Source organism: Ascidiella aspersa, chromosome 3, assembly GCF_963924565.1.
Source record: "Ascidiella aspersa chromosome 3, kaAscAspe10.2, whole genome shotgun sequence".
In the NCBI taxonomy this organism is placed as follows: domain Eukaryota; kingdom Metazoa; phylum Chordata; class Ascidiacea; order Phlebobranchia; family Ascidiidae; genus Ascidiella; species Ascidiella aspersa.
In genome coordinates, this window is record NC_139449.1 from 1,773,174 (window position 1) to 1,892,283 (window position 119,110).

The window sequence follows — 119,110 nt, forward strand, 5'->3', positions numbered from 1 at the left end:
TGTTTATTTACGGACCATCAGTCAACTGAATTGAAAATGCGAAGCATATGATATTTGAAGCAGAATGTAGAGCACGGGCAATGCACTCTGCAATTTCATAAATTAGTGAGTTTTTATTTAATCTCGGTTACTGTTTTTTGCTTCGCAAAACAGCTATATTGACAACGCCAACGTAATTATAATCCAATAACACCCGACAAAGACGATCTTCGTGTAGTATTGCAGGTAGCGAAAAACGTGCTTGTAATTTAGCGTGGTCCCGTACAAGGATCTACCAAAATCAATCACATATATTTCACGGTCTTGGTTTAGTTTTTTTGCCTAAACGTTAATAAGCCGTTTTTAATTATGATGTCAATAAAAATCACTAATTTATGACGTCATAAACGTCAGACGGACAAAAAGGGAAATAATTCCTTAAGTTGAAAATTCGGGACCGCCCCTTTATGGATTTCTGGATACGCCCCTGTTAACAATGTAGCAATTCTAATTTCACAAATCTGGTGTAAATGTCTTAATAATGCACAGGCTTGGAAAGAATCCACACGCTAACATATGGAAAGCAATGTCGGCTTCGCATTGATTTGTACGATTTCAACAATACACACAGATACGCAGATTCCCGGTAAGTTAGTAAAATACCCTAAACATAGTTGATTGTACCGGTATGCTTGAAAAGTGCTACTATGAAAATATGAATTGACTACTTTTTCATTCAACATGAAATGTATAACATTGGACTTTATCTTTGTTTTTACCACAAAGTTTTTTCCAGTTCATTCTCTGTTGGGAACGAGGCTGGCAACTACACACTGCTGGTAGCTGGGTACAGTGGTACAGCTGGTGACAGTTTGAGGTTACACAACGGAATGCAGTTTTCCACCAAAGACCGAGACCACGACCCAAGGTAAGTCGGTACCATTGATTTTATATCGCGTTTCCAAAATGACACGAAAATAAAAAAGTTAAAAAAGTTGAAGCGTATTAACACACAAAAATAGTTTGGTCCAAGTGTTTTCATTTCTCGTTTAACTACATGTTTGTTACATTTTGCGATTTTACACTGTTTTATAACTCCTACTTTTCATTGAGGAAGTTGCTTTTAACAAACTAGGTTCTCAAATTTAGGTTGGTACGCTTCAATAATGAATCTTGTTGTTGTTTAGATCCAAGAATTGCGCCAGAAAGTACGAGGGAGCTGGAGGAAGGGGATAAAGGAAAAATGTATATATATCGGTTATCATGATAAAACACAAAGAATCGGACGTGTCTAGTAAGCAGAGCCCCAAACAACCAGATCTTCAATTTGCCGCGCTATATTAATTTTATTTAAACTATAAAGCCTTTGCGCTATTTTCAATATTTATTTTTGAACGTATAGCGATTGAGTTATGTCATTAAAGCGAATGTTTTTCAAGTCTTAAAATATTTGAATTTAATAAATGAGATTTAAATAATTAAATACGCTGTAAACGTACAACAAAAGAAAGCTTTACCTTCGTGAACGCCAATACACTCTAAGCCAGAAGATACGCTTAAATAGAACCAATAGAACATTGATCTGTTAAGCTGTACATAATTAGAGTTTGTGTATGCTCCTATGTTTTTTTTCCTACTTGTGCATGGGCTTTGATATTCTTCTTTGTGTTTTAAAATGTTTTATGTTTTTACGAACCCTGTCATCGTCCTCTGTTACGACCAGCATGAGTCGTTTGCCCTTGAAGTCGAGACGCGGGCCAGAAGAACAAGACGATCTTCTCGTCACCCTCAAAAACAAACACCCCGGTCGGGGTCTGACCCAGGCTGTAGTTGTTGCCGTCCTTGCCCTAAAATAAATAAAAAAAGTTAATCAAAAAAAAATTACGAAAAAATATTAATTGAATTAAAAAAAAATGACTTCAAAAAAAATTACCATATTTCTTTGTTTAAAACAAATTATATAACAGTTGATAAAAAAAAATAATTAAAAAAGGATTAACAAAAAAATATTACTTAAATTATAAAAAAATACGTAAATAAAAAAAAATTAATTAAAAAAATTACCAAATTACTAAATGTTTAAAAAAACTTATAAAACAGTTGATAAAAGTCTAAAACAAACAAGAGTTTAGTTTCTAAAAGGAAGCAATGTAGCACAATAATGAATGCCATTTAATGAACCTCATTACTTTCAACGTTGGCTGTAAAGTGTGATATGCAAATAATTATATATATTGTTGAATGATGATTTGCAATTTTCAGTTATAAAATTGCAGAAAAATACCTTAATAATGAATCTAAAGGCACAGCTCTGCATAATTTTTGTAAATTCTTTATTTTGGTTGTTGAACAAAAATAAAGTGAAAATTTTAATATTAATTTTTTAACTTGAAATGAAAAAAAGATATCAAATAAATAAAAATTTACAACAACAAGCTATAAAAATCATCAATACGAAAAGTGTATATCACCTTGACTTGGTGCATATCTACTCCATACATTTCCCTCCATTTTGCGATGTTCAGAAAGTTCAACTCTGCGTCGGCAGGAGTTTGTCCTCTAGAAAAGCATTTAAACATGCATAAGTATTCTATTCTGGAAGCGTCACCTGACAAATAGTGATGACTGGCATGTTTGTACACTTTGACATTTTGTGTTTGTAAGCCAATCAATTGAAGGAAGTGGACTGTTGCATGAACAGGATTGAACAGTGTTTTGTCTTGGGTTTAGGAGAATTGAACAGATAAATAATGTGAAGAATGCAATTGCTAGAAAAAATAAGCAAAAATTCTAAATAAATAGAAAAATATAAATATTTGTACAGAAATAATGTGAAAAATTTTGAACAGATAAATAATGTACAATTTCATCATATTCACAGTACAGTAAAAGATAAACTCTAAATAAATAGGAAAAAACAAATATTTTTTTTAGTCTAATCAGCTATACAGGGTTGCCACACAATTTTATGAATAAATAATTCAAATTTGTTTAAAGGATTTTTAAAACACTTAGGCTGGGCCAAAAAAAAATCAAAGACTAGTCAAAAACTTTTGAAATAACAAAGGTTTATCATAGACTTTTCAATATTTAAATCTATTTAAAGACATTGGAAGGCTATGTCGCAACCCTGCTATAACAAGAATGACAACAAAATGTATTATAGACAATTTTCTCAAAATGTTAAGTTCACCAAATACATTTTATCAACGGAATACAGCACTTAATAATGTACAGCATTTTTTGAAGTTCCTCATTGCTCAGTTTTTCAACAATTACAAATTCATGTGACTATGAGATCATTGTTTGTCCTGTGTGGAATGTATGATGTCATAATTAAAGGGAAAGTTGACCACAGTTGAGAAAATTTCAGAAGTCACATGGTTTTAAAACTAACATCACAACATTAAAATATTGAGAAAGGCTATAAAAATACCATTAAAGGGTACATGTAGTGTGGTAAAAATAAAATAAATGAAATTGTTTCAAAACGTATTTGGTAAATTTTAACAACAATTAGTTAAAAGCAAAGTTGGGAGTAATAATGCTGACATAGCAAGTTTAAGTAAAACCTTAAATTTTAGAACCAAGGCTAGCTAGATTCATACCCAAAAACACCAAAACAGACATAACCAGAAAAACTATATTCAAAAAGTAATAAAATGAAAAAAGTGAAATGCATAATGCTTACTTGCACTTTTTATATGCTTTGATGGAATCCAGTTCAAACTGTTCTGTCTGGTTTGGAACGAATCGGAACTCGGAGATGAAGTAAGGGTTGTGTACCTCAGGGTCGTAATCACCAAGTTCGGCTGCCGAATATTTGACAACGATGTGTTTAACACGACAGTCGTTTGCACAAAGCCAATTAAACAAGCATGACAGCGTGGGGACGAGATTTCTTATTGCGTAGGTAGAGCGAAACATATTAGTCAGTAAATATTTTAAATCTAATGAGAACGGTTGTCGCTTTTTCATTAGAGTTAAGAAACTGAATATATAATTCTAAAATTTGTGTACTTGATTATTGTAGGTCATAATGTATGATCTTGCCTATTACAATCACAGGAATCTTGTCATACATATAGTACATTAATCACATTAGTTAATGTAAATATTTTGAATCTTATTAGAAGGGTTGTCACGTTTTTGAACAGTTAAGAAACTGAATATATACATTTAAATTCCATGTACTTAATTATTGTAGGTTTAATGCAATGATCTTGCATCTCATTATCAATGGAATTTTCAAATATTTATAATCTAAAACAAACCATTATAAAAAATCACAGTCTTTCTTTATAACAAACTATTTACAGATAACTTGAAAAGATCCGTTAAGTATTAAAGCTACTAAATTACTAAATCTAAAATATATTGGTTAGATTAAAAAAATAAAAAAAAACATTTTATGCAAAAAGTAGCCCAAACTATTGAAACCATGTTATTAAAATTTGAAAAAGATAAAAACTACTTAAACAAAAAAAATATATATATTTAAGCAAAGTAAAATGCTACTTACATTGTAAAGCATACCCTGCCAATTGGACTGCAACGACAAACGGACAGGAAAGTTTGTCTTGTAAAATGTCCTTCTTCAATTGCAAAAAGAACTGGTATCTAAATTGAAAACAAAAACAAACATGTAATAACACTGCTGTTGTAACTGCAGCAATTGTTTGTACACTTATGTTTAAAAGGCAAATATGGTTAAAAAAGTTGTATTTTCTCTGGTCAATCCAACCCAAAATACCTTGTTGCTTGTGGCACCACTAAAATTAAAATATGAAGTTAGTAAATTACTTAGTGTATATGACTTTGTTGGGTTATCCAACTGGTGTAAAGAATGCAAAACTTTAAAAATATTGCCGTTTTTGACTAATATAAATAAAAAAATAGTACCAACCATGTTAACGTCGTTGCCTGAGTTGTTTTATTTGCGCTTACCAGCGGAAAAACCTAATTAAATTTATTCTAACAAAAAAAATACGTCATGCATGCGCATGCAAATAACTGTCCTGACTCGTATTAGAGAAGGTCAGGCGCTCCTTCAGTTATGAACGTACAAATTAATAAAAAAAAACGGTCTTTAAATACCGCTTACCACAACGCAAATTATTTGGGTTAGAATGCGGGTTAGCGTTTGGGTAAGGGTGGGTCAAGGGTTATTATTAATAATAAACATAATAATACTTGACACACCCTCACCCAAACGCAAACCCGCACCTTAACACAAACAATATGCGTTGTGGTATGCGGTATTTCTTTCTTTTGTTGTTTTTTTGCATAAAAAAAAACCTTTCCACGTACATAAGTGAAAGAACGCCCATAAACGAGCTTAATTAAACGTTTGGAGCTAAAATAAAAATACAAACCTCAAAATGACGTAATTTTATGTATAATTTTTTCGTCGGGATCCCGGGATTCCCGGGAAGTTTTATTTTTTAATCCCGTTTCCCGGGAGTGAAAAAATCCGGGAAAAAGAGGAACCCTAATACGTACATTATTCGATGCATCTTTTTGTGACATAACTTTCTACTTTGGGTTTAGCATGTAATGGAATTTAATACTGGCCAATAAATCGCTGAAAGCGGACGCATGTTCCGTCCTTGTATGGATAGCCTGTCAAACAAGGCATGGAGTCCGTCAAAACTGTTTTGCGGTCAAAGCATGAAAAATAGCCAAACTTACTCTAAAAAAGGCCAAAAAAAGCCAAATCTAATACAAAATCTAACAAGCCTATGTTTTTCCTTAAAGAAAAAAAGCCAATAAATGGTCATGCTGGTACATTGAATTTATCTTTTTGTGGCAAATTTTCTTAATTTTTTTCTCTTTTTGGAATTTTTTCTTAGCAATTTTTCTCTTTTTGTGATATTTTTTGGACTTTTTTCTCTTTTTGTGTTAGTTTGATCTCTTCATAACATAACACCCATGACATTTTTGGAATATAACAAAAAAAGCCAAATTTCATTTGGATTTTTTTTTTTAAATAAATCCAAAAAGGTTAAAAAAAGCCAAAATTTTCAAATTTGTCTTTAAAAAATCCTAACTGGCAACCCTGGGTCAGAGCAGGTTTTGTAACCTACCGAGACATGTTTTGCGGTCAGTGAAAGCAGGTTTTGCTTCCTACCGAGACATGTTTTGGTTCTACCAAACATGTTCTGCGTCCTACGAAAACATGTTTTGCGGCCGGTAAAAGCAGGTTTCACGTCCCGCTAGAACAGGATTTCGGTTGTTTGGGCATGAAAAAACAGATTGAGTTCTTTCTATTTATTTGAGTGCATGTCTGTTCTGTAGCGCAGTTTTTCATTCGTGGTTGTTGCAGTAACATATTATGGCTTGAAAATAATATTGTAAGTAGATTTGTAAGACGAGCCTTGGTAGTTTAGAACGTTTGTGTTGTGTTATGTTAAGGTATTGTCTGTAAGTAATTTTTGCTCAAATAATCGTTTGTGGTGTGGTAACTTTCAACTCTTTCATCTAATAAATTGGTTCATTGGGTTAATTGTGTGGTCTGTGGTACAAGCTCTTTTATCAAGTTAAGGTAATACCCGAAGTTAAGAACTCAATTACGGCTTTAACCAGGGATTTAATTGTTTTCCAATAAGTAATTTAAAGAGCCGTAACAGTATGTTTGATTTAAACCTAACCTGTTTTAGGTAAATTTAACCAGTGAGCATTAAAAAAACAGGTCAATGCTTCAACTCTGTCAGAAAAACAGTTAATTAACAGCATCAAGGGTTTAATATTGTCTTTTTTGTAATTTAATGAATTAGAGCAAAATAAGACTAATTCTAATTTTATTCAATTTTTATATTGACTTTGTGCTTTAATTCTAGTTCTAATCTAATTCGGATTTTACCAAAAATGTTACTTCTTCCAACAGCATTTTTAATCTCTCAGTCGAAATAAAGAATTTAAATTATTACTTTTGGTCGAAACCACTAGTATGTAATTTTTACAGTCTGAAAAAGCTATGCCAAACCTAAAATAGCACAGAAAAATTTACCAGTTACATTCTGATGAGAATAAATTACGATTTAAACTAAATTGATTGTGAATAATTAAATCCAATTCTTCAAATTCTAGTTTATATAATTTTTCAAAGATTCACTGAATCTAATCTAACTTGAGAAAAAATTAAATAATTTAATTACATCTGTTTTTTAAAGTACTGCATTAGTGTGCTGGTGTAGTCAGCCACATGTTTTTGATGTTTTACTGGCCACCGGTCGAACACAAATAAGTTATTCTTTCGGGTTTATTCAAAATACTTGGTTATATTTTTTGTCATTTGAAAAAGACATAAAACTATTAAAATGCCAAACAAAATTAAAATGCAATTTATTTAAAAAAATGTTGTGTAAATATTGAAATACAACGTCAAAATAATTGCAGAAAATTTGAAAAAAGATCTAGTTATCGTAATAGGAAATGGAATAATTGCAAATCAAAACTAGGCCTGGTGGTTAATTCTGCAAGCTTGTGTATAACATATATTGCTCTAATGAAGACATAATACAATTAAATGTCGTTAAATATAACCCAAAACTAAATGTTTTTGAAAAAATTTAACTGAAGGACATTGTCAAAGTTCTTACTATTTAGTTTCTTTTCAAATTGTAGACGATTTAATTGCATTTTTAATCAATTAATTTTATAATTTGACAAATTTTGACCTAATGTGTAAATTTTGACTTTTTTATGACTTTTTTCACAAGTCAAAAAATAATCGCCTACAATGTGCAACTTGCTACGAAATGATTGAGTAGTGAGGTAGAATGCAGCTGCTCCAAAGCTAACTCAAAGCACTGTTTAAGTATAGAACAAAATATGATTAATTTGTGAAAATATTATTTTTTGATTAATAGAAAAATGTGACGTTTCGCTGTTTTTGGAACACTATATACGGATCTGTTCATAAGTTTAATGGTGAAAATAAGGGCACAAATAGACGTAAAAAGCAACATGCTTTATTGTTGAAACGTTTCGGCAAAATGCTCATGCCTTCATATTCATATCACTGATTCATATAACTAATAATGACATGAGCATTAGCCGAAATAAACCATGTCGCTTTTTACGTCTATTTTGGCCGTTATTTCCACCATTAAGAATATGTTTTGTTGTTATATTTAAATCCTGCAGAGTTAAAGTTAAAGAGTTAAAAATAAAAATAAGAAATACAATAATGCTTTACTGGAAAATTTCTTCTAGCTTAAATATTTTTATTTCTTTCTCATTTTTTTAATTCTGGTTAGTTGATCCTTCATACGAAAATGAGGCTAAAAGTGTTAAAAAGTCTTGCTTGGAAATGAAATTTCAAATAAATTCCCGAACCCGAAAATGTGTCTAAAAGCCACACATGCGACAGATTGCGCAGGTGCGTGCGAGTTAGCGGCTGTGTCGGGCAAATGAACGTGTTTGAGTGGCTTGAAAGTGCCGCTTAACGACATACCCTTTTAATACTTGCTTCGAGAAAGTTTTTCACTTTTTTGGCTTTTAACTATAGGTCGAGGAATGCTGAATTTGACACAGAGCAGCTGGTTTGTGACGTAAATGTATAAATTGTCATTAAAATTGCAAGCGTTTTGATAACCATTGTTGCGTTAACCAGAGTTTAACCTTTTATGGGCATAAATATCAGTCCAATTTTTTCGCGTACTGAAAACATTTTTTTCCAATTTTTAAATGTACATGAAAAATACGTTTTCAATTTTTCCACTTGGATTATAAAATTTTTTGTCCATTTTTTCACATATCTTTTATTATAATTTATTTCCAATATTTTCACGTACGTTCAAAAAAAATTTCCCATTTTTCACATACATTAAAAATTCCGAATATTTTTCGCGTACAATAATTAAACCAAAATAAGTGTGATCCGGACAAACAAGAAATTAACTCGAATCCAGATCAAAAGAAGGATTACAAAATCCGTTGTAATCCTCAAAGTTGAGTTTCAACAAACGGAAATAAGTAAGGCTGGGTTCAAACCAGGGACTTGGGTTTAGGCTTTTTGATTCAGCGCATTCTCTGCTAATCTGGGTGGCGTTGACAGACTTGAACGGCGCGAGTTTTGGCTTTAGAGGGGTGTGGGGATGCAGACCAGGTGACGAAAGAAATCTATTTAAACCCCGGAATGTCACGACTCACACATAAAACAATTTGCCTGCTAAAAGTTTCGCTTTTGGTATATTTTAGTCAAGAAATTGCTCATAACCGGACGAGTTTACACAAAACTAATAGCTTAACGTGTAATTTTTAAGACTTTGAGTTGAATTTTTATTTATTTAAAATGACTCAAGTTATTTTACATAAGACTTTACTTACAGTAGACTAGAGTTATATTACGAATGACTTGACTGGGACTTAATTCATTCTAAAATGATTAGTTAACAACCCTGGTAATTAAATAATCAAATACACCGTCAGCTTAAATCAGTGTTTCTTAACCTTTTTTACTTGGGGGCGCACCTAGAGACATATGAAAACGTGGCGGCGCACCTTGCGAGCGAAGCGAGTGCGAAATTTTTGAGGTGTACCGGCATTTGTTTTAAATTGCCTGCAATTTTTCATTATTTAGGCGTTTTAGTTGCAAATCTTTAAATGGACTCCAGCCTTGAGCCCAAAATTGGAACAACATCAACTTCGGAATAAAAGACAGTTAGGAATAAGGCGTAAATAGGACTAATACCTAATAGTCGTAATAATGACAAAATCGGAATCCTTGACCTAAATGGCCAAAATAAGGCCTATACAACCTTTTGTGTAATCCCAAATTCAACCCATAACTATTTCTAACTCTCCTAATATTTTCTACCCTAACCAAATCGCTAACATCACCAATAAGCCAAAACAGATGCAAAAAAATCCGTGGCCAAAATAGCGGCGCCCAAATGTCGACAGCAAACGGCCTTCCATGGCGCACCGGTAGAGAAGCGCTGGCTTAAATGCATGTTCGCGGCGAATATTTGCAAGCCTTAACTAAATGTAAACAGGCTTTGAAAATGTACCTTTTTACGGGCTTGGTAATGATGATTAACTTGATTTTTTGTGCCTGGTTTTCGGCATGAACGCGTCGAAATGCGGTTTTGTTTGTTCGGCTTAACTATACCAACAAAGCCTAAAGTTTTGCGGTGTTGGGCTTGGGCGAGCCACCAAAAAACAGCTTAAATAATTTATAAAAAACTTATTAAGAGAAAATACAAAAAACAGTAAAAAAAAAAGAAAAATTATTGAAAAAAATTAAAAAAAATCAAAAAACTGTCATTCTTAGCGAAACATCGCTTTACCAATCCATTCGTTTAAGAGCAAAAATTAAAGCTTTCAGGCATCCGTATAGAAGCAGCTTATTGCGCCCCCTATTGTTCATCAAGGGGGTGCTCAAATTCCGCGTGTTCACCCTGCGTGAAAATAAAAAAAAAAACAATCCCCTCAAAACGGGGTCTCGCGAGACCCAGGAGCAAAGACACAAGGGTCTATTTTCTCCCCTCCCCTATGGTGTTATCGTCTAGCTTGCGTGGAACCCGTCCTATGCACGGGTCGTTGGTTGAGGCGTATAGCGTTAAACAACACAGCAGGCCTGTGCCGTGTTTTTTGCGCCCTATATAGGAGTGGAGTCTTTGCAAGTCAAGTATTTAACCTCGCCTTTCCTGAAAGGTTGCACTGAGAAACACGAAAACGACGCTAATGAACCTGGTATTAGGGTGTCCCTGGGAGACTGCTAAAACCATAACATGTCGCGTCGCTTAGGAATTCTGCATTATTCAGATTACCTTTGGGCATAATGGTTGGAGGCGTAGTAAGAATATCAAAGCCCATATACAGAAGTGGGTAGCGTTTTGCCAAAATGATACCCACTTCTGTATGGGCTTTCATATTTGTATTATTCGAATTACCCTTTTGGACAAAAATGTATTTGAGACCAACACACGGGCTTTTGTAGCAATTTCGATAAAATATAAAGTAAAAAAATCCAAAACGTTATCTTTTAAACTGACATACAAATTTGAAAAATTTATCAAATATTTTGGCTTTTAAATTATTTTTTGAAAATAATTTATTTTTTATATTTTATTGAAGTTGTTCTTTCACGACATTGCTAAGCCTTTAGCAACCATTGAAAAGCATATAGTGCTTAAACGGGTTTCGTCCTAAAAAATAATTAATTTACGGTTGAAAATGGCATATTAATCGGCCAATATACGTTATATTTATATAATTCTTAAAATTACTGTTTTCGCATCTTTTCAATGCTTAATTGTGTGTAATTTCGCCGGCGAAAACTTCCCACAAAAAATGCATTGGTAATCGGATCTCCGACCATGGCAGGTGTTCTGGCCTTCTCGCAATCGACCCGAAAACATAGACCAAAAACAAAGTCGACACTTGATCTCTTTTCATTTATGTTTTCACCCCGAACGAGTTGTTGTACAGTGTTTTTACGCGAAACATGTAGAACCGTTTTAGTAGGATTTGTAATGCTTTTAAATTTGCGCTCGCCGATTGTTTAACGAATTTCAACCATGCTTTTGGAAATTTTATTTATGTTTTTTTTGAAACAATTTTATGAAAAGAGTTATTCTAAACGTTCCAAATGCTACGTACTTCTGTATGGGCTTTGATATTCTTATTACGTCTTACTACAACCTCCAACCATTATGCTCCAAAGTTTATGAAAATTGTTTAACTTTTTTTTGAAATAGTTTTATAAAAGTAACCTGACAGTGTGTTGGGAAAACGGGTTCGGCTCGTGTAAAAATAACTCTCGTTTGACGCAATGTACCATCTGTAGGGCCCGACTGTTGGTTTTAATTTTGTTTAGGTCTTGGCGACCCGAAAAATATCCTAAAAGCCAGCTGTGGGTAATCCTACACCTCTAAATTTGCCGGTCAACCATAGGTCGCCGTACCAGTAAAAACTACAAGTTGCAAATCTATTTGTTCTCCCGGTATTTTTAAGTCGAAATTTACACTTCATAAAATTTATTTTTTTAACGAATTTTTTTCTTTTTAATTTCAACTTTAAACCGCTTTTCACTTTCAACTTTTTTTTAAAAACAACATTTTTTCGTTTTAATTTTAATTTAACCAGCGGAGGAAAAAATAGCTTTACTCTAAAACGGCTTATCTCTCTCTAATCTTGCCAAATTTCAAATTAGACTGGTAATAGCTGGTACATCATGTTTCAACATTCCAAACAAAAGTCCATCAGGAGCGTACGACAATCCGGCCATTGCGAGCACTTAAGACTTCCGTTTGGTACAAAAAGGCCTTTGAACTTTTTGCAATCGAACAGGGTAATGTTAAACGCAAACACTTTCAACCCCCAAGGTTTTACTTTTAACGCACCGCATTACGTTACTCTTCTTGTAAGCGATTTTGGTCTTCGAAAGGGTAGAATTTTTTAAGCTGAGGAGAATTTCCCGTTTGAATTTCGCCCACAAACACAGCTTGCCTGTCGGACCTTTATTTCGAGTGCTTTTTACTCGAGTCAGCCTACACCTGCGTGTTAGCGGGCGCATTATTTCCAATTAATCGTTTCCGCTGCTTCGAAACTGTACGCTTGGTAAAACACTGTCTTTACTCACTTTAAAAACAAAAACAAAAATGAAATAGTATAATAACTGAAATTTAATAAAGAATATTGTTCGAAACGTTCAAAATGATACCCCACTTCTGTATGGGTTATGATAATCATTCTATGTCTAACTACAATCTCGAACTTTATCGTAAGATTTGGTTAAAACGTTTAAAATGATACCCACTTCTGTATGGGTTATGATAATCATTCTATGTCTAACTACAATCTCGAACTTTATCGTAAGATTTGGTTAAAACGTTCAAAATTATACCCCACTTCTGTATGGGTTATGATAATCATTCTATGTCTAACTACAATCTCGAACTTTATCGTAAGATTTGGTTAAAACGTTCAAAATTATACCCCACTTCTGTATGGAATTTTAAATTCTTACTACTTTCTAGTATAATTACGATATGTAAAAATTTAAGCTTAAAATGACTTTTTACGTTGAAACAGTTTGTGTTTGGTTTAATTTTTGGTATCGATTCGGTTTTGCCTCCCCACAATATCCGAAAAAAAGAGCCTGGCATGGATTTCGGTGTACTATTAATACTTAAGCCGTAATCGTTGGTCAAAAAGCAGCTTCAGATGGGCCAGATCATAGTTGTTGAACACATATATGTGTGTGCATCTTTCATAGGTGTATAGGGTATGAACTTGTATCTCCCTGCATAGCAATGGTACAAATCGCCGTATACAAGGTGTCAAACATGGAGATGCCCAGCCGCGTCTTGTTTATTTCAAACGGTGCGTAAGGCGATATGACTAGGGTGTGACTAAGTACATTGGCGTTTTTTCGCCTACCTAAACTGTTGATGGTTCATGCTCAAAAAACGGGAAAAGCAACTAGCCATAGGCAGGTAATCTCGTTGCACTTATTTTACAAACAAATGATGAAAAAACAACCCTTGCCGTGAACCTGTATGCCTGCTTAAGCTTGTACACATGGGCGTTTAAGGGTGTTTTGAAGATTACCTTTACGGGTCTCGGGGGATTGAGAATACGCTGGGAGCTAATACGAGAAATTCACCCAATCGCCAAGCGAAACAAAAAAGCTTTAAATAAAGTGTTGGACCATAATGGCTGGATGTTGTAGTTTGATGATAAAACTGATTAAATATTTTTTGAAATTTATGCCAAAATGTGATACCTACTTTTGTATGGGCTTTGACAATTGTTCTAATTGTAGGTTAAGTTCAATAAAATACCACAAAAAAACAACCAATAGTAAGAAAGCGAATAAAGAAATATTCTACGTCTAACTAAAATAATGAAATAGTTTTAACTCTTTCGTTATTTTTTAATAGAAAGAAATGTTCACCACTGGGTGTTAGAATAAAAAAGCTGGCATGTCTTTACAAACGTGTATTTTTCTAGTTATATGGGCCGAAAATTTATTTTTTTATATGGTTTGTTATGGTTTGCTATGGTTTGCTATGGTTTGCTATAGTTTGCTATGGTTTGCTATGGTTTGCTATGGTTTGCTATAGTTTGCTATGGTTTGCTATGGTTTGCTATGGTTTGCTATGGTTTGCTATGGTTTGCTATGGTTTGCTATGGTTTGCCATGGTTTGCTATGGTTTGCTATGGTTTGCTATGGTTTGCTATGGTTTGCTATGGTTCGCTATGGTTTGCTATGGTTTGCTATAGTTTGCTTGACATGTTTCAGACCGAATTTTGTCCGAAGATTTATAGAAAAAGTACACATCGTAGAACCTTCAAATTTTCAGACATGGCGTAGAGTGGTATGTAGGTGCTTTGTAGAAGTCTATGAGGCTGCACCCCAGGGGCCTTTGCTTGGGGGGCAAAAATGAAAATATTGCGTTTTAGCTCCCTTTAGCTGACGACTGCCATCTAGCAGCAGAAAAACTTTCATACAGAATTCGTTAATAGTCGCTTGCTTTGTCCAGCTTGTGAAGTGACGAAGCGACGCCTGCTGCGGTCTATTGTCCCGCGCGTGAGACTTTCATTGTGACTCGTCCAAAACTGGACACGTGCGACTTGTATTTTAAAAAAGAGGCTTCTCTTTAGCAAAATTGCTTAATGGTCTTGCAAAACAACATATTTTACTGCCGCAAATTTAAATGCGAAATCTGGGCAATAATGTGTTAAAATGAGCGCACTTTTTGAACTGCTTTCAAAAATGTGCGCACTTTTTTTCACAATGTGCGTCAAAATGCTTTTAAAATGTGCGCACATTTTTAAGTTACGTCAGAGTTGGGAATAGAGTTCAGTTAGAATTTAGAGTTTTTTGTACAATAGTTAAAACGACAGTTATTGGATGTTTGCTGTCAAATTATTTTTGCTTGTTTTAGACTCCAAACCATTCGTCAAATATTTGTTCTTAATCGTGATAATTCGGGATGAAATGGACGAAATGCTTTTCAATGGGTTTGACTTTATATCAAGTTACGTTAAAACTAAAATATACTCAATACTCGGTTTAAACTTGTTAGCAGTACAATTTAATTGGGTTAAATCGCATATAAGTACAGGTATAGTTATATTTTGTCATTTAACCATAGGTTTGTGATATTACATCCTTCTTTCTATTATATATGAACCCCAATCTCAGACGGGAGTCTAATATTTTTGTTTGGGGCCATGACAATTTTTTAGCGATGACATCACAAAGTTATACGTCATAACGTGACGTCACAAGTTACATCGATTCGTGACGTCACAAAGTTACAAGTAGCCGGGACGTCATAAAAGTAGCGTAAAAAACACCTCACAGTTCGCTTATTTTTTTGGTTGGTGAGGTTTTACTTTCAATACAAAAAATAAATATACTCTAAAAAAATGTTATCGGTTAACAAAGCGAAAAAACGGCTTAAAATCGTTAAAGTTGCACAAACTTTTATTTTCAAGTTTGCGATGAGTCACAGGATTTTGGGGTGGAAGCCTTTTATAAAAATGGACCAAGGCTCACTAGAAATGTAATTCCTATTGCCCCCCCACCCCCTTTGGATCCACCCAATCCCCAACCTCCCCATAAATTCCCCAATTCCACCCATAGTTCGCAGTTTATTCAGATGTTTTCTACCTACCATAAAAAGCCAATCAATTTGCAAGTGAATTCCATTATGCAAAGTCGCAATGCAAGCAGTGAAGCGTGACAGACTTTTTTGCCAGACGAAAAAAAAGATTTCCAGACACTTCTTGAAGTTTTGAAAAAAGCTTTCTTGAAATAGCGTTTATTGCTGGAAATGCTTAAATAACATCACAGGTATGCTTTCTAGAAATGTGCGAAAGAAAGTCAAGGGCACTGGTCTAGAATCCTACCATAATTAATTAATAAACGCGCAATATTTGGGTTAGGTTGCTAGTTAGCGTTGGCTGATTTTAACATTTTCCATGTAAGGATCAACTTCTCCTAAATTTAAATATAAAAGCACAATCGTTTATTTAACATTTTAATAGAATCCCTCGCAATCAACCCAACAAAACAACACGAATATAAATAACGAAGTTTTCGGGACATTTTTGATTAGCCTATAAAAAATGACAAAATGCATGAAACTTGGAAATGTAACGCTTTCTAATTATTCAAACCCTGCCTTGACTTCCAATTTCCGGTGTTCTCAGGTGACTTCCGGTGACCAAAAGTAAAATTAAAGTGTTCAAAAGTGTCCTGAAGTGCACAAAGTGTCTTTGGGTGAAAAAAATGGTTTGGTAAGTTATTGGAAGTTAAGATAAAAATGCCTTGCCCTGCAATGGTTTGCTTTGGCTTGCGTTGGTTTGCTTTGGGTTGTGTTGATCAGATTTGTTTGTTTTGATTGTTTTGGTTGATTTGGTTTGATTAGGATTTGTTTTGTTTCGCCAGGAAAACAAAATGCTGGTTAAGTTTATTACAATCTGTCTCTCCTTCCTTGTGATTTGTGACGCAAACCGATGCAGTTACGTCACAGTTCCTGTTTGTGACAATGACGTCACAATATCACCAGGGTCCCTGGGTGCGCCACGTGGAGCCAAGGGCGACCAAGGTCCTGCTGGTAAACTTGGGCCCAGGGGAATACCCGGATTTAGGGGCTTAAAAGGCGAAAAGGGTGAAGTTGCTCAGAGTGATGAAGGCGCTTTGCAAGAAATGTGGGAGAAAGTGAGAGGTAACTTGGTTTTACATCGCATGTGTGGGCTGCTGTTTAAAGCAACACAATGATTAAATAACATAAAACCTAGAGGTATTGCATCTTTATAATTTAATGATGTGAAGGTTGTGCTCTAGGCTTTATGCTGTAGGAAGCCATGTGGCTTGTAATGCGGTGTTTGTTTAAGTTATTTTCCAAACCAATGTAAATGTAAACAACAACAAACTTTTCAGAGTTGGAAAGGATTGTGACGTCACTTAACTGGAGGACAACAATTCTCATCGAAGACGGATGGACGGTAATAGGCCAACAACGCATTAACAACGCATTTGCAAAAAACTGGCATTGATTTGAATTGCATTTTGTAAGCTTTTATATAATTGTTGGTTAAATTCAGGTATTTAGATTTTTTTGCTAAAAAGGGCGCACCAACTAGGGATGTCCGATAATATCGGATCGTAGCCGATTCCCTAACTCCGGCCAACAATTGAATCCACTGAATTTTATATTTTTAGTCGCCAACAAAAACCCTGCAAAGTTATCACCAAACCAGATTTCTACCAATTCTTGTTTTGCAGGTTTTCCAGCGAAGGTTTAACGGGAGTGTGGATTTCTATCGCAACTGGACCGAATACAAAAACGGATTCGGAGACTTTTCAGGCGAATTTTGGCTTGGTATGTGAACAGCTTAAGTGCAAAAAAAGTTTTCAAATTACTTTCGTACAACTGCCAAATTTAGCAGTTTAAAGTACGACATTAATCAAATGTAGCCAGAATCTTACACTACATCACACACATTTAAGAAAAGAACTTGTAAAACCATATACGCACTGTACGCAATTGTCGATTACACAACTTATGTTAAAAGTCTTATTAATGCACAGGCTTGGAAAGAATCCACACGCTAACATCTGGCAAGCAATGTCGGCTTCGCATTGATTTGTACGATTTCAACGATGCCCATGCATACGCAGAATACAGGTGAGTTAGTAAAATTCCAAAACATATTATTCTGTATGTTTAGCAAGTGCAAATACCGAAAATATTAATCGACTGCTTTCCCCATTTAATATGAAATGTACAACATTAGACTTTTTTTGATTTTACAACGTTATTTTTTTTCCAGTTCATTCTCTGTTGGGAACTCGGCTAGCAACTACACACTGCTGGAAGCTGGGTACAGTGGTACAGCTGGTGACAGTTTGGATTATCAAAACGGAACGCAGTTTTCAACCAAAGACCGAGACCACGACAGAAGGTAAGTCGATGTTTGCGTTTTATGTTTGCAAGAAGAATTAAAAATTATGAAAATAAAAAAGGAAAAAATAATTGATGCATTTTTTTGCAACAACTCAATCTACATAACTATCATTCGACCACCTTACAAAGCGCATTAACACATAAAATAGTTGGGTCCAAATGTTATCGTTTTTTATTTAGCAAATTTTGATAAATTTTTATTATTGCTACTTTGCATTGGGGAAGTCACTTTAACAAGAGCTCAAATTTAAGTTACCATGATAAGATGCTCTGTATTTACTTAAACGTTGCTTAATTCCCAATATTAAGTTACAATTTTATGGATAATTGCTTTAACGATAGCATCCTGTTGTTTAGTGCCAGTACAAATTGCGCCAGCAAGTACCACGGAGCTTGGTGGTTCAGGAGTTGCCACCGCTCGCACTTGAATGGGGAGTGGGCAAGAACATCGAGCGGAGGTAGCCAGAAAATCATCTGGTACAATTGGAATGGATGGCAGCCATTGAAAGCTACTACCATGAAACTGAGATGCGATTGATCCGCTTATAATTGCTCGCAACTTGTACATACATTTCATGCATCGTGAAACTAAAAATTATTTCCTATCAGTCACCTTAGTTTTGCGCAAAAAATCGAGTTTCGCAATAAAATATACAAACATAGGGCATTTTAGATCTTCAATTTTTGATTTTTTTAGACAATAATCTATTTCTGTAAATAAAACCTACGGTAATTTGTTTGGACATTCACCCAGGACTCGATTTGGATCCAACAATTGTATATTTCTCTATTTAATTATTGCAAACTCTTACGTCACGACACTTTGCTTATAACTGGATCGCTTATAAAATACATGACATCATACCTTTACTTGTTTGAAGTTTATAAAGTAACTAAATTTTCGGTCAATTTGTCGTTTGTTATGTTAGCAATTAAATATAGCTTATATAAAACGGGAATTAAAGGAACAATAATTATTTAGAAAAAACGAAACGTTTTTATTTGTGAAAAAAGGTTTATTGATATAAAAACTAATTTATCGAGCAAATTAACTATGATGACAACCCAGCTGAAGAAATAAAGTTTGTATTTTAATTGAACTGTCCATGCGTAACTTCCACGAAAAAAGGCAAAACATCATTAAATTGTCGGTTGATACTTAAACGTCCATTGTGAGGTTCCAAATCCAAGAATTATTGGAACGCTTCCTATTGGCTGAAATTTGATGACGTCACAGATAACATGTTAAATGTAACAGACGATCAGCTGAGCGGCCGCCGGCCGTACTAGGTGACTAGGTCGTAAATTTATTTTTCTTACAAGAGAAAAATACCAGACGAGTTGGTATTTGAACATTTTTGCCGCTGGTCTAGAATCCTACCACAACGCACATTATTTGGGTTAGGGTGCGAGTTAGAGTTTTGGGTTAGGATGAGTAAATATAACAATACTTGACCCAACCTCACCCAAACGCTAACTCGCACCCTAACCCAAATATTGTGCGTTGATTTAATAGTTGTGGTAGGATTTTAGACCAGAGCCATTTTTTTAATATTTAATAGGACACATCAAACGGGTGCAGTGCTGACCACCTCCGCGAAAATTGTTTAGCCAAAAGCCCATATATTGTCCATAAAAGCATACTGCTGCTTATTTCAATTATATTTCACTAATATTATGCAAGTATGAAACATGATATCTTAGTTTAGATAACATTCTTTTACATTACCTTGGATATTCTAAATACAACTCTTTTCACAAAAATGTACTGGTTACTTTAAATGTGAACATAGCTTACATACAAAGTGATCATACTTTCTTTATTAAACAAGTATTACTAACAATAGATAATGGGCGTAGATTGAAAAGAAACAGAAAAATTCGCACAACATTTCATAGAATAAATAGTCGTTGCAAATGATTTTAAACTTTGCATACACATTCTCCACCTTTTGGAAATTTGCAATTGATATTATTAAAAGAACACTTTAATATTTGAAATAATTCATGTAACTGGATGTAAGACTAGCAATTGGCAAGGCTAGCAACATCTAGCCATAATAAGCTTGCACTCAAGATCTTGGCTCAACAAGAACCGATACTTTGCCAACTTAGCTACACAGCTACATCGGAACAAGAGATATACAACTATACCACTTTGCCTGCTGCATTCTGTTGTATCTCCAAATTCATTGAAGAAGATCTAAAAGGCTATTCATAAGCATGTAGAACCTAGTGGTAATAACATCAGAAATGCCTATCAAATAAAGACAAAAATAGAACATTGCAGTGTTATGAATAAGTCATTTAAGTCGCAGTCATGTCATTTGTAAAATAACTTAAGTTGAAATCAAATCTTTTAAAATATAACATGTCAAGTCCAGGGCTGCGAAGTCGGTTAAAAAAAAAACGAGTCCGACTTCGGCAAAAAAAATAAGCCCGAGTCCCGAGTCCCGAGTCCCGAGTCCCGAGTCCCGAGTCCCGAGTCCCGAGTCCCGAGTCCCGAGTCCCGAGTCCCGAGTCCCGAGTCCCGAGTCCCGAGTCCCGAGTCCCGAGTCCCGAGTCCCGAGTCCCGAGTCCGACTTCGACTCCGCAGCCCTGGTCAAGTCCCAGACAAGTCAATTCAACACCGTAAAGTTGAAATTAAATTCATAATATTACAAAAGAAATAATATACAAGAACGTCCTAGTTAAGTTTATAAAAAATTAATAAAATCTAGGTTAATCTTTTTTAGCAAGTTTTTCATATTTACAATTATTAACATGTCAATAGAAACTACTAATTTCATCAAAATGAAATTTTAAACGAGCATCATTACAGTGCTATAATTCATGATTTGTTAGTTGTGACTTAAACGCTTCACTTTTCTTGACATTATATGAATATAAGCTTTTATAAAAAAGAAACCTGTATAGCTTCAGGTAATGCGTCCACACTTCTGTCTTGAATAGTTAAATTATTCATAATGATCAGCGTCTTTAGTTTGCCTGATTTAGGCATTTTTATGAACAAAAATAGGCATAATAGAGCATCAAGTTCGCAGACTCCTCTGGTTTAAGTTGGCAAACTTGTATTAAATAAATTAAACTTAAATACCACAGTAACATGTTAATATACTTTTATTTTTATGAGAATGAGATGTATGTGCATTGTGCACACAACTTATGATGCGAACTTTAGTGTTTTGTGCATAACATGTCACAGCACAATGTCAGTTATGCAGATTTAATTACTTGTACAATTTATATACACATTCTTTATTCAATATTATCTTTACTTTTCCTTTTCCTAAAATGTCACTCATATGGACCAACAATTAGATCAAGTTTTATCAATAAAATCTACTAAATTGATATTCTGAATTTGAAACTACCATTTTATAATAAGAGGTATTCTACTTCAAACATCGCATCCTTTTTAATCAGGCACTTTTTTACAGGCATAGAGTAACTTACCATTTAGGATAGTGGTACCCACACTCTTAGGCTTATGGCACAAACACAAAATTAAAAAATAGATTTTAGCATGTTTACTAGCAAGGATGTACATTAGGGCTAATTTATCAGTTAAATAGTGCCTATAAATATGCTGGGTATCCTAAACTTTTTCAAAATTATGCATTTAGTCTAAGTACAACTGGTTATTCGCTCGGCTATGCACACACCTTTTATTTTCATTTATTTTCATGACTTTTCCTCGAATCTGTTCGAATTACCTTGTTAGCCGGGTAAATAGCTTCAGGAAGTATATATTAGGAGTATAATGTATATTGGAGATTTGCCCGGCTCACTGGTAATTCAAATAAACCTATTAGAAATATTACATTGATTTGAGTTAGGGTTGGGGTTAGCACTAATTTCGGGTGGTGGTAATATGAAATTTATTTTTTAGAGGTTGCATTGTTTCCAGCATTTCAGGATTTATAATCCATTTAAATTACTTTGTTAGCCGGGTAAATAGCCTCTGGAAATGCCATAGGTTTTTTTCCCCGGCTTACTCAGGTACGCAATGCCATACGCCCATTGGTGATCGCCGTTTTGTAGTGGCAAGCTTGTATTCTGTAAGCTGCGTGTTCTGATGACCGACACCAGTTGCCACGGGGGCGACAGGCCAACACAAAACACGCGAAAAAGGCAAATGCGAACACGTACATAGAAAGGCACACAAGACACGCTATGCTTAACATGCTGCAGGGGCTACAGTTTCCTTATTTTTTGTGCTGGTTATTTGCTTTGCAAGAAACATTAGTTTAAGTATCTGAACAATTGCTAGATGTGTTCATAGCTGTGACTTACACCTTCTGAAGACGTCATATAGCAGGGGTGGGAAAATGTATTCAATGGAAGAGCCATTTGCAATAAATACAAGTACTAGAGAACCTTAAAATTAATTCAATACAAAAACGGTAAATAATGTAAGTTTATGTTTTTATCATTATCAGTATTTTGTTTGAATGGCTAATCTCTTAAACCTTGGCAATGAAATTGCGTTGATTTGCTGTCTCGGATTCTATGTCCAGTGTTACGTCATAAACGAAATGCTGGCCTAAATAAAGAAAATAAAAAAGAGAAAACGGTACTATTGGTAGCCTTTACGATTTTTATGGCAATTTTACGATTCGCTAAAAGAGCCACAAAAAACATGCCGCGAGCCGCAGTTTGCCCACCCCTGTCATATAGTACAACAAGTAACTAGATGACGTTGGAATTACTTTTACAAGGATTTTGTTGCAAGAAACACTAGCTGAAGAAACGCACTGTTGAATTCTTGTCTGTCTCCGTTTGCTTCCAAAAGGAAAATTACCTTTGAAACAGCATACCTGATTTAGAAATATATTTTAACGCGAAAAAAGAATGGAAATTAATTCAAATGATAGTTTTAAAGTTTATCGTACAACATGGATGACAAAAATGTGATTACATAATATTGTATCATAATAAAGTTGACTTTTTTCTATTTGGACATTTACATATAGTTTGTCGTGTGTTGACGGCGATTGTAAATATTACTATATTGATGTTTTGTTAAGAATTTTTAGTTTGCCGCAAGCTAAAAAAGTTTGAGAACCACTGACCTAGACTGATTGCAACCGTTATATCTTAAAACGTTTATAGTTCTAAAAATTGCGTACTTTGCAAAAGCGAATCAGACATTAATAGATTGTGAACCTCTTAAGAAAAATCAAACCTGGCCATTGTATTTTGCACTTTATTATTTAATTTTTTTTTTAAAACAGCCAAGATTATGCTAGGAAAACTGGGCGATGATTAGATGGATAAAAATTTAAATCATTTCACCACAGTTGTTAAACACACATTTGTGTGTGTATCGTTCATTGAATACGTGTTTTAAATTCAAAAACAAACTCTGATAGATTTAAGCAATCTCGCGTGCATGTAATCTTTCCGTCAAGGCTTTACCCAATGCCACACACACTGATCTTGTCGTATGCCCGGATGCTTTTCAATTTCCCGAGCTTGTATGTACAACTCGACCCAGGCTTGTTTCCGGCAATGCATTCATGTTTATTTACTGACCATCAGTCAACTGAATTGAAAATGCGAAGCATATGATATTTGACAGCAGAATGTAAAGCACGGGCAATGCACTCTGCAATTTCATAAATTAGTGAGTTTTTATTTAAACTCGGTTACTGCTTTTTGCTTCGCAAAACAGCTATATTGACAACGCCAACGTAATTATAATCCAATAACACCCGACAAAGACGATCTTCGTTTAGCATTGCAAGTAGCGAGAAACGTGCTTGGAATTTAGCGTAGTCCCGTACAAGGATCTACCAAAATCAATCACATATATTTTACGGTCTTGGTTTAGTTTTTTTGCCTGAACGTTAATAGGCCGTTTTTAATTGTTTGTTTTAATTATGACGTTAAAAAAAAACTAATTTATGACGTCATTAACGTCACTATTCTATGACGTCATAAACGTCAGACGGAATAAAGGGGAATAATTCCGTAAGTTGAAAATTCGGGACCGCCCCTTTATGGATTTCTGGATACGCCCCTGTTAACAATGTAGCAATTCTAATTTCACAAATCTGGTGTTAATGTCTTATTAATGCACAGGCTTGGAAAGAATCCACACGCTAACATATGGAAAGCAATGTCGGCTTCGCATTGATTTGTACGATTTCAACAATACACACAGATACGCAGATTACAGGTAAGTTAGTAAAATATCCAAAACATAATTTGCTGTACCGGTATGTTTAAAAAGTGCAATTACCTAGATGCATATAATAATTAACTACTTTCCTCATTTGATATGAAATGTACAGCATTGGACTTTATCTTTGTTTTTGCATCGATGCTTTTTCCAGTTCATTCTCTGTTGGGTACGAAGCTGGCAACTACACACTGCTGGTAGCTGGGTACAGTGGTACAGCTGGTGACAGTTTGAGGTTACACAACGGAATGCAGTTTTCAACCAAAGACCGAGACCACGACGGAAGGTAAGTCGGTATCATTGATTTTATATCGCGTTTCCAAAACGACACAAAAATAAAAAAGTAAAAAAAGTCGTAGCGCATTAACACATAAAAATAGTTTGGTCCAAATGTTTTTGTTTCTCGTTTAACAACATTTTTGTTAAATTTTGCGATTTTACACTTTTTTATAACTCCTACTTTTCATTGAGGAAGTTGCTTTGAACAAACTAGGTTCTCAAATTTAGGTTGCTATTCTTCAATAATGAATCTTGTTGTTGTTTAGATCCAAGAATTGCGCCAGAAAGTACGAGGGAGCTTGGTGATTTAATCGATGCCACGACTCGCACTTGAATGGAAGGTGGGCAAGAACATCGAGCGGACGCTCCATGAACATCGTCTGGCGCCATTGGAAGGGGCATGACGTTCCCTTGAAATCTACTACCATGAAACTGAGATGCGATTGATCGGCTTGTAATTGCTCGCAACTTGTACATACAGCCCATGCGGGGATAAAAGAAAAATGTATAAATATCGGTTATCATGATAAAACACAAAGAATCGGACGTGTCTAGTAAGCAGAGCCCCAAACAACCAGATCTTCTGTTTGCCGCGCTATATTAATTTTATTTAAACTATAAAGCCTAGTTGCGCTATTTTCAACGTATATTAGTTATGTCATTGAAGCGAAAGCAATGTGTTTTACGTCTTATTTGAAATTAATAAATGAGAATATTTGAATTTAATAAATGATATTTAAATAATTAAATACGCTGTAAACGTACAACTAAAGAAAACTTTACATTCATCTGAATACCAATACACTCTAAGCCAGAAGATACGCTTAAATAGAACCAATAGAACATTGATCTGTTAAACCAGTGGTTCTCAAACTTTTTCAGAAAAATTGCGCAACGGTCCCTCAGCAACTTTTTAAATTGCTCACGGTCCCTTAAAAATATACACAAAATAACATTTGTTTTTAATGGTATAAATGGGACGGGTAAACTTGCTTCTGTGCTATCAGCTCGGCTATGTTAACCTCTAACGAATCACTTTTTTGTGTGAAGCAATCACGAACAGTTTTAAAACCGTGACCGTACAGCTCACATTGACAGCGCAGCAAGCTGTAATAACTCTCATTAGCACAATGCAATACTATGACGTCACAATGGACAATTCAACTCAAAATGTACAATAACGTGAATGATCAACTAATCAGCTTGCTTTGGAAAAGTAAGTTTCCTGAATTTTTTTTGCACAAGAGGTTTTCTTCTTCAGGAGCGTCTCGTTGTAGATTTTTTGTTGGGTGCTTCGCGGTCCCAGAAAATTGTCTCGCGGACCCCAAAAGGACCGCGGACCCCAGTTTGAGAACCACTGTGTTAAGTTGTACATAATTTGAGTTTGTGTATGCTACTATGTATTTTGCTCGTGAGTTACCATCTATTATCGTTGCCCACATGTTTTGCCGTTCTGGCGTTATTCATAACAGATACGTTTTATACCAGGGGTGACCAACACGCGGCTCGCGAGCCGAATGCGGCTCTTCACCCAGTTATATGCGGCTCTTACGTTCATGTTGCACTTATGATTTTTTAGATTGTTTCGATTTCTCTTGGCTACGTACTTAATGATGTTAAAGTTCGAAATAATGCTTTCATAAAGGCTGCACTACTACTGTTACTCTATTAGTTAATATTCAAAAATATTAAAACATTTTACCCAAAAACATTTATTACATAACAGCTTGAAACAATATGTAGTATAAATCGTCCACAAACGGAAGTAATTTAACGCAGTAAAGTTTCGGGCGCAGAGTAAAGATATCTCATAGAATACTTATGTAGTAACTTACGTTCTGTTAAATTTAGAGTGCACTTTTTAAAAGCATACAGTTAAAAGTAGAACATACATGAACAAATTTTGGTAAAAAATGACCTAATAACGCATATTATATTGGTATAAGACTAACACAATAAGTATTCTATATTTCTTCTTCACCCGGAAATATTACTCAGTAAAAAGCTGTTTCTACAAGGTGATTCCCCTTATTTTGTTCTATAAATAAACAAAGTAGAGTTTCTCAAAATTGAAGTTTAAATTTTGATATCTTCAGATATGTTAGATATTGTCTCTTTCATTATTTAATTCGTTATTCGCTGGTTTTCAATAACATCATGTCGAATAAAACCAGGATTCAGGGTTATCTTGTCAAGAACAAAATCAGCGAACTGTTTGAGGTTTGTTCAACTTTAACATAAACATTTTTGCCGCTTGTTAAGAATCCTACCACAACTCACATTATTTGGGTTAGGGTGCGGGTTTGGGTTTTGGGTTAGGGTCAAGTATTATTATTAAACAATGAATATAATAGTACTTGACCTATCCTCACCCAAACGCTAACTCGCACCCTAACCCAAATATTGCCAAATTATTTTTTTAATTTTAAACTAAATGCCAATTTTTATAAAACTATCTCAATATATCTGATATTTTTTTGTAATATTTCCTATGTTTTACAATAATTAGGTACAATAAGGTCAATTCAAAATTTTATATCCATCCTAGCCTGCAATGGTCAATTTTACAGTCATGTGGCCCTTTATAAAAAACGTTTGATGACTCTTAACTAGTCTAAACTAATCAATATATAATATTTTTGCTTTCTTGTTTTCTTTACTGAGTTAAAAAACAGAGTCAAAATTTTATGTTTTCAATTTGTTATACTGTTTTCCAAATTTGTTGTTTTTGCAAATTTCTCAACTAAAATATGGTTTATAAAAGTTTTTAATTTATTGAAACACATTTCAAATTACCAGGTTGCTCAGCTTGTGATATTGTGTTACATATAGAAAAAATGAATATTTTTTCAGGAAATGATGGCAAAGTTGGTTCACGATCTTCCAGCAAATCCAGTTCTCTACCTTTCTGAATTATTACAAAAGAAGGCGCAACTAAAGAAAAAGGTTTAGTTTTTACTAAAGTCATAAAATTGTCACAAAAGGCCAAAAAAATCTGCGTGGCCGTGCACACCTAAGGTCTAAAGTGCACCCACTTGTTTATCTAATAAAAACATAGGTGTATATGAGATTCTTTGGGTGCAGGTTGGCCCGAACTGCATAATATGATCGCCAAAAGATTTGCGCTACAATTTTTTTTGGCTAAAATCCTATCCTATAATAGGACAATATTATATACTTAAAAAAAGGTCGTTTTTTCGCGAATTCACTCAAACGGCAATGAAATGACGTCACTGACTCAGTTTAAAAAAAAATCATGTGCTATAATTTCCACAGTGGTCTTTTAAATAACCAGCGATTTATTTGCATTGATTTTGCACATCTTAATGAAATTTTGTTTGTGCACGGCCGAAAATGAGAGATGAAAATAAGTTCAAAATTGCTTGTTAACATATGGAATGTGTGCATCTTTGATTTTTTAGGGTAAAGTTTCATTTTGTTAAAACCAATTGCAGATGCACTTGCCATACTTTTCACACTGGTGTACAAATTAAATTGTTATGCCCCAGATTAAGCAGTTGTTTTGATTTCTAGTTGTTGGACACCAAACCTCTGTTTGCCCAAACAACTCCAGTCTACAGCAAGTCGAGCACTACAAACTTATGGAGCAGTGCAGGTGAAGTTTTAAAGTTTATACACAAATAGCACAATGTATAAACCATAGCTTGGTGAATGCATTTTTTTTTGTAGTGAAATATTAGTTTAAAACAATTTTTTAATGCACACAGTTTAAGTAAGTTGGAAATCAAAATAATTTGTTTTAAATGCAATTAAGTTTAGAAAATTGTTATAAAAAAGCTAGACCAGCTTTCACTACTTTAAATGCATTTAATTGCAAAAACATTTAACTTGCGAATATGAAGCTATTCTAAATGCAAATTAGGTCTGGAAAAAATTATAACAAGCTAAAACAGCTTAATTGAAACAAGAGTTTGAATACAAAACATATTTTTTATTACAATTTTCATAGATAGCATTGTTTGCAGAAACAAAATGATTGAAATTAACTTTGAGAATAATTTGTAATATACGGAATAAACAGTTTTATAGCCTTAACTTAAAATTAAGTTTAATTTGCAAACATTTTAAAGCTATTTATTGTAAATTCACATTATTGGCGTTGTTTGCAGAAAACAAAGAAGCGTCTCCTGTAAAGCAAAACAGTCCCATAAAAGGGGAAACACCTCCATCTTCTGCCACAAAAAGCCGACATTACAACAAACCGTGGCTGACAAACTCAAGCAAGAAACCGAAAGGTGCAGTCCCCAAATGTTTAAAAGTTTTAATTTTGTTTAATTAAGTTAAAGTTATAACTCATTCCTTTTGAATGTTGTCTGAGTTAAACATAAATGCAGAAGTAACCGATTAGGTTATGTTTTATGTATATCCAATTTCTATCCAAATGCTTATGAAGCTTTAAATGATTGAGAGTTAAAACTCTTTCCTTTTGAATATGAACAAAAAACAGCCCCTCTGGTAATGTTCCTAGAGGAGTTGTTTTTTAATTTATATTACTATGCCTGGTAGCAACAGTTTATATATTCTATTTGAATGCTGTCTGAGTGAAACATGAATGCAGAATTAACCTGTTTGGTTAAGCTTCAAGTAACCGATACGCTTATAGGAAGGAAGTATTTTATTTTTCTTATTAAAAACATTTATATGGTCCCTGATTATCACTGTTGAAATGACGTAAGCTTAGGAAAAAGTAAGTCATTGTGTCAAAAAACTTGGTTAAAAAACAGTTGTTTTTACTTAATGTTTTATAATAAACTTAGGTTAAATGTTTCAATTTTTGCATGTAAAACAATTTGCTTGCTATATGTTATTTAAGAAATTGGTCATAAACAGAAGAGTTTACCCATTTTAATTGTTTATCATTTCACTTTTGAGATCAACTGAGATCCAGCCCTTCTGAAGCTGATTTTTGACCAACAATTTCAGCTTATCTATCATAGCACACCGAAAGCCATCGCAGACTTGCCGAATGGGATATGTAATTGTGTAACATTTTTCAGACTTGGCTCAGAGCATGCCGGCAAGAGGCTTCACTGGCGATAAAACTTTAAAGTCATCGCAAGATTTAAGCCGGTCAATGAACGCTGGTGGAGACACAGTGGTTGATGGAGCAAGGGTATTTGATATTCTAATTTATTATTTAAGTATAAGGTGCTTTATGCGTTATGTTGCTTGAAAATGAACACCAAAGCCAAATAGAAAAGGTTGAGTAAACCGCTATCTTAAAAAAAAACATTTTAAAGCACTTGTAAAATCATCAGTACATATCAAAACAGATTTTAGGGATGACATCGATTCAACCCATAGTTGGGTTTGATACTCATTTTCAAGCTATTAAAGGTTTCTTTTCTAAAATATTTGTTAGTTTTTTTGTAATTAAATTTGAACCTAATCTAATTTATTATTTAAGGATAAGGTACAGTATGTATAAATCTGTAGTGAAGCTTGAAAATGAATGTCGAAGCCAAAAGGTCAGTAAATTTACATCATCTTAAAAAAAGACGTTTCAATACGCACTTGTATCATCATTAGTTTATATTCAAACGTCTTTCTAAGATGATGTTGATTTACTCTTATTTAGCTCGACATTCATTTTTAAGCTATTTAAGGTTTCCTTTCTGGAAGATTTTTTTTTGTTATTAAATTTGAACCCATTCTATAAATGTTCCTGATCTGTTTTTATAATATTTTTGTGTAAACCTCACAATTAAAAAATCTGCTAAGGTTAAAATAGGCTTTTCTGGCTAAGACTAGAACCAACGATGTCAAATTTACATAAATAAAAAAAATTAACTAGTTTATTCTTTGATAGGATGTTGATTTACGCCTAGTTTATGCTAAGCCCAAAATATTTGGCGAAATGCCCGAACAAGAAGAAAATGAAGATGCTGAACTTTCCGCGGCGAAAGGTGAGTCATCGGCTTGAAACTTTATCTTCAGCATTTCGTTGTATGTTTAAACAAACCACTTTCATGTATAAAATGATATAAAAAAACTTTATGCATTTATTTTTTTTTATAAATTATATTTTACTTTAAATGGCCTTTTTTATATTTATATTTTTAATAAGTAGATTCTACTTTGACCTTTTTATATTTGTATTGTTATTAAGTATATTTTATTTGGCCTTTCGCAACAATATTATGGAATTATAAGTAAGCCAACTTTTAATGAATTAGTTATAATTGGCTTCTTAGCAGCTTCGAAGGGCTAGATCTCAGTTATTAACACACATATATGTGAATGTTTCATTGAATTAGTTATACTTGGTACTACTATTTTTTGACCGAAAAAATTAAAGTTTTGACAAATTTTAACCTAAAAAAATGTTTTTGATAAATTTTGGCCTGTTTGTAATACATTCATTTGAACAATGTATTGTTGTAAGTAATGCCTTAGTGTCTTGGCATCAACAGTGACTGGTTTTTAGTGTTGTACTGACTTCCGGTGGAACACAAATCAGTCACTTATTTTGGGTTACGTAAAACTCTTGAAAATACTTAGTTGATATTTTTTGCATATTAAAAGCAAACAGCAGCAAAAAAGTAACAAAGACCCCATATTATCAAAATAAAAAATTGGATAAATGCAAATAACAAACAAGGCAAACCAATTTTGTTAAATGGACTTTAGATGAAAAGGAGAAAAAAGACAAAAAATCAAAAAAGAAGAAAAAAGCTAAAACTCAAGAGGAAATGAAGGAAAAAAGAAAGAAAAAGTTAAGGTTGGTGTTAAACAACAAAATAGAGGTTAACCATTCAAATTCAATTATTAACTTTTTTGGTTAATTTCATTTAGAATTATTTTGTGAATTTAATTTCAATTTTTTTTTTACATTGATTTTGAATTTTTATGTGAATTTGATTATTTTTCCAGTAAATTTACTTCGGTGGCGACCAGTTGTAAAATTATGTTTTATTTTTTGTAGAAAAATGTTAGATTCTAATAAGAACGACTCAGCTGCAAAAGACGAAAATGACAACGATATTATTGAAAGTGAAGATGAAGCGATTGAAATCTGCGAAGATCTTGATGACCTCAGAGAAGAAGGAGTCAAGGTGACAATTTAGGGAGTTGCAAATTGCAGGTGTAGAGCTTCAGAAAATTAATCATGAATACTAATTCGATGTAAAGAAGAGTTAACATAGAAATTAGGGCTTTAAAATAGCGAAAAATAATCCGTCATTAACAAAAAACATGTTGTAAACTTCGAACAATATATATATATATTGTGTTCCGTATTTAAAATCCATGATTTTTAGGTAATCTCATCTATGTCCAAGTGCAAGTAAAACTGAACCCAAAAAATGGATTTATGACGACAAATTTATTGCAAGAATGAAATTGTTATGCTAATGCAATCTATAAATGTTTTTTCACTTTTATTTTAAAACATGTAACAAGATCCAAGCTCAACTATGCCTTAAAAATGTATTTATTTATTCATAAAACAAAAGTATTTAGTTTAAACAGTAACTTTTATGTTTATGCTTTGTATGAGTAAAATCTTGAAACCTGAAAAGGCACTTCTATCCAACAAAACTAAACTTTTTGATATTTTTACTGCAACCCTCTTGCCTGTTAATATTTAATTTCCATTATGCTTTGTATTAGAGCTTGCCTGTCTGTGTATATTTAATTATCGCAATGCTTTTCATGTGCAAACATTTTGCTGACTGGAAACATTCAATTCTGTTTTTAGAATCCACCCAGAACAGGGGTTCACACTTCTTCGAACTCAAGCAAACGCAAGGAAGAAATAGAGCTCGTGCTCAATATGTCAAAGTAAGCAATTATTATGATGATGTTACTTTTTTTCATAAAAAAAGGACTTTTTTAGAAAAAGAGACATAAAACATAAAATAATTTCTTAAAATTTTAAAGCGATATATATTTCGCCTTATGAACAGGCATCCTCAGTTTTTGTGCAAAAACAATCATGTACAAAATGCTGAAAAAATATATGCCTGGTTTTGTGAACTGTCTGATTATCATCTGATGCGAAACTTTCTTTTACTTTTATTTCTCATTCGAAATTGTTCAGCCTATTCAATGAAACATGTGTACATACTTATATATGTATGTTAACAACTGAAATCTAGTCCTTCTGAAGCTGCTTTTTGACCAACGATTACGACTTGCGTATAATTAGTACACTGAAAGCCATTGCAGACTCACAAAATCTGTTGATCTATGATGCAAGCAGGGCAGGCTAGAAAAACAACTGGCCTGCAGTGAGGTTCGAACTCACGACCTCCGGTCAAGCCGGGACCGTCGCTCTACCAACTGAGCTACACAGGCTCCGAAGGAACAAGTCTAGGAGCAACCATAAGCATCCTGTTCGTAAAACTAGCCTGCAGTGAGGTTCGAACTCACGACCCCCGGTCAAGCCGGGGCCGTCGCCCTACCAACTGAGATGCGGCTCAGAGGACTGAGGAGCGAGTCGAGAAACAACCATACGCCAATGTGTTTTAGCTTATTAACCTAATATGCTGTTTCCTTGTTTAACTGCAAATGTCCATTTGAACTGCTGCTAACATTAAACTTCAAATTTAATTATTGAAACATAAAACATGAAAATAAATACTGTATTCTGTTACAGGCATTGAATCTATTGTAAAATTGTTCTTTCGTAAAATATTTTTTATCAAATGTTCAAACGTTTCGATAACCTATACAGGAATCTTTATCAGGGCAAACAGTGTTGTTACATTTAATAAAAAACATTTGCTAGAAGAACAATTTAACAATTGAAAACAGGAAGAACTTATCTTTAATTGCTCTTAGCTGAAATGTAATTGTTTGTAATTCTCAGCATTGACGATTAAAGCTAAAACATTAATCACAAAGTAAGTAAATTTTTCTTCTTAGATTTTTCGACAGTCTTGGTGGAGCTGTGGTGCCATCTAGTGAGGAAAAGGCGCAAACCCATTTAGAAGTTGACGACGATTTCGAAAGTGCTTCACAGGTATGTGATTGCAAATAAGACTTTAAAATTTAATTTAAATACATGTGACATTCTAAAAGCAACATGCGTTGCAAATAACACCTTTTCAAAAAGTATACTTGAAATGATTTCGGTTTAGATCAACTTCGTTAAAATCAGGTTTTAATTGACATTTAGCTTCGTGACTGCTGAGAAAATTTTAGGGACAGCAACTTTTATACAAGTACTGAATGCTATTTCTTTGCTGTAGTTACGCAAGTAAGCTATATTTTGACGGAATGTTTAAAAATATGAGACACTATTTCACTCCCTAAATACATCTTAAAAAAACACTGGTCGCAATAACTTAATTTTTGGTGTTTTTGTACTGGTAAAGGTACCAAAAACACCCCCTTTTATCAAAAATTTTACTCGGTTAATTATGTCACAATGACCTATTTTTCAGTTTTTTTGCAATTGCAGGAATGAAAAATACCCCTTTTATTAAAAAATAACTTCAAGCTTTAAAATTCGTTTATTTGTGCCCCATATTTTTTGTAATTTTTTTGCAATTGTCGGTACAGTTATCAAAATTACCCCTTTAATCAAAAATTAACTTTAATTTGTTGAAATTCATTTATTTTGCAGTGTTTTTTGTAATTGCAGGTCACCGGACCACGACACCCAGTTTGGGAAACCCCCCAATCCGAAGTTGACTCCACTGTTAGTCCAAACTTGGCCACTGCGAGGCAGCAGAGGGGAGGGGTGTTTGATATTACAAAGTAAGTGTGTCACTAATGACTTGAACTGGGACTTGAGTCATTTTGCAAATGACTTGACTTGGACTTGAGTCTATTTGCAAATGACTTGACTTGGAATTTAGAACAATGAAGAATTTACACCTGAATTTGCACTAAATAACTTTAATATTTGTGCCTTATAGAATGTTGCCCCCATATTAAAACACGACAGTGCTGTTAAATATGGTTTTGTTGTGAAAGATACACTCACAAGTCACAGATATGTGTTCAACAACTAGCCCTTCTAAAGCTTCTTTTTACCCAACGATTACGGCTACGTATTAATAGGTCGAGTGTTGAACAGACTAACCGAATCTGTCCATCAAATAAAGATCATGCAAGCCAAAGCTTGAAAAACAACTAGTCTACAGTGACGTTCAAACTCACGACCTCGGTCATACCGGCTGTCGCTCCACCAACTGAGCTACACAAGCTCACAAGGATGGTTGTCGAGAAACAACCATGACACCGTTGCCTGCTGCATCATGTTTGTAAAACTTTCCTGTGGTAAAATTCGAACTCACAACCTCGGTCATACCGGACCGTCGCTCTACCAACTAAGCTACACAAGCTTTGGTTTTATTTTGAAGCTTTTAGGAAACTACAATGTATTTTTTGTTCTCTGCATTCTATTCAATTTTGTTTGATTTAGTTCCAGCGTTGAAAGGCCGAGAAGTCAGTTGAGTCATCACAGCAAAACTTCTCGTAACCGACCAACTGACACTGGTAAGATATTTTTATTTTAAAATATTTTAGCATTGGTGAATCTCAAAAATTAAAAAGTTCGAGGCAATCGACCCACTTATACGGGTTTATGCATGTTACTCCTAAATTTTAGCATTAATTGACTCTTCAATATTTTTTAGATAACGTTTTGCTGTTTTACCTTTAATTTTTCTACAGAAAACCAAGGAAATTATTTTTTTTTATTAACTTAATACGTTCAATTGTTGTTTAGAAAAACAATGGTTTAGAAAAAATTCGATGCAGCTTTAAAATTATTTTAGAATAATAACTTTTTTACGCTTGCATTATTAAAGCATTATTAAACATAATTGTTTAGTGATTTGTTTAGGTGTCCAACAAGCGGCACGCGTGCCAAATGTGGCACGCGACCTAATAAAAAATGGCACGCAAGCCCTCCCAAAAAAATACTAAGTTTGTTATACAGCCAATTGCCATTGTTTGTTCACAATATAAAACAATCGCGGCAATCACGACAACCAACAATTACTTTTGAACTAGTAACATTATAATGTGTGGAGGCTAGCATTCACATAATATTATACAGCTTGGTGTGAAAAAACAAAAGTCAGCTCACCGAGAGACACTTTGATGTAGTGATGCGCATTTCTACTAGACAGATTTTTTTTCAAGTTTAAATAAACGTTCTTATTTTTGGTAAAAAAAGCACTTTCATGATTAAAAAGAATTGGTTCGGTTACGAAACTTTGGCACGGGAAGAAGTTATAAGATAAAAATTGGCACGCCGGCATGTTTGAGTTGGACACCCCTGTTTTAGTGCTATATATCTTTATGATCACGTTATTTTGTTTTCATTTTAGCTTTGTTAATAAAAATAACCCTTTGTTCAGCTGCAAATGCTGCATCCAAGGCTGCTGAAGAACGAAAAACTAAAATCATGTCTTCACCCCAACCCTCTCCAACCAAATCAAAGCGCGGCCCTAAAAGTGCAACTGTAAATTCCGAGTTTTAAAAAAAGTTTATTTCCATTCACTTATTTGAGCATAACGGTTAGAGGTTGTAGTAAGACGTAGTAAAAATATCAAAGCCCATACAGAAGTAGGTAACACTTTGAATGTTTCCAATAAATCTTAAGATAATGGCTGGAAGTTGCAGTTAAACATAGAATGAATATAAAAACCCGTGCAGAAGTTGGTTGCATTTTGAATGTTTCGAATATATCTTTATACATTTTCAAAAATTTAAGATTTATAAAACGTTTAAATTGCAACCTACTTCTGTATGGGTTTTAAAATTCATTTTTCGTCCAAATACAACCGACAGTCATTATCTTAAGATTAACGTTCAAAATGTTAGCTTTATTTCAGTATGGGCTTTGATGTTTCTACTTCGCGTTAGCGCGTTAGGATATTGATGTTTGCCTATATGTTATCCGGCACTAGACTTTATATTTATTCATATATATATATTACTGCCACAGATAAAACCCCTTTCGTCCCATGTAAAATATTGTATATTTAACTAAGGTGTATTCATGTTCCCTTTCAAGAGATTTACAACATTTTTTTGTTAAAATTTTAATATTTTGTTTTCAGGGTGAAGAAGGGAGAATTCGTTCACCAGCAAGCAACAGAGGTATAAAAAATAACCAAACAAAGATGTTTTTTTTTTACTTTATCTTGGTTGATAGAAGTATAATATCGAATCGGAGCCGATCCCCGATGCCAAGTTGTAGTATCGGTACTCGTCCGATAATATCGGATCGGAGCCGATACCCGATGCCAAGTGGTAGTATCGGTACTCGTCCGATAATATCGGATCGGAGCCGATACCCGATACCAAGTGGTAGTATCGGTACTCGTCCGATAATATCGGATCGGAGCCGATACCCGATACCAAGTGGTAGTATCGGTACTCGTCCGATAATATCGGATCGGAGCCGATACCCGATACCAAGTGGTAGTATCGGTACTCGTCCGATAATATCGGATCGGAGCCGATACCCGATGCCGAGTTGTAGTATCGGTACTCGTCCGATAATATCGGATCGGAGCCGATACCCGATGCCGAGTTATAGTATCGGTACTCGTCCGATAATATCGGATCGGAGCCGATACCCGATGCCGAGTTGTAGTATCGGTACTCGTCCGATAATAGTTTGGTTTCGGTGTCGTTCCAATCCCAAATTAATATAAGATTTTCAGCCATTATTTGCAACCCAACGCAGTTATTACTACATTAAAATGTATTATTATCGAACAATAGAAGGTTGATAACTAGAGGTCACTGAACTTCCTAATGCTTGAGCAAATTTTGTTATTAAAAAAATTGCAGCTGGACGTTTCAGTTTCATCTATTTGCTTGTTTGAGCATATAAATGACGTCACTTTAGATTTGATTGGACCGCAATACTTTTTGTGCAAAATATGGGGCATCGGAATAAATGCCAAGTATCTTACATCCTTGGGTAGACTATGCACGGATCTGTGATGTAGCTTGATAATAAATTGCAAAGCCAAAAAGGTCGAGTAGATGGCAGAGGCGTAGCCAGGGTATTTTGCGCCCGGCGGCAAACTATAAAATTGGCGCCCCCTCCTCCATGTTTAATCACACTTTCTATTACATTTGCATAATAAACCTTACTTTATACGAAAAACGATTCAAATTTTAATACAACATTGTATTTAAAGAAGAATCAGCCTTATTTTGGCTTTTGAAAGCCTCATTTTGGCGCCCATGTACCTTGGCGCCCGGTGACATATGTACCCCACCGCACCCCCCTAGCTACGCCTCTGGTAGATGGACAGCATATTGATTAAGACGTTTCGATACGGACTTGTGTCATCTTCGTCTGACATTAACTGAAGATGATACAAGCTCGTATCGAAACGTCTTAATCAAGACGATGTCGATTTACGCGACTTTTTTGGCTTTGCAATTTATTATCAATCTTACTTTTGCTCAAGATATCGGAAATCCTGCTTTTACTTTTCTGTAAACTTGTCTAGGTTCTTTGAGTCATCGCTCCAACAGATCATCAGTGGACCGACCCAAAACAGCTCAATAAAAATAAATAGTGACCATTTCTAGAAAAGTAAAACCTGGCCGCGATGAAAAAGGGGTCAGAAAATTCCAACAAACTTTATTCTTCTTTTTAAATTGTCACCAAATTTACTTTTCAGCTTTTGTTTGATGTATTTTACTTCTTAATAGTTATTTCAATAGAAATTTACAACTACTTAAAAAATAGCGCTAATGTTGTGTATTTCTTAATTATTTTGTGATCAATAAAATCTTAGTTTTTTAAACATGTCAAAATTTAACTAGTGCCTAATTAATTTTAACTAAGTTTGTACTCCCTAAAGTTTCAGTTGTATTTTTATTACTTGCTAAGTAACGTATGTGATCGTGATTCTATGAATGTTAATTATACAAGGAAACAATTTTGTGCTTTTATCTGTATTGTTACAACTGTTTTATATTTGCAGTATTTTTATATCCTTGGTGCTTTATTATGTGCTATTTTCTTGTACTTTTAAACTGTATTTTATCGAAATATTCTTGCACGTTTTCTCTATTGGGTATTTTACCTGATCAAAACTTGTTTTAGATTGACTGATTTTATTACCATGTCATTTCCAAACTATTATCTTGTAGTGCCTTGTTGTTTATTGCTGTATCTGTAACATGCAGTTCAAACCTAATGTACCGGTAATAAAACCGTTTGGACTGGGAGACTTTGGCACTGAATGTTTATCTTTCAAAAACGTTAATATTCTGGCAAGAAACTTAGTAATCATAAAGATCTGTTATATAATCTAGACACTAGTCAGATAATGTTTAAAGTTGGCTTATCGACTTCAACATTTGTTATAAATGGGATAATTGATTTTTTCTTGGGATTTTTAGTTGTGGATTTGGTAAAACGATTTGTAAAATCAGGTTTACCTTTCAAAAACACAACAAAATAATTGGTAAATTTGAAGAAATCAATTAATTATTTTTAGGTAATATTTCACATAGCATAAACAAATTTAAGTTAACAGTATTTGAAAGGTTCAAGCAATTTTAAAACAAAACAAATATTTGTCCTGAAGACATATGTAAGGATTTAAATCCTCTGCTATTATTCCTAAAACTATTTTAAGAAACAATATTACAGAACAACTATAGTTATTGTTTTTTGTCAAAGAAAGCCACGTCTTTTAGATTGATATTGTTTTTAAACATAACGAAATAGTATAGTTGTTCACAAGGTCCGCCTAAATACCACCAACTATGTATTTTTTTAACAGTGTATTACGCCAGTATTGAGTACAACATATACATATTTTTTTCGACAAAAAAACAAGCAACAAAACTACGAACTGTGAAATGTACAAGTTTATTTTTTCGGAGCGATAATGCCTTCAAGCTGTGTCTGTAATAAAAAAATAAATACACATTAGCCTAGTAGAAATACTTTCAATTGTTTACTAACCAACAAAGAAAGCAACAAAACTACCGACATACCGTACATTTGTAAAACAGAAAAACAAAATTTTTAATGAAAAGACGGCTGATTATTAAAGAAGCATTAACAAAACAAAAACAATTTTGCATCACAGGTTTCGAAAATTAGAAATTAGAAAATAAATTGTTGTTCAAATATTGCGATATAAAGTAATTACAAAAAATTCAAAATTTTTTTAATAAAGGCAGGGTAATTAGGTGACACCACATAAAGACAAATTGTGTTGAATTCTCGACAAGCTTTTTTTCGACAATTTAGCATAATTTGTCTTTAGATAGTGCCACCGGATTACTCTATTAAGAATTAGACAAATACGGCCATTTACAAAGAATTAAAATAAGTATAATTTTTTTCTAATTTTTTTTACCTTTAGTTGCTGATTTGTTCTCTTGAGGAACTGGATTTCTTCCGAGTGTTTCTTCTCCTCGACTTGCCTCCTTTCTGCCTCCCGCTTCTCGATCGCTTCACATTTTGCTTTCAGTTCATTCACAGTCCGTTCCAACTCTCTCTTTTCATTGTCCAGATCAGAAATCTGCCAAAAAAATAATGTGTTGTACTAATTCCTATAGAATATGTTTTTTGGAGAAAAAAATGGCTTTTGTATAATAATTATATAAAGTTTTGGTATCAAAAATATGTCTAAAACAAGCAAAACTGCAATTTTAAATCATTTTAAAATAGTCCAAGTCATGTCGAGTCCTAGTCAAGTCATAATTATAGCAAAGTTCTGGTCAAAAAATAAAAAGTTCAACATTTAAATTTGATAAACTGGTCCGATTATAAGTAATACCTGAATAAAAAATGACAAAACGGTAACATATAGGAAGCAAATTATTTTATGAGCAAAAAAAATGTGTTGAAAAATAGCCTAAAGAAAAACCCTTTTCAACCCAGGTGATGTGTCAAAACGACAGGGACTCAAATCATTTGGAATCAGCAACTTATCGAAATTTATGTCTTAAAAGTCAAGTCATTAAAGTAAGTCAGTGTAACACAAAACACAAAATCAGGATCTTTTTTACGAAACCTTCTTTTCCATGTCAGATTTTCCTTGTTCCGCTTGCAAAGCTTTTCTCATCCCGAATGCAACGCTGCTCTCGTAGAGTGTCTGGTACGCAGCGATCGTCATTCTGATTTCGTCGCGAACTCGCAAAAGAAGAAGACCCCTCTCGGCACAGTTGATTGTCACCTGCCGAATCAGCTCATCTGCAAAAAAATGAGTAAAAAAATTAAAACATTTTATTAAATAAGAGCTTATTTTCTTTTTCGGTGTTTCAACAATTTCAACATTAAGATTTTAGTCCTGTTAAGTATCAAAAATAAGTTGACTACTTTATCACATTTGTAAAGTTTTTAAAAACACCACACAAGAGTATACAATGCTACATAAGTATTATATTTTCTATCTTAATATTTTCCTATGTTTATAATTTTGGAAACTTAAAATGCTTTATCTTTAAATTAAGCCATACATAACTTTACTATGATCTGTAGTAAAAATCTGTTTTGCTTTTTTTATTATAGTGATGTTTCTATAAGATTTATAAAAAACGTTTTATGAAATCCTACCAAAGCACTGTGAATAGAGTTCGCGTCTGACCGGGCAAATTCCCGTTTCTCTGGCTTGTCTTTGCTGCAATCTTTTGTCGAGTTCTTCTTGTAAGTTTACAACGTCAAGTCTTGTGGCTGGCGTGCTTGACACCTAAAAACACAACAGTTGCACAGACACTCATATTTTGTACTTTTAAAAGGAAAAACACCAAGCATCAATTCCTTATATATGAGTTGTAAAAACAGCTATAAAAGTATTTTAAGTGAAAATATAAAATGCAATTTTTGGATATTTCCGATCTAAGCCTGTTCCAACACTCCCAGATGTTGAAATTTTATCCATGTCATAAGAGCTTAAAAGTACTACAAAGGTTAAAAAAGAACCAAAACAGCCTTAACATCTCTGTTTTTTTGTTTTTTTTAAAAAAAAGTTGTTTTAGGTATTTTTATTCTTTGTGATTCCTTGTGATTTTGTTAAATGTATATTTATTTTTTCAAGTTATTATGAAGTTTTAAAAAACTTAATTTAAATAAAACATATACAGAAAGAATAAGCCATAGTTTAAATATTTTATATTTTGCAATATATTTATTGAGAAAAGTTTTCATTAATGGTTACAAGCGTCTGGACTGTGAAAATCTATGAATGATTACTTAACACTCAAGTTATGGTGCATATATGTATACATAAAGCTTTTCGGTCATTTAAAAAAAATGTATTACACGATTAAGAAAAGATATTTTTTTTCAGTTAAGAAAAAGATATTTTTCAGAATCAGTAGTCTAGTTCCAAACTAGAAAATCTAATAGTCCATAAACAACCACATTTTATTTCTGCAAAAAGAACACAAAATAATCAACCAAAAGTAAACATTTACACTAAAATTTGACATATTTTTTACCTGTTGGACCCAGAGCTGGCCTCCTTCATTCCATTCTCTCGGCGGCAAAATGCTGTTCAAGATTTCGTCTGTTTGTTGTTGTTTGCTGGAATCGATCGGCGACAATTGGCCTCCTTTTGGTGGAACCGGGACGGGACCCTGTGTCGCTGGTTGCTGTGGACTTACTTTTAATGCCCTGGACTAAAAATCACACAAATTTACTATCATTTTCTGCTTTTTTTCTTTGTGTGTTTTCCATTTATTTTACGAGCATTCAGTGTCATTCACCCTTACGAAGGCGACTTGCATAGGTTGCCGAAACGTTGGTAAAGAATTAAAATGACCAGAGGATCTGTTTTTTTGAATTATAATAAATTTACTAACATAGTTCAATTCTCACATAAAGATTGGGGATATTTGTCATATTTTTATACATATAGAACTATTAAATAGAGGTGTTTGATTTAAGACTAATTGTATTTTTGATCTTTAACCTTTTTTTACAACTTAAAAACTTGTTATGTGGATGGATTTGTGAATCAGATTTGGAAAACTCATTCACCAAGATTTGTTGCCTCTTAAAATTTGTTTTTAAGCAACATACATGTTTAGCAAATTACAGTTTAAACATCAATAAAAACAAACACCATTTGGTTTTGTTTGTACTTTCTATTGCATGGATTTTTAGCTCAACTATGATTTTGAATACTTCTAAACTCTCACCTTTGGCGTCTTCTTTTCAGTGTTGCGACTGACAAGTACGGGGTTGTCATATTTTAGGAGAGAAGAATTCGGTGGAATCATATTTGTTTTTGTTAAGTGTTTGACAACAGTAATTTTACCTAATCACACAGCGTACAAAAAATATAAAAACATAATTTTACATACACATCTTTTAAGAAGTTATACCTCTAGTTGGACTAAAAACTACGTCTTTAACGGAACCTAAAAAGATTCTTTGAAAACTAGCTACTTTTACAAACACTTTGTTTAACTCTACTTTACATTTTTTACAAGGTGCTAATAGTTTGTTTAAAACACTCCTAGGAAACATGAGCTACACGGTACTTTAAATATTTGTTTTTCCGTGTATTTGATAAAGTTTGTGTGACAAATACTCAAATAAATAAACGTTTTTTTTTTACTTCTGTTTCATATTTTAGCTGCAACTTGGATCGCTATTGCTATAGTAACGCTGTAAAATGGCCACTATGTGTCGCTATCACCTAAAAAGTTTTATATTAGGGTTTTTATATCCAACGACAAATACAATACTTCAAGGTGGGCGTATTTACGAACTCAAAAACAAACCAGAATTTTCATTTTAAGTTAAGATATTTGAAATTGGAACATTTATACTAAAATCTTTACAAAATTTGTTTAAGCCCTTTATTGGTTTTTGCAATACCTATACAATAAAAGCCTTGGTTTTTGTATTGTTTATAAAGTTATCATTTTTAAAGACAATATAACTAAGTTTTGCGTGTTGTAGTGTCATCAAAAATACTCAAACGAGTGAAATATTTTTTGTTTTTGCGAACCGGATTAAATGGGTCGCTTTATCTAATTTCAAACCTAAATATGTCAAAAGTCAAACTGACTTTTAATTCTTCAATAAATCACAAAACTCGTTTAAAGCACAGGAATTCGATAATAAGGATATTAAATACCGATGTGTTTACGTTTAAACAAACTTCATATAGCTGTGAACAGAGTTAACGAAGCCTTATAAAAATTTTAATATTTATTTTCGTAGGCGGATACGCACCTAAAGAAGTCCGTAAAGAGAAATGATTTACACAGGAAGAGTGTGATAAATTATTACTAACGGTCAGTTTGTGCATGAATTTAGGATGGGATTTTATATTGATTTGTTCCAGAAACTAAATTTTCGTGGATTTTTTTTTTTTTTTTTTTTTGAAGGTCGGCGTATCATCCAAAGTCTGCAGCTAGGACTTAACTAACAGTTTATCTTATGTAATTAAATATATAATATAATGCCCAACGTTTATGGTAGTTGTGTAAGCCTCGGTCGCTAGATTTAAAATCATCCAGCCATATAAGGGTTTCTAAAATGCCGTCGGTCACCACCCATTGTCCATTCGGCGACATTTTTGTTTTGACACCAAATACTATTTTTTACGCGAAAGTACTTAATTTTGCTTGGTTTTATTAAATACGTACCAAAAAACACACACAAAATATAGTTTAATACATTTCAGTGTGTTTTTTTTTCGGAGAAAATCGAAAGTCCACTCCCTTTTTTGAAAAGACGCTTCGCTCATCTTGTTTGGTTAATTGCCGACAAATTTGTCGAAGGAACTTGTTTCTCGAAAATAAAATCGAAAACGCCGAAAGCCTTGTAAAAACTGTTATATTTGTACGAAAGGAAGTTATTAGTTCTCTTGTCCGACCAAACAAGCATGCTGTGTTTGTATGAAATAGCTAATTGGTTAACAAACTAGTTCGCCTAGTTTATATCTTTTATTTGTATTTTTTGCTTCTGAGCTAAAGGGTAATTTAACGAATTTACCCGTTTGATTTTGATACTTTTCGGTTTTCAAGACTATTGTTTTTGTTGTATATAACTGTTTGCTGTTGCATTATTTTAGTTAACGAAACTATATTGTAATTTATATAAATATAAAATACTCAGCTTGTTTTAAGTCTGTCCCATTGGGCGCTGGTCTAGAATCCTACCACATTATTAAAACAACACACAATATTTGAGTTAGGGTGTCGGTTAGTGTTTGGGTAAAGGTGGGTCAAGTATTAATATATTCATTATTTAATAATAATAATACTTGACCCACCCTAACCCAAACGCTAACGCCGCACCCTAACCCAAATAATTTGCATTGTGGTAGGATTCTAGACCAGCGCCAAATATTCTTCCAATATTTTTTAAAAAGTGGCGCTGATCTAGAATCCTACAACATTTTCGTCTGAGGGTTTATATTGCTTCTTTATGTGGTTTAGAGTGGGAGTTTAAGAGTTTGGGTGGGTTAAGTATTTTTATTATATTTATTTTCCAATAGTTATTTCTTTCTTGCAATTTTATTTCTGGCCACTTATTTTGTAGTGGTAAAGGTTGTAGGATTGCGCCAGTGGCTATTTTTGTCGGGTCGCTCTTTTATGCTTGCACCAATACGTGATTATTTATTGATTTCAGTTAGGTTTGGGGGGTAGTATTAGATTTAATTTGTTAGTTTTGCATAATTTCTAGAGATCGACCGATATCACTTTTTTGGATCGATACCCGATATTTTTTACCAACCTAATAGATATATTTAAACTGTTAATCACTTTTATATTGCAATTTGTAACATTCATCACTCCTTCTGATTTAAGTAAACAAACCTTACTGCCTTTTAAGTCTGATGCTGAACACTGTAAACTAGGCTGCAGTTAATCAGCTGGGGTTTGATGTTATTTTTTATTTAATAATTGTAATCAATTAATGGCAGATTGTAATACAGGAAACACAACTTTTCTGCATTCTCCCCAGTTAGGCGACTTCTTTTCTCTTCATATATGCTTCCTACTGTGCTGAACACCCGTTCGCTGGGAACTGAAGATGGTGGTGCACTTAGAAACCTTCTTGCTTTTTTGACACCTTCCATTTTACCAAATCTTGTATAAAGGCTTTCTAACATAACATTTCTGAGTGTCTGTATGCCATGAGTTTGTAGTCCTTTATCTTGAAAAAGAGCTTTTAACACAGCAATGCTGGGCAATATTGATGAGACACATGATTTTGCTTCTGAAATTTCAAGAGTGATTACCTCAAATGGTTGTAAAGTCTCAGCAAAGTTTGCAACAAGTTCCCATTCATAAACACTGGGACAAAGAAAATTTCCAAATTCAATATTATACACAGTAAGTGCTCTTTTTTGTTCCAACATTCTTTTTAACATGTGTAAAATGGAATTCCACCTGGTTGGAACAGCTTGAATAATTGAATGAGTTGGTAATCCAATCTGATTTTGTATTGCATGTAAGCGTTGCTTTGCCAAAACTGAATGGTTAAAATGAGTAGCAATTCGCTTAAGTTTTGCTACAACATCTGTCACAACTCTTTGGGATTGCAAGCCATCATTAATAACCAGTTGCAGAGTGTGAGCGCAACAACTCAAATCTGGCACATCAACAATTTTCATGCCTTTAACAACATTTGCACCATTGTCTCTGAGAACCAAAAGAACCTGATCTTTCTCGATCTCCCAAAACTGAAGCATATCCAAAAACATTTCTGCAATGTGTTTGCCAGTATGAGAGCAGGAAATTGATTTAACTAACAAAACCACCTGCACTCTTTTCCAGTTGTTGTCAATAAAGTGTGCTGTTAGACTCATTAAAGATTCAGTTGCTCCGGACCAACAATCTGTGGTAAAGGAATTGGCCTGTATTTTGTTCTTTAAAGATAGTTTTAACCTTTTCGATAACCTTATTGTATGTCATGTCCAGCATTTTGGTTCGATAAAATTTTTCTGTTTTCAGTGTGTATCTTGGTTCTGCTGCTGCCATTAGTCGCTTGAAACCTACATCACTGGCAATAGTAAATGGCTGGATGTCAGTTGCAATCATCTCAATTATGATTTTGTCCAAAGCTTTTGGCCTTAAATCTTCATTTGACCATTTTGCCTGTCGGTCAATAACCTGAACTAGAGTTGGCTGCACTTTTTTAAAATGTTGATCTTGACTGACTTGTGGGTGCTTCCTTTTCAAATGTGCCCACAGGTTACTGGTGTTTCTCTTGCCAATATTTGCTGAACCTTGGCTAACACCAGCTTCACATAATTTGCACTGTACTGTTGTAGTACCTTCCACTGAAGAAAAGTACTTCCATGCCTTACTTTTTTTATCAGACATTGCTACTTTATAAGCTGACATTTGCTACTTTATAAGCTGTTAAATGAACATAAAAAATAATATTTTTAGTTCATGTTACTTACTGTATTTTGGATTCTTTGATACTGTACAAACTGCTTGGAACTGTACATTTTATCATTAGCATCATTTCCTTAAAGTCTATAAAACTGTAACTTGCTAACCAAGCATTTTGCTCTGTTCCGTTAGTATTAGGAGACACGCTCGCTGGCGCAACAGCCCTGACGCGAATACGTACGCTTGAATAACTGTGTTTAGTGAAGCAAAAAATTTATTCGACTACGTTACTGCTTAACGTAACAGCAAGATACTCTACTGTATTATCAAACGCTGTTTTTTAATTGAAGTAAATCGCCAATTAAAAATAAAATTCAAATCTAGATGGAGTTTTTCTATTAAACTAATATTTTATTAGTTTCCAGTAAAATATCGGCAAAAATTTACTGATACCGATATATCGGGAGACGCGGAAAATTGGCCGATATTATCGGTAAGCCGATATATCGATCGACGTCAAATAATTTCAATAAATAATTATAAAATCAATTTTAAGTACTTTGTCGGCTGAATAAATAGCCTCCGGAGGTGCTTAATAAGCTATTTGCCCAGATCGCTCTTTTTACACCCATACCAGATTGGAAACTTTTGATTTTACTCTGGGGAGACCATTTTGCAATTGCTCGGCTGTAATAACATTTCCTGCCAAAATTTGCGCAACTGTAATAACGTTATTTGTAAAATTAGCACGTCTAAAAATGAAGAGCAGCTCTACTGAAAACCATTACCTCGACGGACGTTTTGCACGTTTGACCAATTTTTCGCGGCTGACGGCATTTTATGTCGACCTTACTTCTCAGCCTGGCACCCATAAATGAATATTTGTCGTTTTTACTTACTTTGATGTCTGTGTTAATAACCTCTTCCTAATTGATAAATTTACTCTGGCGCTTGTCTGGAACCCTACCTTGGCTTGAAACAATTAAAGCAAGCACATTATTTGGGTTTGGGTGTTAGTTTGGGTGAGGGTGGGTTAGTTTTGGGTGAGGGAAGTATCATTATATTTATTATTCAACAATATTGCTTAACCTACCAAAACCCTGACCAAAATAATGTGCATTGTGGTAAGACTCTAGACCAGCGCCAAAAGTTTTGGCTTGACATAATGTTAATACAGCCACACATTTATAAACATTTCTACCGGATGCAAAATCTTAAGTTTCCAATCTGAATTTAGTGCACTTCAAATTTCGATTGAAAATTTTCCTATACCCGTTTTTCTTCGTTTCAGACAAGTTGCAAGATTCTAGTCAAATTATTGTTTTTATCGTTGTTTTGTTGGCCAACTTTGCGTTCTGGATGCTCGTAACGATCCGCGAGAAGAACCTTCAGCAGACGGGGCCGACGACGCCCCAAGCCCGCCTCGACCGGACGGGGCCAGTCGGAATCAGGGATTCACATTCCGTCGCCGGACGGAAAACGGGGGAAGTCGATTATCACAGCGAGGGTTATACTTCTAGATGGCACCGATGTATCTGTTGATGTACCGGTATGTTATTTAATGTTTATTCAATTGTTTGATATGTTATTTTTTTATCGTGGTTTTACTTTGCACGGATTTGTAATGTACATTAATAGTGAATGGCAAAGCCAAAAAGTTTAAGTAAATTGACCATTTATGTTAACCAAGAACTATTGGTTTGTCGTTTTTAAGTGGTGTACATTTACTCGACCTATTTAGCTTTTACATTCATTATTAAGTTAAATTGTTTGATATGTTTGGGTCTTTTCAGAATTGTTTGAATTGATTTACATATTGAAAAGTCTTAACAACTCTATGTTTAGAATGATATCCGCCATACACAAAGCAGTTCCTTTTAAAAAAATGTTAAGTAAAACTGTAATTACAAGGCAAAAAATTGATATATGTCAACCGCAATGTAAAGAGCTTGAAAATATCTCTTTAATTTAAGATCTGTCTTGAAATAAATGTTGTTAGTGATAAAACCATGGCTTGAATTTTGAAAAAAAAATTACATGCCCACTAAAAAATAGAAATAACATTGTATTGGTTAGCAAACACATACATAGATAATAACCTAATTTTGGTATATTAAATTAAAAAAATGTACGTATGCAAAGTGTTTTCCTGGCTTACAAAATAAACCAATTTAAATTCAGATGATTTCCTGAATGGGACAAATTGCTTCCTGTATTGTCGATGGTAAACTATTTACATATAGGCAATAATTTTTTCGGTGGTTGTTGTTTATTCAGTACTAAAATGACATACCAAGTCTTAACATCAGTACTTACTCAACACCACAATGGTAAATGGTGTCATTTTTACATCAAGTTTGTTTACTAGTATCAGACATTTTTTCTTCCACCTTTTGAGGTAAATTTGTCTTAGATATTATTGATAATAATCAACTAATGTGACTTTGACTAATAAAATAGTTAATAATATAACAGAACTACCTTTGAATAAGTCGAATTTATGTCAAGAGTCACACCTTCTTATTGCTTTCCACAACATATAAGTGTCAAAGGTTCAAGAGCTACTGGTTTAGCCTGCTCTAATGTGGAACATATACAAAAACAATCCGAAAATGACAAAGGATCTTTTTTTTACTTTACTAATTTTTGTTGTACTTTTTTTGCAGAAAAAAGCGCTGGGCGAGCTTCTTTACCAACAAGTAATTTCCTACCACCTCGACCTCATCGAAGTCGATTACTTTGGTCTGCAGTATATGGATGCCAATCAGGTATTTTTTAGTGTTGAACTTACAGCTTCTAGATGAATTTTTAAACTGTAAATGAAAATGAAATGGGAATTTTAAACTAACAATTTATTTACACTCATGTCTTAGTTTTACTGTTTATTCTCCACTGCTACTCAAAATCAATTTTAACTTTACAATTTCAAACAAAATGGAACTAAAAGTACTCTGTAAGGTATGGGGGCCAAGACAATTTGAACTTTAAAATAAATGGGAAAAAATGCACAATAAATATTTCAACATTTATACTAGTCTCATAGTTTTACTGACAAAACTCCACTGCTATTTAAAATCAATAAAATCTACTTTTTGTAAAACCTGAGCCTTAACAAGGAATTTTTAATGAAATATGTTAAATCCTAGTTAAGCATTAAAGCAACTTTTTCTCACAAAACAAAAGCTAATACATTAATGTGCTTATTTAAGTGTTTGCATTTATACAAGATTCAATAGGTCAACTCCATTTGTGCCTAAATTTGCCAATTTCTGCTTTTGTACAAACAAGCAGTTAGTCGTATTACTTGTGTAGTGTCACATACATACAAGTCATCCAACCATGAATAAAGACTTGTATTAATCTTAATACAAGTAAGACTATTAGGAATATAAGTGCAGGAGTAGGTAGCTTTTTGTAAAAATTTCTAATATTTATTTATTCATTTTTAACATGGTTAATTGATAAATAAAGTTGATGTTAACTCATTGATAATAACTCTATGTCTAACTACAACCTCCAGCCATTATCTTAGGATTTATTCGAAACGTTCCAAATGCTATCTACCTTTGTATGGGCTTTGATATTCATTCTATGTCTAGCTATAACCTCAAACCATTATGCATGAAAATAAGACTACATTTACTTAAGACTACATTTAAATAAGACTACATTTTACTAAGTAATGCTGTCCCAGACACACTAAAGTAAAGAAATATATATAAAGTAAAGACATATATATATATATATATGTAGATTATTCTTGATTACCAGTTATTATTCTAGAAAATAAAATTAACGCAAACACTTGTTTAAAATCTATTCAGGTTCCACATTGGCTGGATAAAACCAAAAGGATTATTAAGCAAGTTAAAATCGGGCCGCCGTACACTTTCCATTTCCGTGTCAAGTTCTACTCGTCAGAACCCAATCTCCTACAAGAAGAACTGACAAGGTACATGTTATTACTTTGACAAGGTACATGTTATTACTTTGACAAGGTACATGTTATTACTTTGCATATCTGATACTTGACATTTTATTTCAATACCAAACCTAAAATTTTGGACAAAAATATTGCGACCTAATTTAATTTGATGTGATTACTATGCTCGAGTGCTCAAAGCAAGAAAAATATCAAATTTATATGTTCAGTGGTAATATTTTCCTGGTTATTTTGCCAAAATTTGCTTCTAGGTTAATAAGATGTTGCCTTCAGTTGTTCACTTTCTCTGTTTTAAGAAAGCTACCTTTCAAGGTGGAAAAGCTGGTTGGATTGTAAATCGTTGGTAATTTGCTTAAATAAGTTTGGTACCCATTATTTTCTGAATTAGAATGTTTAAACGCTTGATGTGTGTATTTGTTCATTCTAAAAGCTGAAATTACAGGGCATTGTTAACAAATTGTTATGCTTAAAAGTTTCTTAGTAGCTTTTTTTATCAAGTTGCCTGATGAGTTATATAGATATATGTGTATGATCAGACAGGTTCATTTATAGCTTTTGTCATTACATTCAAGGCGAATTTTTCTGTGCCGCCTGATTCACAGATCTATAGCTTTTGGTATCACGTTGAACCTGGCCTAAACTTTATTAGTGTGAAATGGAGTATTCTAAAGGCTTGTCACAAACATTTAAATGGCAGAGCAATACAAAGTTTTTTATTGGCATTTATCCAAGATTGCATACTTAGGTTTACAGCACTGAACAATAAACACTTCATAGCCATATTCTGTCACCAAACAAATTGCAGACATTTTTTTTATTTTTAACAGATGAAAACAAATAGAAATGTATAATTTTACCTTTCTTTGCATTGTAACGCACAGTTACCTGGTGTATAATTATGGTAATAACTGTTCTTGTAAGTGGCTGTGAAACGCAACCTGCTCTGTTTGCACTAAAACAGTTTTGTAAGTTGGCAATTTGAGTTCCACATCATATAGCAAATTGAGTTCTAAATCGCCCATATAATTCCTCGAAATACCAAACAGTCAGATTGGATAAATTTAAAGTAATTTCAAAACTTTTGTATTTGTGTCCGGTTAATGTTATTTTTTGATTATTGCCTATACGGAAGACGTGCACAACTCAATGCTACAAGAGCCACAACAAGCAAAAAAACAATAGCTGTTTGCGTACTGATTTTCATATACCAAACATAACTTATAATGTTCTTCAGTAAACTGTTATGTAAATATGTTGCTAAAAATCCAGTCTAATCTGTATGTTGCACAGGGCTGCTTATTGGTGGTGCCACAAGCAACGTGGTATTTTGGGTTGCATTGACCAGAGAAAATACAATGGTTTTAACCATATTTGCCTAATAAGTGTACAAACAATTGCTGCAATTACAACAGCAGTGTTATTACAAGTTTGTTTTTGTTTTCAATTTAGATACCAGTTCTTTTTGCAATTGAAGAAGGACATTTTACAAGACAAGCTGTCATGTCCTTTCGATGTTGCCGTCCAATTGGCAGGGTATGCTTTACAATGTAAGTAGCATTTTATGTTGGTTATATATATATATATTTGAAGTCGTTTTAATCTCACCAAAATAGGCTGCATAGTATGAATATTTTGGAATACTTTTTAAATAAAAAAAAATCTTTTATTGCTGATCCAACATCAATATATTTTAGATCGAGTAAATTAGTAGCTATGATATTTATAGGAGCTTTTTAAGTTATCTGTAAATAGTTTGGTTTGGTTATAAAGGAAAGTTTGGTTATAAAGGAAGACTGTGATTTTTTATAATGATTGATTTGCTTTAGATTATAAATGGTTCAAAATTGCTTCGTTTAATTATGACATGCAAGTTCAGTACATTATGAAGTACATGGAATTTATACTGATGTATTCAATTTCTTAACTGTTATAAAAACATGACAACATTTCTCATAATATTCGGAACATTTAATGGCAAATGTGACCAATTTGCTTTAGCACTTGTGGCAAAATTCCTATGAGTGTGAATATTGTAATATAGTCTCCAACTTCAGTTTCTTAATTGTGATGACAACTCAACAACCATTCTCATTAGATTTAAAATATTTACTGACTAATATGTTCTACCTACGCAATGAGAAATTTCGACCCCACGCTGTCATGCTTGTTTAATTGACTTTGTGCAAACGTCTGTCGTGTTAAACACATCGTTGTCAAATATTCGGCAGCCGAACTTGGTGATTACGACCCTGAGGTACACAACCCTTACTTCATCTCCGAGTTCCGATTCGTTCCAAACCAGACAGAACAGTTTGAACTGGATTCCATCGAAGCATATAAAAAGTGCAAGTAAGCATTATGCATTTCACTTTTTTCATTTTATTTACACTTTTAATCTATCAAGAAGTAGGTAGAATTTCTAAAGTTTTGAATATTTGTTTATTCATTTTCAACATATAAGAAAGCACAGTAGAATTTCTAAAGTTTTGAATATTTTTTTATTCATTTTTAACATATAAGAAAGCACAGAGCTAACGATGTTTCAATCAGTGGGTTCTCACTATGCTGAATAAAATCATTCTGTGTGGGCTTTGGCATTCTTACAATGTCTTACTGCACTCTCCAACCATTATAACTACTTTCAATCTAGTTTTCTGATTAGGTTTAAGTTATTTGTATATATATTGGTGTTTTTTTATTAATTTTCTATATGTGTTTTTATTGGCCTTGGTTCCCATATTACACTTTTATTTAAAATTATCATGCCAGCAAAACAAACTTAGCTTTAACCTTATTACCATGAAAATTTGCCAAAGACTTATTCACTTTTTCTTGTATTATTATATTTTTAAATTTTTTACCATATACACTTTAATTGTGGTTTCCATTTCCTTTCTCAATCTCTCAATGTTGTAATACTATTTTTGCATAAGACATGACTTCTAAAATTTCTCCTTAATTATGACATCATACATTCCACACAGGGCAAGCTAATGATCTCATAGTCACATGACTTTGTAATTGTTGTAAGACTAACGAATAAGGAACCTGAAAAATACCAGTCTTAGATTATTGAGCACCGTATTCAGTTGATGAAATACATTTTGTGAACTTAAAATTCTGATAAAATGTTAATGATACATTTTGTTGTCATTCTTGTTATAGCAGGTTTGCCAAGTCTTTTGATGTCTTTGAATAGATTTACATATTGAAAAGACTATTAAAACCTATATTTTTTCAAAATTCTTTGAATAGTCTTTAAATTTATTGTTTGTCCAGCTTAAGTTATTTATTTTAAAAGTTAATGCCTTTAAAAAAATTAAACCATGTTTTTTAATTGTGTTGACCAAACCATTTACCATGTTTGTTTTCAGAATATATTTAAATATCGTTGAGCGATCTAATTTAAGATCCTTTGAAAAGATCTTTTGAATGTTTTTTTACCTATTGATTTAGTTTTGGGACTTTTATTTAAAACTGAAAATAACTAAATTTGTAAATCAAGAGTAGTAAATAATCACAGACATTTTTATAATGTAGTTTTAGTATTTTGTAAGCCATTGCGTTTTTTAACATTATTTGTCTGTCCAAAATTATTCATTTTTTTATTTAAAATTTTTACTTTTATTGGACATTGAATTTAATAAAATATGTAAAGAGTACATAATAATAACAGACATTATAATGACTTACCGTTTCCTTAGCCATCGTATTCTTCACAAAATCACATTATTTATCTGTTCAATTCTCCTAAACCCTAAAATAAACACTGTTCAATCCTGTTTCAACAACAGTCCAATTTCTTTAATTGATTGGCTCACAAACACAAAATGTCAAAGTGTACAAACAAGCCAGTCATTACTATTTGTCAGGTGACGCTTCCAGAATAGAATACTTATGCCTGTTTAAATGCTTTTTTAGAGGACAAACTCCTGCCGACGCAGAGTTGAACTTTCTGAACATCGCAAAATGGAGGGAAATGTATGGAGTAGATATGCACCAAGTCAAGGTGATATACACTTCGAACTTTTAGTATTGCTGATTTTATGGCAAATTTGTTTTGACAATTTTAACTAATTTAAATAGTTTTTATTCCAGGTTACAAAAAAAATTTCAATCGCACCGTATGCCAGGTTTTAACTTCATTTATTTTTAAGGTTTTTTCAGTTGTTGCAATATTATTACTGAAAATTGCAAATAATTATTCAACAATATTTTATATATTTATAACATATTACCATTTACAGTACATTTGATATATTGCTGACTTTTTAGACACTAAACTGTAAACAACTGACACGTTAACCTTGTTTTTCAATTAATCAGTTTTTATTTATCTAAATTTTTTTGGTAATTTTTTTTTTGAATAACTTTTTCTATGTATTTCAGGGCAAGGACGGCAACAACTACAGCCTGGGTCTCACCCCGACTGGGGTTCTTGTTTTTGAGGGTGACCAGAAGATCGGCTTGTTCTTCTGGCCCAAGATCAAGCGTCTCGACTTCAAGGGCAAACGACTCATGCTGGTCGTGACAGAGGACGATGACAGGGTTCGTAAAAACAGAAGTTAGCATAATAAAAATATTGAAGCTTGTGCAGAAGTAGGCAGCATTTTGAATGTAAAAGTTGTCAGAAACATTCAACATGTCTCCTACTTCTGTATGGGCTTTGATATTCTTACTGTCTTACTACAACCTCCAACCATTTTGCTCCAAAAGAACAAAAATATTATATACACAGACTTTTTAAATAGCTTGAAACTGTTTTATCAAGATGTTGTCGATTTACTCGACTTTTTGGTTTTAAGATTCATTAATTATATCAACATAACGGTAACATATTTCTGTTTCTTTAAAATTTCCAATTTTTGATTCATTACTACGGCCTGTAGGACAAATTGGGCTGCCGTTTAATTTTTTTAGGTAATGCACAAACGCACGTCGATTTCAGGACCCTGGTAGCCTTAGTTTTACCGGAATCACAAAACTTTAGCTTAATAATCCGACTCCTTCAATATAAGTCTTACTTCACCTCTGTACGCCTGGTTTAAACAAAAATCCCATTCTCAATCTGTGCCATTTTGTTACTTTACCGATTTAAAAACAGCTTGCTTGGTATTTAAAACAAAATATTGTTTTTAATCTACCCACGGTAATTCACAAACTCAAATTTTTAAAAGAAGATTTTAGTAAAATTGACCGGTCATTATTATTGTTGCCTGCCATTATTTCACATGTATCGTTAACTTGCGACTGGAAAGGAAAATAACTGGAATTTGTAGCAGCTTAGCTGGCTTAACAAAATTGGAAAAAAAACTTTTTTCTATCATTTATTTAACAATTTATTTTTCTGTGTTGTTAGGGCGTGGAGCAGGAGCATACTTTTGTGTTCCGTCTCGACCACCCGAAAGCATGCAAGCACTTGTGGAAATGTGCCGTCGAACATCACGCTTTCTTCCGACTTAAAACCAACGTCAGTCAAGGACAACGACAGCAAATGATTAGGCTTGGATCAAGGTAAGCTAAAAATAACTGTCATCTACAGCGACAACAGCGCTATAACTTTAATTTAAGTAATTTTTTTAAAGCTGTAATACACAATTGGTATAACAAGTAGAATAATATCATGAGCGAAGGCACATGTTTTTTAGAAGTTTCTTAAATCAAGGACATGTGATTACTGATAACTTTAAAATAAAATGACAATCATATTTTGTGTGATCTAGTTTTTAATTTGAATATATGAAGTACATATAGAAAAACACTTGGTAACGTTAATTGAAGTACCAATTTTATCTCCAATTCTGCATCTCATAAATAACAAATTAGTATGACAAGTTGGAAAATAGGTTTTCTTGTTTTTACCAACTGAAATTTGTTTTAGATTTCGTCCCAGTGTTCGGACAGAATTTGAAATCACAAGAAATCAACCTCCTCGAAAATCGGTCACATTCGAGCGACGACCGAGTAAAAGATATTCAAGAAGGCCGACATTCAGAAGACGTAAGATTTCTAACAGCTCGTTTATACCCAAATAAATTAACATTTGTGTAATATTTTGTCGTAATTTTCTTGAAATTGGCAAAAAAATGTTTTTTGTGTAAACTGCAATGTGCTTTGAAGGTAAAAAATAAGTATTTTTGAAATCTTTTATCTTCTGCTACATATTTAAAAAAAGGCTTTATTTATTTAAATAAAATCCTCCAAAAAATTTTTTTTCTGGCTTCAAATAAATTTAACATACATCTGTGTCTTTTGTTTTTTAAATGTAATTCACATTGCACAACAACTTTTTATTAAAGCATACTTTTGGTCTATGACGATTGCGCGCCTTAAATATAAATGTCGTTAAAGTATCGCCAAACAAATGAAATATAATAAATATAGAACTACCTAACAAAACTGTTCTCAGCTTTAAGAAAATGCCGTTCAGTTTTAATATTTATCAAAATTTAGCATGACATTGCATCCGACATTATTTCAAATGTATTATATGTTCATTCATATGGCAGTGTGTTGCAGTGAAATTCACCTGCAGGCCTAATATGCCCCTACTTGTATTAAAGCAGTGACCTCTGTATTAAAGCATCGGTTTAATTTTTCTCACAAATTTTTGTTACAGCAATGCAACAGCGTCCGGTTCCGACAGGGGATAATCCGTTCAGTCGTTACGTTCCCCAGCAAGGCCCAGCAGCCCCTCCATCCTTGCCACCAAATAAAAGGTAAAGAATGTAGAACTAGTACACCGAAAGCCATCGCAGACTCACAGAATCTGTTGATCAATGATGCAAGCTATGTAGGCTAGAAAAGCCTTTGTAGTTCAGTTGGTAGAGCGACGATCCCGGTATGACAAAGGTCGTGAGTTCAAACCTCAGCACAGAATAGCAGTTTTTTTACCCTGCCTTGCTTGCATCATTGATCGACAGATTCAGTTAGTCCGTGATGATTTTCGGTGTATTTATTAATGTTACGTAAGCCGTTATCATGAAAAAGCAGCTTTAGAAGGGCTAGATAAGAGTTGAACACATACGTGTGTGTATATTTTATTGCCATACAACTATTGTGTGAATATTTTGTCAGAAATTTAGACTTACTGTTAGTGTTACTTAATCTCTTTACCTCAATGCTAAAAATACCATAATTTTCTGGCTTTTCTGTCATATTTTTAGACGCTGGAGTACTTTAACAAATTTCAATCAATATCAAATGCTATACAATAACTATCTGGCTGTTGTGTCAGATATTTAGACTTACGGGTAGTGTTACTTAATCTCTTTAGTTCGATGCTATAAATACAATGATTTTGATGCTTTTCTGTTATATTTTGAGACATTGGGGTTAGTTACTTTATTAACTTTAGCTCATTTGAATTGTTAAAAGTCATTGTTTTAGTTAGAAATGATTTGCATATCGAAAATTTTCAAAAAAGTTATTACTAAACAAATCATTCTGTGATTTAATCAGCTATTTCAAGGGCAAACTTTTTTTAGGACTTTTGACTTAGAAAGTCTGCAAAACCGCAAAATTAGAAGACAAAGGAATGTAATATGTAAAATTTTAGGCGCCTTTCTTCATAATTCGCTCCATTTTTTATTGGCTGCCTAGGATGTTTACTGATACTGTGGATTGTAGATGTACATATATTTTGTAGGTTTTAGCTCTCTTGGTGTGCCGCATGTGATAAAAGGTTGCCGACCACTGGTATATATTGACATGACCACCCGTGTAAACTTAAATGTATTCAAGCACTAAAAATGCCCCAAATTAGGATAACATTTCAAATGTGTGATTTGCCTACAAATTTTTCTAGTTACCGCCAAGCAAGTGTCTGTAAAAGTTTCCCATCCACAATTTAATACTCAAGATAAGTTTAGGGCAAACATGATTGACTGTCATTACTAGTATACTGAGCATGAAAAGAATGCGTGATTTGTTTGCGCGTTAAACCTGGCTATTTGGAGAGAGCAAACATTGTGTTTGTCTTTGGTTTTGAACAGACGGGCAGGTGGATTTTCAGCAAAAGAAGTACTTTTGTAAATGTAAACAGTTTGAATTTTGCGGTCTTGCAAAATTCAGGCAGTGTTTCCAATACTTTTTTTTTTTAAAAGTGCAATATTCTTAAAATGGTAAATATAATCAAAGTATTCTTTCGAATAACAAAATCTGCCTGAATCCTAATGGTGAAAACAAACGATTCTAGTTGCACATCAATGATAAACATTTAACTAAGTACAGAATTTAGTAAATAACTTTACTTTACTGATTGCATCGTCATTTAGTTGCGGCTTGCGTAGTGCACCACTTGCCTAGAACAGTTGGTTTAGGTTTTTATTAGCGTATTCTTGACTTAAGTGGTGTTATGTTTTTAGATACTGAAGATGCTTTATAACGAAATATTTCGGTTTACCAAGTTCTGTACTTAGTTTAATATTTATAGTGGTAAATAAAACATTTTTTATAATGTCATTAATAAAAAGAGTATCTTATTATTGAAATCAGTTAAAAATTTTGCAGTCATGCCAAATCAAGGCAGTATTTCCAAACAAATCTCAAACAATGCGATATTCTTATTAAATGGTGAATACAACATTTTTTTGTAATATCATTAGTACGCAAATGCTTCTAATTGCACAACACAAGGTTTTCAAAATTTTGTGATATGTTAATTTGTCTATTAAGTAACTTTTGTAACAAAATTGTCTGGATAGCATAATGGTCTCCTTTGTTGTATGGTTTTGTTTTCAGGTTTCACAAAAAAACAGTTTAGTTCATTTTGCATGTTAAAAGGATATTTTTTTAGTTTGAGTTGTTAACAATGAAATCGCTAATTAATGGGCCTGTGGTATGAGCTTTCATCATTAGCCATGTCAGCTTAACGTTTGAAAGGGCCATCGTAAAACCAATTTTTAAACTTTTTGTTTTTGTAAACATGGCATTTATACAGTTTTGTTTATAAATTATATATATATATATATTAAATACCTAAAGTGACCCAATTTTAGGTTTTTTGAAAACCTGTAAATTTTCTTTAATTAGTCTTTGAATGTATGTCAGTTTATTTCATAAAAATGTTTGGCAACCCTGTGTATGCCATTTATCTAATTCCGACATTTCAATGCTTAGCTTTATTACCTGCTTCTTTGATAAATTATGCATATTCTTTGCTCATGCATCTTGCATTTCTGTTTATGCTTTAATGCCAGCTGTGATAAATGTCTGTGTTGTGTAAAAAGCAAAATGTTTATACGATGCTAAAACAACTATACCCTAATTTTTACAACAAACATGTTTATTCTATAAATGTTTGTAAAAGTTATTTTATTAAATTTTTATTCAAACGAAGAAGCATGTTATTAAGCTGTGTCTATAAACTTTGGAGCATAATGGTTGGAGGTTGTAGTAAGACGTAAAAAGAATATCAAAGCCTATATATAATAGGTATTTTCAAGATGTTGAAAATGAATTAAGATTTATTCGAAACGTTCAAGATGATACCTACTTTGATATTTTATTGTGTCTATGAAGTTTTTTGATTGTATTTCAGATAAAATGTTGTCCTAAATTTACTCAAAAATTGGCACCAGGATTTTTTAAGTATTATTTAGTTTGAAAAATCTTTAAGTTTTCCTTAACAAGATTTAGATCAATTTTGTCTAAGAATTAAAAAAAAAATAGTATTGTAAAACATAATTTGTTTTCCCTGCTGTTCTTTTGTAGTTTGTGCTAAATGTTTACTGAAAAAAACTCTATGGAAGCCTTCCGTCTAAATCCCATTATTTTTTCCTTAATTAAAACAAACAAACATCTAGGAGATATTTTATCGAATACTATACAGATTTTTGAACAAAAGAATGTGGTATCAGTCACCAATTACCTTTTGACATCACTGCCACCGCTATGCTCAGTCAAACAAAACAAGAAAAGTTTTTCCAGGGTTATAAAGGTTGCTTTGAAAGTTTAGTATCAAGTTGTTAGCCTGTATTTCATTTTTTTAAGTTGATCTTTCAATCGATGCGTTGGATCGTAAACCCTTGTTTCAATTTTCATAATATTAGGTTTCGGCACCGTACCAGCCTAGTATCGGACAAGTACCGATACAACCACTTGACATTGGGTATCGGCTCCGATCCGATATTATCGCACCTACAAATAAGTTATATCTTATTTTTCCAGGTCGCCACCGCAAGCTTCTAACAACCAAAACCACTACGAAGGCAAGCCTAAAGAGACAGCCTACAGGTCGAGTGCCAGACAAGCATACGGAATACCGGTTTGATCTTGACCGCTACTACTACCACTACAATAACTGCTGCTATCTATGCTGTACAGTTGCTACAGCGGCCCATAGCCTTGCTAAAGCCGTAGATCCACGGCCCAGGCGCAAACGCCTAGCATTTTGAGCACTGCTGCCGGGCAAAGTTTTTTAGTAGGGGCGACTGATATCTTGTGTCTCACGCCAATATTTTGTCCCGTATTTTAGGCAAAAGTACAAACTTAAACCTAATGTCGTCGTTTTCGAAAATATGAGAAATCAAGCTTGGAAAACTCCTGTTTTCAGGCTGTTAAGACAAAGTTTTGCTTGAGCTTTGAGAAGCTAAGTTACTCTCACCTGGTATCCACTATTATAAGGCTCAAATGCTTAATAGGCCTGGCATCACATCGGCACCGATACTACCCTAGTATCGGACAAATACCGATACTATTCAATGAGTATCGATATTCCTCTTAACATCCCTACTTCTTAGCCTTGCAATTCGGTGTAAATGCGCTCATTGCAGTCACATACACTCACACAACGCAAGCGCTAAGCATAACCTTCATAAAGCCGGAATTTTTACTCGTACCCCGCAGTTTTTTATCTTATTTTGTTTTCTTGGAACGTCAAACCCGATTCAAACCCAGTTTTAGTGTTATTTTTTCTAGCAGTAGTCCTCATTATTATTATTGCATATAAATATTGAAGATAATCCTTTTATTTAGTTTTTTAACTAAATCTTTTCTCAACTGCAATGGTACAGTTTTTCCGCAACCAATTTTAAAGAAATTTATTTAATGAACTTCTAGGGCGGCTTTTCGGAACTTCTTTATCAGCATTTTTATTTCGTATTGTGCCGAAAAACCAACCATAAATAGTGTGCGTGAGTGTGGTGCTGATCTATCAAAAATCGCCGGCCGAAAGCGTTACCAGCAATGCATTCACTCGCTGGCGAACAAATGTTGCTTCTTTGCACTTTCCCCGGCGCCGTAATGTTTACTTAACCACCAAGCCCCGCTGTACATAGTATCTCCACCGCTGCTGGCAAACCCAGTCGGTTCAGTTCTGCAGCTTGCGCTGTTTTTCAACCCGCTTATGACTACACAACCAAGTTGCATTGCTCTCCTGTTGCGTCACAGACGTAGTGCGTCGTTTGAAATGCCAACTTTCGTTTGTGGCGTCACAATGACAGCTTGTAGGCCTGTGGCGTTATGAAAACAAAAGCGTGTTGTTTTGAGAATGGCGCTCGCATGTAGAATAACGATATCGCCCTCTCGCCAATCTAACTGTCAAAATTTAAGACCTTTGAAAGATATGCAAAAGCTTTTAAAATCTAAACAATATTGTCGAAGGAAGACAATATTATTATCCACATTTTTGAATTAACAATCAGCAATTTTAAACGAAAAATGTAGATTTTAGTAAAGACTGATTTGCCAACTAATTGCATTTTTTTTATATTTAATTATTTAAATTGCCTAAGGTTTCAAACAGACTTGAAAACAACTCATTTTTTAATTAACAATTAGTTTAAACATAAACTTGTTGATTTTAACAAGGACTTAATCTTTGCAAACAATTTCAATTTTTCCAGGATTTAACCATTTAAATTTCAAACCACCCAAGGTTTTTTACAAACTTTAAAATTACCAATTACCTTGTTTTTAAGCATGCATTGATATTGTGCCAATTATAACAACTCCCTTCTTTCATTTATCTATTTCAACTCATTATGTCCATAAAACCTTCTCGCTATTGCATTGTGATATCTCCGCATTGTGTTTTTCTTAATTCGCCTTGACCAAAATTGTGATTTTAAAGTATTTAAAGCATTTAAAAGTCTGTCTTAAACCAGGTAGAGGCCTAAGATTTCGGTTAAGCGGTCCTTAAACTTACAGTAGACGTCCAGTTGACACTTTTAAATTTTAAGGCGAATTTTGAATTAGTTTTTTTTTTTCTCAGCCTAAATTTGTATGGCATTTTCGCGCAACAAGAAAGTCCAAAGGTTTTAAAAGAGCAGTTTAAACCGCTTCTCAAAGCTATGAAAAGCGTTCGTCGTAAATTTTTCTGTTGCGACAGATGCGTCACGGCTTGTCGTAAAACTATAACGTTGTTATTTCTAGAAGTTATTTCCATTTTTGACTTTTTTAAGACCTTCTTTCGTTTCACTTGGCCTTGGTAGTTTTACGCATATTTCCAAATCGACCTTTGAAAAGGGCTGTATAACGTTTTAATGTATCAATTTAGCGTTATATTGGAACAGGCTGTAACCATCATTTAATTTCCGACAAGTTGATTTGTTCACCCCTGTTTTATTTTTATTTTTTGATCTTGGGGGTCATATGGTGCATATAACCGTGTTCCGCATTTATCTTTGTGTGTAAGATGCTTTTTTACCAACTTTTATCGCTTTTCACTAAAAAAAGTGATTTTGTCGAACAATTTTGTTCGTTTTGCCCCAAATAACGGTGCCTTTTTTTGGTGCTTTTATATTTTGCGGTGTAACCTTTCACGAGTTATCGTCATTTCACTTGTTTCAACTGCACCAAACATAATTTTCCGGTCAAAAAAACACAAACTGCGCCGCAGAATAAGTTAAGCATTTTCGCCTAAAACACCTCAGTCATTTACCGCAAGATGGCGCCAGAGTGCCACGACAAATGGATTTTTTTTGCACCTCTTTGTTTCGAGACAATCACGTTTGTTTTGCAATTGTTGCATGTGAAAGAATTTACACCAACCTAATATTGTTATTCTTGTTGTTATATATAAATAGCTATATATCTCGATTTAATTGCATTTGTGCTGTTGTGTTTGTTTGTTTGTTTTTTTGCTGTTATTGTTCTTGTTATCTTATGCCTGTACAAACTGTAGCTGTAGTTGTACGATTCTTTTATGGCTTTTTTGTTTGATATAAGGTTGCGATTTTTTTTAATGTAACTTTGATTTTAGTGTCTAGCCCCATTTTGTATTTGTTTTAATGAAGTTGTTTTTGGGCCCGGAACTTAATATTTATACAATATATGCAAACGCCACGAAAATATTTTTTAGTTAATACTGTTTTATGAACTAGAATTAAACTTCGTTTTTTCGTCAGATCAATATAAATTTGATTGTTCGTGGAAAAAATGTCACTTACCCCGAAACTTGTAAACAATGCCAATATATGACTTGCTATGCTGCCCCCGTTGTGTATTGAACGCTTGACCTTCCAATCTATTTTCAAGGTCAAAAATTTCAAGTACATGGAAAAGGTCCAATTTTGCCAAATTTTGTCCATTTTTAGTGTAAAATCAATAATCCGACGTTTTTCAGAAAATATTATTTATCATGTTTGATTTAAACAATTCTTAACGTCATTTCTAACCCCTTAACATAATAATGATCACCACGCGTTCACACCTGTTGTAATCCCGCACATATTCATATACCGGCGACACCCCATGTATATCTATACACTCGTATATATGTGTGTGCGACTTTTTATTATTAATGCGTTTTGCAGGTTTTTAACAAAGGCGTTAAAAACAACAAAAAATTGCTGTTTTTTTTAGTTGTATGCAAATGAAACAAATTTATTTTGCTGCTTTGAGCATAGTTATGGAGCCACTTAGTATAGGTCCGCGGTACTTTTTGTCCAACATCAGGTATTGAAAAAAAATACGAAATGTTGAACATCTCGAAGACCTTGTGATGTCGCATCAACCTGTGCTACAAAATCCATGGCGTCTAATGCAGGTTGGCCAAACCCTGGCTTGTAATTTGAATGGCCAACTTCCAAAGTTAATTCAGCAAACAATCCACTTCCATTTGTGCTCATACAACATGAAGTAACTTTTCCAATCGACGTTCATGTAGGTCATTTCTGTGGCCATGTCAACGTCTTGTCTTATTTTACACCAGTAAATTATTCCATTTCATTAGAGAATAATGTTGAAAGTTTTACTTAGACGAACTAAGAATACCAAAGCCCATATGGCGATTTGTTAAAGGTTAACATTGCGAAGTTAAAAACGAAAAAAGATTATATTTGAAATGTACATAATTGTCGCAGTCGGAAACACATTAGTTTGTGGTGTAGTATCAATACTGAGCATTTCATATTAGGACATTCAAATCCTTATGAGATACATTGTAATTTTAACCTAATTTATATTGGTTGTTTTTAATAGTTCGCTTATTGCAAATCTAATTTAGAAAAAATGAACCGCTTTAATTTTAATTTCAAGGTACGTTATGCACGAGTCTACAATGAAGCCACTTGCTATCGAATCGCCACACTTTTTGTCCAAAATTTCGAAAATCGAAAAAGTACCGTAAGGCTGTCATATCAACGCGCATTGCCTAAAAACAAAGCCTACATGGCTGCTACTTAATTAACAGTGTTGTAATGACTTAACCAGTGTTTTCAAATAACTTCATTTGACTTTTTTACAAAAATTAACTCAAGTTTGACTCAAGTTTTTTTGACGAATGACTTGACTTGGACTTAAGTCATTTCAAAATGATATTTTCGACACTGGTCAAAAATTTTCCTAAGTCTGTTACTTAATAAGGTCAGTCAAAGTCGAACGCACATAAGTTTGGATGAAATATGTGGTTCTGGGCAATCTGAGAATATCTTCTTCCCAGTGATCGGATCGACGTATTGGCGATGTTCGATTTCCTTTAGACAAGTTCCACCAACTTGCTCGTAGTTCTTGATCGCGTAAATCGAATTGCACTCAGAAAAGCAGAACGTACAACCGGCCTCCTTTGAAAGTTCAAGCATTCTGAAACAACACGCAAAATATAGCTATATTTTAGGCTTAACAGTAATAATCTCATTTGTGGGCGTTTATCGATCAGAAAGTCCATTCGGCCACACAAGTCACAAGGCTATGTCTATAAGTTGGCAGATTGAAGGCTCAACTCTTGTTTGTGATCCGGGAAATTTAATTTAAGCCTTAACGAGTTAATTACAGTCCTTTAAAAACAGCTACTTAAGTCACATTGACTTAAGACAGTGGTCGGCAAACTGTGGGCCGCAGAGCCATTTTTAGTGGGCCGCGAGTTACTTTTGAATAGCTTAGTGTCATCATGTAGTTGTGGGCCGCGTGAATGCCGTACATTCATTGCACTTTATTTTAAGTTGTTGTGGAATAGAATTTTTATATTGGCCCAGCTTGGAAAGGCCCACGTACCAAATGTGTCATGAGAGCCATTCGAAATTTATTTTTTGCCAACTTTAACTATATGTAAACGAATTTTTTTTCGCGCTTCCCGCGTAGATTCCTCGTTTTTTAGTAGGTTGTACATTATGGCAAGGCAGAGTTTTGGCAATCAAGGCGCCGAGTTATATTTCACCTTAAAAACAAATATCTTGAATCCGCCACTGTTTTCGTATAGTGATTTTAGGTATAGTGGGCCTCTACTAGCTCTGAAAAGGGTACTTTAGGCCGCGACAAAAAAAGTTTGCCGACCATTGACTTAAGTCATACAACACCGATGGCAATATTAGGTCAGAAAAATGGGTATTTAATGAAGTTATTTCATATGAAACTTACATAGGCCTCCTTGGCAATAGGCCTCCGAAAGTTCAAGCATTGTGCAAAACAATCAAAAATGTGTTTAACAGGAATCAAAGGGCTACTTAGCCATCTCCCCCCGCATATGGCCCCTTCGCTAATGGGCGATATACAGGCTGTAGAGTCGGAACGGAACTCGGGACTCAACGGAATCGACAAGTTTCTTTAGTCGGACTCAGGTTGTTTTTAATACACTCCGCAGAAATTCATGCCAGTAAACATAACCAAATATTTTCTGAAGTGTCCCTAGAATAATAAATTTCCGCTTACTTTTTGTGTAGAGCGCTGGCTATTCCAATGCGCCGATAATCTTGGTGAACGGTTATAACTTGGTGTCTCATAAACTTCTCATCCCCTGCGTGGTTGAGTAGCACTTGGTCAGGACCGAACGATAAGCACTCATCAAGCTGAAGATTATAAACATAGACATAATTCAAGGCGTTGTACGCCGAAAGCCATCGCACACTCACCGAATGTTGATCAATGATGCAAGCAGGGCAGGCTAGAAAAACAACTAGCCTGCAGTGAGGTTCGAACTCACGCCCTCGGCCATACCGAGACCGTCGCTTTACCGATTGAGCTACACAAGCTCAGCGGGAAACAAGTCGAGAAACAACATTACGAAAGTTATTTTTATAAGCAAAAATTAAGGTAAGTAACCCAATTTAAAAAAAAAACGGTAAATTAAAGCACTTAATTTCAACCCAAGTCATTTGTCCAAAGACTTAAGTCAAGTAATTCGAAAACAGTGACTTAAGTGCACTTAAGTCAAGTCATTACAACACTGGGATGAGCTATCCTATATGAACCCTCTATGGTTGAAATAAAGGACTGTGAAGTCTGACTTTTACTGGGGTCTCGACGGGTCGGTTTATTCTAAGTCAAACTAGCGACAAAGACTTGACTTGGACTCAAGTTATTTTACAAATAACTTAGGTAGGAATTAGCTGATTTTAAAATGTCGTGTTGACAAATATGTTGTAAACAAGCCATTTGATAATGACTTAAGTCCCACTCAAGTCCTGCTATAAGTCGAGTTATTCAAATTAACGAAAAACGTTAAACTATTAAAATTGACGACCTCGTCGGATAACGAGCTTAACCTTGACTAAAAATAACAAAAACGTTACATATAGCAGGCAAATTGTTCTATATGCTAAAGTTGAGATAAATAATTCAATGTTTTAAATAATTGCTCAATGAAAACACCTTATTTCAACCCAAGTCAATTGAAACAATGACTTACTGTAAGTCCAAATAAAGTCATTCTTGTCGAAAGACTTACGTCAAGTTATTCTAGTTAAAACTTCTAAGTCAATCTAAATAATTTTCAAACAGTCACTTAAGTTCACTCAAGGCAAATTATTGACATAAGTCAATACATAAGTGTTCTGAGATTCCGTCACACTCAAATATACACTTACCAACATCTTTTGAGCAGTTTTTAGCGAATGTTTTTGCAGAGCTGCTTGCACGTTTTCCAGAATCCCTGAGCTCTTTGCTCTTCTCTGTGGGGAAAAGGGACCTTCCGTGAGCGAAACTCCGCACATCATGTTGTCGTTTGATGGATCGTAAGCACAGATACCCTGGCCGTCTGCTACGCTTTCCTGGTTAAAAAATCTATTATAATTTCAACTGAAGGTTAGTTAAAATAGAGATATTTTAGTAAATATTTTTGTAACACATAAATACCAAAGGAGAGATTTTGTTTAATATTATAGCTGGCAGTAATCGTTTAAACTATTGGCATGATAGATAAATATCCGATCGGAGCCGATACCCGATGCCGAGTGGTAGTTTTGCAGTCTTTTCTTGAATTAATGTGATCTATGCCTATTTCTAACACAACTTTTTCCAATTTTGGTCGATTCTGGCTGAAAATCATCTCAATAAATCTAACCATGTTACAGTCGGTGACTTAATCGTATCAAACGTCCACCCAATGGGCTGAGAAACAAAATAGACATTTGCATAAATTATGTCGAACTTTGAGTTGAGTAACACTGCCCTATGAAGGCAATACAAGCCAGCGATTTACTTACCCACAAAAAATTGGCTTTGGCAATTCCATCATCCCTTGAAAGCTTGATACAAGCGCTGAGCGGCTCGAATTTGATAAACTCTTCGCAAATAAGTTTTTTCACCGGTTCAAAATCTTCCTGTTTTAGTTTTCGCCACAGAATTTGCCGACTAGATTTTGCAACAGTTAAAAGCACCTCGGACATTTTTGAGCTAAGTTGGATAGATATGTATATATTTAAGTTCATTGTCTGACCTGAATTGTTAGCTTTGTTAGAGTATTCTGCTGTTGCGCATCACGGATTAAGGTTGCATTTATAGTGTTAGTGCCACGAGAATCGATGTCAATTTATTCCAGGGAGTCGAACCGGAACCGAACCGGAACTTTATGAACCGGTTTCGGGTCAATTTTATCCGAACCGTAACCGAACCTGAACTGTTTTTTTTTAAGATTTTAAGGAGCCGAACCTGAACTGAACCGAATATTTTGAAAGTATATACCTGAACCTTAACCGTACCCGAACCTGTAAATATAAGCGGTTTGCTCCAGCATGACGTCACAACTTTTATTTTACAGAGTCAAGTTACGCTTTGTTCGAAATTTTATGAAAAAAATATGAACATTGAATAAAAAAACGTTGATTTTATATTTTTTAAATATTTCAATAATGAGTTGCTGTTTTTTTAATACGTCATGGAACTTTGATTAAATGACTTACAATTCAAAGATCATTCTTTACATTTATCCACCCACGTTTTAAAATTTAACGCAACTTATATTGTATCCGAACCGGAACTTTATGAACCGGTTTTGAAATAACGATGGTCGAACCGGAGCTGAACCGGAACTTTTAAATTGCTCCGAACCGAAACCGGAACTGAACCGGATTCCGAAAAAAGTATTGAACCCGAACGAGCTTAAACCGGAAAAGTCAAACGGTTCGACTCCCTGATTTATACTCTTTCTATTTAAATGCAAACTGTTATGCACGATAATTGTTTAATGAGCATAATGGCTGGAGGTTGTAGTGAGACGTAGTAAAAATATTAAAGCCCATACAGAAGTAGAAAGCATTTTGAACGTTTCGAATATCTGTTGATTTTTCGCATAGTGAGAAGGCACAAACGTTCAAAATGATACTTACTCCTGTATGGGCTTTGATATTCCTAATAATTGTATTGTATGAGAAACGGTTTAGTAATTACTTCAGTAGATAACAGCTGGTTACTGCAGCAGGAAAAGTAAGCCGGAATGTTTCGGAACGGCGTCTTGTAAAAAATGGTAATTTCTAACCAGGACTTCCCGCTATATGCTTAATGCATGTAAACTAAGATTTTCGGAATATTTGTTAACTACATCAAACGATAACCTCAGGTTTCCGAAGATTACTTATTTTAGCGGCCCAGTTATGACGTAACTTTGTGACGTTACCTCTGAGAATTTTTGGGCGTTTCGACCAAAAAATATTTTTCTTTCATACCTGTGTTGATTCTAGTTACACATTCTATTTATGTAACACATAAAATACTTTCTCTTTAATGCAAATATCTATCTCTGTTGTAAGTTGCAGACCTAACATTAGCTTGATTTTTTTGAACTCCAGAATTTAGTGCTTTTTTTTCAATGTTGGGCTTACGTTTTTACAACCAGCCTTTTTTTTGCCAAAACTATCAAGCAAAAGTAAATGTCGTCTGTATATATTTTGCAAACAACCTATGAGGAAGTAAAAAGACTGGCTGGTTAAAGAGAATAAAAACTATACACTGCACATCAAAAAACCCTGTAGAACATCAACAATGTTGATTAAACATAAAAGAATCGGCCAAATCCCTGATTTTAACATTTATGTACAAATTTCGCGGCTTTTAAGTCTTTTATATAGAAGGTCTTTAACCGTACTGTATGACTCCACTAAATCCAACTAAACTAACTGTACACCGCCATCGCGGATTCACCAAATCTGCCGATCAGTGGTGCTAGAGGGCAGGCAAGAAAAACAACTAACCTGCAGTGAGGTTCGAACTCACGACCTCTGGTCAGGCCTGGACCGTCGCTCTGCCAACTGAGCTATGCAGGCTCAGAAGGGAACGAGTCGAGAAACAACCATACGCCAATAATGTTACAACCTGTTAGTACGAGCAACCTCGTTGAAGGGGATTCACAGTACCATATCATTTATTCAATGAAACATGCACACACATATGTGTGTTAACAACTGTGATCTAGCCTTTCTGAAGCTACTTGTCGACCAAAAACTAACTGACTAACTAAGTGAATTGCTTTGACATTTCAAATGACATATTGTCAGACTGCGAATTGTGCTGTTACATAAAAATCGGCATAACTGGGCTTTAAATGAATACAGTTGTCAAGAGCGCAGCACAAACACTTCTCGCAAGCAGCCAAAGGCGTGAAATTGGTGTGTCCAGTTGCAGTAAAATTCAATTAAAAACATCGGAAGGAGACCGAATGTGTTGGAGATTAATTGGTTAGTTAACGACCTCGGTATATAGGATGCAGACAGGAAAAGGAAATAAGCCAGAACGTTTTTGAACAGACTTATCGCGTACACACGTACTACAAACACGTTATAATCACTAATACAAACATTGCGACCCACTTTTTCCATTGCGAGTTTGACCCTCGATTTTATTAGTTCTTAGCGCCAGTGAAAGGGACTTGAACTTAGGATACAAACTTGTATTTAAAGCATTAGGGATTAAAAGGTAATTTGGCGATAGATTAGCCAAACTGGACTTGTTTGGAAAAAGAAAATCCAAGTGGGACATTTTACACTTTAGCATTAGGCTAACACCAGGCGAGTTTGAAGGATTTTTTTGGGGGAAATCTTAATTATAAACATTTTATCTTTGGAGAATATAATGGTTAGATGTTGTAGTAAGACGTAATAAGAATACCAAAGCCCATACAGAAGTAGGTGTCATTTTGAACGTTTCGAATAACTCTTCATTCATTTTCAACATCTAGTATTCGAAACGTTTAAAAGGGAACACACAATAAGACCTAAAAAGCAACAATGCATAAAGCCCAAAAAACTATAAAACCATAGTATTAAGACAAACGACATAATAAAGCCAAATACGCAGTAATATCCAGTACAGCATACGATCAAAATCGTCTGACTAAGACCTAAATCTGTCGGAATAAGGCCTAAATTCATCACAATTAGTTCTAAATTCATCGGAATAAGGCCTAAATTCTTTGGAATAAGTTCTAAATTCATCGGAATAAGGCCTAAATTCTTTGGAATAAGGCCTAAATTCAACGGAATAAGTTCTAATTTCATCGGAATAAGTTCTAATTTCATCGGAATAAGACCTAAGTTCATCGGAATAAGGCCTAAATTCATCGAAAGAAGGCCTAAATGGCCAGAATAACGCCCGAACCTGTAAGAAGAGGGTATGGGACGATCGGGGGCCATCGGTCTGGCATCGGCCGTTTTGGTGACTACGTTTGGACGCCCTAGTCTGACCGGCGCCGTCAGGGCGCCGCTGTTTCGGCACCGGATTTTTTGTCCTGTTTGGGGTTATTGGTGGGTAATGGGTGGGGTTGGTTAGAAAATGGGTTAGTGTTGAAACTTTTAGGGGAGTTAGTGATGTACTTAGGGATGGGGTTTGGGGTTAGTTAAAGTGTTGTTTAGGCCTGATTTTGACCTTTTAGGTCTTATTCCGACGAATTTAGGACTTATTACGATCTAGACGGTACTAATACCATAGGTATTAGTCCTATATTGGTCTTATTCCGAATTGTGTTTTATTCTGACGTTGGTGTTGTTCTTATCTTGGTCTTATCGCTGGAGTCCGTTTAAAATGCTACCTGTTTATATATGATCTTCGATATTCTTAAAGGTTTTGTCGATTCACGCATAGCGATAAAACGCTTTAATATGGTTTAATTTGCCAAAATGAAGTTGATGTAACGCAGTGGTTCTCAAACTGGGGTGCGCTGTCCTTTTGGGGTCAGCGAGACAATTTTCTGGGACCGCGAAGCACCCAACAAAAAATCAACACGACGCTACTAAAGAAATCTCTTTTTGTGCAATAAAATTTTCAGGCAACTTACTTTTCCAAACCAAGCTGATTAGTTGTACATTCACGATATTGCACGCTTTAAGTTGAATTGTCCATTGTGACGTCATACTGTTGCGTTGTGAGAATTAGGCTGCGTTTTTACAGTTTGCTGCGCGGCCACTGTGGGCTGTACGGTATAAAAAAAAAAAAAAAATTGCTCGGGGACCGTTGCGTAACTTTTTTTAAAAAGTTTGAGAACCACTGATGTAACGTGTCTAGTGTTTATATTATGATGAAATGTCGAATAAGGATATCGCCGGGTTACGAAAAATAAAAATATCAGCTGTTTGTTTTCACATACCATGGCTAGGTTTAAGGAACATTTTTTAAAACCTAACCATGGTTTCTAAAAACAAAAACTGCTATTTTTGCCTTTCATAGCCCCCTATTAACTGATTAAAACACTACAATTGTAGTGTAGGACTTTTCTGCGGTCTGTCTCAGCAGTTGGGCACCACACTTGCAGCATTGTGACGTACGATAACGTCTAAAGTAGACCATTAACTCTATGTTACGTCACAATGCTGCAAGTTACGGAACTGACGAAATTGGCAGATCTTCAACATTTTGAAATTGAGATATAAAATTGAAATATATTTGGCCGACCGGCAGGAAAGTTGATGCAGAACGGCGGTTGAGAACCAATGTTTGAAACGGCCTTTCCTACTTGGCTAACATTTCTCACTTTGTTAACTGCAAAAAGTCACTTTCTTACATGGTTAACTACATTGGAAAATATTATTATAGAATTGAATAATAACCACTGAAGTGCCTGACGCCAAAGCAATTCTTGGAATATAATTAGTTTAAAAAATGGTAAATGAACATCTTTATTTTGAAGCAATTAAGGCTTAATAACCTCGTTATTATAGATTTATGTTTCAGTTTCATTAATTTAGTTCTTTTATCAAATAATGATGTGATCGGTATAATAGTAGTAAGTAGGGCGATTAATTTTAGTTCTAAAAAATAGGAAATTTGACCTAAAAAATTAAAATTTTCACAAATTTTGACCTAAAAACAATTTATTTTGACAAAATTTTGACCTGTTAGAAATACATTGATTTAAATACGCTAGGCCAGTGGTTCTCAACCTTTTATTCCTCGTGGCCCCCTTCAAAAGGCTTTTAATTCTCGTGGCCCCCCTCGATTATAAAAAAAATTAGCTAAAATTTGTGGCGGCATCTTTCTTTTTTTCGGGGATGCTTTTTATCACGGTGATTTTTAAGTTCTGAGGGTAGAAATGACGCATTTGACAACACCACCCACAAGTACAGACACTGCGCACAGTTATGGCCGTCTTGTCTAACTTTTGTGAAGCCAAAAGAGACGTTTAACTCTCGCACCATTTGCGAATTTTCGACATTTGATAATACAAAACATTGTTTGGGCTTTGTGTAAAAACTTATTTTCAATAGTAAACCTCTGAAAGTATGTGCAATTCAACTATTCTTCGTTCTATTAAGCTTGCTCTGTTAAGCTTTGCTTTAACACAACTAATTTTGCAACAAAACTTATCAATGGAACAACAACAAATCTATCTCTACGAGCCAAAATGGTAATATCGTTATTTGACATTTTGTAAAAAAAATGTTCAACCTGCTTGTATTAGTTTTGCTGTCATTCTAACTTGCGGTTGACAAACTAATTAAAATGCTAGTTAAGCGTTCCAAAGGAAAACTGAGTAATCTAGAAAAACACAAATGTTGGTTGTAAGTGACGTAACAATGATTGGCGATTAGGCGACAGACCAATAATTGCAAGCTTGAGGTCGACTGTTGCAAAACTTCTCACGAACAGCAGGCAGTAACACGTAAGAAAATTACAATAGGTCAAAGTAGGTTTAACACTACAAGTTTGAGTTCAACTAAAAAAATGGAAAATAGTGACGCAAAATAGAACATTTTTAAGTCCATGGACCCCTTGAGGGTTTGTGAACTTGTTTTAGGGGGTCCATGAAGGCATAATTGAAATATTAGTGTATAATAAGAAGTAATCAGATTTTCAAAGAAAAGAGTTATTTTTATAAACGTAGTGTTTGTCCTTAACTTAACCATGTCGCAGCTACGCAATAAAGCGCCAACCGCTTTAATACTAAAAAATAAAACGTTTTTGCGCTGAATATATTTCGACTCCATTTTACATTTTGTGAACCAAAAGCTGCAGATTTCTGAAGTATTTGTAATGTCACTGTACGACGTTATTTTTGAAATACCGTGGCCCACTCTAAGCAAAAACAAATAATAGGAGTCTGCGATAAAAAAAGTTGAATCCCTGATATACATAGAGAGAGACATAAATTATTGAATTTATTTATTTTTAGGATTTTTAACTGTATTGTCAACACCCAACTGATAATATAAAAACAAAAACCTCCCAGATCAAAATTAATTTAATTTCTACAACAAAACATTCTACAAACAGTTTTATCTTGTCTATCTTCATACTTTACAAACATTTAGTTTAAATTATAATAAACAGCATTTTTGATTTTTCTAGGCAAGTTATACAACTTTATCATACAATCAAATAAAAACAAACTTATTTTTCCCATATCAAGACCGGATGTTACGTCACCGCTCCCTCGTCACGTGACGTCATCAGCCTCGAGTTCACGACGGCGTGACGTGGCACCTGGTGGTTCCCCATTGCTATGACAACGACGTTCACCCGCAGGGATGCCCTCACAGGCGCCACCAAGCGAAAGTTTATTATCCTGGATGGGTGGCGCCGTGTCGTGATTCCGCTCAAGGGGAAACACCACATTTGCACGTGAGTTGGTTGTCCGATATTAAGTGGTAGTATCTGTAAGCTTGTCCGATAGTAAGGTTGCATCGGTGCCTATACTCGATACCAAGTTGTAGTATCGGTATACTTGACTGATAATCAGGTAGTATCGAATATACTAAATTAATGAATGATTTTCAGCCATGATAAGAGTTCTAATGCAGTGAGTTTTCGCCTGAAAAGCTAATTTTTTATCAAAATAGTAGTAAAAACTAAAACAAAGTAACGAAAATTCTTCAGGCTTAAAAAAAAATAGGCAAAATAACTTTGCTCGTTTGACCATAGTAATAAGGAGACGAGTGTTTAGACATCTGCCACAATAACGTCGATATTTCTCTTTTACGTCAAGGTTCAACTCGGTACAACAGCGATGTATTGTATGTATTGTGCGTGTGTCTGTTTGTTGCTGTTTACTTATCTGTTTGCACGCAATAATTTTTCAGTTCCAATTCGGTACGCTTCCGCTAAATGTACGTTTTGTGTGTGTTTTATTGTAGGCGAAATATACTTCCTAAACAAATGTCCAGTATTGCTGCTTTTCAGGTCTTATTGTGCGTTTTATTAAAGTTTTACTTGAGCCAAACTGTTGGGCAGAAAACGCGTAAACAGCCGCTTCGAAGAGCGCTAATGCCCTTCCTGGAAGTCTAAGGGATTCCCTTTCAAGTTTGAAACATTGTTCCTGGGTAAAGAGGAAATTATGTCGGCGCCAGGGCCTAACTAGTAAGCTATGTGTGGGGGTTCGCCAGGGCCTAACTAGTAAGCTATGTGTGGGGGTTCGCCAGGGCCTAACTAGTAAGCTATGTTTGGGGGTTCGTCAGGGCCTAACTAGTAAGCTATGCGTGGGGGTTCGCCAGGGCCTAACTAGTAAGCTATGTGTGGGGGTTCGCCAGGGCCTAACTAGTAAGCTATGTGTGGGGGTTCGCCAGGGCCTAACTAGTAAGCTATGTGTGGGGGTTCGCCAGGGCCTAACTAGTAAGCTATGTTTGGGGGTTCGCCAGGGCCTAACTGGTAAGCTATGTGTGGGCGTTCGCCAGGGCCTAACTAGTAAGCTATGTGTGGGGGTTCGCCAGGGCCTAACTAGTAAGCTATGTGTGGGGGTTCGCCAGGGCCTAACTAGTAAGCTATGTGTGGGCGTTCGCCAGGGCCTAACTAGTAAGCTATGTGTGGGGGTTCGCCAGGGCCTAACTAGTAAGCTATGTGTGGGGGTTCGCCAGGGCCTAACTAGTAAGCTATGTGTGGGGGTTCGTCAGGGCCTAACTAGTAAGCTATGTGTGGGGGTTCGCCAGGGCCTAACTAGTAAGCTATGTGTGGGGGTTCGTCAGGGCCTAACTAGTAAGCTATGTGTGGGGGTTCGCCAGGGCCTAACTAGTAAGCTATGTGTGGGCGTTCGCCAGGGCCTAACTAGTAAGCTATGTGTGGGGGTTCGTCATAGTTTGATGGTTCGGGTTTAACCCTAAATTACATTTTATACGCCCAACAAACTTCTACACTCTCTGCATATGGATGTAAAATAGTTTATGGATTTAATAAGAATATCCACGCCCATACAGAAGTGGTCCGCATTTCAAATATTGTTTATTTACTTGCTACATCTGCTACGTCTTACTACAACCTCCAACCATTATGCCTTAAAGTTTATGGATTAAATTAAACTTTAGGGCTAAAATCAACACGCTTTCTAACACATTTTTTTCTACTAGGTTATAATGCTTGCTTAATGTCCAGGGAGATCAGTTATTGCTGTCGAAATCAAACCAAATATTTAGGCTGCATCATAACTATGTATAGTTACATATACATATTACATTTTTACCAACTAAGTTATCATGTTTTCTTAGTTGAAAGATTAGTTATTACCTTTGAAATACGCTTTCTGTTCGAAGAACTTTTTTGTAGCCATAATTTAGAAGCAAATGGGAAAAGGATAAGCTTTGGACAGGTTAGCGAGATTTCTCTCCAAACGATATTGTCACCTCAGTATAAAGCCGAAAACGGTAATATCGGAGGCCCAAGTAGTTTCGTCTTAAGGGTTAACTGTAATCATTAATTTGGGGCACAACAATAGAGGAATTTATAAATATTCGACCACATTAAAATTGCTTTAGTTTTGTTTAAGTAACTTTTTTTTAGGGAATAATTCCTAATAGTACTTTTATTTTTTTGCCCATAACTGTATTGCATTTCTTGGATTTAAAATGAAATGCTCCAATATTGAATATCTTCATGTGATTTGTGACCAATCAACAACTGATAGCATCTTCTTAAAGAGTGTAATCCCTGGAGGTTGTACTTAGACGTAGGAGGAATATCAAATCCCATACAGAAGTTGGTAGCAGTTTGTAAACGTTTCAAACGACTCTTTATTGTAAATAAAAATAAATTTGAAACTTTTAAAATGTTACCTACTTCAATACTACAGGCTATAATGTTCCTGCCAAGTGGTATGTGTAAATTGCAGCGAGGATAATACACAACTTTTTTTGTAACATCAAAACATTAAATTGCAGAGAAAGGTATTTGAAACAACCATTATGTTGTTTGGAGGTTTAATTTCAGCGCAAAATCGGCACTTTTGTGTACACCATTTACCTCGAGCACATTGTTCCCAGTGTAGACAAGCAAAACGTTTAAAATTCTCTATTTAGGTAAGGTATTAGTATTTCCACAAAGTATTTTGTATAAATTGCAGCGAAAAGTATTCTAATACGCAACTTTTTGTAAATTTAAAATCAAAATTGGGAAAAAACTGTTTAAAACACCGTAGTATTGTTTATAGGTTTAATTTCAGCGCAAAATCGACACTATATATACACTATTTACTACGCCGTTGCCTGGATAGGAAAGCACATAAAAACTTTGTAGAAATACTAAAATAGGTATTAAAGTATTATATGTAAATTGCAGCGAAAAGTGTTTAAATCTACCATTGTGTTATTTGTAGGTTTCATTTCAGCGCAAAATCCGCACTTCTGTTTACATTATTTCCTACATAGTTGCCTCTATAGACGGGCAAAACAGCTCCCTACCCCCAGTCGATCACACCACCCTTTCCTGCCTAATTTCGATTACATCATCAGGGGCTGAGTTTAGGGCGCGGCCCAAAAGCTACGAAGTTGTTTTGATTTCCGCGAGTTTCGGTTTGGATTCGTTTGAACAGGTTGTTGGTTGTTTCAATGGCGAGCAGAATATGGAGTCAGTTTGCGCTTGAACCTTGATTGTAAATTTTAATTTAACTTTGGTGCGTAACGGTTGGAGGTTGCAGTTGGATGTTGAATTAATATTAAAGCCCATACTGAAGTGGGAAGCGTTTTTGAACGATTTAAATAAATCTTAAGATAATGGCTGGAGGTTGTTATTCGATGTAGAAGGAATGAAAAGCCCATAAAGAAATAGGTAGCATTATAGACGTTTGAATAAATCATAAGTTAATGGTTGAAGGTTGAAGTTTGACGTATAGAATGAATATTAAAGCCCATACAGAAGTAGGTAGTATTTTTTGAACGTTGTAAATAAATCCTAAGATAATGGTTGGAGGTTGTAGTTAGGCGTAGAATCATTCTTAAAACCCCTGGAAATATCAAAACGTTTAATAAAGAAAACTAACTTACACTGTTTATTTCCCAGGTTCCATATTTTAAAGCAAAAACTAAGAAGGACAATGTCTTCCGACCCAAAACCGGCTGAAGGTGAAACAGCCCAAGTTGAAAGTGGATCAGCACCGCCTAAAGATGAGAAGAAATGTGAAGATGGAAAGAAATGCGGTGGCTTCTTCGCGCGAATCAAGAACGCCCAGAGTTCGTCGGACAGCAAGACCAGTTTTGCGTCACACTGCTGCAAGATTTTCACGGACAGCAGTAAGTTTTCAAGCTTGAAACTTTGGTCCTCCAGTGGTTCTCAAAGATTTAAACTTAATAGAAACCTACCTTTTATGTTTAGAAGCACCAGTAGCACTCGCATATACTACCCTGTGTAATATTGTGGATACTTGTTAAATCTAACTTACACATATGTGCAAAGTAATGTAAGGTGCACTATATTTATTAATCACTAATGTGCAAGATGTATTTTAAAGTACTACAATTGCTTAAATGAAAATGCACTTCAATAAAGTATGGATATAATTGTATAAAAGTCCAGTGGTTCAGACCTTTTTCACCTAATGGATAATTTTTGCTTTCTACAAATAATGGCGGACCCTTTTTGCTGAAAACATCGAAAATGTTCATTGTACGTACAATAATTACTCTAACATTCAGTTTTGCCGCACTCATACTAACTTCTCACTGTACACAAGCTGTTAAAAGATTTGCTATCAGCAAAGGATGCTTTCCCGCTTAAAACGTTGTTTATAAAGTCCAATGGTTCTATACTTTTTCATCTAATGGACAACTTATACTTCCTTAGAATAATGAGAAGAATAACCGGCTTCCCGCAACCTGTGTTCAGTATTTCTAGAACTGAATAGATTTTTGGGACCGCGTTTAAAACGTACCCTTAACAATACTAACAACAAGTGGACATTACACACATACAACGTAATACATTTAGAAGCCATTTTAAAGTAATGTAAATGTTAGTTCATTTTTATCCCTGATTAATAAATCAATAGTTTTTGGGACAATCTGTGTGCTAAATGTGAAAAAATTCACAAAATATTGCGATTCACATTATGAATAATTGAACATTGTTAACAACCGCTAAGATGTTTACTGCTTAAGCAAAAAAAATTATTAATCGCTAAAATGTTTGACATTACGTGTTGGTTATTATGAGGAAGACAAGGTAAAATAAACAAGAGGGTCAATGAAAATGTGTAAAGGGTCAAAACAAGACCCATAGTTTTAACATCCCTGGTTCATAGCTAGCCAAATGGACCACGTTTGTCGCGTTAATTACTGTTATTCAGTTAAACCGTCGCGTTGTTGTTTAGAATATACCCGACAATGTTTAGTGACAAATTAGCGGTGTATGCAAAAGTGCTGTGGGTAATGTCGGCGTTGGCGGCAAAACAAGACACGATTTGCGGCAATTCGTCAAAAGTAGTTAGACATTTCCGCACACAACCGACATTACAACGATCCAATTAGCTCTAAAGCTTTATTGGATGTTTTTTTTTAAGCTGATTTCATCTGATTAACCCCTTTTCAACACTTATTGTGCTTGTTTCAGTTTGGGTCACCAAACTTTGTTCATAAAAGTCGGATAACTGTAAGTATTGTTGCAGGCTGGGTATACATGTTTTGCCAAACTTTTTTAACTTGTTTATCATTAAAAGAAAGAAAATCACTATAAGCAACAAAAACAGTAGTTAGCTTTACTAAACTGCCGTTCAGTTTAAAACTCTTTTGAAATTTCGGTACAATGCGCGGGTGACCCTTTTGGCCTTGCAATTCATTATCAAGCTATCGAAGTTTGTTTTGAAGTTGCACCCGGCAACATTTGAGCAGTACTTTGTATTTGAAAGTATGCCGCGGACACAAGAATTAACTCCGCGGGCTTTATAGGCCAGACGTGGACAACAAGATAATTCTAGTTTTTTAAATCATTGAATTAGAGCAAAATGCGGCTAATTCTAGTTCTAATCTAATTCGGATTTTTCCAAAAATTGTACTTTGTCCAACGGCATTTTTAGTGACTCAGTTAAATCGCAGAACTTCTATTAAAACTCTTTGGTTAGAACGACTTGTATGTAATATTTACAGTCTAAAAAGCATAAAAAGGTTTAAAAATTAGCACACACATACTTACCATTAACATTCTTATAAGAATACTTTGCGATTAAATTGGTTGTTTGTGATTCCAGTTCAAATTCCAGTTGAAATTTGTTATTTTAGGAATTCGATAATTATCTAATTTGAAAAAACTTAAAACAATCTAATTTTAAAATGCTCTAATTTTAATTCTAATCTAATTTTAAAAAGCTAAAATAAATCTAGTTGTCCAAGTCTGCTTTAGGTTGGCGAATCCTGTTTTAACCAGTGTTTCTCAACCTTTTCTCCGGCAACACGAATACTAAGCGTAAGCAGACCTATACCAGCAAAGTGTCGGCGGCCAAATTATCTTCATTAAACTTGTTGCGAGCAAACAAAACATAAGAGCATGAATAAGGTCGACTTTAAATAATGTGAGACATGGCTATGTAGGCTATTACTCCAAAAGTGTTTTCAAACTTCGAAGAAATCTTACTCGGGACCCGAAAGACGTGAAACTAGTTCAGCCGGCAAACCAACCGAATAAGGCGGCGACCCATACGTCTTAAGTACATAGGTCACTTAGAAATAATCATTTCAGGTTATATAGGCCAAACTTTGCTCTAGAGTTCAAAAGTGTTTTTATATGTGTAATAATCTTCCTTTTTATAAAAATACAAAAACAAACAGCACACCTTTAAGTCTCAAAGCACAAAGTTTAAGAACCACTGGCATAATAGCACACCGAAAGCCATCGCAGGTATAGCGCACATTTTCACCAGAAACATTTCTTTATTACTCAGGAGCATAATGGTTGGAGGTTAAATAAAGTAGGGCGTAGTAAGAATATCAAAGCCCATACGGAAGTAAACATGTTGAAGATGAATAAAGAGTTATTCGAAACTTTTAAAATGCTACCCACTTCTGTATGAGCTTTGATATTCTCACTACGTATCGCTTTATTTATGTTTACACTGTTTGGCTTGTGTTTGCTAAAAACTTCCAGCAAAGTAGTAGTTGTTTTAACGAGATTCTGTTTGTTTTTCAGTTGGTTTCGCCATTGCAAATGCAATTCTGTTGGCTTTACCCATCGCTATGATCACAGTTGGTAAGATATATAAGGTTATAAATGCAAAACTAAAAGTTAGTTTGTTACATAACATTTGTTTATAACATAGTCTTTTTTTGGAAATGTATAAAAAATTTAAGGTGGATAAAGCATTTTAACTTATACAATAATTTATAGACGCCATTACTATGCTTAATCTTATATAAGAAAATTACTTTTGCACACAATACATGGGTTTTCTGGGTAATTCTGCTGAAGTTGAACAACTCGCACGAACAGTTTACGCCAACAACTATTTACGTAAAACAAAATGTATAGTTGCAATATTTTCAAATAGCACTATGGCCGACTAAAGTAGTCTCATGGCCCTGTACTGGGCCGAGGCCCACAGTTTGGGAACCACTGCTTTAGTCTAAAGAATTTGTAACGTGTGTGGGGCCGTTTCCGAAGCCCAGGTTAAAGACAAAGTTAGCAAAGTCCAACCATTACTTTATCCAACCGGCAAAACCATTGCGTTTTTCTACGCAGGGGTCATTAACATCGACAACTGCCCGGTAAAAAAATGTTACAATAAAATATCAGGGGCCATTAACATGGAAATATGCGTGGAGAGGGGAAAATGTTGAATTGGAGTTAAAATATCCACTTTTAAGTTTCCCCAATTGCAATAAACCTACAAAAAAAATCCTTGCAAATGTACTCAAAAACCAAGAAAATTAAGTGGTGTTATTTGGCTCACGTTATTGAATAAAATTATCACTAATTTATTTGCAGGGGCCATTCACATCGACAACTGCCCAGTGGAGAGATTCATTCCAATTTGGCTTATTGTTGCTGGTACGGTGGCCGCTTTTCCTCAACTGGTCGTAATCTTCGATATCATATGGAAGAAATGCACGAAGAAAGAGGAAGGGGACAAGCAAGATCAAAGAGAACACAGACTCTACTCCAGCATCATTTTCCTCTTCAACCTGGCTTGGTTCATTGCAGGTTACTATTGTGTTTGTGTTTTATAGAACAGATCAGTGTTGTAGTGACCTAGGTCCTAAATAAATGAGTTGACTTAGGTTTAATGCACGCATTACTTGACTTAATTCTTCTGAAAAATAACCTGTCTTAATTCTTCTCAAACATTAAACGTACTTTTGTTTACATAATTAGGCTGAACTTAGCTTTAGCGTTTAGAATTGTTCTTTATCTCCAGTTGTTAACCTGCTAGTTTTAGATAAATTTATCTTCAGGGGTAAAAATCGGTGATTAGATACAGTCATGGCTCAGTATAATCATATAGTTGGGTATCGGATCGGCACCGATACCACCCTAGTATCGGACGAGTACCGATACCACCCTAGTATCGGACGAGTACCGATACCAACACTTGACATTCGGTAACGGCTGCGATATCACCACACATCCCTAAATCTTACCAATAAAAACCGCCATTGTAAACCTTGCATGAATCCTTTTTCAAAGAATCGTTGAACCAATATTTGTTGCACTTACGGAGTTAAAATAGGCGAAAATGTACATTTTGGGGGCATGACCACGAACCCCCATTGAATTTGTAGCAGTTTTGACTTTGGAACCATAATTGGGTCACTTCCTGGCCATTCAATCAAAACAGTTTGGTGAATTGTGTCGTCGCTCGCCAGCCTGCTGTGTGTATTCTTCAAACTGTCAAAAAGTTGCTGTACCGTAAATTGTTTAGAATTTCCGGTATTTTTGTATCGAGTTGTCACGAAATAATTACCGCCAGCTGGAATGCTGTATTTCAGCGCTGGCATTTGAACCAAAAATTAGTCTCACTGTTCACTTCTGAAGTCACATCGCGTACGTTACTTAGGTAATTACTGTACGTATATCGTAAGTACCTGTAAGTACTGTTTCCCACTTGTTTCTTTGCAATAAAATATTCTCTCATTGTGGTCAAAACCCAGAAATTCCCTTTTTGTTCGTTAAAAACGTTTAATTCCCTCTTTTCAGGTAACGTTTGGGTGTTCCGTGTCTACGCCCCCAACACTAAATTCCCTGGTCAGCCAAGGTACTGCCAACATGGAACCTATTACTTCGCATTCTGGCTTATCATTGTAGCGTACATACTCATGCTGCTTGGCCTTTGTGGATTTTCGTCGGCCTTCGGCTGTCTGTACAGGGGTGTGGCCAAAGCGGCCGGGCGCCCGACTGAGGAGAAGCCAGTGGAACCGGAGCCGGAACCGGAAGCCGAGAAAAAGACCACGGAAGAGGTCTAGGGCCATTTTGAGGACAACATGTGTGGACTGTTTCTTTTTTCAGTAGAATAATACGCGGCTTTGAAAGCTGAAAGAATATTTTTGTTTGTTTTTTGCGGTTTACTTAAACTGATTTACTTTTAACAGGATGCTGCAGTTTTTTTAAGGATTTAAATTGATTTATCCTATGTCTAATGATTTAATTGTTTTTGTTTATATAAATAGCTCTTTGATGCCATCATTTTAAACAATTATGCACTTTGGTATTTTGAAGTCTTCGAACAGTCTCCCAAATTTGTTAAACAGTCTTCAAAAATATAACCCACTAGTTTAACTACAGCAGACAGTTAACAGTTTTTAGTTTGTTTCGGTATTTGTTTTATATAATTCTGTAACTGCGATTAGTAATTTACTTGTTTTTAAAGCATGGTTAAGTGTTTCCTAGTCTGTGTACCTTTACTTCAATTTTTTATTAAATAATGTAAATTAATTGCAAGGGTTTGTCTGTCGACTAATCCTTCACTAAAGCATTACTAGGAAATTCATAATTTCATTGTACCATATTACATTCGAAACAAAAATACAAAAATATATTGTTAAACTGGACAGAAGGGCTAGATCACAGTTATTAGACACGTATGTGTTTGTATATTTTATCATATCATAATATGACAAAATATAAATTACTGATACAAAATGTCATAACCTGCTTTAATCAGGTTTTCAAAATCATCTTACATGCGTCTTTAAGTAGCGATAACAAAGACGAATAATGCATATGGGGGCACTTCACACAAAAAATATTCTTACAGCATTTCGAGTAGGCCTAGTGTTATTTCTGTTGAGCATGATAACAGTCGTATATTGTGTTTTGCCTTGCTGTTAATTTGCTGGACTAATGTGTTCTTGAAATATTTAGATTCTTTGTTGCAAGGAAATTTGGTTCTTATATACTGAATGTTTTGCCTCAATAAAGCGATGATGTATTACCAACCTTATCTTGTTTGATAATAAAATTCAAAGCCAAAAAGGTCGAGTAGATCGACAGCATCTTGATTAAGACGTTTCGATACGAACTTGTATCATCTTCAGTTAGTGTGACTTTTATTAAGCTACATTACAGATCCGTGCATAGTGTACCCAATTATCTTGTTTGGTTGTGAAAAAAACATTTCACAAGAGGCGAAATCGCTTCGTTTTTGAGATCATCGCTTTTAAGGGCAGAGAGGTTTCAAATAGATGAGTCCTAGCATTCAAACCTGCGAAGTCAATTGAAACAACTCGAGTCCGACTCCTGTTTAGAAAATAGTGTCGAGTTTAAATCCGGTTTAGTAAAAAGGTGGAGTCTGACTGGGAACCGTAATTTAGATAAAATATGGCAAAAGCTTTAAAGCGTGAGTCGAGGTCTTTATTCTTTAAAACAGACACAAGTACATTTAATTCCATGCTATGGTATACTTGCTGCTGTATTTTTAATTCTATTCTACAGCATTAATGGTATATACTTGCTGCTGTATTTTCTCCACAAATAGTATTATCTTTCTCGGTAATTTAAAAATCTAGTAGGCCGATTTAATTTACGAAACCGCGGGCTAGTGTGTAGGTGCTACAACTAAATTTATCAAAGTACAACTAAATCAATTAAAAAAAAAAATAAAAATAAAAATAAATAAATCAACTGTTATTTAAATTTTATTTCTACTCGAATAGTGTTGTTTCATGTAAGGATCTTCAATGTTGCCGGCTAACTTTGTAGAGCAATGGTTCTCAACCTTTTTTCTTTCGTGACCCATTTTCGTTGCACAAAAATTCTGTGGCCCAATAAATTAAAAAACAAACTACAAAAAAGATTTAGAACAAAAAATAGCGGAGCATATATCATAACAGATTTTTTATTGAACCGTGCATTAGTGAGATACTTGCTTCTGAACAATAAATTTACGTTTTATTTACATTACTTCTCAATTTCCCCTCAAGCCATTATTCCTGTGGAATTAGGTTTAGTGACACAAATGAAACTAATTTCTTCAATAAATCTTGCTTTTTTAAATTTGTCTGTGGCTCACCTAAAAAGTTCCCCGAGTCATGGCCCACTGGTTGAGAATCGCTGTTGTAGAGTTTATGTCAGTGAATATTCTGAAACTGGATGACGCGGCACATTATGTGTATTGTAGTGTTCCTCAACTTTTTTTGTAAAGACCAAAAACTAAAGCGTAAGTACAACAATGGCCCGTGCGCAAGGATGACACGCAAAATCGTGAAGCGTTTCTTTAGAAAAAACAATACTAAAGCGTAAGTACAACAGCGAAAGCATTGGCGACCAATTCCAATCACTGAACTTTTATAAGCGAACAAAACAAAGGGGATTGGCAATAACTTTATACTTTAGACTTTCTTGTTTCAGTCAAAAATCAGTCACTATAGGTTCTAGTTTATAAAAGAGAAATATATTTCGCCAATCACGGCATCATCAGCAATAACTAGTGCGAATTTCACTAATAAAGGCCATGTCTTCATATATCCGCGATATTTTCAAACTTTGAGGAAATGTTTTTCGAAACTAATCCCAATAAATCTAACGATGTGGACTAGTCAGCGACCCAACCAACTCAAACGGCCACCCTATTTTGGGTGGTTTGAGAAACGCTGATTTGGTGCAGTGTTTCTTCATCAGGTGAATGGTTCACCCCAGGGTGAATAAAATTTTTGCAGGGGTAAACCAACCAAAAGGGGTGAATAAGGGTGAACCGTCAGAAATGGAAGTAGCTTGCGAAACAACCTAAGTTATTTTGCGCTGTAATATATAGACGAAATAGTTTTATCATATCATGAGATAAGAAATCTGGAGATCGATGCTAGGGGTGAACAAAACTCAAAAAGTTTAAGAAGCACTGATTTAGTGCACGGCAGTGGACCGGTGTCGCCAAAAGGCTTTATTTAGTTGTGTTTAATGACATAACTTGCAGGTTTCTGTATTCTTAAGCTGCTTCTAGGTAACGTTTTTAAGTATGCATATCTTAGTATAAGTTTTGCGTTTTACGTGTTTAACAAAAAACAATTTAGTGATTGCTAGTTTACAAACCGCAGGCCAAAAGTTTACAGAAAGCTTTATTGTTACATTAAAAAATGTATTACTTTTTTTTTTTTTTTTTTTTTACAAATTTCCTCAGCTGAAAGAGTTACCTTAATTGTGGTGCACTAAGATTATGCTAACATAACTATTTGTCCTAAAATAAATACTATACTAGCATTTTTAGATTACCGATAAACTGTTTATAATACTATACTCAGAGTGTTGGTTGATAATGACTAGCACCAATTGTTTCCGTAAAGCGCCGTGCCTTCTAAAGTCCGCGAAAGGATTTTTGTATAGTTGCCGACCCGCAAGTGTCAAAAGTCCACTGCTATGTTGTGCGGTTTGTGCCCCTAGAGACCTCTAAAGTTTGCCGCGAAAAAATAGCCTATTTGTGGTGCATTTATGCACGCAGACAAATATGCCGGGCTTTAATGTGGACTACCCAATATTATAGGATTTACTATCTTATTTTGTAGGGTGATTGTTAAGTTTGAGTTATGTTTTTTTAGAAAGTTTGTCGAAGTTTGTTATTTTTTCTGTTTTGTTATATAAAGTGCGCCGCAACAAATTTTTGAGAGCTGTTGTCCGAAGTGTTGTGTTAACTAATGTTGCAAAGTTACTGTTTTCAACAAGCTTGACCTGAGTTCTTCGGGCAAAACAATTACAAAGTTAAAACACGACTTGACAGTAAATTACGCAAATCACTTGTAATTCTAAGTTTCTAATCGTTAGAGCAAATGGGGAATGTTATGAATTGCGCCCCGCGTTTCGCAATGAGGTTTGGATATATTTTAGTCACAATAACTGAAGAAGATACAAGTTCGTATCGAAACGTCTTTATCAAGATGATTTCGATTTACTCAACCTTTTTGGCTTTGACATTTATTATCACGCTACATTACAGAACCGTGTATGTTGCACCTTAACATATGCACAGTTAGTACAGAAAGGTGCCGAAAATTGAACACCCCTGTAAACAAGATTCCCGTTAGTTCAGCGGTTTTTTTTTATCTTCGCGATTGCATTAGCGATTAGCAATCAAATAAAACTGCCGTCATTTCCACAATTGAACTGGAACCTGGCTTTTTGACTTAGGATGGACTTGGGCTGTTTGCGTTTTATATAACTCGGATCAAGTCATTTCAAAATTACTTGTTTACATCGCATAAATCGAAGTTTATTTTTGTTTACCAACAAAATATTCGTATAACTCCGTCCATTCATTTTTATCAGAAAGAGCAGAAAAAAAATTATAAAAAATTGGAGCATTTTATTCAATTAAAGATTACTTTAACAATTTGGCAAAAACATTGACTGAAATTTTAAGTTTGCAAATGTTGGATTAAGTAATTTTTAAATTTACATCACTAGTAATTCCTGGGAGTGGTTTAACGAAACATCACTGCATTGAGGTGTGGCGTAAAAACAAATAATTCTGACTTCTGAAACAATAAAGGAGGTATATTATTTCATTGTAGCAAATCACATTCCAAAAAAAACATATATATTATACTTAACTTCATGTTTATTAAAAAATATCTGAACATTTTGCACAGAATCAGTCCAAAACATAACATTCGATGCATCCCGTAAACAAGCTTGTAATTAGTTCAGCGTTCAATGGTTGCGGTTGCATTAGCGTTAAGCAATGAACGGAAACCGCCGTCATTTCCACAATCCGACTGGAACTTGGCTTTCTATTTGTGACAAACGACTTAGGATAAACTTGAGTTGTTTGCATTGATTTAACGCATTCCAATAAATAAAAAAAATAAATACTTGACTCAAAAAAATATCTGCTCATTTTGCACAGAATCAGTCCAAAACATAACATTCGATGCGTCGTAAACAAGCTTGTAATTAGTTCAGCGTTCAATGGTTGCGGTTGCATTAGCGCTAAGCAATGAAAGGAAACCGCCGTCATTTCCCCAATAAGGGCGACCCTCGTCATTTGACAATACACCAGAAATCCGTGCTACCATAGGCCTGCAATGCTTGCCGCTCGCGCAATTGTTTACAGGTCGCTTTCAGGTTATGTTTTGATTGATTTAATAAGGCAAACCCTTCGTGCCCGTATAATTGCCATTTCCGGACAAATTCGCGATAATTTTTTACAGTTTTCTCGGCAATTTGTTTTCTGCATTTTTGTGTGTGGTTACTTAATCAAATAACTTGTTAATGTAGGTGATCCGGGAATTTGTGCACACAATTTATTTTGCGTGTTAGAAGTACGCTTTGTGCCTTTTCGAAAACTAGCGTTACAGTTGTGCAATATGCAGGGATCTGTAATGTAGCTTGATAATGAATTGCAAAGTCAAAAGGTCGAGTAAATCGACATTATATTGATAAAGACGTTTCAAAACAAACTTGTATCATCTTCAGTTGATGTGTTTGTGTAGGTTAACAAACGTCCATATGATTGGTCTTTCTTTATATAGCTAATCTATCAGAGACCATAATCAAAAAGCTCCTCTGCTAATTGTAATTTATTAAACAAATCATTTAAGATTGAAAGAACAAATTAAATGGCAAAATGGATGACAACTTTAGATTGCTAACATCGTATGTATGTACAATTGCTAACATCGTATGTATGTACAATTGCTAACATCGTATGTATGTACAATTACTAACATCCAGGGTATGTACAATTGCTAACATCGTATGTATGTACAATTACTAACATCCAGTGTATGTAGCATTGCTAACATCTAGTGCAGGGTTACTCAACTGGCGGTCCGCAGTCCGAATGCGGACCTTTTTAGTGTTGGATCCGGACGTTATCGGCTCAGTGTTTACTTAACACTGCTATTTAATGAGTTTTTTCTTGGCAAACAATTGCTGCTGTTCGTTGAAAACCCTTCTCTATATTAACGGACATTACATAGTTCTTAGTTGAAGCAAAGGACATACGTAAATTATACCTTATTACATTTTGTATGACTGTAAATTATTTCATGAGAGTTATAACGGACCAAGGCAAATGTTAAACTTTTGTAACTGGACCTTTGCTAAAAAATAGTTGGGTAGCCCTCATCTAGTTTGTACACAAGCTAACAGTGTGTCAGCCTATGTTTTCTAGTTAAAACCTTTATACCGCAGAAGGCCAACAACCCGTTAGTTGTGCAACGTTAGACCCAAAGTAACAGCATGTTGGTTACTATTTCGTTTTCATTTCACACTTAACTTTGTAAATTAGAAGGCAGTTGGGCAAATTGACTATTCAGTGCAAAAACAATGAGCGGGAAATCGTTATTTTGTCGGCTTTTCACAGAATCTACCGGATTCGGGGATTGATACACAGTTGAGTAAATCGACATATTCTTCATTAAGTGGTTGCAATACGAACTCGCATCATTTCCAGTTAATGTGACTAAGAAGTAAATCACAGCATCCTTATAAAAGGTGGGACGCAATTGTTATCATTTGAGTTTCAAAAATACCTCTACTCGACCATTTGACTTTGCAAATCATTATCAAGCTGCATTATAGATCCGGGTATAGTTTACCCTAAATTTTACCTAATTTTACCTTAACACATTAACCGGTAATGATACAAGTGCGTGTCGAGTAAATCGACATCACATTTAAAAAGACCTTTCTATACACACTCGTATCATAATTAAGTTACGCTTTACCTTTAAATAAGAGAGATTTAAAAGCATTTCAGTGACAAAAACTGATGCGACAAATGCGTGACGAAGCGTCTATTATTTACGTGCCCTTTTTGGGCTTTACATTGATTTGCAAACCGTACTAAGGTAATGAACAAGGCTGTAGGTCAAGTTAATCTGCCATCATCTCAAGAAAGATGTTTCAAAAAACACATGTATCATCATCAGTTAATAACTCATTGGACTTTGAAATTCATTTGCAAGTTGCATTACAGATCCGTGCATGGTGTATCTATTTTTTTTTAATAACTTGGTTATTGAAATCGAATTTAAAAGAAATAAAAAGTTTTTTTTACTGCCGTTATACAAGCTAAAAACAAGTGCAAAGCAGGACATGCTATGGATATCCTTATTCATCTACAAACAGCAAGATCAACCCCCTTTGCGTATATGCGAAGCTGCACTTGCCTCGTGTTATGCTAGAGGGGCGTGGCAGCTATAGTCACGCCGTTTTGATTTCGCCTTTACAGCCTATATTTTGACGCAACGCTTGTAGCATATACGCTACAGTAGATTGTCGTGGCTGAACCCTTTTGTTAGAGCAAGTGTTCGAAGGCAGGCTTGAACAATGTTTAGCGTCAGATTAACCTTATCCGATCATTATAAGTGAAAGTGAGCGTTAATCTCAGCGTAAGATTTTTATAGCGAGTATTTGCTTGTTTAGCAATGTTGTAATGACTTAGGTGTACTTAAGTAACTGTTTTCAAATGACTTGCCTTGACTTAAGTCTTTTGCCCCAAATTACTTAACTTGACTTAAATCATTTAAGACAAATGACTCAGTCTTAAGTCATGTACACACGTATTTTAAGGTGACTTGGCGTATATTCAACATATAAAAATGAAGATATACTCCCAACATAAACGCTAGAGTACATGAGGTTCTTGTGGCTAAGCGCTTTTGTTAGAGTACGCGTAAAGCAGGCTTGAATATTCTGAACTTAGCGTAAGATTTTTTATAGCTAGCATTTGTTAGTTTTAGCAGAGTTGTAATGACTTAAGTCAACGACTTGATGATTTGACTTCAGTGCATTTAAGGAACAGTTTATAAATTACCTGATTGACTTAAGTATTTTGTGTTGAAAAACTTGGCTTGACTTAAATGATTAAATATGCTGACTTTATATATTCAACATATGAAGGTAAACGAAGAGATACTTTACACTACAGTACATCAGTTTGTTGTGGCTAAGCGCGTTTATTAGACCACGCGTGTTTAGGGAAGGCTTGAACAGTTTAGCGCCTGATTAACTTTAGCCGATTGTTATAAGTAAAAAGTAAGCAATAAACTCAGTGTAAAAGTAAGCATTAAGCTTAATGACGTGACTTAAGTGCACTTAAGTCACTGTTTTCAAATGATTTGACTTGACTTAAGTCTTTTGCGTAAAATTACTCTGACTTGAATCATTAATGTAAAATGACTCAGACTTAAGTCATTTACACAAGTGACTTGACGTATTTTAAGTTGACTTGACGTATAATCAACATACGAAATTGCTACTTGTCACTACAGCACATGAGAATGTCGTGGTCTAAGCGCGTATATTAGAATTAGAACACCTATGTTTCAGAACAGGCTTGAACAGTTCATCGCCAAATATGCTCAAGTTGACCATAAAAGTAAAAAGTTATTATTGAAATGTTTTAGAAGTGTTATAATGACTTAAGTAAATGACATCAGCCATAGGCGTAGCCAGGGGGGGTCTGAGGGGCCATGGTCCCCCCCAAAATTTAGAAATATTTTACTCTTAATAATTTGTTTTGTAGCATTTATGAGTAGTATCACAACAGTCGATCACAGGCATGCCACACCTTCAATTTCCATGCGCTGAAAACGATGTAGTTAATATAACGTTTGCTATTCATTAATGTAGTTTTCTACTTTCAGACAGTTTTTGCTCTTTGACTGTTTTTTGAGTAGTGCGTTAACACTCAGTCAGTTGCTGCTCGAAATGGTTTGCTGCCCTTCTGAAGTTGATTTTTGATTAACGATAGCGACTTATCATAGCACACCGGAAAGCCATCAAGAGACTAACCCGAACCTGTCGATCAATGATGCAAGCAAAGCAAAGCTAAAAAAACAACTAGCCCTCAGTGCGGTTCGAACTCATAACCTCAGTCTAGTAAGAAATGGTACCCAAAAAGTACACTTTTAAATTAAAATATTTTTTTGAAGCGTAATGGTTGGAGGGTTTGGTTAGATTAAGAATATCAAAACCTATATAGAAGTGGACCTAGGTAGTATTATGTACGCTTCTGATAACTGCTCGTTTATTTTTACTATCTAAAATAGAATAAAGATTTATCCGAAGCGTTCACACAATGTTACCTACTACGATATGAGTTAAAGTATTCTTCCTTTGTGCAGATATTTCTTGATTTTGTGCTTTGCCGAGGTTTAATATACACTTGTCCGGATTAGTTGTTGGGTCTTCACAAATATCAAATTATTGCACGAAAAGCAAATTTTACTGCGGAAAATAGTGTCTGTTGGTACAAGGGAACACTGCACTTAGATTTTTTTCAGCTGATTAAAATTAAAAAACCTAGATTTTTTTCAGCTGATTAAAATTTGATTGGAATTTGCAAATTCTCATGCCAAAAATCCAAACTAGAATTACAGTTAGTCAATTGATTTTGATAAAATTGCAATTTATTCTTAAAGAAATGCGCGAAGCTTTATATACGCCTAGTCGCCTACATTTGTTTCACGCTATACAATATAAAACTTACATTGCCTAAAGCTCTTTTAAAACTCTAAAAACCGCCACAAAGTAACATTTCCGATTTGGAAATGAGGTTTGAACTTTAATTTGAGCACACAAGCAATTCAAATTAATTTACAATTACAACTAGCGACATTTTGCTGTAGTACATCGCATTATATGAGTTGCCGAAGCCTGTCTTAGAAAGTTTGCCACGAACTGTGTTTTGAATGAGATGAGTGCTTCCTGTAAGAGTAAAGGCGTCAGCATACGTGCTGTGTTGTTTGTTGTTTGGAGAACAATGGCTGGAGGTTGTGGTTGGAACTTAGAACGAATACCTATTACCTAAGGCAGTGGTTTTCACGCTAGTACAGTCCAGGGATTCCGCAATTTCTAAATGGTTTAGCTCATTGCATGCATAAGACAACCAAATTGTTGCACTGTGGTTCCTTAAGCCAGTGGAATGTTTCCAGAGGGTTCCACTCCAGCAAAAAGGTTGAAAAGCACTGACCTAAGGCAATACAGAAATAGATTGTATTTTGAACGTTTCGAACAAATCTTAACATAATGGCTGGAAGTTGTAGTTAGACGTAATAAGAATATCAAAGCCGATACAGAAGTAGGAAGCATTTTAAACGTTTCGAATAATTCCTTATTCATTTTCAACAACATATATGCTGTTGTTTTGTTTGTAAATTTGCTTTATTCAAAAAGTGTTTATTTTTCAAATGCAAAATAGTTTCTACGATAAACCTATGTGAATTGCTGGGCGATATGTAAACTAACTAATTACTCACACATCAAGTCCAGTTTTCGGGTTACTGTTCTTTTAATCAAATTTCCTATATTTTAGAAATAATGGTTGGAGGTTGTAGTTAGACGTAATAAGAATATCAAAGTCCATACCACAGTATAGCATTTTGAGAATAAATCCTAAGATAAAGTCCAGCGGTTGTGTGGTAAGTAAAGTAGGTCAGACGTGCGCATGCGCAGTAGCGAGTTAGAGGCAACAAGGTCGTAGAGTGGCGCTAATATTACAAAATAAAGCAGTGAATATCTTATTGTGACTGTCATGGATTTGCCAATCTAACTATATCCGTCGTTATCTTGTAAGAATAACCTTTAGCTTGTAGGAAATCGGCAACTTCAACTTGAACACTGAAATGTCGTCGAACCCAACAGAGCGTGACCCTGTCAACGTCGAAAGCGGGAATTCCCCTCCTTCGTACGGCTCGGGTGAAACCCCTGACCAGAAACCTCCCTCCTACTCGAGCGTAATAGAGCAGATCAAGAACGCGCAAAAAACGTCGGGAACTAGGGGAGATTTTGCGACCAACTGTTGCAGGATTGTTACAGATACCAGTAAGTCTTAAATATAGGAGAAAAAAACGTATGAAAGGAATTTTATATTATGCTTGAATACATTGGATTTTAACTGGACGTTTATATATATATTTTTTTTTTTCAAGTTCGGTCATGTTTTACTGGTTATATCACGTGAAGGAATTTTAAGTAAAATGCAATATTTTTTATTATTTATTCTTAAGGAAATTCGATAATACCGAATTTTTGCCGATATCCTTTGTTAACTAATATCGTTACTCGTCCGATACTAAAGTGTTTTTGTTTACAAATTCAGTTTTTCAGAAATATTTCGCGCCTAATTTTTAAGCGTCCTCGAAAATATTGCTTGTTTACGCGTGTATGTACTATAAGCCACTGTTTTCATTTTCAGTCGGTTTCACCATCTGTAATATTTTGCTGCTCGCCTTACCAATCGCAATGATCGTTATAGGTAAGTGAAAAGCTAAACCTTTACATTGCCAGTTCCAGTTTGAATTGATAAGTTTTATGGTATTTATTTGCAAACTGGACGAAAATGTAAAGCCTTGTAAAATGCTTTCTGATTGCACCCTCGAAAAAAAAAGTTTTCGACCAAACTATTATAAAGTTTTCGACCAAACTATTATAAGGGCGATTTTTAAACTTTGTGACGTCACCTTTGTGTTATAGAGTAAATTAAGACAATTTAATATTTCAGAAACTTGGACCCCCTCCAATAACCCCTCCAGAACCCCTCGCATATTGCACACACGGGTTAATGCACACGCGTGTAATTGTGATGCATCTAATGCATGTAATGCATGTGCGGTACAAGCAGTTTGATTGACAGCTCGGCCAGCGGTAGCAACAAAGCTTTACTTCCTATCTGTCAATTTTGATCTATATTTTCAACAAATACGTAAAATAGAACAAAACCGTAGAGCGGTAAAAAAGTTTTTCTATGATATGAATTGCGATGAAGTCATGCAAATATGACGTCACGAACCTGAGGCTGGGCCATGAAATGATCCATGACGTTTGTGTCTGTAATTTTCACTTGAAACAATGCACATTTGTTTTTACCGTTTAATTTGGCTGGGTCAAGTTTTTTTTTCCTAAAAAATTCTAAAGTAGGCACTTCAACTTTGTTTTAGCATTCCAACTTATTCAACTTACCAAGCATCAATGGTAAAACAACAACAACACATTTGTCCAATTACTGTTTCTTTTGTAAGGGACCTGTCATGTTTTAAATAATTTATATTTTAAAAACATTGACCATTTTTTCAGGCGCCCTCAACCTATACAATTGCCCGGTTGAGAGATTCGTTCCCATTTGGCTCGTGGTGGCCGGTTCAACCTCGCTTATGCTCCAGCTGGTCGGAATCGGGGACAGCATTTGTCGCAAATGCAGGAAGGTCAAAGATTGCGAGGAAAACAAAGAAGTCAGGAAACATCTGTCGAGCTACAATGGCGTGGTTGGATGCTTCAACTTCGCTTGGTTCATCGCAGGTTTGTTAAAAGCTCTAGTTTTATTAAGTATGTCTGATAATACCGAATCGGAGCCGATACTAAGTGCCGAGTTTAAGTATCGGTTCTCGTCCGATATTATCGAATCGAAACCGGTGCCCAATGCCAAGTAGTAGTATCGGTACTCGTCCGATAATATCGGATCGGAGCCGATACCCGATGCCAAGTGGTAGTATCGGTACTCGTCCGATAATATCGGATCGGAGCCGATACCCGATGCCAAGTGGTAGTATCGGTACTCGTCCGATAATATCGGATCGGAGCCGATACCCGATGCCAAGTAGTAGTATCGGTACTCGTCCGATAATATCGGATCGGAGCCGATACCCGATGCCAAGTAGTAGTATCGGTTCTCGTCCGATATTATCGGATCATTACTTGTTCACAACACTGAAAATGTACTTTACGGGCACAAAGTGTACCACTAAAATTCCGAGGAAAATTTTATCCCTAAAGAATGTCTAGGAAAATCCGATCATTTACTCTACCTAAACTAAAAAAAAAGATTTTATAACGTTTTATTTTTATTTCAATGACTTAAATGACTGACTTGGCTTGAGTTACTTTACAAAAGACTTGACTTGGACTTTGGTCATTTTAAAATGACTTGTTTACAGCATTGAAAGGGTCCCTTATGGACACGAATATATTACTAAAGCATGTCTGGGAAAATCCAGACACTCAGTGCATGGTTTAACGCTTTATTGTTATACTAATGGCTTGATTTGGAGTTGACTTGAGCAACTGACGACCTTGACTTACTTTTTTTGCAAAGTAAATAACTTGAACTTTAGTTATTTCAAAATGACTTGTTTAAAACACTGAAAAATTCGGACACACTTGCGCAATACTAAAATTCCGGACATGTTTGAAAAACCCTGACGTATGTCAACCTTTCTTTCCTCAAACCTAAAAACCTTTACTTTCAGGCAACGTCTGGGTGTACAGCATATACGCTCCCAACACGAGCAACCCGTTAGCTCTTCAATACTGCGACTTCACCACTTACTACTTGGCCTTCTGGGTTATAACGGCCACCTACATAATGATAGGCCTGGCTCTGTGCTGCTGCTGGGGTCTATGCTGCTTCCTTTGCAAGGATGTTGGAAAAGCTACTAATGATGAGCCTAAAGATGAAACAACAGCCAAGCCAACCGACAACAAGCCTACTACTGAGCTTTTGGAATAAGACGTTTTAGTAACCAGCGGGTTTTTAAGATTATTTTATCAATTAGTTACAATGTATCAGTGCTCCCTAACCTTTTGTTTTCAGTTCGCGACCCACATTTAATGCAAGTTATTTTGTGTATTGTGCGATCCACAATGAGGTATAACCAAACGAACGAAAAACAAATTAATGTGATAAAACAATGCATACACATGCAATTTAATAAAAATGCAAAACTTAAGCTTGCATATTGGATATTATCAGATCATGCACAAATGTTACGTAATGATAATGCAATAATTTCTCGATCTAATAAAAAACTGTAACATTAAAAAATGATTCACGACCCACTGATTGGGAAGCACTGCTGTAGAGGTTTTATTTTTCAAACTTAACAAAGACTTTTAGAACCCGCGGTTGGAAACTAAAAAATACATAGTTAGTTTTTGCAAATGAATATCTTTTAAACTGAAGTGTTTATCCATGTGGTGATTAAAATGACCAGAGGACGTTTTACAATTTGTTTTTAGTTTTTCTTGGTAGTGTCTCCTTAGTAGATGTACGGTACGATTTTTTGTCTTTCAGAACTAAAATAAAATAAAAGCCTGAAGCGAATTTCTTAAACTAGGGACAAATTGTATTAATTTTGTTTTTTTATGTTGTCTTTAGTAGGTGTTTTCGAAACAATATTATTTGTTGCAATGGCGATATTTTTCAGAAAAAGTCGCGGATTTCTTATTCTTCCAAGACTCTAACTAATTTTTTCTCGTTTGTATTTTTGCGATTGTGCCATTACTGGAAAATAATCATAAGATACGAGGTGTTCTTTCGATAATCCGATTTTTTTGTGTTTGGCCATATGATTCTCTGTGAATAATTAACCTTTGCTTTTTTGTTTTTGGAATAACGATCAGGCCTTTACTGAAATGTACGATGCAAGATGTTTAGCTCCGTAACGCGGTTTTTCGAAACAGCACGACCATAAGATTTTCATATTGGCGGATTTTTCGGAGAATTTTTGCATAGGACTTTCCTAGAGAATAAATTGGTCGCCTTAATGAGGTAAAAATAAAATTTTATATATGTTGCTTGTCATTAAAACACGATTTTCGTGCAGTATCGAACATCTTAACATTGTAATGTATATTGAAGCCCCGACTCCAGAAATTTCTGAACTAGTTCAAGCAAGTGTTTCTAAACCTTTTTCCGCGGCGACCTTAATACCTTTTTCCGCGGCGACCTTAATACTTCACCCTGACGAAGGCGGCTTGTATAGGTTGCCGAAACGTTGGTTAACAATTACAATTACCAGGGGAGCTGTTTTTTGATTTATATTACCATGCCTGGTAGCAACAGTTTATATAATATGAGCTATGTCTTTGTTTTGCTTCAATTTTTTTAAGCATGAATACATATTGCTCAGAACCTATCTTAATACATCTAACCATATAAAACTACTGCATTCGACGGCCAACCAAATCAAACAGCCACTCAATTTGGGGTTGCGGCCTTTAGATTGAGAAACGCTGGTTCAAACCGGCTCAATATTTTCATTGTTTTCTATTTCCCCGTAACGTATTGACTGCTCAGCTCAAAATACGCTGAATTCACTGCAATGAACTGTAAACTATACGCTTATGTTTGTGCTGTACAGTTTTGGCCGGAAAATATTTCCAACCAATTAGTTCACATCTTGTATTGACGCTGCTGTATATTTTTTGTCGTTTTTTCGCTTATGGTTATTTAGAAGCGCATACAGAATGGATTTATATGTTGTTTAAGGAAATAAAAGTTTATTAAAAATCGCGTCTTTATGATATTTCACTGGAATTCGAAATGTGGTGATATTTGATTTGTGAATGACAGGCGTGTTTAGACGTTGCCTAACCGCGAATGGTGCGGAAATGCCAATCAGTTATTTGACCGGCCCTTGTGATTTCATTTTCATCTGCATCGAATAAGATAAATTTAAAGCAGTGTATAACCTTTTTTTCGCGGCAACCCAATTGGTATTTGTTGAAAAATTACCTAAATCATACTTAAGACGTTTTGCAAATGCCTATAATAGGACTCATTTATAAAAAGGTATTTGTCTACAACACTGCATAGTAACATTATATATATTCGAAGTTAGGAAATAAATCTTTGTTTGAACCACAAGAAAAGTTTACCAATGTGCGCAAAAAAAGAGAAACATGAAAATTTTTTTTCACAAAGACGAGGGTTTTTCACGCTAAACTTAATTTCGTAAAACTTCTAGAGTGGTAGGCTATGAAAAAAAAACAGGGTTTCAAAGTTTTTAATTCTCGCGACGCCACAAATTTAGATATATGTCAAAAGCGATTGTTTTAAAATTTATCGAAAATGTCCGTATTTACGACATAAGCATCTACGACTAGCTATACGCATTACAATTTTTCCATTAGACATCATTATTTGAATAAAGTCATTCATTGAAACCAAGCGTAATTGTCACGTCATAAACCCCACTGGTTCATTTTAGCAAAAGCTATTGAATTTAGATTTTAAACATTGTGTGGCTTTTTTGCGATTTCTACTGCTAAACTGTTAATTTATTATAATTTTTCGTCAGTTTTGCCTTTATCAAGTGCTACATTAAATGCCCCAGACAGCCCCACTGGTTTAGGTTTGCTGTAGCAAGAAAAATACAACAAAATGTACACTCTAAAATGTTTACTGCAAAAACGACAGTGGTATAGTGGAATACTGCGCGACATAGAAATAGAAATTACAGGTGTGTAGAAAAAATAAAAATCTGTAATTACGCAGAGTGATAAAACGCGTGCAAAAACGACATGTTTCTGTAGAGACATAAGCAAATATACAAGCGCCAAAAATACGGACGGTAATGGTAAATGCCTACAGACACTTGTCATATTTTCATGTAAAAAGTGCCTACCATGCAGTATAAATGAAATTAAATTTTCCTGGAGTAAAAAATAGATTGCTGCAACGTGGTATTTCAGTTGGAAACTTATGAAACCAGCATAACAATTGCAAATATACAGCCAAAAGAGTTTAACATATTACGATACTGGTGAAAGAAGTTGTGGACTTGAGTTTTGTGTTGTAGTAGATTATCTCAAACTAAAATCACATTGTTTAATTTTGCCCGTGGCTTTAAAAAAATGTTAAAGCCTTTTAATTGGCTGGATGCTTCAATTAAAAAATGGAAAACAGAAATACTAAATTAAAGTTGCTCTATGGCTGGGGTGTATGAGCGTTTAAAGCTATACATTGTTGGAATTATTTTACAGGAACGATTCCGTATTACGTTGAACAAATGAAAACTTGTGTCATTCGAATTTGCTCAAAGCAAACGTGTATAGTGAATATTTGATACGTGAAAAATATTTGTGAAAGTTTTAAGTGTGCTTAAATTCCTATTTATATAGGAAAATTACATCTATAAAAAATATTTTACAATTAAAGCGACAGCATTTAACAATAATATAAAGGGTCTTATTAAAATTAAATTATACGGCGGGCACAAGAAGAGTAAACTAAAAGACGGCTTTCAGCTTAAAAATTGAAAAATTAGCCGCAAATCCGCAAGAAATCCTAAGATTTTAATCCTTTCTTCAAACTCATGTCGTCTTTCTTCTCAGCAAGCTCTGATAAAAAATAAAACGTGGTTATTGTTTAAATTTAAAAGGACACAATGTGCAATTACTTAAATGAAACCTCGATAAAAAGATCTAGTAGCCTAATAAATTTTCAACTTAATTATCAATGGCCTTCAAAAATTATCTTGGGAATGCTATTACATGCAATGTGTATATTTTATATGCCCAATGCGCCAAGTCCCCCTCTAAATTCAATGTTAAGCCAATCTAAAACTTATAAAATACAAATTTTGCAAAAAAGTTTTTTCGAGAACAGACGGGTTTTAAAAGAGTATTTCTTCAAGGTTTTTTTTTAGTGCTTGATTCAGGAGGCAACGTTACAAAGTATCTCGATTTGTTTTAATAAAAAAAAAGTATTGTGAGCTTATTTAAAAAAAATACATTCGTGGTGCGAAGGTCACTTCAAGGTTAAAAAAGTGAGGGATTAAAAACGTGTCTAATTCAATAGTGTTTAAAGGTTGGCCAATATAGCTTTAACAAGTCTACTACCACTGTCCACCAAGCACGTGGTGCGAAGGTCATTTCAAGGTGAAAAGACAAAAGGTTTAAAAGCATCTATGAGTTGATTTGCCACCTCGTTTCAACGCAGAGTTGCTCTGCATCAGTTCATTGTTCCTTGCGTTGAGGAAGACAGCATCTTGGATGGCGTCATCCAGTAATCCTCTCCACCTGTTCTCCAACTCGACCTTGAACTCCTCGAACACCTGAGTGCGCATGCGCGAAACGTAACCAAGGGCGTGTCAAGGTCGTATGTTACACGATCGCTAACACGTGGCGATATAGCTTTACCAACGGGGTGAGCTCGATTCTGATTTAAGGATTTTTTTACTGTTTCTTGCAGATGGAAAAATAAAACAGTTGTTCGATTTCTTTTATAAAATAAATTCAAAGAGATTTTTAAACACTTTTAAATTTAAAAGAAAATTACAGGTTTTCAGAGATCCAAAATTGGACCACTTGACATGTTTTTAATTTAACAGAAAGCCGAAACAGTTTAAAGCTGTGTTTAACACAATAACCAACGTTTTAATAAATAAAAAGCTTTTGTGTCAGAGTTAAACCGTTACTAAGAGATTGAGTTCGATTCTTAAGCATTTTTTTCGAATATTTTTGCAATACCTAACAATTTGCATATGTTTAGGGTCAAAACAATTCAGTGATGGTTGATCCAGGCAGAAAAATCGATTTATTCCCAGCGAAACGGCGAAACAGACTTAAAATTTTAAACTTACCTCTCTGTATGCGCGGAAGGTTTGTAGATTCTGCAGCTGCTGTATCTCTAGCTCCCTCGCGTGTTTCTCGGCCAGTATTCTCATGTGTTCTTCCATCTGAAGTTGCTCACGACGTAACGCTTCAAGCTGGAGACAAAAATCGAAGATTTTGACTTTGAGTTGTAATTGTTGAAGACGCTCAACTAAGTTTTTATCAGGAAATCTAAATCTTTCACCGCGAAGTGCATTTATCGTGTTGTTGGACAATTTTTTTCTTTTATTTTTCTTTGTTGTCTGCCATACAATGAACTATAAGCGTTCGGCGTTTTTCTCCATGAAAAAGGCGACTTGAAACCGTCGCCAAAACGTTGGTGAACCAATATTATTACTAGAAGAGTTATATTAAACGATATAAAGTCTGGTAGAAACATTTTGTGTATATTTTAGTTATGTTTCAATGCGTATAGAGATTAAACAAAATAGTCTTTCAAGAAAGTGTTTTCAGTTATTTTTTAGCTCCCGTGATCGAGTTTAACTGGGTTTTCATCCTAAATTGGCCACTGGAAAAATTATTTAGATAGAAAAACGGCAGATGTGGCAAAATTTTGACCATCTTTGTATTGTTCTTGATTTAATATATAGAAAGATAATGCCGGAGGTCGTGAGTTCAAACCTCACCACAGGCTTAAGTTTTTTCTGGCCTGTCTTGCTTACATCATTGATCGACTGATTGGGTTGGACCGCGATAGATTTCGGTGTATGTGTAACTTGCTCACCTGGGTTGTCATGACTGTCTTCTCCGCCCTGTGTGAAGCAAGTTCAACAGCGCTGTCGAGGATTTCCTTGTTACTTGGAGCACCTGAAGACAACTTCATGCCGATCGCAGCTTTGTCGTGGTCTACCTGCGTCTTTAAATATATATAATATTATATATATATAGTGTTGTGTGTAAGTCACATGCAGACGAGGTTGTTTAAACTTAAGCCTGTGTTTTTTAACTCATGAGACCCGCAATGTTACTTAACATGGTTATTTTCTCTGCTTTGTCATGGTCGACCTGCGTCTATAAAGACATAGTGATGTTTGTAAGTCACTTTGAGATACATTTGTTGGGACTAACTTTATGCCTGTGTTTCTTTAATTTAGTTTGTTTCCCGACTGAGTAGCTTAACATCGATAGATTCATTGCTCTGTCGTGGTCGACCTGTGTCTATAAATATATAGTGTTTTTGTAAGTCACTTTGATATTTGTTGGGATAAGCTTGAGCCAGTGCTAAAATGAGCCGTTTCATTCGGGTGGACCGACTGAGTACTTCACATGGTTAGATTTATTGAGATTGGTTCTGAGTAAGATTTTTCCAAAGAAAAGTGTCGAAGCAATACGAAGGCATGGATCATTTTAATAAAGTTCGAACTTATTATGCTATTGCCTGTAGTAAATACTTATAACCAGGGCTGCGGAGTCGGACTCGGGACTCGAGTAAGATCTCGTAAAACTACCCGAGTCCTGAGTCCGACGTGCGCATGCGCAGTATCAAATTTTAAAACTGTTAAAGCGACAAAATGTAAGTTGTAAAAGTGTAGGCTAATAGCAAATGTGAAATATTTTTAACCATGTAATGCGGGTGGATCAATTATGACACCAATATGAGTGAATTGCAGAAAATCCACCTTAACTTAGTTGCGTAAATGGATAAAATACAGGCTGTAGAGTCAGAGCTGGACTCGGGACTCGACAAAATCTTACATTTGACCGGAGTCGGACTCGGGATTCGGGAGTCGGACTCGGGTGTATTTTTTTGACCGGAGTCGGACTCGGGAGTCGGACTCGGGTTGTTTTTAACCGACTCCGCAGCCCTGCTTATAACCCATTTGATTTAGTTGGGTCATCAACTGTAGTAGTTAAAATGATGAGATCCATTGCTCGTCGTGATCGACTTGCCTCTATAGATACATAGTGCTGTTTGTAAGTAGCATGGTGAAAAGTTTACGGAACTTTAAGCCTGTGATTCTCAATCCATTGGATCCGAATATTGTGTCACCGTTTGGTTTGGTTGGGTGCTGGTAATTAACATGATTAGATTTGTTGCTTTGTCGTGGTCGACGTGCAACTATAAATATATAAGGTTGTTTGTAAGTCATTTGAATATAAGTGTGTTGGGACTAGTTTTCGGCCTGTGATTCTCAAACCATTGGATACGATTCTTTTTTTTTGTTAGGGTTATTTCTTGCTTTTATTTCCGTGACAAAGTTTAGATTTGGTTGGGTCATCCATATATATAAGATTTGATTTTTTTTTTATATAACAACTAGTATAATGATTAATTATATTTATTAAAAGGATCGATGTTTGCTATAATATCGTAAGATAAAATGTTGTGTTTGTTTGACCACTTAACTAGTTAGCATTTTCCATGTGCGCAAGCTTAATTATTTGGTATTTAATATGATAAAAAGTATTTTAGGAAAACTGAAACCTTTTTAGAATTCAAAGTCTAAAAATGCTCGATTTTAACTTACAACCTTTTTACCTCAGTTTGCTTTTTAAGTATCAGGAAAACGTTTCAAAAACACACTTTTATCATCATCAGTTAATGCTTTGCACCCCATCTCCCTTAGTACGTTGGTCGCTTAAATTGAGTACAAAAACAAATTTACTTTTTAAAAACAGTGCCGCAGTATATAAGATTTGGTTGGGTCACCAACTAAGTAGTTTACATCGAGAGCGTTTTGCAGAAAAACGGTAGAATATCGGGCCTAACAAGTGGAAAATATTGATTGTATGGCGAACGCAATTTTAAAAGAACGACCTTAGTAGGAAAACTTTACTATTGATCGAAATCAGTCTTTAGATGTAACTTTAGATTTAGAATACGTAAAGTCACAGTTAAGCAAGTTTTCGGACGACATTAGTTGAATAAAATTAATCCACAGTAGCGACAAACCTTCATTTTCTGCATCTCATCTTCGACGAGTTGTTCGTTTTCTTGCTTGGTTCGTTGTCGATCTTCAACCATTGCTTGGAATGCAACATCAAACGTTGAAGACGATTCTTCAACGCCGATCTGAAAGTAAAAAACATCGATGTAATGTTCATAGTTAAAGCAATATACTTTTTTTCCTTATTTTTCTCTAGTTTGTAACGGGACAGTTTTTAGAAAGTGTACTCTGCTTTAAAAAAACACAGGTAGAAATTGTATTAAGTTTATACACTATATTCTAATTTTAAAAGAGTTTTTAGTTCTTTACATACAAAGACTTATATTTTGAAGGAATTATGTTTCGTTTAAACAGTGCTTTTTAACCCCGAGTCCACAGACTAATTTTCCGCACGAACATTAATTTTACAAATGTTTGTTCAACTAGTTTCTGTACAAAGTACATGTTATACACGTTCCTGAAAAATTTACATGTTATGCACGTTCCCATAGATACCTTAATTCCAATATTTTTGAGTTATTTTACGTTACATTCAACATTAAAACTTACAAGCCCTCAATACAACCATTTTTTTAACGAAAATAAGTTTGATAAAAGAAATAAAATTTTAATATTGGTAAAAAGAAATAAATGTTGCTGTTGTTAAAATTTCGGTCACAAAAGCCAAACCTTAAAAAACCTGCGCAATAATTTGTAATAATATGTTTTAGTATGATTGGAGACAAGCCAACAAGTGGTAAAAAATCAGGCTTGTGAATACCTGTCTCTCTCTTTCGAGTTGCTCAGTTGCTTTTTTCATCTTGTTTTGGCACTGAGCCAACTTCTCGCTTTGTTGCTGATACCTTTCCTTAACTTCCTGGATGGATGAAACCAGCTTCTTCGCCTCCTTCGACTCCTTGTCTGGAAATACAAATTAAACTTGGTAATCGTACAAGGAGTAGCAAAGCTCTTACAAAAGTAGTTAGCATTTTTTGTTTCAAATAAATCTTAAATAATGGTTAAAGAAACATTCACACAAATGTGTGTTAAGAAGCTGCTTTTTGACCAACGACTACGGCTTACGTATAATTAGTACACCGAAAGCCATTGCAGACTCACCGAATCTGTGGATCAATGATGCAAGCAGGGCAGATAGAAAAACCACTAGCCTGCAGTGAGGTTCGAACTCACGACCTGCCTGCATAGCTCAGTTGGTAGAGCGACGGTCCCGGCTTGACCGGAGGTCGTGACCTCGAACCTCACTGCAGGCTAGTTTTACGAACAGAATGCTTATGGTTGCTCCTAGACTTGTTCCTTCGGAGCCTGTGTAGCTCAGTTGGTAGAGCGACGGTCCCGGCTTGACCGGAGGTCGTGAGTTCGAACCTCACTGCAGGCCAGTTGTTTTTCTAGTCTGTTCTGCTTGCATGATAGATCAACAGATTCGGTGAGTCTGCGATGGGTTTCGGTGTACTAATAATGGTTGGAGGTTGTAGTTAGACGTAGTAAGAATATCAAAGCCCATACAGAAGTAAGTTGCATTTTGAACGTTTCGAAAATCAATCTGGGCATTGTCAACATAGTATTCGAAGCGTTTAAAATGCTGCCTACTTCTGGATGGGCTTGAGTAATCATATTTCTGGATGGGCTTAGGTAATCTTACTACTTTTAACTACATGTGTCTAACGCCCAAGGGTGCCTGCCAGGGCTGCGGAGTCGGAGTCGGACTCGGGACTCGACGGAGTCGGTTTATTTTGCCGGAGTCGGACTCGGGACTCGGGACTCGAGTAAGACCTCGTAAAACTACCCGAGTCCCGAGTCCGACGTGCGCATGCGCAGTATCAAATTTAAAAACTGTTAAGGCGGCAAAATGTAAGTTGTAAAAGTGTAATAGCAAATGGTGAAATATTTTTAAACCATGTAATGCGGGTGGATCAATTACGACACCAATATGAGTGGATTGCAGAAAATCCACCTTAATTTAGTTGTGTAAATGGGTAAAATACAGGCTGTAGAGTCAGAGCTGGACTTGGGACTCGACAAAATCTTACATTTGGCCGGAGTCGGACTCGGGAGTTGGACTCGAGTTGTTTTGGTGCCTGCATATGTTTTTTTTTCTTTTGATCCAAATTTATCTCTATTGGGGGCTGCTTGATACAACTTTTTGTGTACGATTCAAATGCAAAAAAAATCGGCATTGTATACAATTGATTTGTGTTGTTTCAATCTCGTTTAGTGTAACGTTGCAGTGAACCACTTGGCAAAAATGCTAGTTCCGCGATATATTTGTAACTTTTTTAAGGTTCCCTAAAAGATAGGTTGAGAACCACTTAACTACAACCTCCAACAATTACTTATGCTCCAAACTTATAAATGTTTGGATCTTGGGGGACTTGGCAAGGCTAAAACACGTTGGCAGCTTGTCTTGTACCAGTACCTTTACTTTTTATAACTAGATAAATTTAGGTGATTGGCGTGGACCAACTATACAGCAGTGATTTCCAAACTGTGTGCCGCATCACACTAGTGCGCCTCGGGAGATTGTCAAGTGCGCCGCGAAACGTTTTGCCATTTCGGAAAAGAGAGTGTTTTCATTACAAATAGGCATACATACACGCATTTTAAATTTAAATCTGCACCATTCACTACAAATTAATAATTTTGAGACATTTACATTAGTTTGTCGCGTGTTAAGGGCGTTCGTAAAATTACTCAATTGTTGTTCTGTTACAAATGTGCCGCGAAATAGTTTTTTAATGCGCCGCAAGCCAAAACAGTTTGGAAACCACTGAACCACAGGCACGCGGCCTAAAACAGTTGCCAAAAAAACGCATTTTTTTACTTTAGTTTGCATAACAGTGCACAACTTTTTTCCCCAAAATAAAGTTCTTGGAAACGTCCTTGTAACATTATTGGGTAACACACGACAAAATATAGTCGGTCCAAGCTGGCTTATTTGAACGTTAAATGCTACCATGCTCTCAATTGCTCGTCGAATAATATGTTATAAAAACATTTGATACAGTATTTATACTTTTTATTAATAATCATGTTATAACTATTTATTTTACCATGAATTAGTTGTGTGTAATTATCGATTTTTGTTTTCATTTCGATTGAAAGGGTTTCGACGACTTGCTTCTGAGACTTGTATTCCAAACTCAGCTTTTCTTTAAGTTTTTGAAATTTAATCAAGTTTTTCCGGTTGGCTGCATTTGGCGACTCCAAGATGTGCAAAAGTCCCCTGAAAAATAAGCAACTTTACATTCACCAACTAAGCATATTTGTACCAATGCAATAGAATGAAAAAAAAATGTTTGGTATTTTTAGAGTATCATGTCTCTTCGAATAAAAAAATAAATTTGAAGCAAAAAAATAACATTTGAAAAAAATTAATAAAATTCAACAGAACTTTTTCTATTTTTAAATAATGAAAAGCCAAAAAATACAGTTACATGCTTAACTGGTAATTTTTAAGGTCGAAGTAAAAATATAGCGTTCATTTGCTAAAGTTTTTAATAATGTTTTATAGAGCATATTTATTGATTGAACACGAGAGAGAGGCGAAACAATTAAGTCACGACCAGTTTTGGGAGAAATGGTAAACAGTGTCCAAGTGCATAAAAGTAATTCGTTTATGACATGAAGAGAGATGTTTTAATGGTGTTTTTCTACCTATTCGCAAAGCTTGTTTTTCTTTCTTCGTAAAATTGTTCCGATCTTAGGATGGATTGATCCCATGAGAGGTGCTTGGTCTCATCCAGGTCTTTTAGCAGCTTTTCCATGTGAGCCAGGTCGTCTGAAGAAAACAAAATTGGCTTAAGCGGAAAATTATCAAGTAATCGTTCAAGACTGGAGTTTATAGCCTTTCAAGAAGTTAGCACAGCTATGAACAGGCAGCTATATCCAGGGGGGCCTAGCTATGTCTAACCCCAAACTGTTTTTCTAGCTTTGCGTAATTATTTAAATACCAAACAAATTAGCTGGTTTTTGATGAAATCGTACCGTCGAAAAATAAAGTTTTCTTAACTTTTGATATAAAGGGATTCGTTTTGCATGAATTGACAAAATTCATAAACTGTAGGTTTGGTATTTAAAGTAACACCGCCAATCTAAAACTTACAAAATTAACGAAGTTTTGACGTAATCTAGTGACGATTTCTCTGACATTTTTTCATTCCCCCCCCCCAAACAAAACAAAAAACGATTCGCGCCTGACTATGAATTCATGAAATAGAAAAAATACTGGCTGATGATCTTTGTTATTTAGTGATTGTCAGATCATATTTATTTGTTTTAGTCATTTTTCTACCCTGAAAACTTAAAAAAAAACAGTGCTATTTTAATACAGGATTTATTGTTTTTTTTTTGTTTTTTTTGTTATATTTTAATTGATGACATAAATGCTAATATTTCCTAAACAAAAAATGTAAATCCAAATAAAGGTTTAAGTGGTATAAAAAAAGATTACACACAATTCAGCGATGATCAACATGGTAAATAATTGTGCGTTATCGCCCTAATTGCTTTTCATTTTGAATGTTGTTTAGCGCATTTTTATCTTCTTTTGCGTCGTTTTACGTTACGTGGTGTTGTTGCATAAATGTCGGAAAAAATAAATAAGTCCCAGAGTAACTTCTATTTTTTAGTATACTAAGACTGATAATAACAGCATATTAAAGATGTCATTCATTCAGAATTTTTTGCATACCAACAAATATCAGTGTATTTTTTTGATATCAAAGTTAAGTTGAATTTAATTCCACAAGATTATTTAAAGGGAGCAATAGGCCCTACGATGTCAAACCAAGAATCAACTGTTTGTCATTGGCACACAAAAGCGCCAGACAAAAGCAGTTTGTTTACCATTCACTATGGAGAGGAGCATAATATTGTTAGGTGGCTAGGTGATAATGAAACACGGGTATTTCAAACAGGAGCTAGCATTAGTTGAACAATGACGTGAAACATAGATTACATTACAGGCCTTTTTAAGCCACAAAGTGCGATTTTTTATAGAGTGTAATTAACTAATAAAACAAGTTTTTTACTATGTCAAACCTGTACTAAGTTTAAAATTAAATTAAGATGTATTATATACATATTCCTGTAGAACAACTGTGATCTAGCCCTATGAAAATTGTTTTTTTTTTGTAGGATCACTGGTAAATCGAACCCTGCATTGCTTGCATCATTGATCGAATGATTAGGTTAGTCTGTCAAAGGCTTCCCGTGTAGTTGTAAATTTCATAACCACTGTAACTAAAATACCTACTTTTGTTTGGTTGGGTTTGTCCAGAGATTCTGTTCCTAACTTTGTCGATTTCTTGACGAATTTGGCCCAAAACTACTGTCCCGTTAATGTTCTGTGACTTTGGGTTGCCGCCCATGCCTTGAAGTTGTTCTACCAAAGGTAAAACCGCTGCTGAACTTTGGAGATCTATGTATTTCAAAGTTAACCATTAAAAATTAAAATAAGTTACTATTTAAGAAAAATAGAAACTATGAAATCAGGTAAGCTAAATAATAAATTAAAAAAGCTATACTTCTATATCGTGGGCAATTACAAAAGCATAAATTAGGAATGCAAATAGGGCTGACAGCCTGACATCAGGTAAAATTAGTAAAATTGTTTCACAGAAAGTTAATTTGTTTAATTTGGCATTTTAAAAAAACCTTTTAAAATAAGCTTACATTGCATGAGAGTAAAAGTGTAAGTGCATAAGTTTTGTTTTTTTGAGAGAGAAAAAAATAAAATGAGGTTTTAACTGTTAAAGTGAAAAGAGGCTTTTCTCTAATAATCAATTTAGTTTAAAAAAATGTTGAAGTTGTTAGGTTAATATATTTCAGTCACATTAGACAATGATACAAGTGCATGTCAAAACGTCTTTATTAAGATAGATGATGTCAATTTACTCAACATTTTCAAGCTACATAACAGATCCGTGCATAGCATACCTAGGTATATTAGAGTTACTTGATCAATTTTATTACTGCGAAAATTTCTTAAATATGCTGACACCTACCGTTTCCATCAACAGAGCTGATTAGAAAAGTGTTATTATTTCCTGCAAGATGCTCAGCAAGAAAATCCTCAAAGTTCAAACCATTTTGTTTTTGACCTTTGCCCTTGTGTTGCAGAACAAAACCTAGATCATTCTTAACTCTGTAAAAGAAAAATAATTAATAGAATTACAGGAAATAAATTGTCAAAATACTCTACAAAATCACAACATTAAATGAGGTTTCATTTCAATGATTGTCTGTTGCCACATAGAGTTAAAAATAAAACCCAATATCAAATGCTTTGCTTATTATTATACAGCTGAAAAGACAATGTAAAAATTTACCCAAGCACGTATTCTTAAAACTTTTAGTTTTCAAAGGTTAATGATTGTCTGTAGCCACGTAAAGTTAAAAATAAAACCCACTGTCAAACGCTTTTCTTTGCAGTCAAAAACACAATGTGAAACTTTACCCATGCACAGAACCCTAAACATTTTTAGTTTTTAAAGTTTCCTACCTGGCCAAATTGGTTTTGTTCAGATTGACATCAACAAATTGAATATTGGCTGATGTTTCTGATTCAGGATGATCTAAAGGAAAACAAAAGGGTGATTTATTAAACAACTAAAACGTATACAGGCTGTTGACCCCCTTCAAATTAGGTTGTATGTATCAACAGGATGCATCGGCAGTAGTGTCATGGTTGTTTCTCGACTTGCTACAGATTTTTAAATATGACAGGCTTCTGTAGATAAACAACTACTTAAAAAAAATTGTTATTGTTTCTTTGAACGTCTATTCTAAAACATGTATCTTTATTTATAGATATCAAATCTATATTTACATCTCGTTTACCTAATCTGTTCTGAAATCTGAGGAAAAAACGAGCGACAATTTGACGTAATTTCAATTTATGTCACAAGCTTCAACATACAAATTTAAAACCAAACAAAATTATCATCACATACCAGTTATTAGCTTGAAAACATTAGCTTTATGAATATAACTCCTTCCATTTACTATCATCATACCTTTTTTTCGATGTGACACTCTGATGCAAAGTACAGTTGCATAGTTGGAGTGGTGCAGAGATTTGGAAACCTTTAAACCATCTTCATAGAAACGCACCAAGTCAGGCTCATTCCCACATAATACAGTGGACAAGCCGTCAACATACCTGCAAATATGAATGTTCAATAGAATGTAGAAATTTCTTACCGAAAATTATGTAAATAACCTTATTAGTTATTATCAAAAAATTTTAGTTAAAATGTGGTTCATTAGATATTTATTTACCTATTAAGTTATAGATAAAAAAACAGAGGTAGTAGTCAAAATAAATGCTGTTTTATTTTTTTTTTGGGGGGGGGGGGGGCTCATTGGGTAAAATAATATTTTTGTTAACTTGTTTATATAAAAAATTGCATTCGGTTCAAATTATATCTAAATTTTATTCCTATAATTGCACTTTGCTTTCAACTTGTGGTGATAAATTGATTTGGAAAATTTGAATAAATCAACAAACCAGTAGTTAGCGATAAAAAATCCAATGTTACTGTGATCCACATACTTACACTGCATGATGAGGGTGGTTTTGTATTTCCAACTTTCTTGTATGTGGATTGATCAGATCATGGAGCTGGTTATCTGTGGTAACCTGAAAAAAATAAAAATCCTGTTTTACTGTCAATACATATACACAATGTGTATTCTGTTATGAAGACCTTCTGGAGTCGTACGGTCCAACAAAAATGGCAAATATTATGTAGTACACAAAATGCCTTCGTAACGGCTTACCGCAATAAGTTAGCCTGATTAGGATTATTGTGCAAGCAAGGCCATGTTAAAAAAACAGCTAGACTATGGTGAGGTTTAAAACGTTTGAAGACAAGTTAAAATGTTATGTCCAAACTTAAAGTTTAAACACATGTTACACTGTTTTGACCAAGTTTTTACTGCCATAAATATGCTAAAGCATAACTCATTGTGCTAAGGCATTAGTTCACTGTTGAACACGAATAAAGATGTTAAAAAATAATAAAGAGTTATTAGAAACGTTCAAAATGATACCTACGTATAGGCTTTGATATTCTTTTTTTTTGTATTACTTCAGTATTTTGAATTGAATAAACTTGTTTTAGATATTTGTGAATCATTGGTTTAATTTTAAAACCACTATTATATGAGATTTAGTTTTTCAAATCTTTATAACTAGGCTTATCAAAAAACTTAACTAAATAGTAACAACTTTATTAAACAGTAATAGTTTCAACAAACAACAAACCTCCATCATGGACACGCTGACAAGAAATTCGTTTTTGGGTAAAGCTTTTTCCAAAACTCCAAAGACAGATTGCATAACGTTGGAAACTATTCCTTGATTATCGGCAGTTTTGCTGAATACATTTCCTTTATGACAAAATATGTGTTGCACTATTTTACTTAAAACTCCATGTTACAAATAGCCAGAATCAATAATTATCGTTTTTAAAATACCATAAATAACAAGAAATAAAATACTTTTGCTAATATAGCACATAACACTAACTAATAAATAGATATACACCACTGACTTATTTGAATCGTAATTAACTAAATATATGTCAAGGAATTGGAAACTGTTCTAAGAAGCAATCAATCCTTTAGTTTTGTAAATTGGCTGAATGAACACAAATATTATAGTTTTAAGTTCTTTATTGTCTATTGTTATTTCGGAAAAAATACTACAAAGCTTCTTGCAACATAGTACCTCGCTGCTTCTTACCAAGTTGCTAGCATAAATGGGAAGTCAAAATCAAATCCTTGTTATAAAAATAAAACTATAAACTATTAAAATAGGTAAACTCAATCGATAATAAGCAATAGGCAATTTTTTTTGGTTTTGTCAATTCACATCATTTTGCCCAAAATACAGTCAAATCAGACAATTTAAAAAAGTGACTTTATTGCACTAAAGTCAGGTCATTAATTTAAGTCTATAGAACAGTGTATTCCAGTGAAAAAAATAAAATCATCAAGGGCCACTTCATATAACTAGGCTGTGTATAGTTTTAAGTTCTCCTCAGTGAATTGTTATTAAAAAAAGTACTATGAAGTATCCTGCAACTTAGTATCTCGCTGCTTCTTACTAAACTGCTAGCAAAAATCTGAAAAGGCAAACCCATACATATTTGTATTGTTTTGTAGAATTCACAGAAACAGATCTGGTATGGCATGTGAACTGCAGTTTGCCCATACCTGATATAGTACAAACTTCGGCTATTTATTATTTGGATTCCAATATAAAGTCAGTTTTTCTAACTTATGCAGTTTTGTCCAAAGAGACATCAGTCAAATCAGGTCATATCAAAACACTAAGTGCACTGAAGTCAAGTCATTGACAAATCATTAAATCACTAGAGTAAAAAATAAAATATATCAAGGCCCAAGGGCCACTTTATATAACTAACCTGAATCACTGTTTGCCAGTTGAACAAAGCAGAGATTTTTTCCCGACGTGACATCGCCTACTGATTTTTTCAGTTGTGAACTAAATAACTCATCGCTATTAAACGGTTGTTCAAAAGCAGCATCAAATTTGCACGACTGTTGGGTCTAAAAATAAATGATACATAGTAGCAGAATGACCAGAAGTACCGTAGTATCTTAGTCACCTGATCAATCTGAATTTGACATTTTTTCTCAAATTCTCATAAAGGTTTATAATAAAAAACCTGTACCATACCTAAAAAAAATTAAGTTTTGACAAAACAGTGATTTTGTTTAGCTACAAGACAATAAAGGCAGAATAAAAATATAAAGTTGAAGCATTAAAATATTTTTTGAAAAACTGCCTTTCCCCATAAGAGGGATTTATTAAATATTTTTAGAGCTTTTTTCGATTAAAGCTGCTAAAGTTTTTCAGAGTAGATAACATAATGTGTAATTTCTTGAGAAATTGGCCGCCTTTAAAGAAAATTAACTATACCAATTTACACAAAGAAAACAACAAGTTAAAACAGATCAAATTTTAGCGGTCTTTCACTATTGTACGTGAAAAGTTATGCAAAAAAATAATAATAATACACCTTACCACAACGCATATTGTTTGGGTTAGGGTGCGGGTTAGCGTTTGGGTGAGGGTGGGTCAAGTAATATTATGTTTATTATTAATAATACTTGACCCACCCTCAACCAAACGCTAACCCGCACCCTACCCCAAACAATATGTGTTGTGGTATGCGGCATTTAAAGAAAAAAAAAATATTATTTTTTACGTACAATAGTGAAAGAGCGCCCAAATTTTTTTAACTTACCTTTTTATCCAAAGAAATTGTTAATTTATTGCTTGAAACTTGTATTCCGGGTACATTTTCGGCAAAGGCAAGTGTTTTAATCACCATTTTTGCAATTTATTACCAAAAATGGCCTTTTTCTGCAATTATTTTAAAGTTTTACTTAAAATTCCTAAAAATATTTTTTAAACCCATGATATAAAACTCAAAAAAGTTAAGAACCATAGACAAGGTAAACTTAAGGAATTTAGGTGTGTCATTAACTTAACTAGATTATTCAAACCAGGCCGCAACGTTTAAACTAAAAAACTCAACAAAGCTCCGTTTTACATTTTAGTTTCAACTCGGAAATATTTTAGCTTGGGTTTGCTGTGGAAACCAACGTCACGTTATCCCATGAGCGCTAGGATATTTTTCACAAAAACAGTCTTTGTTTTTCCTCTTTTTGATTTTTATTCGGCAAAATATCCTTTTAAGTGCTATTTTGAATTAGCTACTCGGTAATAATTATTTTAGAAATGCAATCGAGAGAACTAAAACATACACTAAAGACAAGAAAACTCCACTTACTGATTGTGGTTTGTTTGAGTCCATAAGAATCAATTTTGCAGAAAAATATTCAATTCAAGGTTGTCCTTTTTTTAGTAGGTTATAATCTCTTTGGTTACAGTCGACTAACAAATCCTAACCTGCTATTTCGCTGTGCAAATGGTAAAATAGAGAGGATTCTATGCTGCCATAGTTCTGATATACTTACTGATAATAAAGTATTTATTGCTACGTTATTTACTGCCACCGCTCATACTATCTAAAATGCTTGTTTCGAAAGGATGTTATATTTTAAAATTACATTGTCTTATAACAAAAGACCAGGGGTTCTTAAATGGGTTCCGTGAACTTCTCGGGGGGTAGGTAAACTATTTTAGGGGGTCCGCGAAGACCTAATTCAAATCTTGGCGCATAATTTGAAATGGAAATATTTAAAAAATAAGTTCAATCGAAAGGATGTCAAAAAAATCTTTGTATATTTCCAAATACACTTCTAAGCACCTAACCTTAAAAAACACTTTTTCTTACATAATCCTGTCTCTTGTAACATATGAAATACAGGCAAAATCAAAAAAATCTAGGGATGTTAAAAAAAGTTCAGAACCCATGTCTTACAAATCAGCTAAATACAATGATTGTCGATTTGAGTTTGAATGAATTTTTATTTTAGTTCGTTTGAAACGATGTTTAAAGTTTACTGCTCATAACCTAACCTTAAAAACTATTTTCCTCTCATAAAACCCTGTCTCTTATTATAATTATACACAGTGCTTCAATATATAAACAAGACGCATTTCCATTGCGTGTATTGTATTGCACAAAATTCAAATGCACATTAAGTCGAATACATCGTCCAAATACATTGGAACAGCTTTGACAGCGTTTAGTAAATTAAATATCACACAAAAGCAAAAAAAACGGGCGGGTACCAAACACTAAGTAACGCTACGCAAAACAACACAGACTAAATTTAAACACGAAAAAAACATTGCGTCGAAAAACCGTATTCTCGTATATGAAAAAAAATTCAACACTTTCTTTTGTTTGAATTGAAAATAATTCGTTTGGTGTTTGTAAATAGGTCACAACAGACATAAAACTGATCGTAAAGATATATGTGGTGTTATGTACAGTCAACTCACAAAAAATATAAGCAGATATTGACAACAAAATAAGAAAAATACAGCTATTCTATTTAGACCACAAAATAGGTGTTGGTTAAAATTAGAAAACAAAGAAAATTTTAAGCACAAGAACAAATCCATCGTGGGAAAATGCATGCAGATAATAGTAGATCACCAGGAAATGTGGAAGAACTTACAGAAAAATTGTAAAATCGACAAAGAAATTCAGTTTAATATTCGGGCAGTTAGGCGTTACATATCACTCAACATTTCTTGAGGTGATTTTTTTTTTATTTTAATGGAAACAAGTAGGGATGTCGGATATTTTACATTATATTCCGATACCGATACCCGATATTTCGGACAAAAAGTATCGCGATACGATACCTAATGACGTCATTTATATACTTAAACAAGCAAAAAAATGCCATTAAAACGTTTATAGGAATTTTTTTTTTTTTTTTTTTTTTTTTTTTTTTTTTTTTTTTAAGTTGTGAGTCCAAAGTTTTCTTTAGTATTAAGAAGTTGAGTTTTACATTCAGTTGTAATCCAAATATTTTTGGATAAAATTTGCTTTTGAAGTAGAAAACATTGCACTGGATTGCAACTTAAAACAAAATACCGAAAAAAAATCGGGTATCGGCTCCGATCCGATATTATCGGACATTCCTAGTGATACGTGGGAAAAAAATGCGAATAAGACATGGACCAGGTTTTTAACAGATTGCAATGTAGGATTCAGAATATTGGGGATGTCAAATAAAATAAAGTGTACAGCATTGTTACATTTATATGCTTAAATAAGCAAAAAATATGTAATTTAAACGTTTATAGGTACATTTTTGTAAAGTGGTGAGTCCATAATTTTCTTCAGTGTTAAGAAGTTGGGTTACCTCCAGTTGTTAACCTAATATTTTTTTTAATACATTTTACTTTGAAATTGGAAAACATTAAATTGGAGCGCAAATCCGGCCAAAAAATTCCAGCAACAGTTTTGGTATCGGATCGGCACCGATATAACCCTAGTATCGGACGAGTACCGATACTACAACTCGGCATCGGGTATCGGCTTCGATCCGATATTATCGGACGAGTATCGATACTACAACTCGGCATCGAGTATCGGCTCCGATCCGATATTATCGGACGAGTATCGATACTACAACTCGGCATCGAGTATCGGCTCCGATCCGATATTATCGGACGAGTACCGATACTACAACTCGGCATCGGGTATCGGCTCCGATCCGATATTATCGGACGAGTATCGATACTACAACTCGGCATCGAGTATCGGCTCCGATCCGATATTATCGAACGAGTATCGATACTACAACTCGGCATCGAGTATCGGCTCCGATCCGATATTATCGGACGAGTATCGATACTACAACTCGGCATCGAGTATCGGCTCCGATCCGATATTATCGGACGAGTACCGATACTACAACTCGGCATCGAGTATCGGCTCCGATCCGATATTATCGGACGAGTATCGATACTACAACTCGGCATCGGGTATCGGCTCCGATCTGATATTATCGGACGAGTATCGATACTACAACTCGGCATCGGGTATCGGCTCCGATCCGATATTAT

The 119,110-nt window shown here is 34.5% G+C and overlaps 11 protein-coding genes across 11 annotated transcripts; 6 read left to right on the forward strand and 5 right to left on the reverse strand.

Moving 5' to 3' along the window:
- Positions 1 to 1,679: 1,679 nt before the first annotated feature.
- Positions 1,680 to 6,073, reverse strand: LOC146158035 (band 4.1-like protein 5). Its single transcript, XM_083383688.1, has 5 exons — positions 6,066 to 6,073; positions 4,502 to 4,599; positions 3,671 to 3,791; positions 2,451 to 2,538; positions 1,680 to 1,826 (listed from the first exon to the last, which is right to left on the reverse strand). The coding sequence occupies exons 1-5, from the start codon at positions 6,071 to 6,073 to the stop codon at positions 1,680 to 1,682; spliced, it is 462 nt and encodes a 153-aa protein (XP_083239814.1).
- A 9,608-nt stretch (positions 6,074 to 15,681) lies between these two features.
- Positions 15,682 to 18,453, forward strand: LOC146158036 (fibrinogen C domain-containing protein 1-like). The gene is made up of 6 exons (XM_083383691.1): positions 15,682 to 16,673; positions 16,889 to 16,953; positions 17,234 to 17,330; positions 17,540 to 17,636; positions 17,782 to 17,913; positions 18,273 to 18,453. Exons 1-6 carry the CDS (start codon positions 16,403 to 16,405, stop codon positions 18,451 to 18,453), a joined length of 843 nt encoding a protein of 280 aa, XP_083239817.1. The 5' UTR covers positions 15,682 to 16,402.
- A 2,596-nt stretch (positions 18,454 to 21,049) lies between these two features.
- LOC146158037 (ryncolin-1-like) lies at positions 21,050 to 24,687 on the forward strand. Its single transcript, XM_083383693.1, has 4 exons — positions 21,050 to 21,056; positions 24,003 to 24,099; positions 24,257 to 24,388; positions 24,648 to 24,687. Exons 1-4 carry the CDS (start codon positions 21,050 to 21,052, stop codon positions 24,685 to 24,687), a joined length of 276 nt encoding a protein of 91 aa, XP_083239819.1.
- A 1,762-nt stretch (positions 24,688 to 26,449) lies between these two features.
- On the forward strand, positions 26,450 to 38,558 carry LOC146158038 (uncharacterized protein C8orf34 homolog). The gene is made up of 15 exons (XM_083385485.1): positions 26,450 to 26,601; positions 27,235 to 27,327; positions 27,916 to 27,997; positions 28,512 to 28,637; positions 29,400 to 29,515; positions 30,212 to 30,308; positions 31,033 to 31,123; positions 31,328 to 31,457; positions 32,102 to 32,184; positions 33,271 to 33,367; positions 33,992 to 34,107; positions 34,778 to 34,851; positions 35,721 to 35,824; positions 36,426 to 36,465; positions 37,839 to 38,558. The coding sequence occupies exons 1-15, from the start codon at positions 26,539 to 26,541 to the stop codon at positions 37,895 to 37,897; spliced, it is 1,371 nt and encodes a 456-aa protein (XP_083241611.1). The 5' UTR covers positions 26,450 to 26,538; the 3' UTR covers positions 37,898 to 38,558.
- Positions 38,559 to 39,112: 554 nt separating this feature from the next.
- Positions 39,113 to 42,619, reverse strand: LOC146158039 (33 kDa inner dynein arm light chain, axonemal). The gene is made up of 6 exons (XM_083385351.1): positions 42,499 to 42,619; positions 41,797 to 41,976; positions 40,913 to 41,045; positions 40,371 to 40,549; positions 39,711 to 39,875; positions 39,113 to 39,250 (listed from the first exon to the last, which is right to left on the reverse strand). Exons 1-6 carry the CDS (start codon positions 42,577 to 42,579, stop codon positions 39,215 to 39,217), a joined length of 774 nt encoding a protein of 257 aa, XP_083241477.1. The 5' UTR covers positions 42,580 to 42,619; the 3' UTR covers positions 39,113 to 39,214.
- Positions 42,620 to 45,215: 2,596 nt separating this feature from the next.
- Positions 45,216 to 46,130, reverse strand: LOC146158040 (zinc finger BED domain-containing protein 4-like). Its single transcript, XM_083383694.1, has one exon. The coding sequence runs from the start codon at positions 46,128 to 46,130 to the stop codon at positions 45,216 to 45,218; it is 915 nt and encodes a 304-aa protein (XP_083239820.1).
- Positions 46,131 to 48,031: 1,901 nt separating this feature from the next.
- On the forward strand, positions 48,032 to 61,010 carry LOC146158041 (band 4.1-like protein 5; the record flags this gene model as incomplete). Its single annotated transcript, XM_083383698.1, has 11 exons — positions 48,032 to 48,211; positions 49,329 to 49,430; positions 50,487 to 50,614; positions 52,055 to 52,152; positions 52,834 to 52,954; positions 54,527 to 54,614; positions 54,995 to 55,153; positions 55,965 to 56,119; positions 56,487 to 56,605; positions 57,225 to 57,324; positions 60,776 to 61,010. Coding segments are annotated over 11 exons (1,353 nt in total), but the record flags the coding sequence as incomplete, so codon positions are not given.
- Positions 61,011 to 65,418: 4,408 nt separating this feature from the next.
- Positions 65,419 to 68,649, reverse strand: LOC146158042 (uncharacterized). The gene is made up of 4 exons (XM_083383704.1): positions 68,467 to 68,649; positions 67,849 to 68,031; positions 66,695 to 66,831; positions 65,419 to 65,629 (listed from the first exon to the last, which is right to left on the reverse strand). Exons 1-4 carry the CDS (start codon positions 68,647 to 68,649, stop codon positions 65,419 to 65,421), a joined length of 714 nt encoding a protein of 237 aa, XP_083239830.1.
- A 10,306-nt stretch (positions 68,650 to 78,955) lies between these two features.
- Positions 78,956 to 84,561, forward strand: LOC146158043 (transmembrane protein 272-like). Its single transcript, XM_083385469.1, has 4 exons — positions 78,956 to 79,176; positions 82,061 to 82,120; positions 82,856 to 83,071; positions 84,065 to 84,561. Exons 1-4 carry the CDS (start codon positions 78,981 to 78,983, stop codon positions 84,328 to 84,330), a joined length of 738 nt encoding a protein of 245 aa, XP_083241595.1. The 5' UTR covers positions 78,956 to 78,980; the 3' UTR covers positions 84,331 to 84,561.
- A 10,329-nt stretch (positions 84,562 to 94,890) lies between these two features.
- Positions 94,891 to 97,970, forward strand: LOC146158044 (transmembrane protein 272-like). The gene is made up of 4 exons (XM_083385748.1): positions 94,891 to 95,125; positions 95,499 to 95,558; positions 96,377 to 96,598; positions 97,546 to 97,970. The coding sequence occupies exons 1-4, from the start codon at positions 94,927 to 94,929 to the stop codon at positions 97,803 to 97,805; spliced, it is 741 nt and encodes a 246-aa protein (XP_083241874.1). The 5' UTR covers positions 94,891 to 94,926; the 3' UTR covers positions 97,806 to 97,970.
- A 3,396-nt stretch (positions 97,971 to 101,366) lies between these two features.
- LOC146158045 (uncharacterized) lies at positions 101,367 to 116,005 on the reverse strand. Its single transcript, XM_083385498.1, has 16 exons — positions 115,860 to 116,005; positions 115,014 to 115,158; positions 113,849 to 113,973; positions 113,139 to 113,221; positions 112,596 to 112,741; positions 112,082 to 112,154; positions 111,585 to 111,724; positions 110,834 to 110,998; positions 109,234 to 109,357; positions 108,625 to 108,802; positions 106,343 to 106,480; positions 105,588 to 105,707; positions 103,419 to 103,550; positions 102,664 to 102,789; positions 102,006 to 102,135; positions 101,367 to 101,419 (listed from the first exon to the last, which is right to left on the reverse strand). Exons 1-16 carry the CDS (start codon positions 115,944 to 115,946, stop codon positions 101,367 to 101,369), a joined length of 1,965 nt encoding a protein of 654 aa, XP_083241624.1. The 5' UTR covers positions 115,947 to 116,005.
- Between the last annotated feature and the right edge of the window lie 3,105 nt (positions 116,006 to 119,110).

What these genes read in the sequence shown, in the direction of transcription:
- LOC146158043 (XM_083385469.1), top strand. Translation starts at nt 78,981, where the DNA reads ATGTCTTCCGACCCAAAACCGGCTGAAGGTGAAACAGCCCAAGTTGAA. An exon ending in CAAGATTTTCACGGACAGCA is followed by an intron (nt 79,177 to 82,060) that starts GTAAGTTTTCAA and finishes TTTGTTTTTCAG; the next exon opens with TTGGTTTCGCCATTGCAAAT. An exon ending in CCTGGCTTGGTTCATTGCAG is followed by an intron (nt 83,072 to 84,064) that starts GTTACTATTGTG and finishes CCCTCTTTTCAG; the next exon opens with GTAACGTTTGGGTGTTCCGT.
- LOC146158040 (XM_083383694.1), bottom strand. Translation starts at nt 46,130, where the DNA reads ATGAGTCTAACAGCACACTTTATTGACAACAACTGGAAAAGAGTGCAG.
- LOC146158036 (XM_083383691.1), top strand. Translation starts at nt 16,403, where the DNA reads ATGCTGGTTAAGTTTATTACAATCTGTCTCTCCTTCCTTGTGATTTGT. An exon ending in CATGCATACGCAGAATACAG is followed by an intron (nt 17,637 to 17,781) that starts GTGAGTTAGTAA and finishes TTTTTTTTCCAG; the next exon opens with TTCATTCTCTGTTGGGAACT. An exon ending in GACCGAGACCACGACAGAAG is followed by an intron (nt 17,914 to 18,272) that starts GTAAGTCGATGT and finishes CCTGTTGTTTAG; the next exon opens with TGCCAGTACAAATTGCGCCA.
- LOC146158042 (XM_083383704.1), bottom strand. Translation starts at nt 68,649, where the DNA reads ATGTCCGAGGTGCTTTTAACTGTTGCAAAATCTAGTCGGCAAATTCTG. An exon ending in CCAAAGCCAATTTTTTGTGG is followed by an intron (nt 68,032 to 68,466) that starts GTAAGTAAATCG and finishes TTTTTTAACCAG; the next exon opens with GAAAGCGTAGCAGACGGCCA. An exon ending in AAACTGCTCAAAAGATGTTG is followed by an intron (nt 66,832 to 67,848) that starts GTAAGTGTATAT and finishes TATAATCTTCAG; the next exon opens with CTTGATGAGTGCTTATCGTT.
- LOC146158035 (XM_083383688.1), bottom strand. An exon ending in AAAGCATATAAAAAGTGCAA is followed by an intron (nt 2,539 to 3,670) that starts GTAAGCATTATG and finishes ATGCTTTTCTAG; the next exon opens with AGGACAAACTCCTGCCGACG. An exon ending in TAGATATGCACCAAGTCAAG is followed by an intron (nt 1,827 to 2,450) that starts GTGATATACACT and finishes TATTTATTTTAG; the next exon opens with GGCAAGGACGGCAACAACTA.
- LOC146158039 (XM_083385351.1), bottom strand. Translation starts at nt 42,579, where the DNA reads ATGATTCCACCGAATTCTTCTCTCCTAAAATATGACAACCCCGTACTT. An exon ending in AATCTGACATGGAAAAGAAG is followed by an intron (nt 39,876 to 40,370) that starts GTTTCGTAAAAA and finishes TTTTTTTGGCAG; the next exon opens with ATTTCTGATCTGGACAATGA. An exon ending in GAACAAATCAGCAACTAAAG is followed by an intron (nt 39,251 to 39,710) that starts GTAAAAAAAATT and finishes TTTTTATTACAG; the next exon opens with ACACAGCTTGAAGGCATTAT.
- LOC146158045 (XM_083385498.1), bottom strand. Translation starts at nt 115,946, where the DNA reads ATGGTGATTAAAACACTTGCCTTTGCCGAAAATGTACCCGGAATACAA. An exon ending in AGACAGTCATGACAACCCAG is followed by an intron (nt 102,790 to 103,418) that starts GTGAGCAAGTTA and finishes TTTTGTCTCCAG; the next exon opens with CTTGAAGCGTTACGTCGTGA. An exon ending in CAACTCTGCGTTGAAACGAG is followed by an intron (nt 101,420 to 102,005) that starts GTGGCAAATCAA and finishes ATTTTTTATCAG; the next exon opens with AGCTTGCTGAGAAGAAAGAC.
- LOC146158038 (XM_083385485.1), top strand. Translation starts at nt 26,539, where the DNA reads ATGTCGAATAAAACCAGGATTCAGGGTTATCTTGTCAAGAACAAAATC. An exon ending in TCAGAGAAGAAGGAGTCAAG is followed by an intron (nt 31,458 to 32,101) that starts GTGACAATTTAG and finishes TTCTGTTTTTAG; the next exon opens with AATCCACCCAGAACAGGGGT. An exon ending in CTCGTGCTCAATATGTCAAA is followed by an intron (nt 32,185 to 33,270) that starts GTAAGCAATTAT and finishes TTTTCTTCTTAG; the next exon opens with ATTTTTCGACAGTCTTGGTG.
- LOC146158037 (XM_083383693.1), top strand. An exon ending in CACAGATACGCAGATTACAG is followed by an intron (nt 24,100 to 24,256) that starts GTAAGTTAGTAA and finishes TGCTTTTTCCAG; the next exon opens with TTCATTCTCTGTTGGGTACG. An exon ending in GACCGAGACCACGACGGAAG is followed by an intron (nt 24,389 to 24,647) that starts GTAAGTCGGTAT and finishes GTTGTTGTTTAG; the next exon opens with ATCCAAGAATTGCGCCAGAA.
- LOC146158044 (XM_083385748.1), top strand. Translation starts at nt 94,927, where the DNA reads ATGTCGTCGAACCCAACAGAGCGTGACCCTGTCAACGTCGAAAGCGGG. An exon ending in CAGGATTGTTACAGATACCA is followed by an intron (nt 95,126 to 95,498) that starts GTAAGTCTTAAA and finishes TTTCATTTTCAG; the next exon opens with TCGGTTTCACCATCTGTAAT. An exon ending in CTTCGCTTGGTTCATCGCAG is followed by an intron (nt 96,599 to 97,545) that starts GTTTGTTAAAAG and finishes CTTTACTTTCAG; the next exon opens with GCAACGTCTGGGTGTACAGC.